The 144179-nt window shown below is 44.2% G+C and overlaps 1 protein-coding gene across 3 annotated transcripts; it reads left to right on the top strand.

The window, feature by feature from the left end:
* The first annotated feature begins 27228 nt into the window (after positions 1-27228).
* LINGO3 (leucine rich repeat and Ig domain containing 3) lies at positions 27229-99962 on the top strand. Of its 3 annotated transcripts, none has more exons than XM_077271951.1 (2): positions 27229-27339; positions 94722-99962. In XM_077271951.1, the coding sequence occupies exon 2, from the start codon at positions 94754-94756 to the stop codon at positions 96569-96571; it is 1818 nt and encodes a 605-aa protein (XP_077128066.1). In that variant the 5' UTR covers positions 27229-27339; positions 94722-94753; the 3' UTR covers positions 96572-99962. The 3 variants fall into 3 exon arrangements, 2 of the variants coding, with proteins under 2 accessions (XP_077128066.1, XP_077128067.1); XR_013217695.1 differs by lacking the exon at positions 94722-99962 and adding an exon at positions 48213-48352 and having other exon boundaries at positions 27263-27339; XM_077271952.1 differs by lacking the exon at positions 27229-27339 and adding an exon at positions 79418-79545.
* The last annotated feature ends 44217 nt before the right edge of the window (positions 99963-144179 follow it).

Raw genomic sequence — 144179 nt, 5'->3', positions numbered from 1 at the left:
CATGTATTCTGTCACCATCTGACGGAACCGTTGCCTCCTGCTGACTGGAGCCCCCTGTGATGGTGTAGACACTTGGGGCGGGCACTCAAAACTGTGCCACAGTTGGGCCATACTGGTCTTGCCTTGGGCAGAGGCACTGGTTCTGCTCCCTCTTTGTGCAGAGCCTCCTCCACTGCCTGGACGCACTGAGCTGCTTTGTAAAGCACTAGCAGCACTTCTCTCAGTTGGACTGGAGAAGATGATGGAATTCACCAGTGTGTCTTGGTACTCCCGCATTTTACACTCCCGGTTCAACGGTGTGATGAGGCTTTGAATGTTGTCCCGGTAGTGAAGGATCGAGGAGGGTGTACACCCAATAATCAGCCATGTTGAGAATGTGGGCGATGCGCCGGTCGTTTCTCAGGCACTGCAGCATGTAATCAACCATGTGCTACAGACTGCCAACTGGCCAAGAAACGCTGTCCCCTGCTTGAGGCGTGAGCTCTGCCCGCTCTTCATCACCCCACCCTCGCTGTACACACTGAGTACTGGACAATTGTGTAACTCCCTCCTCTGGACGGATGTCTTCCTCCTCCATTGACTCCTCCTCATCCTCCTCACAAAGTGTCCCCTGCCTACGCGTTTGTGAGGAACCACGTGGCGCTGACTGTCCAGAAGCTGATGGAAATGGTGAGTCTTCATCCTCCACCTCTTCCACAACATCATCCCTTAGCGCTTGCAGTGTTTGTTGAAGCAAGCTGATAAGGGGGACAGTCATGCTGACTAGTGCATCATCTGCACTCGCCATCCGCGTGGAATAATCGAAGGGACGCAAAACCTGGCAGACGTCCTTCATAGTGGCCCACTCTGTGGTTGTGAAGTCTGAACAGCGTGGAGTGCGACTTCTTTGCGCCTGATGCAGCTGGTACTCCATTACTGCTTGCTGCTGCTCACACAACTGCTCCAACATATGTAACGTGGAATTCCACCTGGTAGGTAGGTCACATATGATGCGATGTTCCGGAAGGCGGAATCGGCGCTGCAGAGCTGCAATGCGCGATCTTGCCGTGCTGGAACGCCGCAAGTGAGCACACTCTAGGCGGACCTTGTGCAGCAGTGCATCAAGATACGGATAGTCCCTCAAAAAACTCTGCATGACCAAGTTGAGCACATGTGCCAGACATGGGATGTGAGTGAGGTTGCCGAGGCCCAGAGCTGCCACCAGATTTCGGCCATTGTCACACACTACCATGCCTGGCTGGAGATTCGCTGCCACAAACCACACATCGCTCTCCTGCTTGATGGCATTCCAGAGCTCCTGCGCTGTGTGGCTTCGATTCCCCAAAGAAATTAATTTCAAGACGACCTGTTGACATTTGGCCACGGCTGTGCTCATGTCTGTCGTAACAGGTAAACGTTCACGGGTCCATGTGGAGGTGGACTGTGACAGCTTCTGCAGGGATGTTTCTGAGGAACTTGTGTATGAGGAGGAGTCAATGCGTACAGACTGGATTCCTGCAATCCTTGGAGTGGGAAGGACATGTCCTGCGCCACTCGCACGATCTGTACCCGGCTCAACAACATTAACCCAATGGGCAGTGAGGGAAAGGTATCACCCCTGTCCATGGTGACTGGTCCACGCATCTGTGGTGAGGTGGACCTTGCTACTGACGGCGTTCAGTATCGCGTGTTTTATGTGTCCCTCCACATGCTTGTGCAGGGCAGGGACGGCTTGCCTGCTGAAATAAAAGCGGCTGGGCACATTGTACTGTGGGACTGCCAATGCCATCAAGTCATGGAAGCTGTCAGTCTCCACCAGCCTGAATGACAGCATTTCCAGTGACAGAAGTTTGGCAATGCCTGCATTCAGAGCCTGTGCTCGTGGGTGGTTTGACGAGAATGGCCGCCTTTTCTCCCATGCCTGTACTACCGATGGCTGTAGACTGGCCTGGGAGTGTGAGGATGACTGGGAATGTGGTGCTGCGGGTGGAATTACAGTGGGTCTCTGGACAACAGTGCCAGAGGTTCTTCCATGGCGATCCTGGGAGGATGCCGAACCAGCTGTGTGTGAGCTGGAGGAAGAGGCAACATGAGCTGAAGAGGTGGTAGCTGCCGCTGTTGGTTGGCCTAGCTCTTCAGTGTGTTTTTGTAACTCCGCCGCGTGCCTGGTCCACACATGTTTCCACATATTTGAGGTATTGAGGCTGCTGACATTTCTCCCTCTTTTGATTTTCTGATGACACACCTTGCATTTGACAAAGCAAATGTCATATGCAACTGTGTCAAAAAAGGCCCAGGCACTGTAAGTCTTGGGAGCGCCCTTTTTGGCTGTTGGAAGAGGCATGCTCCTAACGGGTGCCGAAGTGGAGGCTACAGGCTCCGCAGTCTTCCCCCTCCCTCTCCCTCTTTGGCCCGTTCGGGGAATCTCTTCCTCAGAGCTGCTCCCACCACCTTCCTGTCCCTCACGCCACGATGGGTCAAGGACCTCATCATCTACACTACCCTCTGCCACCAACTGCTCCTCCTGGGTAGTCTCAGCAGCACAGCATGCACCAGAAAGTGGCACCTGAGTGTCATCAGCAGATGCATACTGCGGTGTGGTGACCGGAGGCACTGGCCCACCCGCCTCTTCAGACTCAGAGAGAAAAAGCTGTTGGGCATCACTGCACACTGCCTCTTCTTCCATTTCTCCAATGCTGCTTGGCTGGCCCCCTGTTTCCAAGCCAAGAGATTCAGAGAACAGAAGTAGAGACGGGTCCTGTCCTGGGCTCTCTGACTGCCTGGGCAATTTGGCAGGTGGTGAAGAGACAGATGGGTGCTCTCCAGTGCTCTGTGCCTGAGAGGATGTGGCACTAATTGAAGTTGATGCGTTAGCTGCCATCCATCCGACAATGGCTTCAACTTGGTCTTCACGCAGCAGCGGTGTACGGCAATCTCCGACAAAGCTGCGCATGAAGGACTGTTCCCTGCTGAAACTGGGTGATGATGAATAAACCTCCTCTACGTTATCCTATGTAGTGTTTTTCCACAATTTAGCTGGATACGGGTGGAAAGCCACTAATAGGAATTATTTGAAAAAATGTGCAGCGGGCTGCACTATTTGCAAAAAAGGACAATGTATTTTACGCTGTGAGGCAGTGACGCACCCTGAGCTGGATACAACCGTCTGTGGCTGCACACAGACTACAGGGCGAGCTGCACTCACACGCAGACCGTGCAGACAGCCGTAAACGGTGCTGCAAGGCCCAAAAAACCTCCTCTACGTTATCCTATGTAGTGTTTTTCCACAATTTAGCTGGATACGGGTGGAAAGCCACTAATAGGAATGATTTGAAAAAATGTGCAGCGGGCTGCACTATTTGCAAAAAAGGACAATGGAATGGATAGAACAGTATGAGACAGTGAACCACCCTGAGCTGAAAACAACCGGCTATGGCTGCACACAGACTAGAGAGTGGGCTGCACTCACACACACACACACACACACACACAGAGAGACCTTGCAGATCGCTGTGAAAACAGCACTGCAAGGCAAAAGCAAGGTGAACACACAGCGGTTGCTAAATTAGCCTGGGAAAAGCACAAAGAAGCAAATCGCTATCTCAACTGGCCCTCAGTCAGAACACAGCATCCTATGCCTAACTGAATTCACAGCAGAGTGAGACAGAAAGGGCGGCAGCATTTTTTATAGTGCATCATGACATAATTTCAGCAGCCAATCACAGCCTTGCCAGCAGTTACATGCCCACCCTGCTGAACAGGATGTGCCCACACTTGTAATCATTCCTCATTGGCTGAATTTGTGCTGTTTGAATTATGGGAACTTCCGATTCCGTTATCCAATATGCGGTAAGTATCGGATCTCGGTATCGGAATTCCGATACCGCAAGTATCGGCCGGTACCCGATACTTGCGGTATCGGAATGCTCAACACTAGTGAGAAGACTTGATGAAGAAAGAGAAAATTGGACCATTTTTGTTTCCCTTTCATCTCTATCCCTTGCTCCTGCCCTTTTTAAAAGAAACCATTATGTGTTTATTCATCTATATATTCTTTATTTATCCCTATGGCTATTATTAATAGAGATGAGCGAATATTTCAATGTACGATCGTCGAATTTTCAATATTTGCCGATTAATTTAGCAGATGGATACCCAAGCAGGAGTGTTCACATTTCCAAAAATTACTGGCAGACACCACAAAAGTGGCATCAATTTCACCACAGTAGAAATAGTATAATAGGGACCGATAGGTCTTACGCTACACTCAATCCAGCAGATAGTCACCAAACCAGGAGTGTTCACATTTAAACAAAGGAAGGCCTTACACAACAAAAGCGGCATACATTTCACAAGAGTAGAAATAGTATAAAAGGGACCAACAGGTCTTCCATTACACCCAATCCAGCAGCTGGACACCCATCCAGGAGTGTTGTTCACATTTCCAAAAATTATATGCAGACAATACGAAAGTAGCATCAATTTCACAAAAGTAGAAATAGTATAATAGGGACCAATAGGTCTTCCAATACACCCAATTCAGCAGATGAACACCAAAACAGTAGTGTTCACATTTAAGCAAATGAGTGACTTACATCACAGAAGTGGCATAAATTTCGCAAGAGTAGAAATAGTATAATAGTGATCGACAAGTCTTCCACTACACCCAATCCAGCAGATGGAGACCCATCCAGGAATGTTCACATTTTCAAAACTTATTTGCAGACAATACCAAAGTGGCATCAACTTCACCACAGTAGAAATAGTATAATAGGGACCGAGAAGTCTTACACTATGCCCAATCCATCAAATGACACCCAAATCAGGAGTGTTCACATATACTGTATACAAATGAGGGCCTTACACCACAGAAATGGCATAAATTTCACAAGAGTAGAAATAGTATAATAGGAACTGACAGGTCTTCTACTACACTCAATCCAGCAGTTGGACACCCAACCAGGAGTATTCACATTTTCAAAGAGTAATGGCAGACACCACCAATGTGGCATCCATTTCACTACAATATAGATAGCATAATAGGGACCAAAAGGTCTTCCACTACACCCAATACAGATGATGGAAACCAAACCAGGAGTGTTCATATTTCCAAAAATTATTGGCATACACCATCAAAGTGGCATCATTTTCACCACAGTATAGATAGCATAATAGGGATTGACAAGTCTTCCACTATTCCAAATCCAGCAGATGGACACCCAACCAGGAGTGTTCACATTTAAACAAATGAGGGACTTACACCACAGACAAGGCATACATTTCACGAGAGTAGAAATAGCATAATAGGGATGACAGGTCTTTAAATACACCCAATCCTGCAGATGGACACCCAACCAGGAGTGCTCTCATTTCCAAAAAGTATTGGCAGACACCACCAAAGTGACATCAATTTCACCACAATATAGATATTATAATAGGGACCAACAGGTCTTCCACTACACTCAATCCAGAAGATGGACACACAAACAAGAGTGTTCACATTAAACAAATTAAGGCCTTACACCACAAAAGTGGCATACATTTTACAAGAGTAGAAATAGTATAATAGGGACCTACAGGCCTTCCACTACACCCAATCCAGCAGATGGACACCCAACCAGGAGTGTTCACATTTCCAAAAATTATATGCAGACAATACGAAAGTAGCATCAATTTCACCAAAGTAGAAATAGTACAATAGGGACCAAAAGGTCTTCCACTACGCCCAATCCATCAGATGGATACCCAATCAGGAGTTTTCACATTTCCAAAAATTATTGGCATACACCACCAGAGTGGCATCAATTTCACCTTCACCACAGTAGAAATAGTATAATAGGGACCGACAGTTCTTACACTACACCCAGTCCAGCAGATGGGGACCCAACCAGGAGTTTTCACATTTCCAAAAATTATATGCAGACAATTCCAAAGTAGCATCAATTTCACCACAGTATAAATAGTATAATAGGAACCGACAGGTCTTCCACTACACCCAATCCAGCAGATGGACACCCAACCAGTAGTGTTCACATTTCCAAAAATTATTGGCATACACCACCAGAGTGGCATCAATTTCACCACAGCATAGATAGTATAATAGCGACCAACAGGTTTTCCACTATGCCTAATCCAGCAGATGGGCACCCAACCAGGAGTGTTCACATTTAAATAAATGAGGGCCTTACACCACAGAAGTTGCAAAAATTTTATGAGAGTAGGAATAGTATAATAGGGACCAACAGGTCTTCCACTACACCCAATCCAGAAGATGGTTACCAAACCAGGAGTATTCTCATTTCCAAAAAGTATTGGCAGACACCACCAAAGTGACATCAATTTCATCACAATATAGATATTATAATAGGGACCGACAGGTCTTCCACTACACTCAATCCAGAAGATGGACATCCAACCAGGAGTTTTCACATTTTTAAAGATGATGGCTTTGCACCACAGAAGTGCTTAACTGTCAGGACACAACCAGCAGCGCTGAAGACACCTGAGAGGACGCTGGCTGCTGGGCACGATAAAACCTCCAAGGAGTGTGAGGTGACCTCAGGCCACTCATCCAGTTTGGAAGATGAAAATGTGAAAGGGTCCAAAACCTCCCTGATGGTATTCATATTCAGTTCTAGATACCCCTGCACCATCCTCTCCATTCGTTCACCACGTGTAAGACTTGGACTCTGTTGTGCTGGTGCACGAGCTGGTCAAAAAAAGTGTCAAAGGACTCACAGAAATTGCTTCTTCCTCTTACACCACTGCTGCTGCTGTTAATGTTTTGGCGTTGATTAATTGACCTACCGAAGGTTGGAAGTCTAGAACTGCGATACGAACTGTGTGCTTCACTGCTGTCTTGGGGAAAACTCTCTTATGGTTGTGTAAAAGCGTGTTTCAATACTCAAGCATTTGCGGGTCCCTTTCCAGGGTGGGAAGCATCTGGTAAAATTTGGTTTTATAACATGGATCTAATAGAGTGCCAACCCAGTAGTCAGCAGTATTCCTAATCATAACTATACGGGGATCATGTTGCGAATAGTGCAGCAAGAAGGCACTCATATGAAGGGCTCTACTATGAGGTCCAAGCCCATGCTGTGTTGGTGGCTAGGTAACAATGATGCTTGCTTCCTCCATCCCCTCCTGCCAACCATGAACAACAGGGAGGGGAGGATTATCCTCTTCAAATAACAGTTCTACCTCTTCCTCCTCCGTTACTCGGACCTTGCACCTTCGATAACAGTTTGTCTGTTATTATCAGCCCCCCTCGATCACAGTAATCCACCATCCCTTGGAACCCACCTGTGTGACAACAGTCTTGAACTTCGAGACAATGTTATCCCTTCCGCAACCTCCTCTGCTTCCTCCCCTTCTTCTGGGACCACCATATCCCCCCGCAGGCTATTCAAAGTCTGCTCCTGCATATAAATTACTGGAAGAGTGATGCTGATGGTGTCTTAGTAGCCATTTCGAAACTATGCAGAAGGGTGCAGAGGTCCTTAATCTGTGCCTACTCTGTAAAGGTGATATGCGCCACGTCGGTACTGCATTGGCCCAGGCTATACGACAAAACATACTGTGTCAGGGCTCGTTGCAGCTGCCACAGTTGCTGCAACATGTGCAGAGTGGAATTCCACCATGTCAGCACATCATATATCAACCTCTTAACTGGCATGGACAAAGACCTCTGTATCAATACAAGTCAATGACCAAAGGGGTGCGGAAATGAGCACACAGCTTACGTGCTTTCACTCAGGCCAGGATAGTGGCAGAGAAAACACTCTATCACCAGGTTGAGGACGGGAGCCATGCAAATGATGTTTGTGAGCATGCATCGCCACCAAGTTTGCACCATTATAGTACATGGCCTTCCCTGGATGCAGGTTAAGCGGAGACAGCCATTGGTCAAACTCAGCCTTGAGAACTGTCCACAACTCTTCAGCTGTATGACTGCGATCTTCAATGCATATCAATTTGAACACTGCCTGATTGTGCTGGGCCCTGGCTACTCAATACGCAGGTGGTAGGGATTTTCTCTGCACTGTTGGAATGCGTGTCTCTTTGAGGCAGAGGTTGAGAGTGCAGTGGAAGCCCTAGAGGAGATAGAGGAGGAAGCAGAAGCAGTGGAGGAAGTGTTAAATGTAGAGGTTTGTCCTTTAAGCCTTTGGGATTCCAAGACTTGTGGAACAGCACCTGCCCCCAGAGCCAGGGCCAGTTAAAGAGAAAGTGGGGCCCTGGGCAAATGTTTAAAGTGGGGCCCCAAATGCTCACATAATCCACATTACAAACATTTCAGCTGTATTTACAAGTGCAGAGTTCAGGCTGTTAAACAAGCGTGATTGACGGCATTGAGACGCTTTTTCCCGAGTTTCTATAGACCGGCTAAGAAAAATGATAGGGACAGATAGTCCTCAATACAGTACAATGCAGCTCCCCCTGGCCCCGTCACATGAAAGGACACACTGGGAGACATAGGGCAGGATACAGCAGAGGAGGAGAGAAGGAAAATGACTGCTCCCCTGTCTGACTGAGACTCTGCATGCTGGTAACACAGTGGCCAGTTGTAAAGTCTCTTTCCACTGTACGGTGCAGGCTTACTGACCTGAGGATCTTCTGTCAGGCTGCAGTTTTGTGCACGCTCGGATTGGCTCAGGCACGCTGGGTCCTATTGCCCACTCTGACACTTCCTGGTCCTGCCTCACTGCCTGCAAAGTTCATTGGTAAGTGGGGATGGAATTTATTAGATTTAGTAAATGAAGGCATGTCATGGTCACTGTAGGGTGAAGGTGAGAGGATGGGGGTATTGTGGGAGCTGAAGTGAGAGGATGGGGGTATTGTGGGGGCTGAAGTGAGAGAGGAGCACAGGGCACTGGGCGTGAATGTGAGAGGATGGGGGTATTGTGGAGGCTGAAGTGGGGGAGGGGGACAGGGCACTGGTGGGTGAATGTGAGAGGATGAGGTATTGTGGTGGAGTGGGGACAGGGCACTGAGGGGTGAGTGTGAGAGGATGAGGGCATTGTGAGGGCTGAGGTGTTTGAGGGGTGACAGGGTACTGGGGGCTGATTATTATATTGTTTTGTTAGAAGATTATAAGCACTCCATTACATGCTCATGGAGTATAATCCTAAAATATTAAGTTTTATTGGACATATATTAAAAATACAAATAATATATAAATAAAATAAAGAGACTGTTAAGCTAAATGGGGGGAACAAACAAAGTGCGTAAATATACACTATTATTTTCGGTAGATATTATAATGATTCAATCATACAAAGTGCCTAAAGCAAATACTGTACAAAAGGTACACTCTCCATAGAAAAAGCTGAAATAATGCAGAATAACCCCAAACTTCCAGGCTTTCACAACAGAGAGGCTGAATGTGTAAGGAGGAGAGCCAGCCTCGGCCTACCTTGTCAGGGACAAGTCCTGAACCATCGGTGCTGTCACCCAAGTTGCAGGGGGGAGAGTTTAGTTCCCTGGACAGACCTTTGAACTTGAGATCAGGGGGCATTGTGACAGTGTGTGCAACAGAGCATGAAGGGACACCAGGCTGATGATCAATCCAATGGGATTTATTGAGACAGGGAGCATAGAACATAAAATATCATTGGCGTCTCTTAGAGTCCACAGTGAGTTCACACCAAGAGGGGAAGGGCATTGGGGGCGCCACCCGGTAATCCGACACCAGGGAAAAGGCAGAAATAATCCTGGGATGAGTTCAATAGATCCAACAGATGAGGGACATAACACCATTCCACGTGGCAGCTTTTAACCCTCCACACACGGGCACCAGGATCTCGCCTCAGCATAAGATCCTAGCCCCTGGCCTATCAACACACAACTGCTTGGGCCAAACCATGTGTCTATTGTTCTGGGTCCTGGGATCCACCCTTCCATGGGGGTAGGGCTCCCACTTACTTTTTACTATGTGGCTAACTTAAGAAGTTTCCAAAAGATACACGCTTGTATTGGATAAGTCCTATGCTGCGGAGAACAAAGACAGACTCCCCCACTGGTTGCTGACTCAGGCCTGACTACATTGCAGTCCAGAGACACAGGCCAGGGGAGGGACACACTGTTACAGGCATGAAGGATATAAGAGGGGGACAGTGTGCGGGAACAGCAGCTCAGTTGGCGGGAAGCTGTTGTGTGTGGAGGCAGAGTGAGAGCCCTCCCGCACCCTTCAGTCAGGACAGAGTAGGCTCAAGTCAGTGGGGCCTATGGAGACTTACCAGAGACTGTAAGCAAAGATGTGTCCTGAGATCCCTGACATTCACCTCCCACAGTGTCACGGAGTGTGAGTGAGCCCTCCCCACAACCAGACCACAGGGGACGCAGCTCGAGTCTTGACATCCCGGCCGTGAACCAAGCGTGGCCATTGAACTTTCCTGCTCCCGCCTGTATTTGCATTGCACCGACACTTAAGAGGAAAAGACTGTTCTCTCTCCAGCGAGACTCATCGTGGAACCAGGACCCGCAAAACGACATCCCAGTACCCTTGCCAACATCAGAACCCAGGACCCCTCTCAGACCAGGACGATGCCAGATTCTTCAAGCGTTCAGGCCAGAATGCCACCATCATTTTCACAGAGACTGATCCTCATCACCGCTGGATTGATAAGTTTGATACCTTTGCACCTCCCTCAACCCTTTATTGCCCCTGCTATACCTACGTCCACCAAACTCAGTTCTATTATCCTTATTCCCCTCATTTACCCTCTCCCTGCATGGAGTAACGCGGTTTCATTAAATTCCCCTGTTAACCCTTGCTCTGCCTCTGACCGCTACTGCATCCTGTTACCTGCTCACAAATGAAGCCAAGCAATGGTGTGGCCCGTGGGAAAGAAAAAATACTTGGTCTGCTATGACTTAAAGTGAACTTGTCACCAGGTTTGGCCGATAAGAGATACGGCCATCCCCTTTCAGGCATGATATATACCATTCTATAATGCTGTGTATCTTCCCCCAACCTGACCTGTAAGTGAAGAAAAATAACATTAATTAAACTCACCTGTGGGGCTGTCTGGTCTGATGGGAGTCGCTTGTCTTTTTCCGACGCCTCCCTTCTTCTTGCGATGCCGCCCTCCTGCTTGCTTCGTGTGGATGATGCGTCTCCTCGGCACCACGCTCCTAGGCAGCTGCACTTCTCTGCCCTGACGAGGCCAGAGCAAAGTACTACAGTGAGCAGGTGGAGACTGTGTGGATGACGATGGGACACTTGTGACGTAGCTTCTAACTTTTGGCCTGTCAAAAGCTGCACTCACAAATTTGAGCCGTGGGACTGGAGCGTGCCAGAAAATGGTGAATACGCCGGAGGATGAGTATATGACCAGGGAAGGGGACTTGGGCTTAAAGCACCACTCCAGCAAAACCCTGCTAGACTGGTGCTTTAATAATTTAATAATAAGCAATTTATTATTATAAAATTAATTTCAGCTTGGAATAAATGTCTGCAGTCACTTTATGTGACTGCAGACTGCCAAATTATGACAGGGAGCACCTGCTGCATGAGCCCCCAAATATCACTGGCGGTCGTGCGACCACATGTTTGCTATGTGCATGTGTCCACTAGAAAGTTTTGGTTTCTCTCAATAGAAGAGAATTGAGAGAAGCTGAAAGAGTCATCACTAGTGTTGAGCATTCCGATACCGCAAGTATCGGGTATCGGCCGATACTTGCGGTATCGGAATTCCGATACCTTTGTGGTATCGGGAATCGGAATCGGAAGTTCCCAGTGTATGGCTCCCAGGGTCTGAAGGAGAGGAAACTCTCCTTCAGGCCCTGGGACCCATATCCATGTAAAAAATAAAGAATTAAAATAAAAAATAGGGATATACTCACCCTCTGACGCGCCCTGGTAGTAACCGGCAGCCTGCTTTCCTTAAAATGAGCGCGTTCAGCACCTTCCATGATGTCACGGCTTCTGATTGGTCGCGTGCCGCTCATGTGACCGCCACGCGACCAATCACAAGCCGTGACGTAATTCTCAGGTCCTAAATTCCTAATTCTAGGAATTTAGGACCTGAGAATGACGTCACGGCTTCTGATTGGTCGCGTGGCGGTCACATGAGCGGCACGCAACCAATCAGAAGCCGTGACGTCATGGAAGGCCCTAAACGCGCTCATTTTAAGCAAAGAAGGCTGCCGGTTAACAGTGGTGAGGTGCAGGGGCCTCCGGAGAGGTGAGTATATCAATATTTTTTATTTTAATTCTTTATTTTACACATTAATATGGATCCCAGGGCCTGAAGGAGAGTTTTATTATTTATTTATTATGTGTGGTAATGTGCTGGGGGGGCAGGATTGTGTGTGGTAATGTGGTGGGGGAGCAGGATTGTATGTGGTAATATGGTGGGGGGCGGGATTATGTGTGGTAATGTGCTGGGGGGATTGTGTGTGGTAATGTGGTGGGGGCGGGATTGTGTGTGTGATGTGGTGGGGGGTCGGATTGTGTGTGGTCATGTGGTGGGGGCAGGATTGTATGTGGTAATGTGGTGGGGGGCAGGATTATGTGTGTGATGTGGTGGGGGGTGGGATTGTGTGTGGTGATGTGGGGGGCAGGATTATGTGTGTGATGTGGTGGGGGGCGGGATTGTGTGTGGTAATGTGGTGGGGGGCATGATTGTATGTGGTAATGTGGTGGAGGGGCGGGATTATGTGTGGTGATGTGGTGGGGTGCGGGATTGTGTGTGGCGATGTGGTGGGGGGTGGGATTGTGTGTGGTGATGTGGTGGGGGGTGGGATTGTGTGTGGTGATGTACTGGGGGGCGGGATTGTGTGTGGTGATGTGGTGGGGGGCGGGATTGTGTGTGGTGATGTGGTGGGGGGCGGGATTGTGTGTGCTAATGTGGGGGGTGGCATTGTGTGTGGTGTGGGGGGCTGGATTGTGTGTAGTAATGTGGTGGGCAGGATTGTGTGTGGTGATGTGGTGGGGGGCCGGATTGTGTGTGGTGGGGGGTGGGATTGTGTGTAGTAATGTGGTGGGCAGGATTGTGTGTGGTGATGTGGTGGGGGCGGGATTGTGTGTGGTGATGTGGTGGGGGGCAGGATTATGTGTGTGATGTGGTGGGGGTGGGATTGTGTGTGGTGATGTGGGGGGCAGGATTATGTGTGTGATGTGGTGGGGGGCGGGATTGTGTGTGGTAATGTGGTGGGGGGGCATGATTGTATGTGGTAATGTGGTGGAGGGGCGGGATTATGTGTGGTGATGTGGTGGGGGGCGGAATTGTGTGTGGTCATGTGATGGGGCGGGATTGTGTGTGGTGATGTGGTGGGGGGCGGGATTGTGTGTGGTGATGTGGTGGGGGGCGGCATTGTGTGTGGTGTGGTGGGGGGCGGGATTGTGTGTAGTAATGTGGTGGTGGGCAGGATTGTGTGTGGTGATGTGGTGGGGGCGAGATTGTGTGTGGTGATGTGGTGGGGGGCGGGATTGTGTGTGGTGATGTGGTGGAGAGCGGGATTGTGTGTGGTGATGTGGTGGGGGGCGGGATTGTGTGTGGTGATGTGGTGGGGAGCGGGATTGTGTGTAGTAATGAGGTGGGGGCGGGATTGTGTGTGGTGACGTGGTGGGGCGGGGTTGTGTGTGGTGATGTGGTGGGGGGCGGGATTGTGTGTGGTGATGTGGTGGGGAGCGGAATTGTGTGTAGTAATGAGGTGGGGGCGGGATTGTGTGTGGTAATGTGGTGGGGGCAGGATTATGTGTAGTAATGTGGTGGGGGGCGGGATTGTGTGTGGTGATGTGGTGGGGGGTGGGATTGTGTATGGTGATGTGGTGGGGGCGGGATTGTGTGTGGTGATGTGGTGGGGGCGGAATTGTGTGTGGTAATGTGGTGGGGGCGGGATTGTGTGTGGTGATGTGGTGGGGGCGGGATTGTGTGTGGTAATGTGGTGGGGGCGGGATTATGTGCGGTAATGTGGTGGGGGGGCGGGATTATGTGTGGTGATGTGTGGGAGGCAGAGCTATTGTGCAGGGGGCGGGATTAGCGAGTAATCACGATGCCTCTTATATATATATAGATATATATGTCAGTGAGACACACATACTGTATATACAGTGGGGCAAAAAAGTATTTAGTCAGTCAGCAATAGTGCAAGTTCCACCACTTAAAAAGATGAGAGGCGTCTGTAATTTACATCATAGGTAGACCTCAACTATGGGAGACAAACTGAGAAAAAAAAATCCAGAAAATCACATTGTCTGTTTTTTTATCATTTTATTTGCATATTATGGTGGAAAATAAGTATTTGGTCAGAAACAAACAATCAAGATTTCTGGCTCTCACAGACCTGTAACTTCTTCTTTAAGAGTCTCCTCTTTCCTCCACTCATTACCTATAGTAATGGCACCTGTTTAAACTTGTTATCAGTATAAAAAGACACCTGTGCACACCCTCAAACAGTCTGACTCCAAACTCCACTATGGTGAAGACCAAAGAGCTGTCAAAGGACACCAGAAACAAAATTGTAGCCCTGCACCAGGCTGGGAAGACTGAACCTGCAATAGCCTACCAGCTTGGAGTGAAGAAATCAACAGTGGGAGCAATAATTAGAAAATGGAAGACATTCAAGACCACTGATAATCTCCCTCGATCTGGGGCTCCACGCAAAATCCCACTCCGTGGGGTCAGAATGATCACAAGAACGGTGAGCAAAAATCCCAGAACCACGCGGGGGGACCTAGTGAATGAACTGCAGAGAGCTGGGACCAATGTAACAAGGCCTACCATAAGTAACACACTACGCCACCATGGACTCAGATCCTGCAGTGCCAGACGTGTCCCACTGCTTAAGCCAGTACATGTCCGGGCCCGTCTGAAGTTTGCTAGAGAGCATTTGGATGATCCAGAGGAGTTTTGGGAGAATGTCCTATGGTCTGATGAAATCAAACTGGAACTGTTTGGTAGAAACACAACTTGTCGTGTTTGGAGGAAAAAGAATACTGAGTTGCATCCATCAAACACCATACCTACTGTAAAGCATGGTGGTGGAAACATCATGCTTTGGGGCTGTTTCTCTGCAAAGGGGCCAGGACGACTGATCCGGGTACATGAAAGAATGAATGGGGCCATGTATCGTGAGATTTTGAGTGCAAACCTCCTTCCATCAGCAAGGGCATTGAAGATGAAACGTGGCTGGGTCTTTCAACATGACAATGATCCAAAGCACACCGCCAGGGCAACGAAGGAGTGGCTTCGTAAGAAGCATTTCAAGGTCCTGGAGTGGCCTAGCCAGTCTCCAGATCTCAACCCTATAGAAAACCTTTGGAGGGAGTTGAAAGTCCGTGTTGCCAAGCGAAAAGCCAAAAACATCACTGCTCTAGAGGAGATCTGCATGGAGGAATGGACCAACATACCAACAACAGTGTGTGGCAACCTTGTGAAGACTTACAGAAAACGTTTGACCTCTGTCATTGCCAACAAAGGATATATTACAAAGTATTGAGATGAAATTTTGTTTTTGACCAAATACTTATTTTCCACCATAATATGCAAATAAAATGATAAAAAAACAGACAATGTGATTTTCTGGATTTTTTTTTCTCAGTTTGTCTCCCATAGTTGAGGTCTACCTATGATGTAAATTACAGACGCCTCTCATCTTTTTAAGTGGTGGAACTTGCACTATTGCTGACTGACTAAATACTTTTTTGCCCCACTGTATATATATATATATATATATATATATTTATTTATATTTAATTCAGCGCTAGATAGCAGAAAAGCCGGTAATTCAATTGCCAGCTTTTCCTATCTCCTTCACAAACCCTACAGGATATGAGACATGGTTTACATACAGTACAGTAAACTATCTCATATCCCTTCTTTTATTACATATTCCTCTTTACTAATGTAAATGTGGGGGCTCTAGCTATTAAATTAAAGGGTTAAATCCCGGAAAAAATTGGCGTGGGCTCCCGCACAATTTTCTCCGCCAGAGTGGGAAAGCCAGTGACTGAGGGCAGATATTAATAGCCTAGAGAGGGACCATGGTTATAGAACCCCCCCCTGGCTAAAAACATCTGCCCCCGGCCACCCCAGAAAAGGCACATCTGGAAGATGTGCCTATTCTGGCACTTAGCCTCTCTCTTCCCACTCCCGTGTAGCGGTGGGATATGGGGTAATGAAGGGATAATGTTACCTTGCTATTGTAAGGTGACATTAAGACAGGTTAATAATGGAGAGGCATCAATTATGACACCTATCCATTATTAATCCATAGTACGAAATGGTTAATAAAACACACACACATTATTAAAAAGTACCGTATTTTCCGGCGTATAAGACGACTTTTTAACCCCCGAAAATCTTCTTAAAAGTCGGGGGTCGTCTTATACGCCGGGAATCGACTTGTACGCCGGTGTATATGGTGGGTGGGGAGGGGGAGTGATCCTGATGACGAGGGGGCGTCTCACAGGAAAGTGAGTAATCCCCATTACCTTATCCTAGCGGTGCAGCGTGGGGGTGTCAGTGCTGGGAGCGGCGGCGGCTGCTGTGTTCTGGTGCGGCGGCTCCTCTTCTGTGTGGGGCCTCTGTGCTGTGAGGTGGCGGCGGCAGCGGCGTATCTTTATCCAGTTGGGGCTCCTCCGGCATCTCCTTAGCCCTGGAGGCCCCGCCGCAACTCCATCGGTGCAATGTGGTGGCCTCCGGGAAAATGGCCGCTGCTCAGATTCAGATCTCGTGTCCCGAGATTTCGGGACGAGATCTGAATCTGAGCAGCGGCCATTTTCCCGGAGGCCACCGCATCGCACCTATTGAGCTGCCTCCGGGAAAATGGCCGCTGCATTGCACTCATGGAGTTGCGGCGGGGCCTCCAGGGCTAAGGAGATGCCGGAGGAGCCCCAACTGGATAAAGATATGCCGCCGCCACCTCCACCGCACAGCACAGAGGCCCCACACAGAAGAGGAGCCGCCGCACCAGAGCACAGCAGCCGCCGCACCAGAGCACAGCAGCCGCCGCCGCCACTCCCAGCACTGAGACCCCCACGCTGCACCGCTACGATAAGGTAATGGGGGATACTCACTTTCCTGTGAGACGCCCCCTCGTCATCAGGATCACTCCCCCCCCCCAAAAGGCACATATTCACCGGCCCTATAAGACGACATAGGGTGTATAAGAAGACCCCCGACTTTTAAGAAGATTTTATATTTTAACTGGTAAAGTTGGGGGGTCGTCTTATACGCCCAGTCGTCTTATACGCCGGAAAATACGGTATTTTAATGAAATAAAGACACATGGTGTTTTAATATTTTATTATACTCTTAATCCACCTGAAGACCCTTGTCACCTGAAATAAAGTTAAAAAAACAAACAACAATATTCCATACATTCCGTTGTTCAGTCTTGTCCCACGCTGTAATCCATCTGAAGGGGTTAAATCATTTTACACCCAGGAGATTGGTTAATGCAGCTGTGCTCCTTACTGTAAAACTTGGTGAATGAATGGAATGCAAGGGAATGTACTGTAGTTACCTCGAGTTGCGGTGATGCACCCACTGCTGGATGAACTCATATGAACTCGAGCCTGGGAAAATGTTCTGAAAATGTTCCAGGCTTGAGTTCATATGAGTTCATCCAGCAGGGGGCGTATCACCGCGCATCTACAAAGAGTTTGTATGTTCTACCTGTGTTTGCGAGGTTTTACTCCCAGTAATTATTTTTCTACCCACACTACAAAGACATACAAAAAGTCAAGGAGACCCGACACACAGTCTACACATTGACAAAAATGTATTTGTACTCATGAACAAAGTGACATCAATTCCACCAGAGTAGAAATAGTCTAATAGAGACTGACAGGTCTTCCACTACTCCCAATCCAGCAGATGGACACCCAACTAGGAATGTTCACATTTAAACAAATAAGGGCCTTACACTACAGAAGTGACATCAATTTCACCACAGTAGAAATAGTATAATAGGGACTGACAGGTCTTCCACTACACCCAATCCAGCTGATGGACACCCAACCAGGAGTGTTCACATTTCCAAACATCAGTGGCAGACACTAACAAAGTGGCAACAATTTGATCACAGTAGAAATAGTTTAATAGGGACTGACAGGTCTTCCACTACACCCAACCCAGCAGATGGACACCCAAGAAGGACTGTTCACATTTCCACAAATTAGTGTTAACATCTCCAGCAGTAGCAGCAACAGCAGGCACATAAGCCCCCATTGCAGAGACTGCAATTATGCAAGAACAATGCAGCACACTAAAAACTACAACATCAAGTAACAGAAGTTGTCAGTTGTCTTTGGATAGGATGTCACGTTAGTGGTTCACTAGTACTTTCAGAAACATTAACACCTACCCCACATACACCTCGAACACCAAGCCTAATTACCCCTCCTCCACGATCTTGCCTTTTTCCCAGTCATGTTGCTCAGATAGTGTGCTAGGAGCACACTTTTAGTAACTAAAAATTAGAGTTATACTGTGCACAGCCTCTGCACAAAGCTGAATTTAAGAGGCACAAAATTAGAAGGTGAAATATGGCATGATGATTCACATTACTCACAGCAGAAAGAATTGTTTCACTGTTGATGAGGCCTTTATGACAATGAAGATCTGCTCAAAAAAAATTCAAAGTGAGATGTCCCCTACTGTACTACGTTAGTAATAGAATAATTTTTTGGGGGGCCTGTCGATGAGGCCTGTATAACAATAACTAAATGCTTAAAACAATTTCAAACTGAGATATCCCCTACTGTATTACATTAGTAACAGAATAATTTTTGGGGAGCCTGATGATGAGGCCTGTATCACATTGACTAGATGCTTAAAACAATTTTAAACTGAGATGTCCCCTAATGTATTACGTTAGAAACAGAAGAATTTTTTGGGGGGCTGTCGATGAGGCCTGTATAACATAGACTAGACGCTTAAAACAATTTCAAACTGAGATGTCCCCTACTGTATTACGTTAGTAACTGAAGAATTTTTTGGAGGCCTGTCGATGAGGCCTGTATAACATTGACTAGATGCTTAAAACAATTTCAAAGTGAGATGTCCCTTAATGTAATACGTTAGTAACAGAAGAATTTTGGGGGGGCCTGTCAATGAGGCCTGTATAACATTGACTACATGCTCCAAACAATTTCAAAGTGAGCTGTCCCCTACTTTATTACGTTAGTAACAGAAGAATTTTGGGGGGCCTGTCAATGAGGCCTGTATAACATTGACTAGATGTTAGGGCTAGCGGAACGCACCTAATGAAAGTATACACTCACCGGCCACTTTATTAGATACACCATGCTAGTAACGGGTTGGACCCCCTTTTGCCTTCAGAACTGCCTCAATTCTTCGTGGCATAGATTCAACAAGGTGCTGGAAGCATTCCTCAGAGATTTTGGTTCATATTGACATGATGGCATCACACAGTTGCCGCAGATTTGTCGGCTGCACATCCCAAAGATGCTCCATACAAGGCAGGATGGATCCATGCTTTCATGTTGTTTACGCCAAATTCTGACCCTACCATCCGAATGTCGCAGCAGAAATCGAGACTCATCAGACCAAGCAACGTTTTTCCAATCTTCTACTGTCCAATTTCGATGAGCTTGTACAAATTGTAGCCTCAGTTTCCTGTTCTTAGCTGAAAGGAGTGGTACCCGGTGTGGTCTTCTGCTGCTGTAGCCCATCTGCCTCAAAGTTCGACGCACTGTGCGTTCAGAGATGCTCTTAGGCCTACCTTGGTTGTAACGGGTGGCGATTTGAGTCACTGTTGCCTTTCTATCAGCTCGAACCAGTCTGCCCATTCTCCTCTGACCTCTGGCATCAACAAGGCATTTCCGCCCACAGAACTGCCGCTCACTGGATTTTTTTTCTTTTTCGGACCATTCTCTGTAAACCCTAGAGATGGTTGTGCGTGAAAATCCCAGTAGATCAGCAGTTTCTGAAATACTCAGACCAGCCCTTCTGGCACCAACAACCATGCCACGTTCAAAGGCACTCAAATCACCTTTCTTCCCCATACTGATGCTCGGTTTGAACTGCAGGAGATTGTCTTGACCATGTCTACATGCCTAAATGCACTGAGTTGCCGCCATGTGATTGGCTGATTAGAAATTAAGTGTTAACAAGAAGTTGGACAGGTGTACCTAATAAAGTGGCCGGTGAGTGTATATTTTATTAGGATAGATGCGTTCGCAGCCCGGGGTCCACCGTGCAGGAGAACCTGCTGCTAGCAAATAGCGGAACTAAATGGCAGTATTAGCTAACTCTGTTACTTCACAGAGCAGCCGTGAACTCAAAGCACTGCGCCCTGTTAGACTCCACAGAGACACAGGCTAACTCTCTAAACAAGAACAGTCAGTGGTCTTGCATGCACACGAAACTCCTCGCCGGAGGTGCCAGCATTCTAGGGGCTTATTTCAGCCGGGTCCCTGAACACACTCATACAAGACCACACTGGCGCAAAGTACATAAATAAAAGCAATACTAGCGCATGGCCGTGCGGCCATGCGAACCTTATATAGTTGCAGCACGTACAGGACCTTCCAAGAAGGACCAATGAGAGACTTCCACAGAGCGTGACCACCTACAGGACCTTAGCTGCAGTGTCTGATCATGTGACCCTCGATCTCCACTGAGAGATCTTACTCTTTGCATGCTCAGAACGAGAAAAGCAGGACTTAGTCCCAGAAGCGTCTGCTCGCTGCTGCCCAGCACTGACTACAATGGCAGAGGCAGGAAAAGCAGCAGCAACTCTCTGTACAGAGTCAGACTGAGCGAGACGCTGGGACCGACGTCTCCGCTGAGCAGACTCCACTGCTGCAGGAGAAGAATGGGAGGCCGCAGCGGAGATGGCCCGAGATTCCCCCTGTGCAGAGACGGGAACTCGACCCCTAACACTAGATGCTTAAAACAATTTCAAACTGAGATGTCCCTTACTGTATTAGGGTAGTAACAGATGAATTTTTGGGGGGCCTGTCGATGAGGCCTGTATAATCTAGAAGATTGTCCGTGGATATGGAATGCCCTCTTTCCAACAGTTGCTGTTAGTAAGGTGCAGGTTTGCCACAGAAATATGGCTGACATTTCGTTAGATGAACTGATCGGGAAAGGGGCATGATAATGGCGGGAATGGGAATGTACAACTAGATCAATAAGAGGGAGGCAATGGGAAGTATAAGATCAGAATCCAGCCTTCAATGATTACTCATTTACCCAAAGCCAATTACCAGAGAGCATTTGATGCACGTCAGAGGATAGGTGTAACAGATGCACTTCTCAAGCTAGGCATTAAAGATGGCAATGAGAAATTAGATTACAAAGATGTACATAACCTATAAAATAGGCTCAATACAATTTCAAACTCAAATCTCGGCTGCTGTATCACGCTTGTAAACAAAATAAAATACATTTATTTTAATGTGCAACAGCTCTGCACACAGAACAATTTCAACGCTACTAAATGAAAAGGTTGGATATAGCGGGCTTTATCATGTTGATCAACAGAAAAAAATAAATATTTTAATGTGTCTGAGGTCTGCAGACAGCTTCATATCACCGTCACAAAATGACAACATGGGATACGGAGGGCTGTATCACATTCAGCAACAGAAAAATGTATAATTTTTTTTAATGCGCGTTAGGTCTGCGGACAGGTTCATATCACTGCCACAACATGACAATGTGGGATACGGCGGGCTGTATCACATTCAGTATCAGAAAAAATGTTAAAAAAAATTAATGCACGTTGGGGCTGCAGACAGGTCCATATCACCGCCACATAATGAAAAGGTGTGAGACAGTAGGCTGTTTCACATTTAGAAACAGAAAAATTTATATATTTTTTAATGCACCTTAGATCTGCAAACAGTTTCATATTACCACTAGTGTTGAGCGATACCGTCAGATACTTGAAAGTATCGGTATCGGAAAGTATCGGCCGATACCGGCAAAGTATCGGATCTCGCCGATACCGATACCCGATACCAATACAAGTCAATGGGACTCAAGTATCGGAAGGTATCCCTGATGGTTCCCAGGGTCTGAAGGAGAGGAAACTCTCCTTCAGGCCCTGGGATCCATATGAATGTGTAAAATAAAGTATTAAAATAAAAAATATTGATATACTCAATATGAGTCAACAGGTCTCTTTTATGAGCTGCCAGTAATAACCGTATCATGAGCAGAACATATACTATAAGCACCGGGAATCTCTTTTTCTATAGAAGGGAATTTAGGACCTGAGGGATGACGTCGCGGCTTGTGATTGGTCGCGTGGCGGTCACATGAGCGGCACGCGACCAATCAGAAGCCGCAACGTCATGGAAGGCCCTAAACGCGCTCATTTTAAGCAAAGAAGGCTGCCGGTTCACAGCGGTAAGGTCCAGGCTGCGTCGGAGAGGTGAGTATATCAATATTTTTTATTTTAATTCTTTATTTTACACATTAATATGGTTCCGATACCGATTCCCGATACCACAAAAGTATCGGATCTCGGTATCGTAATTCCGATACCGCAAGTTTCGGCCGATACCCGATACTTGCGGTATCGGAATGCTCAACACTAATTACCACAGCACAAAATGACAAGGTGAGATACAGCAGGCTGTTTCACATTTAGCTAGTGAAAAAATATTATTTAGAATGCTATACACATGCATGGAGCACAATAGAAGCAGTGCACAACACACTTGTAGGACATGTGCCCTGCTGGCTTTGTCTGTGGCCAAAAAACAGTGCCAGCATCAGGAGCAGCCTCTCTGCACTGTGCAGTGTCAAAATGGTGCTAAAACAAGATGTCCACTCTTTATATGGAGAGGGACATGTGATTTCAGCAGCCAATGACACAAGCAGTTGTGTCGGGACAATGCGCGAATTTCCTGCGCCCTGATTAGCTAGCCGCAATGTGCACACATAAAGTTAGGGGGAAAAAATGACTGTTTCCAAGAACGCCGCACCTTTGAGCTCTGAAAACCTCATCCCCTCATCAAACACGTGCCAAAAGCTCATGATGCATCACCATTATCATTGCTAAAGTGCTGAAAATTCTTTTGCTGGTGTTTCCAATCACGAATTTTAATGTGCCACATTCGTTAAAAATGTATGCTTGGCGATCATTTTCTGAAAAAATTTGCACATCACTAGTCAGGTCCCCTACTGGATGACATTAGGCACAGAAGATTTTTTTTGTGGCCTCTGGATAAGGCCTCTATAACACACTAGAGGCTACAAACTAATTAAATGAATGTGATATGTCCCCTACTGTATGACACTAGGAACAGAACAATTTTTTGGTGGCCGCTGGATAATACCTTTATAACACACTAGATGCTACTAACTATTTGAATGTGAGATGTCCAAAACTGTATGACACTAGGAAAAGAATCATTTTTTGGTGGTCTCTGGGTCAGGCCTCTATAACACACCAGATGCTACAAACTATTTGAAAATCAGGTCCCCTATTGTATGACACTAGGAACAGAAGAATATTTTGGTGGCCTCTGGATCATGCATCTATAACACACTAGATGCTACAAACTATTTGAATGTGAGATGTCCCCTAATGTAGGAAACTAGGAACAGAATCATTTTTTGGTGGTCTCTGGATCAGACCTCTATAACACACCAGATGCTACAAACTATTTGAAAATCAGCTCCCTTATTGTATGACACTAGGAACAGAACATTTTTGGTGGCCTCTAGATCAGGCCCCTAAAACACACTAGATCTTACAAACTATTTGAAAGTCAGGTCTGCTACTGTTTGACATTAGAAACAAAATAATTTTTTGTTGGCCTCTGGATCAGGCCTCTATAACACACTAGATGCTACAAACTATTTGAATGTGAGATGTTCCTTACTGTATGACACTATGAACAAGAATTTTTGGTGTCCTCTGGAGCAGGCCTCTATAACACACTAGGTGCTACAAACTATTTGATAGTCAGGTCCCCTTCTGTATGACACTAGGAACAGAATAATTTTTTGGTGACCTCTGGATTAGGCCTCTATAACACACTAGATGCTGCAACCTATTTGAAGGTCAAGTCCCCTACTGTATGACACTGGGGATATAACAATTTTTGGTTGCCACTGGATCAGGCCACTATAGCACATTAGATGCTGCAAGCTATTTTAAAGACAGGTACCCTACTGTATGACGTCTAGAAACAGAAAAAAAATTTTGGTTATGTGCGTGAGAGCTGCAGACAACTTAATTTCAACCCAAAAAAATTAGAAGTGTGATACGACGGGCTGTCTAACCTTTTGCAACTGAAAAATTATAATTTTTTCAATGTGCCTTAAGTCTGCAGACAGTTTCATATCACCACAGCACAAAATGACAAGGTGGGATACAGCAGGCTGTTTCACATTTGGCTAGTGAAAAAATATTCTTTAAAAGGCTATACTCATGCATGGAGCACAATAGAAGCAGTGCACAACACACTTGTAAGACTGCTGGCTTTGTCTGTGGCCTAAACAAAAATGCTCGAAGGTAAATGTAACAGCCACACTGGGCACTAGTTAGCTACACTATCTGACTGATATACAACCACCTAGCTAACTAGCTAAAATCTTGCTGCTAGCAGTGCCAGTGTCAGGAGCAGCCTCTTTGTTCTGTTACAGTGTTAAAATGGCACTAAAACAAGAGGTCCGCTCTTTATATGGAGAGGCACATGTGATTTTAGCAGCCAGTGCCACAAGCTGTGCTGTCAGGACATTGTGGATGTTTCCTACGCCCTGATTGGCTAGCCGCACTGTGCACAAATAAAGTTAGGAAAAAAATGACTGTTTATAAGAATGCCGCGCCTCTGAGCTCTGCAAACCCCCTTCCCCTCATCAAACACGTGCCAAACGCTCATGATACACCACCATTAACGTTGTTAAAGTGCTGAAAATACTTTTGTGGCAACACAAATATTTTCCCTTACTTTTTGCCGAATGTTCTCGATTTTTCCCGATTCTATAAAATTTTGCTCATGTTTCCGATCATGAATCCGAATGTGCCATATTCGTGCCGAATTTATGTTTGGCGATCACTTTCCGAACAAATTCGCTTATCACTACTGTTCACATGTCCAGTAATCATTAGTTAGACTGGATACAAGAGTAATCTGTTAAATAGCCATCAGTTATTCTTTCATTTGAAAAGGATCAATTTTTTGCTTAATGGATCAGTTTCAAACGGAACAAAATGAATGGCTGTTTAACAGATACGTCTTCCCTAGACTTACATGTTAAAAAATGGATGCAATTGAAATCAGATTTCTGTAGCCGGGCAAAAAAGTTGTATCTGCACAATTTTTTTGTTAACTGATTACTGCTGGATCAGTTCTAACTGATGACTACAAGACATGTGAACATAGCCTTAGGCTGGGAGGACCCCAGTATTAGAGAGGGGCATATTTAATGAAATATCTGATGCCGCTTAAGTTGCTCTGCTCAGGGGAGCTCATATTTCTTGATAAATTGTTTGAGTGATGTGAAACGTTCTAAGAAAACTAGACATTTACCTATCCATCAACTTGAATCAAATTTGTCTCATGTATTTATGATCCCCTTTATGGCAAACCTTTCACATTTTTCTGTTTCACCCTTTCACTTTAATACAACTAATTGAACATTTTTGTCACAAAAAAAATATTATGTGGCATACAATATGACCAGAATAGCCTGGACTGCTTTCTGTCAGCACTTTAACAGCCTCTTACATTTCGCTACATGGGTAGATTCTAGAAATGAGTGAATGTTCCAAAATTCAATTTGGGAAGATTCCCTCCATTAATGTGGGAAATTCGATTCATATCATATAAATTTATGTGAAATGAGTTGGATAGTAAGAGGTTAAAAGAAATCCTTCCATCAAGGTCTCCTACTCACTTAGCCCTATGTCATCATGTTGCACAACACACACCATTAATGTGGGGCGTGACCTACCAGAGAGCATACTGCCTAGTGAATGGAAGACCTGGCAGGAAGGAAAATAGAAGGACCGGTAGCGGCAAGACACGAACAGGAAGACCTTGGAGAGATATGAGAGATTTTTTAGTCTCTTCCTAGTGTTTTATTATCCAGTAACATAGATTGACTCATTTGATTCCTTCCATTGAAACTTCTTATATTCTTATCCTACCATTGGGACTACGCTCAAACTTTATCAAGGCTATGCCTCTAAGGGAAAATGCTCTTAGGAACCTTCTCCATTATACATCAACTCTGGTAATCCTGCAATTTTTTTTCCTGGGGCTGAAACTTGGTATCATAGTGCCTAAAGTTCAGAGTGTTGACTTTCCTTAAGCAGCATCAAGGCTTATGGCTGTTTTTCTTTCTTAGATACCTAATCTAGTCATATCTTCTGCTCTTTATTCAAATATTTCATTTTAAGCCACATCATCTGGTCAGCATGAGGCCCATTTCGGATGCTTCGCAAACACTTTTTTGTGAAGGAACGCTTCTGCACGTCTCTTGGAGCTGCAGTCGCTTGCAATCTGTTTTTCTACAGAAGTTTTCCCTTTACTTCCATATCCAATCCAGTGCTGGATTTGTTCTAATGCAGCAAAATTTGTGTTAAGAGATAAGAAACTTGCCTGTCATATGACTTACTGTGGATGCAACCAAGGCTCAAATTCTTATTAACTAAAGTCCACTAAGCCACATTTAATAGTTTACGAAATTACTACTAATAGAGAAAATTACCGTAACGAGTTTTCTCATCATCCTCAATGCTTTGTTTTGTGGGTTTTTTTTCATTATTTTATAATACTCCTTAGTTTGTATTTAAATTTTTATTATTGACTTGATTTGACATTGATTTATTTATTTCTCCTTCTTGTTCTTATATTTTTCTTATTCACTTTAGTGCCTGTCACTTTGATCTTGCATTTAATGTTCTTCTTGTCTTTCCATAAGAAGTGTACATTTGGAGGCTCTTTTCTGATATTTTGCAATTTATTATTATCTTCTTGCTGAATTTTTTCATATGTAATTTTTATTTTTAAATTACATTAAACTCGACCACCAGATTTGTCGAAATACAGATGAAGCGAATATCAAAGTTTTTCTAACCTCTATTTAGAAAGTGCACTTTAAAGAATGACACAAAAAAAGAGGGGGAAAAAGGTATACCTAGAGGAGATGAGGCAATGGGTAAGACAATAGGTAAAAGGGAATGCAGAGAAGGGGTGATGAGAATAGACAGGGGGGGAATGAGAATGAGGAAAGGGATGGCAGGAGGGGGAGTCACTGACTGAGGCATGCTGCAGCCCAATGATATGTTTGAGCAGCAAGGGAACAGCACTGAGTGACTGGGAGGAGGGACACACGGAGGAGACACTGGGACACACACTGAGTGTAGCTGTACGAGGATGAGGAGGGAGAGAGACACAAGAAGGACACAAGCACAGTGAGTGTTGGATGTATTGCGGACCCACTAAATCAGATGCATGCCTATGGGGTCAGGACATGATGAGCACCGGGAGCTGCAGTGCAGGCTGGGGTGCTGTAAGGGAAACATATTGGGCATTAATACTTGAATGATAACAGTGGTTTGCAGCATAATATAGTGTAGCATCCACCCACAGAAAAGATTCATCAATGGTACACTGCACACATTTTCCCATAGAGAAAAAATAAGGCTACTGTGTTATGGTCTTCAGCACAACCTCATGATCAGTAGATATTGTCGCCTATACACAACCTATAATTGGGGTCGCGCGGTGTAGAGGAATGTGTGCATGCTTCGCTGTAGATTTATTCCCATCTTACTAGCTTTGTTTTTTAAGAATGACTGCAATTGCTTTGCGTGTTCGGTGTAGACAGAAAAGACTTCAGGGCAAGTGTTTGTGTTCCTGCTACTATGCACCAAAAAGGCGAATATCACATCCTCTGGTGCAACAAACAAGCACATTCACCACACCACTAGAACAAAACACATGTAGCCAAGCATAGACTATCAATCATGTAGACGTTTCATGATTTAAAAGCTATGAAAAGTATTGCACTGCGACCAGAACATCATACGCACACTGCTAATAACAATGTATCATGCTCATAGGCAGTCAATACATTCCACCACGCAGCCTCCTAATAACAGTATTTCATGCTTCGTTTGATAATAAGGGCATATTATATGTCAAAGATAATGACATGAGTAAATCACCCTCAATGGATTGTATGGAGGAATGGAACTAATGCTGGGTTTACACAAACAATTTTGACCCCAATCAGACTATTGTCCAGAAAATTCATTATCAAAACGGTTGCCTGAGCTGCCATTAACACACAGAAATATTTACAATGAGAAAAGTCATTACCGTTACAGCAGAATAAAATGCTTCTATTCCCCCTAATGAGATTTTCGTTTTCACTCACAGTCATGAAATAGGTCACTTATATTCCAAATGTTTATTACCTTTGGTCATTTGAAGTGAAAATCTAGCAGAAATCTGCTTTGTGACAAGCTTTTGACTTTATATGTCATTCAAGTGACAAGCTTTTCGCTAGGTGTAAAGTCACATTATACACAATTCATGCAAATTATTCTCTTCAATTATTTATAGGAAACAAGTGTGAACTATTCGATATTATACATGAGCTGGAGACGCCATTGTAATTCTCCGCACAGTGCATACACAATTAGGCATAGCCAGGTCTTTGAAATAGAAAAATGTGGTCTCTGTATAGTTTGAAAAAGTAATTACACAAAAAAATGACTTGGGAACAAATGCGAGGGCTGCTAATAATACAGTACATGGAGCTCTAGTATAGCTTTCCTTGATCATTTATGACACACAGCATTTGGTAACCCACTGGCAAAACATTGTGCACAGCCAGGTTGTGTCAGCCGCATTGAAAATGCCAGCACAAGAGACTGACAGGTCTTACTTTTCTATACTGCTGAGAATCAATTTGTGCCTCATTGATGCTGTTAGGAAAATGTCTGCCACTTTTACGCTTGTTTTAATTATACCAGGAAACAGTTCTAGGTCTCATCTGATCTGTTGGATGTCCGTGGATGCTGCAAAATCTTCCATATGTACCATAGACGGCTAGGTTCACATCTGCAGTTCCTTTTTTTATCACAGTATCAGGAAACAAAAAATGATGGTGCTCCCGGTCCGTCATATGATGGACACCAATGTTGCTGTCAGAACCATTGTCTATAGTGGGGTTTGTCAGAGCTCTTTTAGGGTGTCTGCCATTTACCTTCCAAAAAATAGTGAATGCTGTGATAATTTCTTCATGCAGAAGTAAAAGAATCAGTTCAGAGCCTCCACTTCAGATACGAACCTAACCATACGTAGGTGATTAATGATGAGCGAACGTGCTCGGAAAAGGTGTTATCCGAGCATTTTCCTGTGCTAACCCAGTGTCTTCGGCGTGCTCGAAACATATGTTTGAGTTCCCGCACCTGCATGTCTCACTGCTGTTCAACATCCGCAACACGTGCAGTGATTGCCTAATATGTTCAAATCCCCACGCCTGCATCTCTTTTGACTGTTCAACAGCCATAACACATGCAGGGATTGCCTAACAAACAGGCAATACCCGGCTGCATGTGTTGCAACTGTCGAACAGCCGTGAGGGACTCAAACATTCGGTTAGCACACTAGCATGCTCGGATAACACCTTATCCGAGCACGTTTGTTCATCACTATAGGTAATATATATACTATACATACAGTATATATACCGTATTTTTCGCTTTGTAAGACGCTCCACATTGTAAGACGCACCCCAAATTTTGAGGAGACAAATAGGAAAAAAAATGTTTTAATAAATTGGTAGTGCTTCTTATAATCCATGCGTCTTATTGTTTACCGGGGGTGGTGGCTGCAGTGAAGCAGGGTCCCAGGATTGCTGCTGGAGGAGGCATAAGTGGAGCGTTGCTGCAGGCTGGGATGAGGGGGTGTGCAGGTGTCCTGTGCTGCGGGGGGCTCCTGTGCTGGAGGGGGGCTCCTGTGCTGCAAGGGTGTCTCCGGTGCTGCAGGGGTGTCTCCGATTCTGCAGAGTGCTCTGGCGACATTTTGTGAAAGGCCAGAGCCCCCCAGCAGTTCGTCCATGCTTTCCTGTGTGGCGGATTTTGGGAAAATGGGAGGCGGCACATGCGCAGATGGAGATCTTGGGACCAAGATCTCAAGAGATGAGATCTCAGCTCTGAAATCTCATCTCCCGAGATCTTGGTGCCGAGATCTCTATCTGCGCATGCGCCGCCTCCCAGCGCCCATTTTCCCGGAGTCCGTCGCACAGGAAAACATGGACGAACTGCCAGGGGCTCTGGTCTTTCACAAAATGTTGGTAGAGCCCCCCAACACCGGAGACTCCAACATCAGCCTGGGCAGCAGCGGACACCCTGGGCAGCAGCAGCGGTGGCGGACACCCCCTCATCCCAGCCTGCAACGGTAAGCGGTATATCCGCTTTGTAAGATGCACCCCCTTTTCCCTCCAAATTTGGGGGAAATAAAGTGAGTCTTACAAAGCTAAAAATACGGTATATATACAGGGTGAGTCATTTATATGGATACACCTAAATAAAATGGGAATGGTTGTGATATCAATTTCCTGTTTGTGGCACGTTAGAATATGGGAGGGGGAAAACGTTTCAAGATGGGTGGTGACCATGGAGGCCATTTTGAAGTCGGCCATTTTGGATCCAACTTTATTTTTTCCAATGGGAAGAGGGTCATGTGACACATCAAACTTATTGAGAATTTCACAAGAAAAACAATGGTGTGCTTGGTTTTATTGTAACTTTATTCTTTCATGAGTTATTTACAAGTTTATGACCACTTATAAAATGTGTTAAAAGTGCTGCCCATTGTGTTGTGCTGCCCGTTGTTTCAGATGCTGGGGTAGTCTGAAGGCAATTGTCTATGCTGTGAAGATACGGGATATGCATCTGAAACAATGGATACTGGAAGCCTGTGCTAGCATTTCTTCTGCAGTGTTGCTATCAGTGTGTCAAGAGTGGGAGAAGAGGGTTGCATTGACAATTCAACACAATGGGCAGCACTTTGAACACATTATAAGTGGTCATAAACTTGTAAATAACTAATGAAAGAATAAATTTACATTAAAACCAAGCACGCCATTGTTTTTCTTGTGAAATTCTCAATAAGTGTGATGTGTCACATGACCCTCTTCCCATTGGAAAAAATAAAGTTGGATACAAAATGCCCGACTTCAAAATGGCCGCCATGGTCACCACCCATCTTGAAAAGTTCCCCCCATGTACTAATGTGCAACAAGCAGGAAGTTGATATCACCAACTATTCCCATTTTATTTAGGTGTATCCATATAAATAGCGCACCCTGTATATATATATACAGTATATATATATATATATATATATATACAGTGCCTACAAGTAGTATTCAACCCCCTGCAGATTTAGCAGGTTTAATAAGATGCAAATAAGTTAGAGCCTTCAAACTTCAAACAAGAGCAGGATTTATTAACAGATGCATAAATCTTACAAACCAAAAAGTTTTGTTGCTCAGTTAAATTTTTATAAATTTTAAACATAAAAGTGTGGGTCAATTATTATTCAACCCCTAGGTTTAATATTTTGTGGAATAACCTTTGTTTGCAATTACAGCTAATAATCGTCTTTTATAAGACCTGATCAGGCCGGCACAGGTCTCTGGAGTTATCTTGGCCCACTCCTCCATGCAGATCTTCTCCAAGTTATCTAGGTTCTTTGGGTGTCTCATGTGGACTTTAATCTTGAGCTCCTTCCACAAGTTTTCAATTGGGTTAAGGTCAGGAGACTGACTAGGCCACTGCAACACCTTGATTTTTTGCCTCTTGAACCAGGCCTTGGTTTTCTTGGCTGTGTGCTTTGGGTCGTTGTCTTGTTGGAAGATGAAATGACGACCCATCTTAAGATCCTTGATGGAGGAGCGGAGGTTCTTGGCCAAAATCTCCAGGTAGGCCGTGCTATCCATCTTCCCATGGATGCGGACCAGATGGCCAGGCCCCTTGGCTGAGAAACAGCCCCACAGCATGATGCTGCCACCACCATGCTTGACTGTAGGGATGGTATTCTTGGGGTCGTATGCAGTGCCATCCAGTCTCCAAACGTCACGTGTGTGGTTGGCACCAAAGATCTCGATCTTGGTCTCATCAGACCAGAGAACCTTGAACCAGTCAGTCTGAGTCCTCCAAGTGATCATGAGCAAACTGTAGACGAGCCTTGACATGACGCTTTGAAAGTAAAGGTACCTTACGGGCTCGTCTGGAACGGAGACCATTGCGGTGGAGTACGTTACTTATGGTATTGACTGAAACCAATGTCCCCACTGCCATGAGATCTTCCCGGAGCTCCTTCCTTGTTGTCCTTGGGTTAGCCTTGACTCTTCGGACAAGCCTGGCCTCGGCATGGGAGGAAACTTTCAAAGGCTGTCCAGGCCGTGGAAGGCTAACAGTAGTTCCATAAGCCTTCCACTTCCGGATGATGCTCCCAACAGTGGAGACAGGTAGGCCCAACTCCTTGGAAAGGGTTTTGTACCCCTTGCCAGCCTTGTGACCCTCCACGATCTTGTCTCTGATGGCCTTGGAATGCTCCTTTGTCTTTCCCATGTTGACCATGTTTGAGTGCTGTTCACAAGTTTGGGGAGGGTCTTAAATAGTCAGAAAAGGCTGGAAAAAGAGATAATTAATCCAAACATGTGAAGCTCATTGTTCTTTGTGCCTGAACTACTTCTTAATACTTTAGGGGAACCAAACAGAATTCTGGTGGGTTGAGGGGTTGAATAATAAATGACCCTCTGAAAAAACTTTTCCCAATTTAAAAAAAAAAATAAACAAAGAAATAACATTCTTTTTTGCTGCAGTGCATTTCACACTTCCAGGCTGATCTACAGTCCAAATGTCACAATGCCAAGTTAATTCCAAATGTGTAAACCTGCTAAATCTGCAGGGGGTTGAATACTACTTGTAGGCACTGTATATATACATATAATAGTCCTCCATTCTATGCTAGGATTTGAGGAAGTGCCAATGTTGCTGATACTTTTACTTTGTGTACAACAGTGCAATGATAAGCAGCGTTTTGCAAAATTAAATGCCTTAGTGCCAAAACAGTGCTGGCTCTAAGTGTCAGAAAGGGAATAATCCCTTGTTAGAAACCCTAGGCTAATGCATTATCAGAAATTAACTCCACAGAGATAAGACATGACTGTCCGGGCAATTTGAACAAATACCACTTTAGATAATCATGGACATATAAAAGGAATATCAAAAACAGTATTTTGAGCAATTTGAGACTGGCATAAGTAAGGGTACTGTCACACTCTGCAACTTTCCAACGATCACGACCAGCGATACGACCTGGCCGTGATCGTTGGAAAGTCGTTGTGTGGTCGCTGGAGAGCTGTCACACAGACAGCTCTCCAGCGACCAACGATGCCGAAGGCCCCGGGTAACCAGGGTAAACATCGGGTTACTAAGCGCAGGGCCGCGCTTAGTAACCCGATGTTTACCCTGGTTACCAGCGTAAAAGTAAAAAAAAAAAAAACAGTACATACTCACATTCCGGTGTCCGTCAGGTCCCTTGCAGTCTGCTTCCCGCTCTGACTGACTCCCGGACGTAAGGCAGTACAGAGCACAGCGGTGACGTCACCGCTGTGATCTGCTTTCACCTTCCGGCCGGCAGTCAGTCAGAGCGGGAAGCAGATTGCAAGGGACCTGACGGACACCGGAATGTGAGTATGTACTGTTTGGTTTTTTTTACTTTTACGATGGTAACCAGGGTAAACATCGGGTTACTAAGCGCGGCCCTGCGCTTAGTAACCCGATGTTTACCCTGGTTACAAGCGAACGCATCGTTGGATCGGTGTCACACACACCGATCCAACGATGACAGCGGGAGATCCAGCGATGAAAGAAAGTTCCAAACGATCTGCTACAACGTACGATTCTCAGCAGGGTCCCTGATCGCTGCTGCGTGTCAGACACAGTGGTATCGTATGGATATCGCTGGAACGTCACGGATCGTGCCGTCGTAGCGACAAAAGTGCCACTGTGAGACAGTACCCTAAGATCAGACTATATATTACAAAAAAAGGAGCTATTGCCTTCTGCCACCTTGGGGTCTCTACCCTTTCTGAAGTGATTCCAACTAGTGAATGTGCATGTTGAAGTCCAACATGCCAAACCATACTTTTAGTAGCAGCACAAAGGAAGGTAGATTGTCGTTGGAATCTGTGAACATTATTGAGCTTTGATAAAATTACTTGTTTGTATGCAATTCAAAGTAATTCTTCAACTTAATGATACCATTTTCTGACCGAAATCACAACTAATGTTACTGGACACAACACTATTCAAATAGGAAAGTTTGGGATTGATTTTTATTTGATTTACCATTGGTTTCGAAATACACTAAAATGTATCATGCCAGGAGAGAGCAGTTTTGGGTTTTTTAAATTATACCTAATTTACAAAACAAGTTTATTAAACATACAGTATATCATCCATATGCTGCTCCATCTCCTTCTGCTCTACCATTCCTATCCGCAGCCTTGCGGTTCTCTTCCTGTGTGAACAGGTCTCAACCTTTTCCTTCACACTCCATTCCTTCCTGCTTGTATCCGTACCTGCACCTCCTGTGTGAACAGGTCCCAACCTGTTCCTTCATACACCACACCAACCAGCGCTGTGTCTCTGCCGTTCCTGCCAGCCTTGTGTCTCTGCCATACCTGCCAGCCCTGTGTCTCTGCCATACCTGCCAGCCCTGTGTCTCTGCCGTACCTGCCAGCCCTGTGTCTCTGCCATACCTGCCAGCCCACTAAATTCAAGAAATGGTTGAATCACCAGCAATATTTGCCACTAAAATGATCTCTCTTTGACACTGCTATTAACCCCAGATCTCAGTATATGATGAACCTTCTGAAAGTGAGATACATGCTTCTCAAATTTTTTCAACAGTTTTTCACAATATCCTTCTAGATAATTTAGCACAATTTTCATTATAGATTTTCATATATGAACTGCTAGTTTTCAGTTTGAGCCCCTTGGTCAGGTTTGGGATCGGGTCAAGACTTTAGGCCAGTCCCAAACAAACCATTTTGCTTTGAAGGCCATTCAGCTGGAAAGTTCTATCTTTAATTTTGCATTATTCACTTGCTCATAACCTAATTAAGTTCCATCTCATGAACAGATGGCCAGATACAGAATTCATGGTTCATCACCAATGGCAAGTTAATAGGGGGCAAATACAAGGCAGCAATATGGTTGTAAACAGCAGCCTTAGTGTTGCACTTTTATTTTTTATTTTGGTGAGTTTATGTTTGCTTCTTTAATTGCATGAAAATATTTCACTCTTCTCTTTTTTGTGGGCAGATTTACCTAAATGGTAGATATCTATTTTTACCTATATTATCTATTTTCTTTGCATTGTACAGACTGGCTGGTGCAGAAAGCTTAGAGGAGATAGCACAGAGTTATGAATCAGGAGTGGGGTCACAACAATTAAATGAAATTAAAAAAAAGCCACAGTAGGGCAATTATTATTTTATTAATTGGGCTTATTGTAAGAAATAAACATTCTCATTTATTTGTAGTGGTTGAAAAATCTGGCTAAAGAAAAACTGGAATAGATGCTCATTTAACCGGTTACATTACTTTATTTTACTGTCTGATCATCTGCATTAGCCATTATATTTGGCTAAGAACTTACTACTTGTTTCTTGAGAAGAGCAGCCAAATCCCCTTTGACTGTAAATCATGCAACTAACTACTTATTTGACTGCTAAATGTGATATTGCAATACTCCACTAACCTCCTTAATTGAACACCAGCTGGAACCATAAGAAGTGGAGAAATTATTTAATCTTCAATCACTGTTCTGTAAAAATAGTGAGTAGAAAGCAGTACATAATATACCCAAGGATAATGCACTACAAATAATAATAAAATATATATATGTCTATTACCAGATATTGTATACTACATAGATATGGGATAGATAGATAGATAGATAGATAGATAGATAGATAGATAGATAGATAGATAGATAGATAGATAGATAGATAGATAACAGTTAGATGGATAGATAGATAGATAGATAGATAGATAGATAGATATGGGATAGATAGATAGATAGATAGATAGATAGATAGATAGATAGATAGATAGATAGATAGATAGATAAATACATAGATAGATATGGGACAGAAAGATAGATAATAGATAGATACTGTAGATAGATACATAGGAGATAAATGATAGATATATAGATAGATAAATAGATAACAGATAGATGGATAATAGATAGGTAGATAGATAGATGATCGATAGATGATAGATAGATAGATAGATAGATAGATAGATAGATAGATAGATAGATAGATAGAAAGACGTAATATAGAAAATTGGAACAGCACACTATTAACACATACAGTGGGGAAAATAAGTATTTGATACACTGCCAATTTTGCAAGTTTTCTTATCTACACAGAATGGAGAGGTCTGTAATTTTGACACTGTGAGCTGAATAAATAGTGTTCTATGGGGGGTACTTAGTGGGCTGTAAGAGAGTTGATTGCTCTTATGAGAAATTGACTATCGATTATGATCCACTAGGAAAATAGAACATTTCCCTTTGGCACATTGTATATACCGTAACCATATGATCGATAGAGCAGCAGGATATAAGTTTTGAGGAACCCCCCAGGAAGAAGCTGCACGTGAAACGTGCGTCGGGGATCTACGCTGCCCGACTAGGTCGTATACCCTTCATTTATTTATGTCATCTTTTTGATCTCCTGTTTGCACCCATGGTTATTAAGTTTATTGTTGTATTAGAGGCGTTAGCCCTATTTTGTGGAATATGCCTGAAATATCCTTACCATTGTGGCAGTCCCTAGACTAGCACCATGCATCTTAATTGACTGACACATTTTTTTACAGCGTTTATCTGCATATTTGACAAACAGATACCACACATAGCCATAACCTATGGTATATAGAAATTCTCTGCATTAAGAAAATACATATAGCCATTAGCCACGCACGTGCATTATGATGACTTCATATTGTTGTAGTCCTTACTGATATTTGAGATATTAGTACAGCATATTTCAGCAAACTTATGGATGTATGTAAGTTCTCCCACCTACAAAGAATGGAGAAGTCTATAATTATTATCGTAGGTACACTTCAACTGTGAGAAACGGAATCTAGAAATAAAACCCAGAAAATCACCTTGCATGATTTTAAAATACCGTATACACTCATGTATAAGCCTGCCCGTTGATAAGCCGAGGCACCTAATTTGGCCACAAAAAACTGTGAAAGCGTATTGACTCAAGTATAAGCCGGGTATGCATTGTCCCCTCTTCCCTATCCTGGTATTCATGGTTCCTCATCCCTATCCTTGTATGCATGGCCCCTTCATCCCTATCCTTGTATGCATGGCCCCTTCATCCCTATCCTGGTATGCTTGGTTCCTCATCCCTATCCTGGTATACATGGCCTCCTCATCCCCATCCTTGAATGCATGGCCCCTTCATCCCCATCCTTGTATACATGGCCATCTCATCCCTATCCTGTTATGTATGGCCTCCTCATCCCTATTCTTGTATGCATGGTTCATCATCCCTATCAGTGCAGGAAGCGGACGGCGGGGGACGCGAAGGTGAGTATGTAGTGTTTGTTTTTTTTACATTTTACACTGGTAACCAGGGTAAACATCGGGTTACTAAGCGCGGCCCTGCGCTTAGTAACCCGATATTTACCCTGGTTACCATTGTAAAACATCGCTGGCATCGTTGCTTTTGCTGTCAAACACAACGATACACGGCGATCTGACGACCAAATAAAGTTCTGAACTTTAACCAACGACCAGCGATATCACAGCAGGATCCTGATCGCTGCTGCGTGTCAAACACAACGATATCGCTATCCAGGATGCTGCAACGTCACGGATCGCTAGCGATATCGTTTAGTGTGAAGGTACCTTTAGTGAGTTCAGGAGACAGTTGTCTGACACAGATGTATGTATGCCTATTTCTACCATTGCTGTACCATGAAACTAGTACAGCATTTGGAAGTAAAATGGCCCCACAGTATGCAAATCTTTTCATGGCCCAGCTTGAAAGTGACTTTTTGTCCTCATGTCCCATCAGGCTTCTGGCCTACTACCATTACCTTGATGATATTTTAATCATCTGGACGGAGTCTGAGCAACAGCTAAAGACATTCGATGAACAGTTTAATCAATTTCATCCCACCATCAACTTAACACTTAACGACTCCTGTACTGAAATAAACTTTTTTGGACACCATCATTAAGCTACATAACAATGAAATTGAGATATCCTTGTATCAGAAGCCGACTGTCCAACATACCTTATATGAGACAGTTTCCATCCAAAACACATAAAAAACTCTATTGTCTACAGCCAAGCCATCAGATACAATTGCATATGTTCCAACCCCATAGATAGAGACAAACACCTTGTTCTTAGAAAGACCTTTTTGAATCAGGGCTACCATCCAAGAACAATTGAAAACTAAATTACAAGAGCCACAGGAATATCAAGGAACCATCTCCTACATTACAAAGCTAAAGAAGAAAATAACCGGGTGCCTCTATTAGTCACCTACAATCCAAATCTGGAAGTGCTAAGGAGAGCTGCATGGAAATTACAACCTTTACTACAAAAAGATGCCCGATTACAATCCCTATTGCCAGACCCACCACTACTGTGTTTCAGGCAGCCCCCAAATCTAAGAAGCATCATTGTCAAGAGCTCCCTGTCCTCTCCAACAGCTACAGGAACCTTTTCCTGCAACCAGAAAAAATGTAAAACCTGTCCATTTATAATGACCATGGACAAGATAAAGATCCCCAATTCACATCAGGACTACAAGATACCAGGTACTTTCAGCTGCATCACATCTAACAAGGTGTACTGAATTATATGTACTAAATGTCCATCTGAGGGTCTGTGTGTAGGGGAGACAGGGCAAAAATTTAGAACAAGGATGAATTCTCATCGCCACACAGAATAAGAGAAAAAAGAATAGATCTACATGTGGCCAAACATTTTTGCATCCCCCGATCACAGTACATTGGACATGATATTACTTGTATTAAATGGTAACTTTAAATCTCAGAGAGATATAGTGCCTTGCGAAAGTATTCGGCTCCCTTGAACTTTTCAACCTTTTCCCACATATCATGCTTCAAACATAAAGATACCAAATGTAAATTTTTGGTGAAGAATCAACAATAAGTGGAACACAATAGTGAAGTTGAACAAAATTTATTGGTTATTTTACATTTTTGTGGAAATTAAAAAACTGAAAAGTGGGGCGTGCAATATTATTCGGCCCCTTTACTTTCAGTGCAGCAAACTCAGTCCAGAAGTTCATTGTGGATCTCTGAATGATCCAATGTTGTACTAAATGCCTAATGTTGATAAATATAATCCACCTGTGTGTAATTAAGTCTCCGTATAAATGCACCTGCTCTCTGATAGTCTCAGGGTTCTGTTTGAAGCACAGAAAGCATCATGAACACCAAGGAACACAACAGGCAGGTCCGTGATACTGTTATGGAGAAGTTTAAAGCTGAATTTGGATACAAAATGATTTCCAAAACTTTAAACATCCCAAGGAGCACTGTGCAAGCGATCATATTGAAATGGAAGGAGTATCATACCACTGCAAATCTACCAAGACCCGGCCGTCCCTCTAAACTTTCATCTCAAACAAGGAGAAGACTTATCAGAGTTGCAGCCAAGAGGCCCACGATCACTCTGGATGAACTGCAGAGATCTACAGCTGAGGTGGGACAGTCTGTCCATAGGACAACAATCAGTCGTACACTGCACAAATCTGGCCTTTATGGAAGAGTGACAAGAAGAAAGCCATTTCTCAAAGATATCCATAAAAAGTGTTTAAAGTTTGCAACAAGCCACCTGGGAGACACACCAAATATGTGGAAGAAGGTGCTCTGGTCAGATGAAACCAAAATTGAACTTTTTGGCAACAATGCAAAGTGATATGTTTGGCGTAAAGGCAACACAGCTCATCACCCTGAACACACCATCCCCACTGTCAAACATGGTGGTGGCAACATCGTGGTTTGGGCCTGCTTTTCTTCAGCAGGGACAGGGAAGATGGTTAAAATTGATGGGAAGTTGGATGGAGCCAAATACAGGACCATTCTTTAATAAAACCTGTTGGAGTCTGCAAAAGACCTGAGAATGGGACGGAGATTTGTCTTCCAAAAAGAAAATGATGCCAAACATAAAGCAAAATCTACAATGGATAAATAAATGTATCCAGGTGTTAGAATGGCCAAGTCAAAGTCCAGACCTCAATCCAATCAAGAATCTGTGGAAAGAGCTGAAAACTTCTGTTCACAAACGATCTCCATCAAACCTCACTGAGCTCGAGCTGTTTGCCAAGGAAGAATGGGCAAGAATTTCAGTCTCTCGATGTACAAAACTAATACAGACATACCCCAAGCAACTGGCAGCTGTAATCGCAGCAAAAGGTGGCCAGCAAAGTATTAAGTTAAAGGGGCCGAAAGCCCCATTTTCAGTTTTTGAATTTCCACAAACATTTAAAATAACCAATAAATTTTGTTCAACTTCACAATTGTGTTCCACTTGTTGTTGATTCTTTACATTTGGTATCTTTATGTTTGAAGCATGATTTGTGGGAAAAGGTAGAAAAGTTCCAGGGAGCTGAATACTTTCGCAAGGCACTGTAGAAGGATTAGGGAGTATAAATTAATGACAACCTTTGGCATTCTCAGCAGGAATGAATGTGTCGCATGGATTTATGTCTTTCTGCATCAATATTTTTACATCAATTAACCCCTTAAGCCCCAAGGGTGGTTTGCACGTTAATGACCAGGCCAATTTTTACAATTCTGACCACTGTCCCTTTATGAGGTTATAACTCTGGAATGCTTCAACAGGTCTTGGCGATTCTGACAATGTTTTCTCATGATATATTGTACTTCATGATAGTGGTAAAATTTCTTCGATATAACTTGCGTTTATTTGTGAAAAAAAATGGAAATTTGGCAAAAATTTTGAAAATGTTGCAATTTTCCAACTTTGAATTTTTATTTCCTTAAATCACAGAGATATGTCACACAAAATAATTAATAATTAACATTTCCCACATGTCTACTTTACATCAGCACAATTTTGGAACCAACATTTTTTGTTAGGGAGTTATAAGGGATAAAAGTTGACCAGCAATTTCTCATTTTTACAACACCAATATTTTTTAGGGACCACATCACATTTGAAGTCATTTTCAGGGGTCTATATGATAGAAAATGACCAAGTGTGACACCATTCTAAAAACTGCACCCCTCAAGGTGCTCAAAACCATATTCAAGAAGTTTATTAACCCTTCAGGTGTTTTACAGGAATTTTTGGAATGTTTAAAAACAATGAACATTTAACTTTTTTTCATAAAAAATGTACTTCAGCTCCAATTTGTTTTATTTTACCAAGGGTAACAGGAGACAATGGAGCCCAAAAGTTGTTGTACAATTTGTTCTGAGTATGCTGATATGTGGGGGTAAACCACTGTTTGGGTGCATGGCAGAGCTCGGAAGGGAAGGAGCGCCGTTTGACTTTTCAATGCAAAATTGACTGGAATTGAGATAGGATGCCATGTTGCGTTTGGAGAGCCCCTGATGTGCCTAAACATTGAAAACCCCCCCACAAGTGACACCATTTTGGAAAGTCACCCCCAAAGGAACTTATCTAGATGTGTTTTGACAGCTTTGAACCCCCAAATGTTTCACTACAGTTTATAACGCAGAGCCATGAAAATAAAAATTATTTTTTTTTCACAAAAATTATTTTTTAGCCCCCAGTCTTGTATTTTCCCAAGGGTAAAAGGAGAAATTCAACCCCAAAAGTTATCCAATTTGTCCTGAGTACGCTGATACCCCATATGTGGGGTGGAACCACCGTTTTGGTGCATGGCAGAGCTTGGAAGGGAAGGAGCGCCATTTGGAATGCAGACTTAGCTGGATTGGTCTGCAGGCGTCACGTTGCATTTGCAGAGCCCCTGATGCACCTAAACAGTAGAAACCCCCCACAAGTGACACCATTTTGGAAACTAGACCCCCCAAGGAACTTATCTAGATGTGTTGTGAGAACTTTGAACCCCCAAGTGTTTCACTACAGTTTATAACGCAGAGCCGTGAAAATAAAAAATAATTTTTTTCCACAAAAATTATTTTTTAGCTCCCTGTTTTGTATTTTTCCAAGGGTAACAGGAGAAATTGGACCACAAAAGTTGTTGTCCAATTTATCCTGAGTACGTGGATACCCCATATGTGGGGAGGATCCACCATTTGGGCGCATGGCAGAGCTCGGAAGGGAAGGAGCACCATTTGGAATGCAGACTTAGATGGATTGGTCTGCAGGCGTCACGTTGCATTTGCAGAGCCCCTGATGCACCTAAACAGAAGAAAACCCCACAAGTGACACCATATTGGAAACTAGACCCCCCAAGGAACTTATCTAAATGTGTTGTGAGAACATTGAACCCCCAAGTGTTTCACTACAGTTTATAACGTAGAGTCGTGAAAATAAAAATTCATTTTTTTCCCACAAAAATGTTTTTTTAGCCCCCCAAATTTTTATTTTCCCAAGGGTAACAAGAGAAATTGGACTCCAATTTTTGTTGTCCAATTTGCCCTGAGTATGCTGATACCCCATATGTTGGGGTAAACCCCTGTGTTGGCGCATGGGAGACCTCGGAAGGGAAGGAGCACTGTTTTACTTTTTCAATGCAGAATTGGCTGGAATTGAGATCGGACGCCATGTCGCGTTTGGAGAGCCCTGATGTGCCTAAACAGTGGAAACCCCCAATTCTAATTGAAACCCTATCCCAAACACACCCCTAACCCTAATCCCAACCATAACCCTAGCCACACCCCTAACCCTGACACACCCCTAACCCTAATCCCAACCATAAATGTAATCCAAACCCTAACCCTAACTTTAGCCCCTACCCTAACTTTAGCCCTGACCCTCACCCTAACTTTAGCCCCAACCCTAACTCTAACTTTAGCCCCAACCCTAACCCTAACTTTAGCCCCAACCCTAACTGTAGCCCTAACCTTAACTTTAGCCCCAGCCCTAACCCTAACTTTACCCCAGCTCTAACCATAGCTTTAGCCCCAACCCTAACTGTAGCCCTAACCTTAACTGTAGCCCTAACCCTAGCCCCAACCCTAACCCTAAGCCTAGCCCCAACCCTAACCCTAGCCCTTGACTGGAATTGAGATGGGATGCCATGTTGCGTTTGGAGAGCCCCTGATGTGCCTAATCATTGAAACCCCCCACAAGTGACACCATTTTGGAAAGTAGCCCCCAAAGGAACTTATCTAGATGTGTTTTCACAGCTTTGAACCCCCAAGTGTTTCACTACAGTTTATAACGCAGAGCCGTGAAAATAAAAATTCTTTTTTTTTCCACAAAAATTATTTTTTAGCCCCCAGTTTTGTATTTTCCCAAGGGTAAAAGGAGAAATTCAACCCCAAAAGTTATCCAATTTGTCCTGTGTACGCTGATACCCCATATGTGGGGGGAACCACCGTTTGTGCGCATGGCAGAGCTCGGAAGGGAAGGAGCGCCATTTGGAATGCAGACTTAGATGGATTGGTCTGCAGTCGTCACGTTGCATTTGCAGAGCCCTTGATGCACCTAAACAGTAGAAACCACCCACAAGTGACACCATTTTGGAAACTAGACCCCCCAAGGAACTTATCTAGATGTGTTGTGAGAACTTTGAACCCTCAAGTGTTTCACTACAGTGCATAACGTAGAGTCGTGAAAATAAAAATTCATTTTTTCCCACAAAAATGTTTTTTTTAGCCCCCCAAATTTTTATTTTCCCAGGGGTACCAAGAGAAATTGGACCCCAATTGTCGTTGTCCAATTAGTCCTGAGTATGCTGATACCCCATATGTTGGGGTAAACCCCTGTGTTGGTGCACGGGAGAGCTCGGAAGGGAAGGAGCACTGTTTTACTTTTTCAACGCAGAATTGGCTGGAATTGAGATCGGACGCAATGTTGCGTTTGGAGAGCCCTGATGTGCCTAAACAGTGGACACCCCCAATTCTAATTGAAACCCTATCCCAAACACACCCCTAACCCTAATCCCAACCATAACCTTAGCCACACCCCTAACCCTGACACACGCCTAACCCTAATCCCAACCATAAATGTAATCCAAACCTTAACCCTAACTTTAGCTCTTACCCTAACTTTGGCCCCAACCCTAACCCTAACTTTAGTCCCAACCCTAACTCTAACTTTAGCCCCAACCCTAACCCTAACTTTAGCCCCAACCCTAACTGTAGCCCTAACCTCAACTTTAGCCCCAGCCCTAACCCTAACTTTACCCCATCCCTAACCCTAACTTTAGCCCCAACCCTAACAGTAGCCCTAACCCTAACTGTAGCCCTAACTCTAGCCCCAACCCTAACCCCAACCCTAGCCCTAACCCTAGCCCTAAACCTAGCCTTAACCCTAACCCTAGCCCTAACCCTAGCCCCAACCCTAACCCTAACCCCAACCCTAATGCTAGCCCTAACCCTAGCCCTAACCCTAACCCTAACCCTATCCCTAACCCTAGCCCTAACCCTAGCCCCAACCCTAACCCTAGCCCCAACCCTAACTCTAACCCTAGCCCTAACCCTAACCCCAACCCTAGCCCTAACCCTAGCCCTAACCCTAGCCTTAATGGGAAAATGGAAATAAATACATTTTTCTAATTTTTTAATGTTTCCCTAACTAAGGGGGTGATGAAGGGGGTTTGATTTCCTCTTTTATAGCGGGTTTTTTAGCGGATTTTTATGATTGGCAGCTGTCACACACTAAAAGACGCTTTTTATTGCAAAAAATATTTTTTGTGTTACCACATTTTGAGACCTATAATTTTTCCATATTTTGGTCCACAGAGTCATGTGAGGTTTTTTTTTTTTTGCGGGACGAGTTGACGTTTTTATTGGCAACATTTTCAGGCACGTGACATTTTTTTTCGATTTTTATTCCGATTTTTGTGATGCAGAATGACCAAAAACCAGCTATTCATGAATTTCTTTTGGGGGGGCATTTATACCGTTCCGCATTTGGTAAAATGGATAAAGCAGTTTTATTCTTTGGGTCAGTATGATTACAGCGATACCTCATTTACATAATTTTTTTATGCTTTGGCGCTTTTATACGATAAAAACTATTTTATAGAAAAAATAATTATTTTGCATCGCTTTATTCTGAGGACTATAACTTTTTTATTTTTTTGCTGATGATGCTGTGTGGCAGCTCGTTTTTTGTGGGACAAGATGACGTTTTCAGCGGTACCATGGTTATTTATATCTGTCTTTTTGTTTGCGTGTTATTCCACTTTTTGTTTGGCGGTATGATAATAAAGCGTTTTTTGCCTCGCTTTTTTTTTTTTTACAGTGTTCACTGAAGGGGTTAACTAGTGGGACAGTTTTATAGGTCGGGTCGTTATGGACGCGGCAATACTAAATATGTGCACTTTTATTGTTTTTTTTAATTTAGATAAAGAAATGTATTTATGGGAACAATATTTTTTTTTTATTTATTTAGGAATTTTTTTTTTTTTTTACACATTTTAAATTTTTTTTTTTACCTTTTTACTTTGTCCCAGGGGGGACATCACTGTATAGTGACAGATCGCTGATCTGACACTTTGCAGAACACTGTGTCAGTTCAGCGATCTGATGTGCCCTGCTCCTGGCTTACCAGTGCCTGCTCTGAGCAGGCACTTGGTAAGCACCTCCCTGCTGGACCCGGAAGTAGCCCCGCGGCCATTTTGGATCCAGGGCCTGCAGGGAGGAGACGCTCGGTACAAGGTGAGCACATCGCCTTGTACCGATCGTCTCAGGGAAGCAGGCAGGGAGCCCCCTCCCTGCGCGATGCTTTCCTGTACCGCCGGAACACTGTGATCATGTTTGATTGCAGTGTGCCGGTGGTTAATGTGCCGGGGGCGGTCCGTGACCGCTCCTGGCACATAGTGCCGGATGTCAGCTGCGATAGTCAGCTGCGATATTTTCAAAGGTAAAGTGGACTTTAATTAGCCCATGTGCCCATGTTTACTTTATCTTTGGTAAAATTGGAGTGTTGCCTGCCTTTTTCAATTCATAGATAGATATGTGATAGATAGATAGATAGATAGATAGATAGATAGATAGATAGATAGATAGATAGATAGATAATTGATATCAAAACAAAAAGGAAAACTAGGAAGACAATAAAGATATTTGGTGTATATTCATTATCACCAATAGTGTATAATATTTGTTTCAACGAATTAGGAAAAACTTTACTTGGTTGGTACCCTGCCATAGTTACATTATGGTTCTTCACTGATGCACAGAGCTACGTATATTATATTATGGATCCATATAGTGGACATCTGAAATTTCTACTGTACACTCATACAAAAGCTGAGTTATTTCTCAAGGATGAATCTGTGATAATAAAATTATGCCATGGACCATTGCATGCTGTATTGCAAAGGTAACATATACCATAAACAGTCACCATATGCAACGAAACCTATTGCCTATGACTCCATATTGCAAAACTTTGGGAACCCATGTGCCACAAAGCAAACTTGATGCACATGGCCAACTTAACTAAGATATAGATATAGATCATATTTAAAGAGGACCTTTCAGTGGATTTTTTCAGCTACATATCTCCTACAATTTGCGCTGCTCCACTGATTCTGGAACAGTTTATCTTTTTCTTCTGCATCTTTTGATTCCATAATTATACCCCGTGGAAATAAGGAAGCAAATTTAATGTTTAACCAACTGGGTGTATACCCCAGAACTTTTCTCTGGTTGTTTGCTATTTCTCCTCTGCATTGACCAATCAAAACATGACTGCGCCCACAGAGAAGTTCTGTGGTATACACCCATTTAGTTGAAGGGAAAAATTAGCATCTTTATTAGCGTGGAATAGCTTTGGAACAGAGGAGTATACAAAAAGAAGAAAAAATGTTCTAGAATCAGAGGAACAGAATCAAATCGAGGAGGTACACAGTTTAACTTAAAAAAAACAGTGTAAGCTCCTCTTTATGAATACTTGTGGCGAGTTCGTGGGAAATTAGATCAGAAATGTACAAGTTCAGCCTACGAAAGTATTGGCAGGAAGGATAGAGTTGAGAGTGGATAGGGAGGGCACGAAAGAGTTGAAAGAGTAGCCACCGAGAAGGTCATCGCAGCAATGTCTGTGAGAGGAATTTACAATTATATTCATTGACTGGGGAAGTTGGGGAAAGACTAGACATAAGAAATATTACATTTGAAAGTAGCATGTAGGTAAGATTTACGGGTTTAAGTGTGCAGTTTGAAAGACAGGGCAGAGACAATGGTTATCCTAAAGCAATGGGCTTGTGAGAAGTGGAACCCATCCAGAGGATAAGTCTGGTGGAGGAAGGAGGTGAGTGACATGGTGGAAAAATAATGAATCCACTTTTTTTTAGAAATTGAGAACAGTAGAAGCTGACACTCTTGAATTTTCAATAGCAAACAGGTAATACGTTATATGAACCAGAGGTAAATCTGAGTGTGTCATCAGCATAAAAGTGGTAGTAAAAGCCGTGAGAGTCTATCAGCTGTCCTAGGCTAAAGTCTTAGATGAACAAGAGTAGGCTTCCCAGGACAAAGTCTTAAAGGACATCAACAGGGAAAGGATGAGACAAAGTGGTCTTGTGTGAATTGGAGGCAATAAATATTCAGTTTCTAAATTAGGAACAGATCCAGGAGAGAGATAAGGTTATGATTCCAAGGGATAAGAGTGTTTGTCAGAGGAGGGAGTGGTCAATTGTTTCAGGCAGAGGATTGGCAGGTAGCAGATTAGTAACTTTGGCTAAAGAAGTTGTCCACTTTCAGGAAAGTGGGCTCCAAACTTGTATGAAATACATAAAATAAACTCAGCAGGTAATCTCCCTCCCATGATCAAGTGCCAGCTCCCAGAAGCTTCTACAGTCCTGATGTTTTGAGTATAGTAGTAACATCACATCACAATACCTGTAACCAATCTAGCCAGTCACTTTGTTCAACGGTTCGTGCACTGAGCTCAACGTCATGTGCCATCAACCACAGTGCACAAGCACTGCTGTTAATGCCACATACCCTATAGTCAAAACACTGGGACCAGAGCTGAGGCAGAGAGTTGATAATGGACCCAGAAAGGGTGAATACCAGCTGAACCTGTTATTTTATGTATTTTACACAGGTTAAGACAAACACTTTCCTGAAAATGGACAACCCCTGTAAGGCCATTTCAGTTGGCCGGTGATGTCAGAAGCCAGATTATAGCTGATGAAAATGCAAGATGGATGGGACGTGGGAAGATAGTTCAAGGTAGACAAGTTGTTCAAGGAGTTTAGATATATAAATGTAAGTTTTCAATAGCTAACCCCTTTTCAGTACAGCCAAAACAATATTAGTTTACTTCAAATATATGGCATACCCTACCATTACCATAGTGTACTCTATTCATTTAACTTTATCAGAAGAGAAAGAAAGAGGTAAATAACGGCAGGAATTTCTTTGTTTGGTGTATGGTTCAGGGGTATTTATTACTCAGCCTGGTACAGAAAACTGCTGAAACCACAATTCTTTTTAATTATAAGCTGTGAACATCACAGGAGATAACTGCTTAAACTTAAAATGCAGATCCTTTGTTTTTAAGGTAGGTAAGCCAAAGCCATAGGTGTCAGGTAGTGGTCTATAGTCATCTTTCCATTGAGATCACTTGCGCGTTTGGTTGAGCCAAAGGTGCATTTGTATAGGGATCGAGAAGAACAGTTGTTGGCCCATTTAGTCAACAGCTATTGTATGGTATGGCCAATTTAAGACATAATTTATGGATTTACATTCAAATTGTTACAGAAAGGCAAATCTCCAGATTTAGTTGTTCCCAAAAGAACTGCTACATTTATAGCCACATATGTCTGGCAAGCAAAATCAGTAGATTTGTCAGAAACATCATTATCCTTCTGTTCCCTTGTTGTGTTTGTAAATCAAGCAGAACCACCTCATGATCTCCTGCATGCTATATCTTTACAGGACATCTGATCTGAGTATGATAAGCATCCATTCCAGACGGCACTCAAAATCCGTGGTTCTCGTGTCTAGGGCTGGCATCCCATTGCAAATAACATAAGAAGACCGGCACTCACTTGTAAATTTGCAGAATTTGTAGAATTTTATTCCATGCTCTTCAAAAACAAATGTCTGTTTTTTGAAGAGCATAGAATAGAAATCTGCAAATTCTTCAAATTTACAAGTGAGTGCCATTGATCTGAGTATGAGTTATCCATTCAATATACAGAAATAAATGATCACCTGCAGTGAATATGGAAACAAATGCATCCTTATTTACAGAAAGAGGTTAAGGTGTAGTCTATCAAATAATATTTAGACATGTACATATGCCAAATGCTTAATTATCCTTCTGCACCCTATTCTTTAGGTTTACTTGAGCCAGCAGATCCTTAAGCATTGTAACAGCAGTCATTTATAGACTTTATAGGTACTTCCATCGTTTAGACTTTACCTTAATACCATGTGCAAAAAACTAATGAGAGATACCCCAACCAAATTTATTGAAAGAAAATTAATGTGGCAGGTCGGCTCACTAAGCTGCTCCTCAAGGTAGACACAGGCACACATGGGTTAAAATCTCTGGGTGGTTTATTGTATCATAAACCCCAAAATGGTAACAGAAAACAGCCTTTCTGGCTCAAAAGGAAAAAAAAAGTTTATAAGCAGTCCTGCCCAACACTTCTGGGCCAATACATTTGGCAGCTCCCACAGAAGTATCAGCCTAGGCCTTGCTTGCCTCTACACAACACCCCGACCGAAAAAAAAAAAAACTGGCTGGACATTTATCTCCCCAGTCACACCCATGAGGTTGAGATATGGTGAGTAGGCATCCCGCCCATCTCTTACCTACTCACCTAAAACCCCACCCATAACATCATGCTGAAAAGACACTTATGGGTTTTTAGATCACGGAGGAAAGCAGATTCTGTGACACATATCTCCCATCATATAGTGCCATTGACCCTGTCACATTAATGACAAGAGTGTAAGACCTCAAGCTTTTCCTACTGAAAGAACTTAATACAGCTTATCAGAAAAAATCGAGCTATAATATAACATTTATTTGACTCAAATATTAAAATAGTCAAAAAAACACCAGGAAAGGTAATCAAATATAACGATACCAATAATACTACTAGATACCAGGGCATTTAACATCCAAAATTTAAATGTGGAGTACTCTGTCTCACCCTATTGATGCCCTGAGAAGTGTCAATTCCTGGCTGTGGAGGTTGGCATCCTGACTTGTACGCAATCTGGCGCCCCGTTCATCAACGGCTAGCCCTAATGTTCCCTATTGTCATCTGATCTAGGGTTACTTATCACCATCAAAACAGCCAAAATCTTTTTAGTACTTTGTGGTTTTTTGGACTACCTGTGGTAAATCGCTTTCTAATATTGAGTCTCTTGTTTTTGACCACCCTAGTAGTATCTCATTTTGATGGATAATGGCTATTGAGGTTTTTTGGCTGTTTTGTTGGTGATAAGTAACCCTAGATCAGAGTACAACAGGGAACATTAGGGCTAGCTGTCAGTGAGCGGGGGCGCCAGATTGCGTCCGAGCTAGGGTGCCAACCTCCACTGCCAGGAAGGGACGCTTCTCCGGGCAACAATAGGGTGAGAGAGAGTACTCCACATTTAAATTTTGGGTACTAAGTGCCCTAGTATCTTATAGCGTTATTGTTATGTTTGATTATCTTTCCTGGTCTCTTTTTAGACTATTTTAATATTTGTTTCAAATAAATGTTACATTATTATTATTTTTAATAAGCCGTATTTTGTTAAACTCGTCACTTGGCATGCTTTGAAAAAATAACTTAGTGGCTAAAACCTAGAAAATTTGATTTGTCAGTTTTTAGTGTCCTATAAAAAAATAAATGTACGAAATATTGATTCAAATACTAAAAAGGATAAGACTGCACTGTTACCTTCTACATATCCTGGCTCTCCTGCACCACTGGTTCTTTACTGCTTTTGCTTATGCTACATAATGGTAAATGTGTACTTCCGACAGGTTACTACTACAGCCGATCCCTTGCTGGATAAAACGTAGACACCATGAACTTAATTCAAACAGCCTGATTATGCGCAAAATTTAGCACAGTGGTGCACGTTATGATAAATTTGGCACATCTTGCTAGGAGTTAGGCACTTTTACGGATTGACATTTTTATATGTCTTACTTTAGACCGTTCATTTTTGCCTAAAATTTGGCACATGCCAATAATAAATACTGTATTTTTTGGACTACAAGACGCACTTTTCCCCCCCAAAAAAGGGGGGAAAATGGGGGGTGCGTCTAATAGTCGCAATGCAGGCTTACCGTGGTGGCAGAGGTACGGTGGCAGAGGTGTGGTGGCAGAGGTGCGGCGGCAGACGTGCGGGGATGAGGAGGCGCAGTGAGCGGGGTCCCTTTCCCCGGTGAGGTGATGCAGCAGCCCGGTAAGCAGCAGAGCCGGGTGAATCCTGTTGTTAGCGGTGGTGGCGGCCATCTTACGGAGGCCCCGCGTGCGCAGATGGAGCGCTCTGCTTCCCGGGGCTTCAGGAAAATGGCCGCGGGATGCCGCGCGTGCGCAGATGGGGATTGCAGCGGCCATTTTCCTGAAGTTCGTGGCTTCAGGAAAATGGCCGTCGCGATCTCCATCTGCGCACGCGTGGCATCCCGCGGCCATTTTCCTGAAGCCCCGGGAAGCAGAGCGCTTCATCTGCGGACCCGCGGCCTCGGGAAGATGGCCGCCACCACCGCTAACAACAGTATTCACCCGGCTCTGCTGCATCACCTCACCGGGGAAAGGGACCCCTCTGACGCCATACCTCTCACTGCGCCTCCTCATCCCAGGACCTCCTCATCCCAGGACCTCCTCATCCCAGCACCTCCTCATCCCAGCACCTCCTCATCCCAGGACCTCCTCATCCCAGGACCTCCACATCCCAGCACCTCCTCATCCCAGGACCTCCTCATCCCAGGACCTCCTCATCCCAGGACCTCCTCATCCCAGCACCTCCTCATCCCAGCACCTCTGCCGGTAACCACTGCTGCAACCCTCCCATGGACACCAGACCGTGGCATTGCCCACCTAAGCAGGAAGGGACCCTGCTCAGGTGCACGCCGTTCCGCATCACCCCACCTCTGCCGACACCATGCCTCCTGTGACCCTGCTCTGCCACCGCCAGCCCTCAGGTAAGATACTGTAAATTCGGACAATAAGACGGACCCCCATCTTATAAAAAAAAAATTTTTCTGCAATTTTCACCCCAAATTTGGGGTGCGCCTTATGGTCCGGTGCGTCTTATATTCCGAAAAATACGGTACTATATACACTGCTCCAAAAAATAAAGGGAACACCAAAATCCCACGTCCTAGATATCACTGAATGAAATATTCCAGTAAATCTTTATTCATTACATAGTGTAATGTGTTAAGAACAATAAAACCTAAAAATTATCAACGTAAATCACAACTAATATCCTGATGAGGACTGGAGTTGGAATGATGCTCAAAATCAAAGTGGAAAATGAAGTTACAGGCTGATCCAACTTCAGTGGAAATGCCTGAAGACAAGGAAATGATGCTCAGTAGTGTGTGTGGCTTCTACATGCCAATATGACCTCCCTACAATGCCTGGCCATGCTCCTCATGAGGCGACGGATGGTCTCCTGAGGTATATCCTCCCAGACCTGGACTAAAGCATCCGCCAACTCCTGGACAGTCTGTGGTGCAACGTGACGCTGGTGGATGGAGTGAGACATGATGTCCCAGATGTGTTCAATCGGATTCAGGTCTGAAGAACGGGCAGGCCAGTTCATAGCTTCAATGCCTTCATCTTGCAGGAACTGCTGACACACTCCAGCCACATGAGGTCTGGCATTGTCCTGCATTAGGAGGAACCCAGGGCCAACCGCACCAACATATGGTCTCACAAGGGGTCTGAGGATCTCATCTTGGTACCTAATGGCAGTCAGGCTACCTCTGGATAGCACATGGAGGCCTGTGGGGCCCAACAAAGAAATGCCAACCCACACCATTACTGACCCACTGCCAAACTGGTCATGCTGAAGGATGTTGCAGGCAGCAGATCACTTTCCACAATGTCTCCAGACTCTGACACATGTGCTCAGTGTGAACCTGCTTTCACAGAGCACAGGGCACCAGTGGTGAATTTGCCAATCCTGGTGTTCTGTGGCAAATGCCTAGCATCCTGCATGGTGTTGGGCTGTGAGCACAACCCCCATCTGTGGACGCCGGGCACTCAGACCATCCTCATGGAGTTGGTTTGTAACCGTTTATGCAAACATATGCACATTTGTGGCCTGCTGGATGTCTTTTTGCAGGGCTCTGGCAGTGCTCCTCCTGTTCCTCCTTACACAAAGGCTGATGTAGTGGTCCTGCTGCTGAGTTGAAGCCCTCCTACTCCCCCCTCCACATCTCCTGGTGTACTGGCCTGTCACCTGGTAGCACCTCCAGCCTCTGGACACTATGCTGACAGACACAGCAAACATTCTTGTCACAGCTTGCATTGATGTGACATCCTGGATGAGATGCACTACCTGAGCCACTTGTGTGGGTTGTAGAGTCCGTCTCATGCTACCCCAAATGTGAAAGCACAAACAACATTCAAAAGTGACCAAAACATCAGACAGAAAGCATCGGTACTGAGATGTGGTCTGTGGTCCCCACCTGCAGAACCGCTCCTTTATTGAGTGTCTTGATAATTGCCAATAATTTCCATCTGTTGTCTATTCCATTTGCACAACAGCATGTGAAATTGATTGTCAAACAGTGTTGCTTCCTAAGTGGACAGTTTGATTTCACAGAAGTTTGATTTACTTGGAGTTACAGGTCCTTCTCAAAAAATTAGCATATAGTGTTAAATTTCATTATTTACCATAATGTAATGATTACAATTAAACTTTCATATATTATAGATTCATTATCCACCAACTGAAATTTGTCAGGTCTTTTATTGTTTTAATACTGATGATTTTGGCATACAACTCCTGATAACCCAAAAAACCTGTCTCAATAAATTAGCATATTTCACCCGTCCAATCAAATAAAAGTGTTTTTTAATAACAAACAAAAAACCATCAAATAATAATGTTCAATTATGCACTCAATACTTGGTCGGGAATCCTTTGGCAGAAATGACTGCTTCAATGCGGCGTGGCATGGAGGCAATCAGCCTGTGACACTGCTGAGATGTTATGGAGGCCCAGGATGCTTCAATAGCGGCCTTAAGCTCATCCAGAGTGTTGGGTCTTGCGTCTCTCAACTTTCTCTTCACAATATCCCACAGATTCTCTATGGGGTTCAGGTCAGGAGAGTTGGCAGGCCAATTGAGCACAGTAATACCATGGTCAGTAAACCATTTACCAGTGGTTTTGGCACTGTGAGCAGGTGCCAGGTCGTGCTGAAAAATGAAATCTTCATCTCCATAAAGCATTTCAGCCGATGGAAGCATGAAGTGCTCCAAAATCTCCTGATAGCTAGCTGCATTGACCCTGCCCTTGATGAAACACAGTGGACCAACACCAGCAGCTGACATGGCACCCCACACCATCACTGACTGTGGGTACTTGACACTGGACTTCAGGCATTTTGGCATTTCCTTCTCCCCAGTCTTCCTCCAGACTCTGGCACCTTGATTTCCGAATGACATGCAAAATTTGCTTTCATCAGAAAAAAGTACTTGGGACCACTTAGTAACAGTCCAGTGCTGCTTCTCTGTAGCCCAGGTCAGGCGCTTCTGCCGCTGTTTATGGTTCAAAAGTGGCTTTACCTGGGGAATGCGGCACCTGTAGCCCATTTCCTGCACACCAGACTCAGTCCACTGCTTCCTCAGGTTCCCCAAGGTCTGGAATCGGTCCTTCTCCACAATCTTCCTCAGGGTCCGGTCACCTCTTCTCGTTGTACAGCGTTTTCTGCCACATTGTTTCCTTCCAACAGACTTACCATTGAGGTGCCTTGATACAGCACTCTGGGAACAGCCTATTTGTTGAGAAATTTCTTTCTGGGTCTTACCCTCTTGCTTGAGGGTGTCAATGATGGCCTTCTTGACATCTGTCAGGTCGCTAGTCTTACCCATGATGGGGGTTTTGAGTAATGAACCAGGCAGGGAGTTTTTAAAAGCCTCAGGTATCTTTTGCATGTGTTTAGAGTTAATTAGTTGATTCAGAAGATTAGGGTAATAGGTCGTTTAGAGAACCTTTTCTTGATATGCTAATTTATTGAGACAGGTTTTTTGGGTTTTCAGGAGTTGTATGCCAAAATCATCAGTATTAAAACAATAAAAGACCTGACAAATTTCAGTTGGTGGATAATGAATCTATAATATATGAAAGTTTAATTGTAATCATTACATTATGGTAAATAATGACATTTAACACTATATGCTATTTTTTTGAGAAGGACCTGTATATTCTGATGTTTAAGTGTTCCCTTTATTTTTTTGAGCAGTGTATTTTACTCCATTTGCAAAACCTATTTTGAAGCTGAAAAACTAAGGTGTTGAGTGAGCCACATTTGTACTTTCTGGCACAGCACATAAATAGATTTGGTTAAAATGAGGCACAACATTCTTTTTGTATGTGCATTCTGGCAAGCCCTGCACCGTTGACCCACACGGCCAAGTGTCCCTTGAAAAAATGTCGAATGTCGTCAACTGTGATTGAAGTGATTTTGACAATAAAATATTGTGGGGTTAACATCCTCAGTAGCACCAGAAGTAGACCGACCCACGGTGTAACGTATAATTACAGGCTTCTTTGTGCCATCTGCAGCTGTTACCATCAGTCAAGTATACAAAGACTATGAATTGATGCCATTCATGATATAGCTCTACTGTAGTGAATTAGTAGTTATGGCTCTACACCAGCAGTTACATTCATTGTTGCAGTGTGTGCTGGCTAAATGAGCCATTATCTGTGTATTTGAACAGGTTACACAGCAAGGGAACATATAAGGTTTCTGTTCCTTTCATGTATTACAAGTTCTCTAGTTTCTCTTTGGCTGCATGCACAATACAGAAAAAGAACCAGAGTGACCTGTCTGTCTGACATGAATAATTTCATTCACGCTTCCCTCACCATACCCATTGTGAGGTAGGTAGGAGTTAGGTTACCAGCTGGTATACACCAATAGCTGTCACATAGAGTATGTGCACAGCTCAAAACACAACCCCAACAGTGTTCTTTAAAGAGGACCTGTCACCAGGTCAAAGGTGGACCAATCCATGCTCTTATTTTATTCCCACTGCTCTCCTGAGTATTCCGTTTGTTTTTGTTTTTTTCAAATCCACCATACAATTTGGGCCTTTTTATGTAATGCTTCCAAAATGCTCATTTTTATGGTCTTTACCAAGGATTATTTTTATTCTCTTGGGGCATATCTTTATATTACTCTGCACAATTACCTTGTGAACCCCCTTGGCAAACACCATAAAAATTAGCACCAAATAAAAAAGCACAAATCTCTGGAACTGTATGGGTAGTTTTAACCAAAAAACCCAAAAGAAATAAAGTATGAGAAAAATCTGATATGCAAATTGCCTCTTCAGAGAAAAAGAGGACTTGAACTCTATAGCGTTACCGGTTGGAAGTAGTGTCCTACAAGTCACAATCAACCCTTTAACGAGTCGTGCAATATGACTTAGGATAAAAACCAAATCAGTATCTCAATTCGCAGACATGGTGTTTCGGGCTGTTGGCCCTCGTCAGTGCGAAGCATGAGAACTGATTTGGCTAGATGAGAGGCTCTGGACTGGGGTCTAAGGGGCAACGTTTCTTCTTATGGAGAGTGACATACCAGCTCTGGCTTGTCAAGGTAAGGAGGCTTATTCACCTTGCAATGCTCCTCTGGGAAATTTAATATGCAAATTGCGTCTTCAGAGAAAATGAGGACTTGAACTCTATAGCATCACCTGTTGGAAGTAGCAATCCTACAAGTCACAATCAACCCCTTAACGAGTCTTGCAATATGACTTAGGATAAGTCACTCTCCTTCATGACCTGTCTCTGCGGCCCATTTACCTGGCTGAGTTTGAAACCTCAGCCATAGAATAAGAAAATGTACAAAGTCGATCTGAAATGTTTGATGGGGTTCATGAAGAATCTTCGTTATGATATAGTATTAAAAAAATTACATTTATTCTTGAGAAGAGATGTCTAAGGGGGATATGTAACTGGTACAAGTACATAACTGGCCCATACAAGAAGTATGGTCAAAGCTGTTTCAGGCATAATCCCCTGAAAAAGCAAGAGGTACTCCCTCCACATGGAGAAAGGAAGGTTCAATCTCCAGAGGAAATAGACCTTCTTTACCATAAGAACTAATAAGAACTTGGTTCTTTACCTTAAGCAGGAACCATTGATGGTTTAAAAAAAGACTTGGATGCTTTTTTAAAAGAAAATAACATAAATACATATGTAAATGTGTAAAGTTGTTTCCTTAGTGTTTGGTCCAGTGGATTGACAATTGAGATTAGGAGGGAGAGATGAGCTCTTTTTGGGCAGACTGCATCATGCATTGTGGTAGTGCATGTGCACCTTTGTCCTTTCCTATCCCTCAGTTGAACTTAATGGACTTTTGTCTTTCTTCAACTGTATTAACTATGTATCTTACCTATAGTATGATTACTTATTATTATAGTGCCATTTATTCCTTGGCACTTTACATGTGACGGGGGGTATACAAAATAAAAAAGCAAGTGCAATTATCTTAAACAATACAAGTCATGACTGGTATAGAAGGCTCACAATCTACAATCTACTATATATCACTAGCATCTGACCATAATTGCTCAGGTATTTAAAGCCAGAAATAGTTTTTTATACACAGTATATATATAATATGAGGGTAGACGTATTAATTTACTAATTTAAATATTTCAGTATTGATATACTATCTATTTTGTAACATAAGATGCTTTGTTTTTTATTGGGTAAACTTTTCATTTCTTCTTTTGGAGATTATATTACATAGATAGATAGATAGAGATAGATAGATAGATAGATAGATAGATAGATAGATAGATAGATAGATAGATAGATAGATAGATAAGAGATAGATATATATAATAGATATGAGATAGATAGATAGATAGATAGATAGATAGATAGATAGATAGATGGATAGATAGGTAGATAGATAATATATACATAGATAGATATATAGAGAGATAGTAGATAGATACATACATACATACATAGATAATAGCTATGAATAAGATAGATAACAGATAGATAGATAGATAGATAGATAGATAGTAGATAGATAGCTAGATACATACATACATACATACATATGAGATAGCTAGATAGATAGATAGATAGATAGATAGATAGATAGATATGAGATAGATATGAGATAGATAGATATGAGATAGATATGAGATAGATATATATGAGATAGATAGATATGAGATAGATAGATAGAGATTAGATAGATATGAGATAGATAGATAGATAGATAGATAGATAGATAGATAGATAGATAGATAGATATGAGATAGATATGTGTCATGTCGGACGCTGTTCAGACCAGGTCATTCGACAGACAGCGGTAACTCCGCTTTTGACCACTATGTGCTCATTGGCGTCGGCTAGATTTTATCTAGCTGGTCCGGGGTTAATTTACCTGATGCTCGGATTGGAAGCTGGGCCATGCCCATTGCCTTTAAATAGTTCTCCTGAACATTGGGCATCGCCGATTATAGCTTCTGTCTTGTGCGTTGTTATCTCGGTCTGGAGTGGTGAGCTAGTAGTTGGAGTATCGTTGCTGGTGGTGTATTTCCCTTTGTCTTATTTACTCCTTCCTATATTTGTATTTATTTTGCCCTGCGCATTTATAGTGTATTCCTGAGTGACTGCGGCGTGGTGTATATTTTCCGTTATCCTTGTCTGTTCTAACTGTGGGTATTGGTGTATGATCTTTTCACTGGGTGGTGGGCCGTCGTTTCAGCCTAGGGTTGAAACAGGAGACAGGGCGAGGGTCGAGGCCAGAGGCGTAGCTAGGGTTTCAACTTAGGGGGGCGAAACATCTGAGTGGGCCCCTAACCAGCTAACCGTGATTACAGCTACGGTTGCACACTCTAATTGTGAATATAAGGGAACCTCAGAACATGACCCTACTGTTGTTGAAAATAAATCTATATACAAAAACGAACATTGACTTTACCGCCATATTGTGACCATATGCAACTTTGATGGTCACAATACTCTGAGTGCCCCTATAACAATACAGTAATGCTTAAGTGCCCACTTACATTTAATAAAGTCCCCTAAGTTCCCCCATGTACTGCTCTATTATACACAGTATGGTGAGCTCAAAGCTTCCCTATACACAGTATGATGATTCCATAACTCCCCTATATACCGTATGATGTTCCCACTGCTCCCCTTTACACAGTATGATGTTCCCACTGCTCCCCTCTACACAGTATGATCCCACTGCTCCGCTATAGATAGTATGAGCCCAATGCTCCCCTATACACAGTATAATGCTGACAGAACTCCACTATAGAAAGTATAATGCTCCCCTATATACAGTGTAATGGGCCAACAGCTCCCATATGCACAATATGCCTTCACAGTTCCCTATACACAGTATGATTGGCCTGCAGCTGCCTTATTCACAGTATGATGGACCCGCAGCTCCCGTATACACAGTATGATGGGCCCGCAGCTCCCGTATACACAGTATGATGGGCCCGCAGCTCCCTTATACACAGTATGATGGGCCCGCAGCTCCCTTATACATAGTATGATGGGCCCGCAGCTCCCTTATACACAGTATGATGGGCCCACAGCTCCCTTATACACAGTATGATGGGCCCGCAGCTCCCTTATACAGAGTATGATGGGCCCGCAGCTCCCTTATACACAGTATGATGGACCCGCAGCTCCCGTATACACAGTATGATGGGCCCGCAGCTCTTGTTTACACAGTATGATGGGCCCGCAGCTCCGTCATGATTTGGATGCCCCGGTCATTTACTCATCCTCCAGCGTAATCACTATTTTGTGGCACTGCTGCAGTGCCGCTGCTCAAACTTGCGAGCGCAGCTTCTGACAGGCCAGAAGTTAGAAGCTATGTCACAAGCGCTCAATGTAAGACTATGAGGCTATGTGCACTTGTTGCAGATTCGTGTGCGGATTTACTGCGGATTTCCTGTGTTTTGTGCAGATTTCACCTGTGTTTTACCACCTGCGGAATCCTATACAGGAGCAGGTGTTAAACGCTGCAGAATCCGCAGAAACAATTGACATGATGCGGAAAATACAATGCAGCATTTCTGCGTGGTATTTTCCGCACCATGGGCACTGCGGATTTGGTTTTCTATAGGTTTACATGGCACTGTAAGCCAGACGGAAAACTGCTGCGAATACGCACCGTGTGCACATAGCCTGACAGTGAGAAAGAGGCCAGAACGAGGCCCCACAGACTCACATTGATTAGTGACCTCTGCGCTGCTCCATGAAACACTGGAGCCTCGGACAGGTAACAAACTGCAGGAGACGGAGCCGAGCGGAGACTGAAAACGCCAGAAGATGAGTATTAGACAGGGGGCAGGGGACGGGGATTTTCAGCAACGCTCCAGCAATGAAATAAAAAATAATACTGGAGTGGTGCTGTAAATGTGATGCAGCTCTTGGTTACTGTATGGGGGCTTCTTATATTAATACTCATAAAAGACCCAGGTGGTACGTATCAAAAGCCCCCCACCCTCCCCCATCTCCACCCTCTCCCATCTCCAGCCTCCCCAGACAGCAAATATTACATGATGGAGAACATATAATATCAGAACTAAACATTATAATATTCAGCCCCAGTGACCTGTCCCCCCTCCCCCACTTCAGCCCCAATACCCCCATCATCTCACAACCACCCCCTCAGTGCCCTGTCCCACCTCACCCACCTTCTGCCCTCACAACACCCAAATGGTCTCACATTTACCCCCCAGTGCCCTGTCTCCCCTCCCCTACAATACCCCCATGGTCTCACATTCACCCCCCAGTACCCTGTCCCCCCTCACCCACTTTCAGCCCCCACAATACCCCAACGGTCTCAGTGACATACCTGAATTTAATAAACCTAATAAGTTCCATCCCCACTTACTGATAAAGTTTGCACTGCAGGCAGGACCAGGAAGTGTAAGTGAAATGCAAGGTGGGCACTAGGACACAGCGTGCCTGAGCCAATCCCAGCGTGCACAGAGTGAAGAAAAACTGCAGCCAGGAAAAGCTTCATCATCAGGTCAGATGGGCGAAACCATTCACTGCAGGAGGGAGACTGCAGCCGGTCACTGTGCTAGCAGCGTGCAGAGTCTCCGTCAGATAGGAGCAGACATTATACTGTTCTGCTCCTACGCGGTGTTCTGCCTCGTCACAGAAGTGGCCCTGGCTCCCAGTGGGCCCCTTCATGTGACAGGGCCCGGGGCGATGGCCCCCTCTGCCCCCCCAGTAGCTACGCTACTGGTCGAGGCCTAGACATGCACACCATCAGTGTAAACTCTAGGTAGAGGGTCAGTCAGGATTTCCCTAGTCTGAGGGAAATTGCAGGGGCCCAGGTTATTAGCTCTTGCCCACCTAGTCTCCCCGTGACAATATGAGATAGATAGATTGATAGATAGATAGATAGATAGATAGATAGATAGATAGATAGATAGATAGATAGATAGATAGATAGATCGATCAAGGAGAGGCCTAGACAGTCTCCAGACCTTAATCCCATAGAAAACTTATGGAGGGAGTTGAAGCTCTGAGTTGCCAAGCGACAGCCTCAAAATCTTAATGAATTAGAGATGATCTGCACAGAGGAGTGGACCAAAATTCTTCCTGACATGTGCGCAAACCTCATCATCAACTATAAAAAACGTCTGACTGCTGTGCTTGCCAACAGGGGTTTTGCTTCCAAATATTAAGTCTTGTTTGCCAGTGGGATCAAATACTTATTTCTCACTGCAAAATGCTAATTAATTTTTTATAATTTATACAATGTGATTTTCTGGATTTTATCTTTGATATTGTATCTCTCAATGTTAAAATTAACCTACCCTTAAAATTATAGACTGTTCATGTCTTTGTCATTAGGCTCTAATTGATAACAATAAAAATGAACTAATAATATTTTGGCCCAATTATATAATGTATGCTTTTAACGTACTTGAGGTTGTGGCCAAACTCTGATGTACATCGCCCAGTGCACAAAGTTAAGCCAGTCTGTGGCTATAGCCCTACCTGACAGAACAAGGAGTATTTTAGTCAATTCATGGCTATTCAACAACTAAGAAATAGTTCTGATTAAGCTTTTAGAAGGGCGGATAGGGGTAGAGCAGTGGTCATTTTAAACAGTTTACTATATTTAAAGGTTATAAAAAGACATGCTAAATAAACCTGAACCCTATCACAATATAACTTATGATCTCACTAATAGCTGCATAATTAGGTTTACAAAATTGATGAAGGAAGCAGTCAGTCTGGGTTTAAATCTAAAAAGGAAGAAGTATTATTAAATTCCAGTAATCCTATTATGTCCATTTTCCATTGACTTTGGAAAATCCACAAATCCCAGGTCCCACCTCCTTTGCAAAAAAATTACCTCTATGGTATAGAGTCTTGTCTCTTTTTAATCAGAAACACCAAATCCAGTCCAAAGTGCCTTAGCTGCTCCATTTCATGTTTCCTAATATCTACTAATTTCAATATCAAGGACCAGCAGCATAAAACTGAGGCACACCTCAAACTTAGGTTTCTGCCATGAATTAGCCAGTGGATCTGCTCCTGTTTAGCTCTGCTATAATTCAATTGAGCAATTGGATGTTATTCAATCTAGAATGGTAATAAAATAACTTAGACCCTACCACAATATTTATTGGCAATCCTTATAGTTATTCACGTTTCAGTCCTGAAATTGGACCTTCATCAGAACTGTACAAAACCGATAACAAAGGGCAAAAATAAGTGATAATAATATGTACATATTTACATATACATAAATTAAGTCTTTCGCCTGGGATTTTATAAATACAGGATACAACCACAATACATTCATTGTTGGATGCTGTTTTTTTATATTTCTTTAAGGAACAGTAATTTTCCATACACTGAAGCATATCATAAGGCCTCTTTCACACGTCTGTCTTTCAGCTCCCGTCACAATCCATCGATTTTTGAGAATGCAGGATCCTGCTAAAAAATTTGCAGGATCCTGCATTTTCTCATAGACTTGTATTAGCGACGGATTGTGATGGATGGCCATCCGTTTCATCCGTTTCATCCATCATGCACTGGATCCTACGCTCAGAGGAACGTTTTTTCTGCACGTCGGAAAATCGGTCACCGACAGATCCTGCGCTGCCTGTCACTGGCTACATAGGAAGCCTATGGGCGCAGGTAGCGTCGCTGCCTGTGAAAAGCAGGAATCCAGTGACGAGTCCCATCCTTTCAAACTGAGCATGCATGGAAGAATTTCCAGTCAGGGAAATTCTCTCTCGCTCGCTCTCTTTCTCTTTTTAATATTGATGCTGCCTATGCAGCACCAATAGTAACAAGATAGAATGTTACAAATAATAAAAAAAAAAAAAATTGCAGTATTCTCACCTACCGGCGTTCCCGCGCAGTGTCACCGATGCTCCTGGCAGCTAGCGTTCCTAGTAATAGATTGCAAAATCTCACAAGAAGTCACGAGACGCCGGTAGGTGAGAATACTGCGATTGTTTATTTTTTTTAACCTGGTTTGTGTTGTATATGCGTTTTTGCAGAGGAAAACTGCTGAGAAGCATACACAACATGTGCACATAGGCTCGACGGGTCCGACAGAAAGACGGGCCCAGTGCACACGTTTTTTACAATCTGCACAGGATCCGTCTTTTCAACATTTTGACGGATCCTGTGCAGATTGTAAAAACGAAAGTGTGAAAGAAGCCTAAGTAAGAATTTCTATAGAAAAAAGTCCAACTCACCTTAGTAGACATCCTTAGGTGTTCAGAGCAGGGAGAACGCTGTGTTGAAGCGTGGGGCAATCAAAACATGAGAAATCCAGCTCAACAAACTTGTGAACAAACTCCTTCTTTATTCACCAAAAGGTGCTCAGCAAAGGATAAAACAACATCAGCGTTGACAGTTACATGATATGCGACATCGACGCATTTCAGGTAGCTACGTACCCTTAATCATGATATCTGAAAAACGATATGGTAGTGATGTAGCTGTGATTTAGAATGAGGCTCCAGAACCTGTCACATGGTAGTAGCCCGTCCAAGGAAAAAAAGAGGCAGTGAAATGCTATGGACCAGTGATGGTGTCGATGGTAAAGATGCCTGTTTTGTTAGCCAGAGGGTGAGTATTCACTATGCATCAAGACAATTGAATGGTTCTGTTATTTAGGTGGGTATGATAGTAAGAATATCACAATAATACATTTGGAAAATTAATTCACCTGTTTTTCTCTTAAGTTCTTTAAAAGTGATGAACAAACATTGTAAATATGTTTCCCTAATGCACCTCAATGTGCAATGAATAAGTGAAATGCAAATCAGGTAAAAGTTTCTTCCCTTCCACCACCTTGGTATTGGAGGCTGGAACTGGCTGAGAACTGCATCACATTTAACAACCCCATAGCAGAAGAATGTGAAGCCACCAATACTGACTAACCAATCTACCAGACCAGGATGTAGCTGCTTAGAAAGGGTTTGAGTCTCTCACTACATACACAGAGAGCCCACAAAAGACTCACACAGAAGGATTTTCCTCAGTTGTTCCTTCTAGTCTCCTCAACTTGCGACTCCATTATACACTGGAATTGCTTTTCACATTGCTTTTTATATATACACCCAGCATGAAGACAGCAGTACAAACCTCCTTTGTACTTACATCGTGAAGACAGTTTTTTCCCCACATAAAGGCACGTTGCAGCTCAGAGACAGGAAGTCACATAAAGCTGTCAAGATTGTGGAACATTGTTTAGCCCAACCACAACCAACCATCACCTATGTCTAAAGGACCAGAACTTTTATTACTAAATTAGAGAGAAATGCCATGCTCAAACCACTCAACTTTTCAATTTTTCCCTATTTAAAATCTTCTCTATTGTCAAGAACAGAGGGAATTTCAATGCCTTCTGAAGCTCACAGTTTAGACCAGTGGCGCAACCACTGTCAATTTTCAGAAACTCACTACGCCCTAACAATCAAGAAGCTGAAAGGCAGAGCAGCGACGTGCTGCTGAAAATCTGAAGATAGAACTATAGACAACTCCTTTAAGTTGTTTCATATACGTTTTTTCTCCGGTATTCTCACTTTGTATGTCCGTGTTCCTTTATGGATATCTTGGAATGTCATTTTGTCCTAACAGGCAATTTATTCTTCTATGACTGCAGACTGTCATACATTGTGTTGTCAGTTCCTTTTAAAATAGTCAATGAAATCAGATTAAACGTAAATTAGGATTTGTTTTTACTGTTTCTAATTATACACATTTAAGAAAGGGTGGAAATTTGGTTTCAGATCATAACATTATCCAGGAGTTAATGGATCTTCAAGTGGGAGCATTCATGATTTCTTAAATTTAGCAATAAACATTGCTATTATAGTGCTTTGTTCAACACATATATTAAGAGAATAGTTGAAATACAGAGGCCCTCCAAGCATATTAAAAGCATTACTAGCATATTATAAACCTATATACTAGGGAGTGGAATATATGTAGAGCCTTACACACTATGTATCCTTGGCGGAGCATGATTTATTTTGTACAACCAATTGGTCAACATGTCTGAGTTGCCAATAATACCGTAGATGCTCCCCTTTAGTGTATTGATTAGCTAGCTAATATAATAGATTTTCACTATGTGACTTGAACACACTATAAGAAATCAGAGGAAATAGCTGACTGAAGGATGCAAGTATTTCTGCATTGCAGGCTCTGAGAATACATTCTGAAATCACAGCATTTGACACCAAGAGAGCTTGTCCATCTTTTGAAGACAATATTGGACCTGTGCTGCAGTGATCCATCGAAACATTACAACTTTAAAGGGCTTCTCCAGCTAACACAGATGACACTGTTCTACAACCAGATTGGTTCAGAGATGGAAACATTTGAACTTAACTAATTTTGTGGTGCTGAAAATGAATATGATGCTTACATTCGCTGATTGGTTCTCATTTTCAAGATCCAGAGTAATTAATTATTTATGAGAACTTTCATGCAGGCTTATAGAAAAATTGCATCTTTATTGTTTCATCATCATTATTGCATTCTTAGTAGTTAGTATATTACTGTACATCATGTTTAGTCTATTGAGCCTTCAGTATTTTATCATCTTAATGTGACCAATCAAAAAAAGCCAACTCAGCTCAGATGACGTTATCCTAATTACAATTCTGTCACCTACTTCTATAAATGCTCTATGTGTAAGGTATACAATTTTAGGATTTCTAGGATTAGCTTAGTTTTGTATTGACATGTTTCTATATGTTTTCTATACAGTATGTTTTTTCAGTTATGCCTCATTCTTGCAGTAACCAAGTGGATATTTTTTGCTACATATGCGGTGAAGTCACGTTTGCGTCACAAGGGCAAAAGGTGATTACCCTGATAAGTAAAGCTTATGACCTGTAGTTGGACTGTAGAATAGGAGATCAGAACAAAAGTTTGGCCCCTCACATGGGAAGAGGCAATCTAGGCCCTTTGCAGTCCCAAGGATCTGGAGAGAGCAATCCAATGTCACTAACAATTTCTATTTCTGCATGGTGCCCCCCATGAGAAAAGGAGTTTCAAGGAAGAAGAAGTGGACTTTACAGTATCCAAACATTCCATCTGCAATATGCTCAGCACCACATACAGAAGATCTGCTGGTTCCAAAAGCACAAGAAACATTTTCAGGTGAGTCAACTGATGAAGAAGAGGGTGCTTACCGTCAAGAAATATCTTCCTCTCACGATCCTGACTTTCTGTCAGCAAAACCTCAACTGAACCATACCTTATAACACAAAGTAAACTAAATGATCTTGTTAGAGAATTCAATCTGCTCAAGAGTCAGGCTAAGTTCTTAGGTTCCAGGCCACAGCAGTGGAATCTCCTAGCGGGCGATGTTCGGATCTCTTTGTCCCGCCACCGTGATAAAGATCTTGTCCAATATTTCTTCATGGATAGCAATCTTGTGACATGTAACAACATCAACAGTTCAATGAGAGCTCTGAAGATAAGTCATAATCCATAATAGAGGCTCTTCATTGATTCTTGCAAAACAAGCCTAAAAGCCATCTTGCTGCATAATGGCAATGCGCGACCTTCAATTCCAGTTGGTTATGCAGTCCACATGAAAGAAACCTATAATAACATGTTGAGATGTCTGAACTATGACCAACATTTGTGGTTCCTCTGGTGACTTAAAGGTGGATGCCCTCTATCTTGGTCTCCAAGGTACATATATAAAGTAGTGTTGCTTTCTGTGTCAATGACAATGTCTTGCAAGAGAATATTGCTGCAATAAAAGAGACTGGCACCTCCAACATTCACTACAGTCAGGGAGTAAAAATGTCCTGCATCCAGCACTTATTGACCCATATAAGATTTTTTTACTGTGATTGAGCCTAATGAAGAACTTTGTAAAGGCAATGGATAAAAATGCAAAAGCATTCAAGTATTTCATTGATACAATTCAAAGACTGGGTGAAGCAAAGATAAAGGAAGGATTCTTTATTGGACCTCAGATTTGTAAGCTTCTTCAAGATTAGGAGTTTCTCCGTTTGTTGCAGGGCAAGGAAAAGACTGCATGGGCAGCATTCGCATTAGAGTTGGCAAATTTTTGGGGAAACTCAAGAGCAGATGAAGGGTTGGTGGAAAATCTCCTCAAAACATATAAGGATCTTGGTTTTACCATGTCCTTAAAGATTTATTTCTTACATTCACATCTAGACTTTTTTCCACAAATGACAAGCACAGTGAATGTTTTCACCAAGATATTGCGGCTAAGAAGAAAAGAGAACAAGGTAAATGGAATCCATCAATGCTTGCAGATTACTGTTGGACAATTGTAAGAGATGATCCTATGCAGGAGTTCAAGAGACAAGCAAAAAAAGTTGTCACTCTACATATTTTGTAGTGTAATTTCTGTAACCCTTTATAATTTGAACTAGTGCTTAGACAAGTTTTAGCTATTTGAATTGTTGTTAAGTTTCCTCTAAATAAATCAGAAAGTTGGCATAATAAAATATTGTGCTTCTTTAAATTTGCAAAAATCAAAATGTTTCAAGGTAATGAAACTTGTATACATTAATTATTTTTAATTCCACATATATTTTATATAAATATTTTAGGTTTTGAACTAGCATTTATTATTACCTTTGCTAAATTTAGGTAGGTTGAAACTGCTATACTAGCAGTCCCCACTAAGGGAGTTACCACCATTAATACTGTTTGTGGTTTTTTGGGGGTTTTTTTCTGCTAGTTTGGGACTTATGTGCCTTTCATGTGAATTCAACTCTTCTGCTGAAGGATTACCCCCTTCAACTATTAGAGACTTATACCCTGTCCTTTTAAATGGTTTTATATGCTAAATGTTATTAATAAAGATAATTTTTATTGTATTCTTTTTTTGAATGGCACTTCTTTTTTTGCATGGTGAATATCATGTGAAGTATGTGGAATCAAAAATTTCTGAAGTGAATAATCGCCTATACAATTAAGGACTATGAAAATAATTAATTATTTGTAGCAGTAAAGCAAAAACTCTGATATCATAAAAACAAAAGCCAACTAAACATTTTCATTGTCAGATTTGAATTCAGGAGGTCATAATCATTTTAGAAATGGCTAATTTCATAAGTGAACCTGACAACTTTTGAAAATATGTAGAACAATGTTATTTATCAGCCATCTTTTGCTGGGAGTCACACTGATCGGTAGACCGGGGAACTTTTATTTCCCATTTGAATTTTTATCCTCATTACGAAATCCTCAGACGCCTGATCGCTGCTCCATTCATTCTGGCCTACCAGAGAGAGTCGAGCACATCACTCAGCAGCCCTATAGGGAATGAATGAATGTTGCTCTATTCTAACGGGAAAAAAGTGCCCCATCCTCCTGATCAGTGCATGGCCACTATAAATCAACAAATTAACTGCCATGCTGAGGATAAGTGATAACTTGTTTTAACCAGACAACTTCTTTAAATCCTGGCTATTTACAGATAGATACAAATCAATGTGGCAATGTGACAACATTGCATTTTTTCACCTGTCACTCAGATTGCTTTGCCCTGTCCTTGGTATCAACTATTTTAGAAAATCAGTGCGGCTGAGGGTAACTGACAATAGACAAAGTGTAAATGAATACAGTTGGTATATCTGGCCATAACCAACTATCTTAGCTACTTGCACCGTGAGGCTGTATACAGTACGTACAGTATGTGTGAGATTATTATTAGGCTTCATTCATATTTTTGCACTACTGGTGAAAATAACTAAAGTGTACTACATGATATATTCCCTGAGTATGTGTTAGGTGACGGGATTCTCCCGCTGCGCAGGATATATCCCAAGCATTGCCTGATGCTGTGGTCTCATATTCAGGTCCAGCCAAGGCTGGTGCTGCTCAGCACAGACGTCGGTCCCAGTGCCTTGCTCAGGCTCGTGATATTCACTTGGTTACTGCTGGCTCTCCAGCCAAGTCTATGGGAACCAGTGATATTCTGGTGCAGCCCTGTTCTCTGGAGTCTAAATCCAGAGATCACCTTACTGAGAATGCCCGGGATGTGGTGTCATCTCATTTGTGGTCGGACGTTAGCTGCTCTGGTGATGTGGCGGCTCCGGATTAGCCAACGAGCAATGTCATGGCCGTTGGGCATGAGTGTTTGGGATGAAGCATAGGGTTTAAAGGGAACCTGTCACCCCCCAGGCGTTTATAACTAAAAGAGCCATCTTGTGCAGCACAAATGCTGCATTCTGACAAGGTGGCTCTTTTTGTTATTGTTCTTTGCACTGCAGAAATAATCACTTTTGAATTTGGTCCCTCATACCTGTGAAATCGCCGGGGAGGCAGGTCTTTCCCCCTCATCCAAACGCTTCCCAGCCATCACTCTGCGAGAAGGGCGCTGCCTCCTCGGCGTTATTCAGTTGTCCAAGCGCCTGCGTGGTCATATTCTGCCTTGAGCATGCGCAGTTCGCGCTGTCCGACAACTGACATCACTTAATTTCTTGTTTACTGTGCTTGCGTGCACCCGTGGGATCTCGGGCCGCGCGTGCACGCAGGCGCAGTAAACAAGACATCAAGTGATGTCAGTTGTCGGGCATCGCGAACTGCACATGCGCAAGGCAGAATATGACCGGGCAGGTGCCTGGACAACTGAATAACGCCGAGGAGGCAGCGCCCTTCTCGCAGAGTTATGACTGGGAGGCATTTGGATGAGGGGGGAAAGACCTGCCTCCCTGGCGATTTCACAGGTATGAGGGACCAAATTCAAAAGTGATTATTTCTGCAGTGCAACGAACAATAACTAAAAGAGTCACCTTGTCAGAATGCAGCACTAGTGCTGCACACGATGGCTCTTTTAGTTACAAACGCCTAGGGGGGGTGACAGGTTCCCTTTAAAAGGCTCTCAGCGGCACACGTGGGCGCGCTAGTATCACTTATGTGTGGTGTCTGTGAGTGGATACTCTACCACTCTGTTTGCATGTGATGCTCTATACACTGAGAGTTCTTTCCTTAGCAAGGTAGGACTGGGTAGCTACCCCTTGGCTTAGCATCTGTCTCCTACATGTGTGCGGTTAGCACAGCTGAGTTAACGAGCGAGTCCAACCCTCAGGCTACACCTCTCAGGGAAAGCGTCAGGCCTTTGCATTCAGCGTCACATTAGTTCTTTCCTTTGGCTCAGAATCTGCTTCATTCTTGTGTGCGATTGGCACAGTTTATTTGCAGAGTGAGCGCAACCCACGTTTAACATGGCATAGTACTCAGCATATTGCGTGTATTACCTCTCAGTGAAGTAACTGAGTTTGGTACTTTGCGTTATATTCATACTGATTAAGGTTAATGCTCACTGCTTCGTTCCGCCATTGTTCACACTAGCAGCTGTTATACATCTCTGCACGGTGGACCCTAGGTTGCGATTGAACTTTATTATTTATTTTTATTTAGTGCAATCTGCCAACCCTAACAGTATGTATGTGTAGCTTTGTATTTTTGTGTTGCAATGCTGACTTATTTACTGTATGATGACATTAACACTTTCAGTGCCAGTGTTTTGGATACATGAAGTATACTGATTTCTGAAGGGAAAATATCTTCCAAGTAGAACTCGCAGAAGAATGCTTACATAGGTTCAGTGGGTACAGCACTATCACGGAATGTCTTGATCTATTTCTTCAATAAGGGGATTTCGGACTCTTATGTCCAGACACATTATGTATGCAGTCATAAAGCCCAAAGTTGCTCTTCTTTGGTTGCTTGGCAACAGAATTGGAGATGTAGTCCTGGAGGTTATGTCACATAGCTGCATGTTGCCCTCTTCGATGGTCCTTTTATCCACCTTGACATTCATTTCAAAGATTTAGAATATTTGGCACAATTATTCTCATATAATATCCCAATATATTTTGAAGGCTGATACAGTCTAGTGATATGAGAAATTGTTTCTTACAGGAAAAACTTTCAGAAGTGAAAATGAATCCAGCTTGTCTTAAGAGACTGGACGTGATGTAATCACTGGGTTGTGTCAATATTATGATTTTTAGCCTGTGTAAGATGAATTGTATAACATATTGTAAGACTGGAAATCATAATTAACTGACTCTTGGCAATTCATTAATGTTGTATGAAAATGAGAGAATAAATCAAAGCATGTTGCTCACTTGCTAGGACACTCATTAAAAGCACAACAGATGTGCTGTAGCACATTCCCCTTGAGATGTCCCCGAGTATCATAGCTTTTCTAGACCACTCTTTCTTTAATGGTGTTTTCTATAAAATACAGTACAGTATTTCAGTTATTTTAAGTTTTAATGTTAACTATCTCCAGAATGTACAGGATAATGGAGTCAAAATGTGGTTTAATCTCATGTATCACCAATGTGTTACATCCTTAGCTGGAACTACTTCTTCAATGTCTACATTTGTCACCATGCATGTAGAAAAGCCGCGGAGACACCATCACGTGTTTCTCAACGCAAGCAATGAATAGCCAGGTCTTTCACCGGGAAGGAACAACCATGGGAAGGGCAGCATCCAATAAAGGAAAACCACCTATGCCAAAACATGGTATCCATCCACAGACAGCTGTTTCAGGGTATTTGCCCCTCATCATCATCTCCGCCGCTTTTCTACATGCATTTGCATATTTCCCTTTAGGGATGGGGGCAGCGTTCTGGATCACTGCGTTGAGAAACACGTGATGGTGTCTCCGCGGTGTTGAATGTTTTGATCTCCCCAAGGTCATTCATCCTTATGTTTATATATATTTGTCACCAAGCATCAATGCATTTACTCTGGTTTAACTTAGACATTTGTTTGATAATTTCCTTTTCCTAACCCACAATAAATTCTGATATCATAATCTCTGTAATCCCTCCTGACTTTGAATACAGCTTGTATGACTCCACTCTTGATTGACCTTCTGTTATCCTACCCATGGCTATTTCCATCACTATAGTTTTGTCTCCTGATTATGCACCTACTTCTGTCGCTACAGTTATTGACCGGGCTAGTTTGACCACTCTTACCTCAGGCTTTCTCCTTTGGCCAGAAGCTATTCCATAGACTCAACCCAGTGAGCCCTGTTTAAGCCGTAATTAAGCATGATCATTGATGTGTCTTACATTTGCTGCACAAATTTCCTTGGTGGACTACTGTGTCTTTAGTGCTCAACGCTGCCCATTTCTCGCTGCTTTTTCAAAAGAACTTAAACACCACATCTTGAAACCACAGCTTGCTTTAAAATCTTTGCCAGGGAGAGTTCTTGCTGATGATGTACCTTGTGCTGTGTTGCTGTGCTCAGTTGCCATAGTGTATGAACTGTCATCCACAACCTCACCTTTGTATCACAGTTTGACTGTTCCTCACCCAGTTTTAAGCTTCCTACATAGTAGTGATGAGCGAGCAGCAACTGCTTAGGTGAGTGGTCAGAACTTGAATCAAGCACTTTGGAATGCTCGGGTGCTTGATTCAAGTACCAATGTCAGGACTCTGAACATTTTGATTACCTTTTGTGCATTACTGCCCTTTTCCAAGATGGCGTCTTTGGTCTCATGTGCACTGTGTTTTCCTGCTATAAAACTCCACCCTAGCCTTCAGTCTGTGCTAGAGTATTCTGCCTTGCATCCAGCTCCTGATGACTCCCTGGCTTTGCACCTGCACCTGCACCTGCTCCTGTGAACCTGTGTGGAGATCCTGCTACTCAGCTCTGAGTTTCTGCTGCTTACATCGGTTTCCAGTAATCCTCCATCTGGCTGCTTGTGTTTGTTTCCATCTGCATTTGCTGGACATGTAAGCTGTTGCTGCTCTGCTTAAACCTGAGACTATTACCCAGGCCTCCCTGGTTGTGCTAAGATATTATTTGACCTGCCTTATAGGCATATCTATCTGTGTTTGGACTACCAAGGACTTATTCGTGTCAAGTATCCTCAAGAATAATTGTGCTTCATAGACTTTCTGCGTGATTGCATTTTCCTCTGAAGTTTCCTATAGACTGTTAAGCTGCGTTTAATATTTACACCAAGTGTTGTGGACTTGAGTTTCTCTCTGCACCTGTTTGAATCACTGTGTGATAATATAGACTTTACCACTTATAAAACTGTGTCCTGTAGTTGTCTTGTTCCATGCAAAGAGTCTCCTGAGTTATCCCTTATAATCATTACAATCGAGCATAATGCACATCAATGAAGCAGTTAAGTTTTTTTACAGCCGACTTCCACTCGACGGCTATGGGGTCGGACGAGAGAAAGAGAGAGAGAGCGTTCCCGGCTTCAGTGCTGTGCAGCTCAGAGACCCGAGCACTCGAGCACATATGATACTCAGCACTGCTCGGTACTCGATCCAGCACCCAAATGCTCTATCGACTCTCAAACAGTGGCGAGCATGCTCGCCCATCACTACTTCACAGGTATTTCAGTTAATAGCTGTGTTTCAACCCACATATGAAACAACTAGATGGTGGCCCGATTCTAACGCATAGGGTATTCTAGAATATTCTGACTGACAGAACATGTTCAGTGAACGTGACTGAACTATGTCGCACTGTGACTGACAGAACTTGTTCAGTAAACGTGACTGAACTACGAGGCACTGTGACTGACAGAACTTGTTCAGTAAACGTGACTGAACTACGTGGCACTGTGACTGACAGAACTTGTTCAGTAAACGAGACTGAATTATGGCCGGACTGCGCCTGACGCTGATTGGTCGCAGGCGGCTGGCACGACCAACCAGCGACACGGGATTTCCATTACAGACAAACAGACAGAATTAGAAGATTATATAGCAGATGGTATAATTTTATAGTATAGGCTAATACAATTGCAGTGATACACAATTTATATAATTGTTACAATTTGATTAAGAAAATCAATTTTTATTGAAAAAAAAGTGTTTTTTGCATCATTTTCTGAGAGTCATAATCTCTTCATTTTATTGTTTTCAGAGCTCTTTAGCATAACAAGCTGTACATTTATTGGTACCATTTAATATATATCTATTTTTGATATATATATATATATTTTTAATTACATTTTTTATTTATATGGTAAGGCAGGATGAAGAATAACAGCTCTCCTGTCACTGTTTTTTCTAAAAAAAAAAAAAAAAAGTTACGCTTTTTACTGTACGGGGCAAATAATGATATAATCTTGTAGTGCATCTTTTTATAGACACGGAAATACAAAATATGTGTGGTTCTCACAGGGCATTTATTTTCTCTAGATTAAGCAGTTTTTTTACAGGGAAAACTTGAATTTTGGGAAGGCTGTTTTTACTCTTTTTTTTTCTTATACTATATGGTGTGTGAATATTTTTTTTTCTGTTAAACATTAGATAGCATCACTTTTGCTTCATATAACCCATCCCCGTGGGCTGACTTGATATCCAACCTAATACTGTTGTTAGAGATAATATAGTACTACATTCCTTACCAGAAGTGACGGATTGTTGGTTTTAATTTATATTAGTGCGTCACTATCCATAATTTGATGAGACTGTTTTGTATGGCTTGTATTTTTTAGCTAATTAAGAATAAAAACAAAATTGTAATAATTCTTGGGGCTTCACATCTTATTCCTCTCTTCTTTTTACCTTCCTTAAATATTTAATTTCCTCAATTAAAATATATATAATAAAATCTAAAACCATAAAATGTATTACCGACTTAGCAATAAAATCAAGCCTATGTTACATAAAACTGGCCTCCTAAATGTTTGAGTGAATTATACCCTTCAAACTAGCAACATTTACATACTCTGAAAAACATAAATGCAACACTTTTGTTTTTGCTTCCATTTTTCATGAGCTGAACTCAAACATCTAAGATCTTTTCTATGTACACAAAAGGCCTTTTTCTTCTCAAATATTGTTCACAAATTTGTCTAAATCTGTGTTGGTGAGCCCTTCTCCTTTGCCGAGATAATCCATCCACCTCACAGGTGTGGCATATCAGGATGTTGATTAGATAGCATGATTATTGCACAGGTGTGTTTTAGAGTAGCCACAATAAAAGGACACTCTAAAATGTGCAGTTTTATCACACAGCACAGTCCCACAGATGTCGCAAGTTTTGAGGGAGCATGCAATTGACTTGCTGACTGCAGGAATGTCTACCGGAGCTGTTGATCTAGAATTAAATGTTCATTTCTTTACCAAAGGTGTTTCTGAGAAATTGGCAGTACATCCAACCGGGCCTCACAATCGCAGACCACGTGTAGCTGTAAGGTGGCCAGGGCGGTAGTCGTGGCAACACGCTGTAGTGTTCCTGCAGCGCCCCAGAGTCCTGGTCGTTGCAGTACTGTTGCTCCGCCGCTAAGGGGAGTGATGGTACGTCTGATGGCACTTAAGGAGTTCACCTGACCAGGTATCACAGTCACACATTACACTTCACACTCTGGCCTCCAGGGGGAGAAAAGGGTTCTATGTATTAGGCCACTCCTCACAATCTGGTAAAACTGGGGGTTGGATAGGAAGTTAGGGAGAAAGCTGACTGGGTTTTGCCCAGGCAACACCTAGTGAGAGAAGGGGTTGCTTGGGAGGATTCAGGGGGGTCCCTGTCAGGGGTGGGATCTTGACAGAGGCCTAGCGAAAAGGACAGATCGTTACGGAACCGCGCCTGCACCTGATTGTGGCGGTATCTTAAGAAAGGATAAGAAGCAAGGTCTATTGTGGAGAAGTGAGAAACGAGATCACAGCACAAAGGAGAATAGAACCAGTAGGAGTCGTGCCTTAAGATCGTGGCAACATCCTACTGAGGCGCATAGCCGGTGGCCGAAACCCCGAGGAAGTATTGGGCTCCAAGCATTACTTCAAACAGCGGCAGGGCAGTTGACTTTAGGTTGGCTGTCTCACCTAAATCACCTAAGCAGACATAGGAGGCAATTGTGGGAGAGGGGCGACTCTAGGGTCCCGGAAGAACTCCAGGCCTACCCATCATACGGGTGCGTCCTAGCCAAATCATCTGGGGGATGGAGAAGAACATCAGAACAGAAGCGAGAGTTGTGAGAAAGAACATCAGAAAGAGACACAACAGTTGTGAGGACTATCCCGTGGTGCTCAGCAGGGAGGTACTACAACACACAGGCGCTAGAAGGTAGGCACTGATTTCCACCTGCAAAGGAAACTCTGGATGTGCCTTCGGACCGGCCGATCTCAGCCAGCCCTGTTAGCAGTGCTCTGGATTGCGGATCCTGAAGCCTTCAGTAAAGAGGTAAAGAGACTGCAACCCTGTGTCCTTGTTATTCATCGCACCTTGCACCACGCACCATCATCACACCTTTCATTGGACACCCCTTAGCAGGGTCACGGACCGGGTCTAGCCACCGTGACAACCCCAGGACCGAGACAGAGAGGCCCGGTACCGAGTACACCGCGGCCCTGCATCTGGGGGCGCTCCAACTTGGCGTTACGAACAGGATCTACTTAAGCCTGAAGAATCAGGTCATGTGTGCCTTGGAACTGTGTCTGAATTGTGCTTGAACTGTGATTTATTGCAAAGACTGTGTATTGCGGATTCCCGCCAAAACCGCCGCCATTACAGCGCTAAGAGGAGTGCAGGAGAAGAAGGAGGGCGTGAAGTGGGCGTAAACAAGCTGAAGAGCGCGAAAGACGATGGCCGCCCAGTCTAAATATTTCTGTGTCCTGAGGACGTGTCCGTCAGCAGCAGAGACCCGCCTCCTGATCTTCTGTGGCGGGCGGAGACCGAAGAAACGAAACTATGACTCAGATGAGGTGGGACTGGAGACCAGAGAAGGCCAGTGGAAAAGAATGGCCCCGCACCAACCCCCGTCACCGGAGGATTACTCCGACATGCCCTCGTTGGAGGATTTCGACCCATGGGAGCCGCCGATGGGGCATCCCATGCCTGAACGGTCCCCAGTCCGTACGCCTCCCTCAGGAGAGTGGAGTGGCGCCGGAGGAGTTACCTCAAGCGAAGGTACTCAGTGCCACGACTCCCGGGGAGGACGCCTCACCTCCGCACCTGACCCAGTTACCACTGGCGCCCTGGTGGCCCCGCCGCCTGTCCCCAAATTACCGGGGGGGCACGACATCAGGCCCTTCCCTTGGGGAAAATATCGGAACCACCTAATCGCAGAGTTCCAGCGAGAAGTGGAACGGGAAGCGCGAGGTGAGCTGTTGGACGGCTCCTTGCCGAAATGGGGCATTGTGATTGTTTACCAGCCTCAGGAAGGGAAAGGCTTCGTCCAGGAAATCGGAGCGGCCCTGAGAGTCCGCATCACCCGGGACGAGGTGGAACCCTGCCTGTGTGGAGACGGCGCCAAGTCCCTCCTGAGGCCGGGAGATGTGGTGAGGCACCGCCGGCATCTAAAGGGAAGAAGCTGGTGGGCCCGGGATATGCAGCGCTGTACAGCCGTCCTGGCAGTATCCAGAACCGAGGGGGAGGAGCTTGCCACTGAAGCAGCTGCAGCAGCCTCTGCCGCTGCCAGCATTATCCACCGGCCCACGCAGACACTCATCGCGGCGCACAACCTGGTCGTGCAGGAGGCCCAAACTCATGGAGTGTACCTGGCACCGGGAGTAGCCTTGGAGTCAAGCCTGCCTGAGTCACAGAGGGCCACCTGTCAGGCAAAGCCCCAGTGGAGGCCGCCAGAACCAGAGTAAGCTCCGATACTCTGCAACTGTAAATAGTTAACTGTTTGTTTTCCTGATGTTTACCTGCTTTAAACCCGACCAGGGTTGTCCTTAAAGGGATCCCTTTGTTTACCCGGGATCCCTATTGTTTTTGCTTTTTGTTTTTGCTTTTGTTCATCACTGTTTTAAAGACTGCCGAATCATGGATGGTGAATGGTTCACAAACTGTGTTGTAAATAGTTTGCACCTTCTTAAAGGTGCCCCCTACTGGTTTTACAAGAAGGAGAACTTTTTGAAGAGACTGTTCTTGAATACAGCGCAGAAGTTCTTGCCTTCAAATGGACTTGCAGATAGAGAGTCTGCACTACCTCAAAGAGACTTGAGTCCCTCTTAAAGGGAATGTTCATATGTTGCACTTAAGTATAATGTTACTTTGAGAATGTTGAATGATAATAGATAGTGTGTAGTTATTTAAAATAGAAAATGTTTAATGATGTTACTAGAGATTGAGGGCAGGAAAGAGTTGAAAGCCGAATTTCAATGAAAGTGAACCCGTAGGGGTTAGTGAGTCCTCCTGGAAACCATAGAGAGATGGTTGATTGACCTTATACTGTGAATAAAGATTAAGCTTGCAAAAAGAAAAGAGGCAGTAGGCCCGGATGAGTAGCCAGGCGGTCCTGCATGTTCCAAAATCAGAGAGTAAAGAGAAAATATTGCATTTAGAAAAGAAAAATAAAGACAAAGTTAATTTATATTTTCGAGTTTTATAGTAAGCCTTTAGTGGGTTCAGCCTATACGCCCTTAAAGGAAAAGTTACATTATTGTTCCAGAATTTGCACTTAGTAGATAGAATACCCGGCTGGGTAAAGATGGTTATTTATAGTCAGTCATTTAATAAGTGTTATTTAAAAACTTTAAATATGTTTCTGTTTGTAACGTTCAAGTGTCCTCACCTCCCATAAAGGGAAGCACTGTTAAATTTACTTGTTTATTGCATTTCAAAATTTTGTATGTCTTTTACTAACATGTATTGTTGTTCTTCTTCCCAGTCCGGGAGTACTGGATTTAACCGAGGGGGAAGGCAGCGCCCCAGAGTCCTGGTCATTGCAGTACTGTTGCTCCGCCGCTAAGGGGAGTGATGGTACGTCTGATGGCACTTAAGGAGTTCACCTGACCAGGTATCACAGTCACACATTACACTTCACACTCTGGCCTCCAGGGGGAGAAAAGGGTTCTATGTATTAGGCCACTCCTCACAATCTGGTAAAACTGGGGGTTGGATAGGAAGTTAGGGAGAAAGCTGACTGGGTTTTGCCCAGGCAACACCTAGTGAGAGAAGGGGTTGCTTGGGAGGATTCAGGGGGGTCCCTGTCAGGGGTGGGATCCTGACAGAGGCCTAGCGAAAAGGACAGATCGTTACGGAACCGCGCCTGCACCTGATTGCGGCGGTATCTTAAGAAAGGATAAGAAGCGAGGTCTATTGTGGAGAAGTGAGAAACGAGATCACAGCACAAAGGAGAATAGAACCAGTAGGAGTCGTGCCTTAAGATCATGGCAACATCCTACTGAGGCGCGTAGCCGGTGACCGGAACTCCGAGGAAGTATTGGGCTCCAAGCATTACTTCAAACAGCGGCAGGGCAGTTGACTTTAGGTTGGCTGTCTCACCTAAATCACCTAAGCAGACATAGGAGGCAATTGTGGGAGAGGGGCGACTCTAGGGTCTCGGAAGAACTCCAGGCCTACCCGTCATACGGGTGCGTCCTAGCCAAATCATCTGGGGGAAGGAGAAGAACATCAGAACAGAAACGAGAGTTGTGAGAAAGAACATCAGAAAGAGACACAACAGTTGTGAGGACTATCCCGTGGTGCTCAGCAGGGAGGTACTACAACACACAGGCGCTAGAAGGTAGGCACTGATTTCCACCTGCAAAGGAAACTCTGGATGTGCCTTCGGACCGGCCGGTCTCAGCCAGCCCTGTTAGCAGTGCTCTGGATTGCGAATCCTGAAGCCTTCAGTAAAGAGGTAAAGAGACTGCAACACTCTGTCCTCGTTATTCATCGCACCTTGCACCACGCACCATCATCACACCTTTCATTGGACGCCCCTTAGCAGGGTCACGGACCGGGTCTAGCCACCATGACAACCCCAGGACTGAGACAGAGAGGCCCGGTACCGAGTACCCCGCGGCCCTGCATCTGGGGGCGCTCCATTCCCATGCCCTGGCGCCCCACAGATGAAACACAATGTCCCTTCTGTTGCATGTGTAGTGTGCGCAGCAGAACACCCAGCCTCCGTCACTCAGGCTTCGTGTTCCTGAGCTCCACAAACCATTCCAGAGACACAGTTCTTTTCCACTGGATTAACTTTACTAAGCAAAAAGGTATCCATCACATTTGCAGTACAGCTTATACAGAGCAACATGTCCTGCACTTTCCTTGGCTTCCGGTCAGCCTCAGTTCTTCCTGACCACTCTGTTACTCTTGTTTCTGGACAATCTCGGACCCGCTACTGTGCCTTCAATCCCACCAGCAACTAACCATTCCCTTGTCCAGTTTCAGTAGGACAAGGTGCCAGGTTTGCCATCTCAGCTTCACCTGCCCCGGTCATAGACCCCGGATCCCTCTTGGATCGGTCCTTTCTATCTGGTGCCCGCCTGCACGACTCTCAGCCAGGGTCCCCTTCCTGCTGTAGCAGCTTTATCCCCATGGCTGGCAGCCTGTCTCTTTCACTGCTCCTGGCTACACTTTTTGCCTTGGGCAAGGCTGCCCGGGCTCTGCTTCCTAACCAGGAAGTGTCTCTTATCTCCCCTTGCATCTGCACTGCATTGCCCTATAGCTCCTCCCAACTATTACTATTATTATTATTTATTATTATAGCACCATTTATTCCATGGCGCTTTACATGTGAGGAGGGGTATACATAATAAAAACAAGTACAGTAATCTTAAACAATACAAGTCATGACTGGTACAGGAGGAGAGAGGACCCTGCCCGCGAGGGCTCACAATCTACAAGGGATGGGTGAGGACACAATAGGTAAGGGCAGAGCTGGTCGTGCACTGGTTTGGTGGATCAGTGGTCACTGCAGCTTGCAACTACTACACCCCTATGCTTCTGTATCTTACTAACACTCCTATCTATTCTATTCTATTCCCTATCTCTATGATGCCCCCACTATTGTAATCCCTCTGCGGTCGTACACTACCTACAATTCTATCCTTACTCAAGTTCTATACAGAACACATATTAAAGACATCCACATTACAGTACATGGCACATAACAAATACATTTACATTAATGAATCATGAGGTGCCGCACGTCATCATGTGAACAACGTCCAGAGGAGAGGAAACATGTGAGGGTCTCCGCCACCTCCTTACATAATCACACCAGCCCAGGATCTCAATATCCAGCATCTTTACCTCCAAACCAGCCACTGGACAGCTGCTGCAACAATCGGAGAACCAAAGAATTTCTGAACAAACCATCTCAGTGAAGCTTGCCGTCCTCATCGGGGTCTCCCCCTGACTGCAGTTCGTTGTCGTAACTGACTTGAGGGGGCAAATGCTCACATTCGATAATATCTGGCTTGCACATTCGAGAGGTGTTCTCTTTATTGATTAATCCAGGTTTTCCCTATACAGGGCAGATTGGCAGACTGTGTGTATGGCTCAGAAGCTGAGCTCCCTCCACACGCAGCCAACACCAGCTATATTATATACAGTGGGGAAAAAAGTATTTAGTCAGTGACCGAATGTGCAAATTCTCCCATTTAAAAAGATGAGGCCTGTAATTGACATCATAGGTAGACCACAACTATGAGAGTCAAAATGAGGAAACAAATCCAGTAAATCACCTTGTCTGTTTTGGCAAAATTTATTTTGCAAAATATGGTGGAAAATAAGTATTTGGTCATTAACAAAAGTTCATCTCAATATTTTGTTATGTATCCTTTGTTGGCAATGACAGTGGTCAAATGTTTTCTGTAAGTCTTCATAAGGTTGGCACACACTGTTGGTGGTATGTTGGCCCATTCCTCCATGCAGATCTCCTCTAGACCAGTGATGTTTTGGATCTGTCGCTGGGCAACATGGACTTTCAACTCCCTCCAAAGATTTTCTATGGGGTTGAGATCTGGAGACTAGCTAGGCTACTCCAGGACCTTCATATGCTTCTTACAAAGCCACTCATTCATTGCCCTGGCGGTGTGCTTAGGATCATTATCATGCTGAAAGACCCATCCACGTTTCATCTTCAATGCCCTTGCTGATGGAAGGAGGTTTGAACTCAAAATCTCACGATATATGGGCCCATTCATTTTTTCATGTACACGGATCAGTCATCCTGGTCCCTTTGCAGAGAAACAGCCCCAAAGCATGATGTTGCCACCCCCATGCTTCACAGTAGGTATGGTGTTCTTTGGATGCAACTCAGCATTCTGTCTCCTCTAAACACGACGAGTTTTGTTTCTACCAAACAGTTCTACTTTGGTTTCATCAGACCATATGACATTCTCCCAATACTCTTCTGGATAATCCAAATGCTCACTAGCAAACTTCAGACGGGCTTGGGCATATACTGGCTTAAACAGGTGGTACGTCTGACACTGCAGGATCTGAGTCCCTGGTGGTGTAGTGTGTTACTGATGGTAGCACTGCTATAGAAAAATAGAATTGGCACATCCGTCTGTAAAGAGTCCGTGTTTTATAGGGGTTCTATTACTTATGGCAATAAATGTACCTGCTCCAGGATTCCAGGGTACTCATCCATGGAGAGCAACAAAGACCAAGTCTTTGATGAATAGTCAGAAAAGTGGCAGCACTCACCATCCCTTTAAAAGCAATCTTTTATTCTGGTGTCACATAAAATAGCAGTGGCAGGAGGGAACAATGTGGACAGAACATCAGGATGATGGCCGTTTCGCGCTCGTATACGCTTCTACGGGACCCATAGAAGCATATACGAGTGCGAAACGGCTGTCGTTCTGACATTCTGTCCACATCATTCCCACCTGCCTCTGCTCTTTTATGTGACTCCAGAATAAAGGATTGCTTTTAAAGGGTCGGTGAGTGCTGCCACTTTTCTGACTTTGCATCAAAGACTTGTAACTGATGGTAGCCTTTGTTACAGTGGTCCCAGGTCCCCCGTGTGGTCCTGGGATTTTTACTCACTGTTCTTGTTATCATTTTGACCCAACGGAGTGAGATCTTGCATGGAGCATGAGATCGAGGGAGACTATCAGTGGTCTTGTATGTCTTACATTTTCTTATTATTGCTCCCACAGTTGATTTCATCACACCAAGCTGCTTGCCTATTGCAAATTCAGTCTTCTCAGCCTGGTGCAGGGCTACAATTTTGTTTCTGGTGTCCTTCGACAGCTCTTTGGTCTTCCCCATAGTGGAGTTTGAAGTGTGACTGTTTGAGGTTGTGGACAGGTGCCTTTTATACTGATAACAAGTTCAAACAGTGCCATTATTACAGGTAATGAGTGGAGGAAAGAGGAGACTCTTAAAGAAGACGTTATAGGACTGTGAGAGCCAGAAATCTTGCATGTGTTTAGGTGACCAAATATTATTTTCCACCATATTTTGCAAAATAAATTTTGCCAAATCAGACAAGGTGATTTTCTGGATTTGTTTTCTCATTTTCACTTTCATAGTTGTGGTTACTTACAGGCCTCTCTCATCTTTTTAAGTGGGAGAACTTGCACAATTGGTTGCTGACTAAACACTATTTTTCCCCACTGTAGCTGGCATATACAGTATCTCTAATAGCCATGGCTGGCACCCAGTTACTGCCACGGCTGTTAACCAGTTAAATGCCGCTGTCAATCTCCGCAAGTAAAATGTAAATGGAATACGCTCTGTGACCATGCACACCGGCTCCCTTTGTCAATCCTCGGAACACGATTACAGAGGACCAATGGGTTAATATGACAGCCAAGGGTTTGCTAAACACCCATGTTATTGTCATCTCCGTTCGGTGAAGATAAGCCGTAGGCTGAGCTAGATTGGAGAATGAGATTTTCAATATGTCATGCAATACTACGGTACTGCGGTATATAGTATAATCGATCAAACGGTTGCAGTTTGAAGTCTCCTAAGGGAACTCACAAATTATGTAAAGAATAAAGAAAGAAAATATTAAAAAAATAGTAATACAAATATAAAAGCTCAAATCACCCACGCCTTTTTCGAAGTTAAAAATTAACCCCTTCATGACCCAGCCTATTTTGACCTTAATGACCTGGCCGTTTTTTGCAATTCTGACCAGTGTCCCTTTATGAGGTAATAACTCAGGAACGCTTCAACTTATCGTAGCGATTCTGAGATCGTTTTTTCGTGACATATTGGGCTTCATCTTAGTGGTAAATTTAGGTCGATAATTTCTGAGTTTATTTGTGAAAAAAATGGAAATTTGGCGAAAATTTAGAAAATTTCGCAATTTTCACATTTTTAATTTTTATTCTGTTAAACCAGAGAGTTATGTGACACACAATAGTTAATAAATAACATTTCCCACATGTCTACTTTACATCAGCACAATTTTGGAAACAAATTTTTTTTTTGCTAGGAAGTTATAAGGGTTAAAATTTGACCAGTTATTTCTCATTTTTACAACAAAATTTACAAAACCATTTTTTTTAGGGACCACCTCACATTTGAAGTCAGTTTGAGGGTTCTATATGGCTGAAAATACCCAAAAGTGACACCAATCTAAAAACCGCACCCCTCAAGGTGCTCAAAACCACATTCAAGAAGTTTATTAACCCTTCAGGTGTTTCACAGCAGCAGAAGCAACATGGAAGGAAAAAATGAACATTTAACTTTTTAGTCACAAAAATGATCTTTTAGCAACAATTTTTTTACTTTCCCAAGGGTAAAAAGAGAAACTGGACAAAGAACGTTGTTGTCCAATTTGTCCTGAGTATGCTGATACCTCACATGTGGGGGTAAACCACTGTTTGGGTGCACGGCAGGGCTCAGAAGGGAAGGAGCGCCATTTGACTTTTTGAATGAAAAATTGGCTCCAATCTTTAGCGGACACCATGTCGCGTTTGGAGAGCCCCCGTGTGCCTAAACATTGGAGCTCCCCCACAAGTGACCCCATTTTGGAAACTAGACCCCCCACGGAACTTATCTAGAAGCATAGTGAGCACTTTAAACCCCCAGGTGCTTCACAAATTGATCCGTAAAGATGAAAAAGTACTTTTTTTTCACAAAAAAATTATTTTAGCCTCAATTTTTTCATTTTCACATGGGCAACAGGATGAAATGGATCCTAAAATTTGTTGGGCAATTTCTTCTGAGTACACTGATACCTCACATGTGGGGGTAAACCACTGTTTGGGTACATGGTAAGGCTCAGAAGGGAAGGAGCGCCATTTGACTTTTTGAATGAAAAATTATCTCCATCGTTAGCGGACACCATGTCGCATTTGGAAAGCCCCTGTGTGCCTAAACATTGGAGATCCCCCACAAGTGACCACATTTTGGAAACTAGACCCCCCAGGAACTTATCTAGAAGCATAGTGAGCACTTTAAACCCTCAGGTGCTTCACAAATTGATCCGTAAAAATGAAAAAGTACTTTTTTTCCACACAAAATTTCTTTTAGCCTCAATTTTTTCATTTTCACATGGGCAACAGGATAAAATGGATCTTAAAATTTGTTGGGCAATTTCTCCTGAGTACGCCGATACCTCATATGTAGGAGTAAACCACTGTTTGGGTGCACAGCAAGGCTCGGAAGGGAAGGCATGCCATTTGACTTTTTGAATGAAAAATTAGCTCCAATCGTTAGCGGACACCATGTCGCGTTTGGAGAGCCCCTGTGTGCCTAAACATTGGAGCACCCCTACAAGTGACCCCATTTTGGAAACTAGACCCCTCAAGGAACTTATCTAGATGGATAGTGAGCACTTTAAACCCCCAGGTGCTTCACAGAAGTTTATAACGCAGAGCCGTGAAAATAAAAAATAATTTTTCTTTCCTCAAAAATGATTTTTAGCCCGGAATTTTTTATTTTCCCAAGAGAAACAGGAGAAATTGTACCCCAAATGTTGTTGTACAGTTTGTCCTGAGTACGATGATACCCCATATGTGGGGGTAAACCACTGTTTGGGAGCACGGCAGGGCTCAGAAGGGAAGACACGCTTTTTGAATGGAAAATTAGCTCCAATCATTAGCGGACACCATGTCGCGTTTGGAGAGGCCCTGTGTGCCTAAACATTAGAGCTCCCCCACAAGTGACCCCATTTTGGAAACTAGACCTCCCAAGGAACTAATCTAGATGTGTGGTGAGCACTTTAAACCCCCAAGTGCTTCACAGAAGTTTATAACGCAGAGCCATGAAAATAAAAAAAAATTTTTCTTTTCTCAAAAATGATTTTTAGCCCACAATTTTTTATTTTCCCAAGGGTAACTGGAGAAATTGGACCGCAAAAGTTGTTGTCCAGTTTCTCCTGAGTACGCTGATACCCCACATGTGGGGGTAAACCACTGTTTGGGCACATTCTGGGGCTCGGAAGTGAAGTAGTCACGTTTTGGAATGCAGACTTTGATGGAATGGTCTGCGGGCATCATGTTATTTTTGCAGAGCCCCTGATGTGCCTAAACAGTGGAAACCCCCCACAAGTGACCCCATTTTGGAAACTAGACCCCCCCCAAGGAACTTATCTAGATGTGTAGTGAGCACTTAGAACCCCCAAGTGCTTCATAGAAGTTTACAACGCAGAGCCGTGAAAATAAAAAATAATTTTTCGTTCCTCAAAAATTATGTTTAGCAAGCATTTTTTTATTTTCTCAAGAGTTACAGGAGAAATTGGACCCCAATTGTTGTTGTCCAGTTTGTCCTGAGTATGCTGGTACCCCACATGTGGGGGTAAACCACTGTTTGGGCACACATCGGGGCTCGGAAGTGAAGCAGTGACTTTTTGAAATGCAGATTTTGATGGAATGGTCTGCGGGTGTCACGTTGCATTTGCAAAGCCCCTGATGTGCCTAAACAGTAGAAACCCCCCACAAGTGACCCCATTTTGGAAACTAGACCCCCCAAGGAACTTATCTAGATGTGTGGTGAGCACTTTGAACCCCCAAGTGCTTCACAGAAGTTTATAACGCAGAGCTGTGAAAATAAAAAATAATTTTTCATTCCTCTAATATTATGTTTTAGCAAGCAATTTTTTATTTTCGCAACGGTAACAGGAGAAATTGGACCCCAATAATTGTTGCCCAGTTTGTCCTGAGTATGCTGGTACCCCATATGTGGGGTAAACCACTGTTTGGGTGTGCGTCGGGGCTCGGAAGGGAGGGAGCACCATTTGACTTTTTGAATGCAAGATTGGCTGGAATCAATGGTGGCGCCACGTTGCGTTTGGAGACCCCTGATGTGCCTACACAGTGGAAACCCCTCAATTCTAACTCCAACACTAACCCCAACACACCCCTAACCCTAATCCCAACTCTAACCATGACCCTAATCACAACCCTAATCCCAACACACCCCTAACCACAACCCTAACCCTAATCCCAACCCTTACCCTAATCCCAACCCTAATTCTAATCCCAACCCTATCTCTAACCCCAACCCTAACCACAACTTTAACCCCAACACACCCCTAACCATAACCCTAACCACAAACCTATTCTTAACCCTATTTCCAACCCTAGCCCTAATTCCAACCCTAACTCTAATTCCAACCCTAAGGCTATGTGCCCACGTTACGGATTCGTGTGAGATTTTTCCGCCCCATTTTTGAAAAATCCGCAGGTAAAAGGCACTGCGGTTTACCTGCGGATTTACAGCGGATTTCCAGTGTTTTTTGTGTAGATTTCACCTGCGGATTCCTATTATGGAGCAGGTGTAAAACGCTGCGGAATCCGCACAAAGAATTGACATGCTGCGGAAAATACAAAGCAGCGTTTCCGCGCTGTATTTTCCGCACCATGGGCACAGCGGATTTGGTTTTCCATAGGTTTACATGGTACTGTAAACCTGATGGAACACTGCTACGAATCCGCAGCGGCCAATCTGCTGCGGATCCGCAGCCAAATCCGCACTGTGTGCACATATCCTAATTCTAACGCTAACCCTAGTTCTAACCCTACCCCTACCCCTAACCCTAACCCTACCCCTAACCCTACCCCTACCCCTAACCCTAACCCTACCCCTAACCCTAGTTCTAACCCAAGTGGAAAAAAAATATTTTCTTTATTTTATTATTGTCCCTACCTATGGGGGTGATAAAGGGGGGGTTCATTTACTATTTTTTTTATTTTGATCACTGTGATAGGTTTTATCACAGTGATCAAAATGTAGCTGGAATGAATCTGCCCGCCGGCAGATTTGGCGGGCGCACTGCGCATGCGCCCGCCATTTTGGAAGATGGCGGCGCCCGTGGAGAAGACGGACGGACATCGGGAGGCTCGGTAAGTATGAGGGGGGGATCGGAGCACGGGGGGGTGATCGGAGCACGGGGGGGTGGGATCAGAGCACGGGGGGAGCGGGCAGGAGGATGGGGGAGCGGACAGGAGGACGGAGGGGAGCACGGGACAGAACCGAGGACTGGGGAGGCGATCGGTGGGTGTGGGGGGGACAGATTAGGTTTTCCAGTCATGGCCGATGATATTACAGCATCGGCCATGGCTGGATTGTAATATTTCACCAGTTTTCATAGTGAAATATTACAAATCGCTCTGATTGGCTGTTTCACTTTCAACAGCCAATCAGAGCGATCGTAGCCACGGGGGGGTGAAGCCACCCCCCCTGGGCTGAAGTACCACTCCCCCTGTCCCTGCAGATCGGGTGAAATTGGAGTTAACCCTTTCACCCGATCTGCAGGGATGCGATCATTCCATGACGCCACATAGGCGTCATGGGTCGGATTGGCACAGGTTTTCATGACGCCTACGTGGCGTCATGGGTCGGGAAGGGGTTAAAAAAGGAAAATTCAGGGTCATTACAGCTAACAATGAGAAGTCCTTCATGAAGTAAAACACTACCAAAATACACTGTGTTCTAAATTATTATGCAAATTGGATTTAAGTGTCATAAAGATTTAATTGTTTTGTTTTTCAAATAAACTCGTGCATGGTATTATGTCTCAGGGCTCAATGGATCACTGAAATCAATCTTAAACACGTGATAATTGGTTTTCCAGGTGATTCTAATTAAAGGAAAACTACTTAAAAATGATGTTCCATATTATTAAGCAGGTCACAGTTTTCAAGTAACATGGGAAAGAAAAAGGATCTCTCTGCTGCTAAAAAGCATCAAATAGTGCAATGCCATGGTGAAGGGATGAAAACATTAGAAATTTCCCGAAAACTTAAGCGTGATCATCGTACTGTTAAGAGATTTGTGGCTCTATCTGAGCACAAATGTGTTTGTGCTGATAAAGGCATAATGAGGAAGATTTCTGCCAGGCAAGTTCATCGGATTAAGAGAGCAGCTGCTAAAAAGCCATTACAAAGCAGCAAACAGATATTTGAAGCTGCTGGTGCCTCTGGAGTCCCTCGAACCTCAAGGTGTAGGCTCCTTCAAAGGCTTGCTGTGGTGCATAAACCTACTATTCGGCCACCCTTAAAAAGTGTTCACAAGCAGAAATGGTTGTATTGGGCCCACACATACATGAAGACTAATTTCCAAACAGTCTTGTTTACTGATAAGTATTGAGCAACCCTGGATGGTTCAGATGGATGGAGTAGTGGATGATTGGTGGATTGCCACCATGTCCCAACAAGGCTGCAATGTCAGCAAGGAGGTGGAGGAGTCATGTTTTGGGCCGGAATCATGGAGAAACAGCTGGTGGGGCCCTTTAAGGTTCCTGAAGGTGTGAAAATGACCTCTGCAAAGTATATAGAGTTTCTGACTGACAATTTTCCTCCATGGTATAAAAAGCAGAAATGTGCCTTCAAGAGCAAAATCATCTTCATGCATGACAATGCACCATCTCATGCTGCAAAGAATACCTCTGAGTCATTGGCTGCTATGGGCATAAAAGGAGATAAACTCATGGTGTGGCCACCATCTTCCCCTGACGTCAACCCTATAGAGAACCTTTGGAGTATCATAAAGCAAAAGATCTAAGAGGGTGGGAGGCAGTTCACATCAAAACAGCAGCTCTGGGAGGCTATTCCAACTTCATGAAAAGAAATACAAGCAGAAACTCTCCAAAAACTCACAAGTTCAATGGATGCAAGAATTGTGAAGGTGATATCAAAGAAGGGGTCCTATGTTAACATGTAACTTGGCCTGTTAGGATGTTTTGGCGTTAAATAGCTTTTTTGTTCAGTGAATGTGACCTCCTAATGCTGCAAATTCCACAAATGAGCATTTTCAGTTCTTTAAAACATATCAAATGTTTAGAAAGTCTACTGTGCCTAATAATTTGGAACAGTGCATTTTGAGTTTTTATTCATTTTGGAGATTATACTGTTATCATTGTGAGGTTTCTTCAATAAAATTCGATGTATACTCTAACGGGTGATGACTTTTATTAGACTGACTGTCATTTGCACCAACCATTTTACCGATAAAAATGTAATTTGCATAATAATTTGGAACATAGTGTATAGAACCCTTCTCAAATACATATTATTAGGAAATCTAAAAATTTTTTAGTAATGAACTATCTGGCCCTGGAAGAGAAGGATCTCTACTGTCTCACTATTTTGACAACTGTGAAGGCTTCTTGCTTCTAACAAGAGAAAGACAAGGAATAGACTTGATGTGTGCAACATGGAAACCCAGTAGAGATCTGTGCTGCTGTCTTATTCATGCTGGGTTTGCCTATGTTAGAAGAGTTGTAAGATGGATATATGTATTATGGAGGAGGTTAGAAACAGCAACTGATGCTAATTGCGGTTATGATTTACAGTAAGCAGCACTGTCACATTATATAAATATGAATAGAGAGAGTGTAAGAGAGGTGAGAACTGTAACCGTTCACTGGAAATATTATTTTGCTATACAATTACGGTAGTTTACTGTTTTTAATATTCAGAAATGTAAGGTGCAGGAAATAAAAAAACACCTTGCGTCTATGATTTTTAAGATAAGAAAATTTCATATTCACTGCAAACATTATGTTTCAAGGCTATAGGGTCTTTCAAAGATACTGCAGTGCCATCATCGTATCATTCATCTTAAGTGAGTAACCTATCATTTTATCCCATAGTATAAAATCATAAGGGTTATTGTAAATAATCTGCCCAGATTCACCTGCCAACAGCAATGATATCATGCAACATAATAGGAAATAATGGAAAGTGTGCACAACCATATCACTCTAATATCGCAATGACCAAATACACAGTATTCTGGGGAAACCTCACAGTGACTGGCAAAACACTTCCATTCAGGTCAAGTGACTGCCACCCCCCTAAAATCCATTTGTGCATCATGATATTGCACACTAATGCATAATAAATCCCGCTGGGCTCTGTAGGATTTAGCTGCGTGTAATACTGGAAGCCAAAGACTGGAGGCAAATAAGCTGCCATTTTATAATCCTTGACACACAAATTGGAATACATTATCTTTCCAGCAGCAGCAGGGATGCAATCATTTATGGTGACATTATAATTAATATCCAAGATCAAGAAGCGACACGTGTAGTACCCATCATCGTCTCTGATTCTTTGCGCTAATGTGACTAAGTAGAGCAGCTCTTGCATCCTCTGGGCTATACTGGGGTGATTTTGTTTTTCCTTACGATAGATTGAATAGTAGAGGGGTCTTATATGAAGATGCTCTCATTTTCTAAGAGGAGATCTTCATTTTTACTTTTTAAATCACAGATAAATTCCTAATTTTCGGGGTGTGCTGGTGTGACAATAACTCCTGTATAGTTTCCACTTAATCTCTACGTATCATTTTGGGGTTAATATCAATTCCATGACTTTGATTATGTGGGCATTCCTCTTTTTCCCTTTCATCCACTCTATAATATCTAAAATAGGATTTATGTAGCACTTTCTGGGTCTTCAGGAGTCAAAGATTGAGGAGATTAAATGACACAAAGCACAAATCTTGGGGGCTTTAGAGACACTCAGACTGCGGCCTCGGGAAGGTGCTCCTGCAGATTATATCTCTCGGATTTATATGTAACATAATATTGCAGATTTTCAGACATTAGACAGGATTAGAGGAAAGCAACAGATGCCATTTCCTCTAGTTGGAAAATTCCTGATTTTTCTCTCTTGCTAAGAGAATTAACCCTTTTCCTTACTGGCCATGTTGGCATCTAGAAATGAAATTGCGCACGCGCTAATTACATTACGGATGCACTATTCTATCAAAGTGAACACATCTGCGCTGCACAGCAGTGAGCGCATTCAACGCTGCCATCAGAACTGATACATCCTGCATGATTTTATGCTGCGTAAAGCATATTACACAAGCCAAAAATGGCATGCATACAAATTACATGGCTGCATGCTTTAATAACTTGTATAGCCATGTTTAAAGCATCTGTTTGATATTTTGTTTAGTAGGGTAACAGTTGATAATATACTTAAACAATGAAAGTAAGCATTATTTATCTAGTACATCCCCCTCCTCTTCAGCTGTGGTGGTCTGCAGGAATTTGACACATTCATTGCTCACTTGAGCACTGCAGATAATCACTGGCCTCAGTGGCGTTTATGGCATTTAACCCTTGAGGCCAGTAATTGGCAGCAGTGTTCAAGTGAATGATGGACATGAACTCATCAGTGCAGTGACCTTGGGACCATTGGTGCTAGAGCAGAGGGGAATTATTATTATTATTTATTTATATAGCACCATTGATTCCATGGTGCTGTACATGAGAAGGGGTTACATACAAGTTACAGATATCACTTACAGTAAACAAACTTACAATGACAGACTGATACAGAGGGGCGAGAACCCTGCCCTTCCGGGCTTACATTCTACAGGATGGTGGGGAAGGAGACAGTAGGTTGGGAGGTTGCGGCAGCTTTGGTGTTGGTGAGGCGGTAGCTCCGGTAGTGGTGAGGAGGCAGAGGGGTCAGCGCAGGCTGTAGGCTTTCCTGAAGAGGTGGGTTTTCAGGTTCCGTCTGAAGGATCCGAATGTGGTTGATAGTCGGACGTGTTGGGGCAGAGAATTCCAGAGGATGGGGGATATTCGTGAGATGTCTTGGAGGCGATTGGATGAGGAGCGAATAAGTGTGGAGGAGAGAAGGAGGTCTTGGGAGGACCGGAGATTACATGAGGGAAGATATCGGGAGATTAGTTCAGAGATATATGGAGGAGACAGGTTATGGATGGCCTTGTAGGTCAGTATTAGTAATTTGAACTGGATACGCTGAGGGAATGGGAGCCAGTGAAGAGATTTGCAGAGGGGGGAAGCAGAGGAGTAGCACGGAGAGAGATTAATTAGTCGGGCAGCACAGTTAAGGATGTTAAGGATGGACTGGAGAGGTGCAAGGGTGTTAGCAGGGAGGCCGCAGAAAAGGATGTTGCAGTAGTCAAGGCGGGAGATGATGAGGGCATGCACAAGCATTTTAGTAGATTGACGGTTGAGGAAAGGACGGATTCTGGAGATGTTTTTGAACTGGAGGCGACAGGAGGTGGAAAGAGCTTGGATATGCGGTTTGAAGGACAGGGCAGAGTCGAAGGTTATTCCGAGGTAGTGGACTTCCGGTATGGGGGAAAGCATGATGTCATTGATTGCGATAGATAGGTCAGGTAAGGAAGATCTATGGGATGGAGGAAAGATGATGAGTTCAGATTTGTCCACATTGAGTTTGAGGAAGCGAGAGGAGAAGAATTCAACAGGTAATATTAAATCTATTAGATTAAAGGGAATCTGACACTAGGGTTTTGCTACCCAATTTGAGAGAAGCATGATGTAGTGACAGAGACCCTGATTCCAGCAATGCGTCACTTATTCAGCTCCTTGCTGCAGTTTTGATTAAAACCTCTTTTATCTGCTGCAGACCTACCAGATCTCTGAACGCTGAGCTCTGTATGACCCCGCCCACACTGCTGATTGGCAGCTTTCTAACTACACTGTGCATAGGCAAAAAGCTGACAATCAGTGGTGGGGAGTGGATTTATTCAGAACTCATGACTATGGAGGACTATCTGACAGCATGTTTACTAGTCCTCTAGTGATAATCTAAACATTGATTTTATCAAAACTACACCAACCAAATCAGTATGTGATACAGTGCTGTACTTAGGGTCTTGGCGCCTACATTACACTGCTCTCAGGTTAGGTAGCAAAAACCTGGTGAAATATTCTCCTTAATACATTTACAGCTGTGACATTAAAGGGATTTTTAAAAACAATTGTAATCCATTATTTGTTAATTTAGTACTTTAACTTCTGTTTCTAATTTTTAGGTGCCTGACAAAATGGTAGCCCCGCTGATAATATGATGCCTAATAAAATAGCATCATGTTGGCCCTCCATCTTAGTTTTCCACCTTCTGCTGCTATGTTCAGAAAGAAAGGCTTTGGGATGCCCTGCTCGTTGTGATTGTGCACCTCAGATCCGGTCAGTCATTTGCCACCGCAAACGCCTCACTTCTATCCCAGAAGGGATTCCATCTGAAACAAAACTCCTTGACCTCAGCAAGAATCGTATACGCTGCCTGAATCCTGGGGAGCTGTCCTCATACCCACAGCTTGAAGAGGTAGATCTAAGTGAAAATATTATCTCAGTAATAGAGCCAGGAGCTTTTGCCAATCTCATTTATCTTCAAACCCTTAAACTGAAAGGCAATCAACTGAAACTTATTCCAACTGGAGTGTTTAGCAGACTGAGCAATCTAACATTACTGGATATCAGTGAAAATAAAATTGTCATACTCTTAGACTTTATGTTTCAAGACCTTCGTAATTTGAAAATCCTTGAAGTTGGGGACAATGAGCTGTTGTATATTTCACAGAAAGCCTTTTCTGGATTGGTGGGCCTAGAACAACTGACAATTGAGAAATGCAATCTAACCACTATATCACCTGACTCACTTTTCTATTTGCAAGGCCTTGAGATCCTGAAGCTCCGACAGCTGGGCATCAGTTCATTGGAGGAACAGAATTTTCAGAAGCTTTACAACCTCAAAAAACTAGAAATTGATTGCTGGTCTTTTTTAGAAGAAGTCTGCCCAACTGCTTTCCAAGGATTAAATCTTACTTCTCTTTCCATCACCTATACCAATCTCACCTCAGTGCCAGCAGCTGCTCTAAGGAGTCTAACATACCTAGAATATCTAAATCTTTCCTACAATCCCATTCGAGTCATTCAGCGAGGCTCCTTCAGGGACCTTGTTAGGCTAAGGGAGCTCCATGTGGTTGGAGCTTCCTTAACTGTTGTAGAATCACAATCATTTTATGGCTTGAGACAGATTCGTCTGCTGAATGTCTCCAATAATCTGCTTTCAACTCTGGAAGAGAACACTTTTCAGTCGGTCAATACTCTAGAGACATTAAGAGTGGATGCCAACCCTCTAGCCTGTGACTGCCGTTTGCTATGGATTTTACAAAGAAGGAAAACATTAAATTTTGATGGCCACCAGCCCATATGTGCTTCTCCTGCTGAAATCCAAGGTAATGCATTGTGTGACTTCCCAGATTCAATTCTTTTTGAATACTTTACATGCCAAAAACCCAAAATAAGGGACAGGAAGCTTCAACATATCATAGCTCATGAAGGACAGCCTGTATCATTTCACTGCCAGGCAGATGGAGAACCTGTTCCACTCATTGTCTGGGTTTCACCACAGAGAAGGATGATCACTAGCAGGAGTGTAGGAAGATCTACTGTGCTGCCAGAGGGTACGCTTGAAATAAGATATGCTCAGATTCAAGACAGTGGTACATATATATGTATTGCCACAAATGCAGGAGGAAATGACACTTACTTTGCGACACTGACTGTAAAAGGTGATAACTCACCATATGCTAACCGAACACTGTATCTTGCAGAATACAATGATACCTACCACAATGACACACATGTTTTCTTAAAGTTTACTTTGGACCTAAAAACAATCTTAGTATCAACAGCTATGGGCTGCATTACCTTTTTGGGAGTGGTTCTATTCTGCTTTCTTCTACTATTTGTATGGAGCAGAGGAAGAGGACAACACAAAAATAACTTCTCAGTTGAGTACTCCTTCCGTAAAGTTGATGGGCCTGCCTCTGCTGCGGGACAAGGTGGAGCTCGAAAGTTTAATATGAAAATGATATGAAAAGTTACTGTATATTTAATGGATTGGACACTGTGATATTTTGCTCATTACATGTAGTGAGTTCAAAGGCGTGCCTCATTAATGGGCTTAGATAGTGTTTTCACCTATGCCATCATTTTTCTTCCATTAAAATAAACAATAAGGGCTTTTTGTTGGCTTTTGCCAAATAAGTTGCCCTGACCAGCTACACTCAGCTATTTTTGTAAAATATAGCAGGGTTGGTTTGATATCTAAATCTCAGCATTCCAGAAGCCAGGTGCCTCTCCCATAAGGTGCGATTAAGTAATGAGCACTGATTTACAATCAATTTAAAAAACAATATGATGCCAAGTTCCAAAAAATTACAGTGCGTTTGAACAGGAAGTCTAATTTTGTTTGAGAAATTATACAACAATCATGCAGGGTTAACATAACTAGCCTTAAAAAATGGAAACTGGTTTATAAATTATAACTTCATCCCAGCGCATAAAAAATATTATTAAGGTCTATGTAAGAATAAAAAATGTACAATATACATAAAACATATAGAAAAATGATGAACACATTAGGGAGATTTCTCAGGAATTATCAGACATATAGAGCCATCTGAGAAGAAATAACATCATTAAAGTATTATAATGTTGAACTTTTATGATTTTAACCCCTCAGCTTTCTCAGACTTCTGGTAATATCCAGTCTGTTAATCCCTCCCGATCACTCCAATGTATGGACATCATTGGTGACATGAGATACATGGGCAGTCAAACTGCTTAAGCTCACAATGAGCATGCTTGGTTCCAACCACCATGGTTTGCTTCACGCATGTTTTTGTAAAAAGGATCTAGCACGTTTGTGTGAGTAGACTGTCAATGTAAACTCGGATTCTCAAGATATAGTGCCAGAAGGTGGAGACGACCAGCTGAACACTAGAGGTGTATTGAGAAAAGGAGTATTGGCCTGCTTACCATCACTATGCAAGCTGGGACTTGGCGCAGACCTAGCGCACTAGGTGCAGAGAGCCAAGCAACAATAGCCTCTAAAAACTCACACAGGATTTTTAAGTGTATATAGTGTCAGAAAACCATGTACTGTGGACAAACTAGGTAAATGGGCAATTTGAGACTTGAGGGTCACATTAATACCCTTTGTCACATGACAAATTGAGATGAATTATGTAAAACTATTTAAGCACTAACAAATGTTATAATCCGAAATCCTATTGTGAACTCACATCTTAATCAAATAATGTACACATTTTGTATACTTCGATAATTAAGAGAGGATGTTAGTATTAAAATCTATAAGAGATTAGTTACTAGGTAGTAAACAAAAACATAGAAATATTCAGAATTGGGTGTAAAAGATTGACATTCTGTTAAAACAGAGATCTGATGACATTCTCAAAGTCAAAAACTCATAGTTTACAAATGGTGGTGATTATATTAACTTATGGCTATATTGGCTGAAAAGTTCATTTTGTAGTAAATAAACAGAATAAGAAGGATGTACAAAAAATATACACAGAACTCTTTTTGTCACATCCCGTGTGGGCATCAGTATTCCCTATGACAGAAGGGAATAAATGCAGCAATGTGTTCAGAATGCAGAAGATACTTACATATCTGCAGAAAAATAATTACACTTCTCAACATTGAGATTACAACAACAAGAAGAAAAAGTTGTGGATTTATGGAAATCACAGGATGTATAGACATGTTAATGATATGCAAATTATGAAACAATTTTCTAAATAAATCGATTGATTCAGTATTTTGTATGTGAGCCACATGCAGAAATGCACACACATGCTTGGCTGCTATCATTGAGGTTACTAATGGTTGTCTGAAGAATGTTCTGCCACTCTGAATGCCCTTGGACACACAAATTGTCAAGATCCACTGCTGACAGCTACTTTTGAATCAGCCTTTGCTTTATGGTCATGTTCTGATGTACCCATTGTAGATGTTTTGGGTGGGATACATTAGTTAATACGTCTTTGAAATGAATTGTTTGAATTTAGAAACCTTTCGGTCATAGCCAATAAAAAAATTATTTGGTGGGATATGAACGGCCAGGTTAATCTTTGGTCTTTTTCCCTAAATGCCTCAAAGAGCCTTGAGCACATATTTAATACAGTGTAACCAGAATGAGTGAATCAAATTGGATTTGATTCATTTGAGGGCTAGGAAGAGTTTTTTCTTTTTTTAAAAAAGGGATCATCTGTACTATAGGCTCACTCCTAACCTGTCCGGCAGGCGCAGCTCCCCTCACTGGTTCTCCACTTCCTTCAGATTTCTCTATGATCTGGATTCTCCATGGCTGCCTAGTTCTCATGCAGTCACATGGTGTGGGATCAGTGACATCAAAGATGTGCATTACGCTCTATGTTACCACATGAGCACTGTGACCACGAAGCTATCTGAAGACCAATCCAAAGCAAGCGGATGTGGCAGCACAAATGAATTGTAGGTCCAAGACAGGTGAGTATAATCTTTTATTATTTTTATCCCATGCATTGTCCTCCATTTATTATACTTTGGGGCATACATTTTGGGAGATTTGCTCATCTCTAGTCCTAACCACTAAATGTCCAACAAGACCGTCTGTTTGGTCATCTTTTAATTATCCAGCTTTCACAATTTGGTCTTTAGTAAAGATGTTCATTTTTTTACTTGTCCATTCACAGTGGTATTAATATGTTGTCAGATTCTTCCAAAACCTTATGGACCTTTGAAATGGCTTATAGTGTATATCCAAGTAAATTTTTCTATTCAAGCAGACTGAAGACTCAGTTTACATGGATACTCTAACTGTTCAGCAGCCGTGCAGCTCCCTATACAAAAAGTAGCGATGCACCTTTCTATCATAGCCAGCACTACCTTCTTAACAATTGGTTAGATGTTCTTCTCTCCAAACAGATGAGGTAGCCTTCGCTCCTTGTGCCCATTGTGTTGTGGGTGTATATGACCATGGCTCACTGGTTGTCCTTCCTTGTAATACTTTTAGGAGGTACTTTCCACTCCCAGGAACAGCCTACAAGACTATGTATAGAATGGTCCATTGTAGAACATTATTTTATGCCCCATTTAGTCCAGCAGTGGACAACTACATAAAGTGCTGTCATAGAGCTGGATGAGAGTTTAACCATTTATTAATTGCTTCAGAAAGAATGTGTTAATAATGTTTACTGAAAATATGAGCTGCATTCAATACTGTGATGGGTTTACTTTATAATTAGTCACTTGTACTGGATCATTAAAATGTGGTCTCTCAATTATTTCTCCTCGTAGAATAATGGCACCATTCCTGCCTACATTCATGATAATATAAAATGTTGCCCTAGACAAGCAACTTAAGGCATAGTTTAGTAAAATTAGATGTAAAAAATTATTTTATTATGTGCAATTTACTTACAACTAGTGTTGAGCGATACCATCCGATACTTGAAAGTATCGGTATCGGAAAGTATCGGCCGATACCGGCAAAGTATCGGATCTAATCCGATACCGATATCCGATACCAATACAAGTCAATGGGACTCATGTATCGGACGGTATTCCTGATGGTTCCCAGGGTCTGAAGGAGAGGAAACTCTCCTTCAGGCCCTGGGAACCATATTAATGTGTAAAATAAAGAATTAAAATAAAAAATATTGCTATACTCACCTCTCCGACGCAGCCTGCACCTTACCGAGGGAACCGGCAGCGTTGTTTGCTTAAAATTCGGGCTTTAACTTCCTTACGCGAAGTCCCGGCTTGTGATTGGTCGCGCGCCGCCCATGTGTTCGGGACGCAACCAATCACAGCAAGCCGTGACGTAATTTCAGGTCCTTCAGGATTTTAAAATTACGTTCCGGCGTTGTGATTGGTTGCGTCGCGGTCACATGGTCGACGCGACCAATCACAAGCCGTGACGTCACGGGAGGCTGGACACGCGCGCATTTTAAAATGCACGCGTCTCCTGCCTCCCGTGACGTCACGGCTTGTGATTGGTCGCGTCGACCATGTGACCGCGACGCAACCAATCACAACGCCGGAACGTAATTTTAAAATCCTGAAGGACCTGAAATTACGTCACGGCTTGCTGTGATTGGTTGCGTCGCGGTCACATGGGCGACGCGACCAATCACAAGCCGTGACGTCACGCGAGGCAGGAGACGCGCGCATTTTAAAATGCGCGCGTGTCCAGCCTCCCGTGACGTCACGGCTTGTGATTGGTCGCGTCGACCATGTGACCGCGACGCAACCAATCACAACGCCGGAACGTAATTTTAAAATCCTGAAGGACCTGAAATTACGTCACGGCTTGCTGTGATTGGTTGCGTCCCGGCCACATGGGCGGCGCGCGACCAATCACAAGCCGGGACTTCGCGTAAGGAAGTTAAAGCGCGAATTTTAAGCAAACAACGCTGCCGGTTCCCTCGGTAAGGTGCAGGCTGCGTCGGAGAGGTGAGTATAGCAATATTTTTTATTTTAATTCTTTATTTTACACATTAATGTTGTTTCGATACCGATACCCGATACCACAAAAGTATCGGATCTCGGTATCGGAATTCCGATACAGCAAATATCGGCCGATACCCGATACTTGCGGTATCGGAATGCTCAACACTACTTACAACTTAATTTTAGGGGATTATCTGAGCTACTCATTCGTTTGCAGTGTTATCTCTTTGTTTTAACGAGGATTCAACTCATGGTTTTATTACTTTTACTGTATAAACCTCATTATTGGTTGAAAGAGTAAAAGACACCTTTATAAAGTTAATTTACATCAATAAGACCCTGTAATGAGGAAACAACCTTCCAGTGCGACATTTGTGAATGGCAAAAACTAATCTGCAGTGAAGAAATGTTTTCAGGAATGAATGGAGTTTATCTGTTTTGTTTTTTTCAAAGAACAAAATTTTAAAAGACAACATGAAATTTTAGAGTATTTATGAAAAAAACGTATTTCTCTTTACCCAATAAAAACTACATCAAGTTCTCAGCATTGTAACAAATACAACCTGAACCACCTGCATCCATGTTCCTTTTTTGTCTTCCGAAAATGTCCATTGACTTTCCTGCTTATTCTCTATGCCTATTATTTCTTCTCCAAAAGTGTATACCCTTAATGCTAGGACTGCATGAATACTTATATTATTCTCATGTAAATTCTGTTATTCTCCTTGGGAAATAAAGTGCATGTGGTTAGCAAGGCTACATTGACATTTTCATAACATGGATTTTCTACAATTTTGCTGTAATTAGACCAGTTGCACACAGCAATCTGGTTTAGACTTTTATTATTTGGAGGCAAATTTTAAAAAATGAAAATAGCAACATGATTGTTTTTATAGTCAACTGCTCTAATTTTTATTTACACTCATTTTTATACATTTCTCCTTTGTGGTTTCCAGCTTTATACTTTGGCCCCAATTCACCATTTGCGTGGTTTTTTAGTCACTTTTCTTTATTGTATTGCATTGTTGTATTTGTTACCATTTTTTGCTCCAAATACTTCAAAATGGCTCACGTAGTTTATGAATTTTGCACAAATTTTTTTTTGTCTTTGACCTGCTTCACGACTAATTACTTACAAAAGCCACACATTTCTAACATAATGGAAAAATTGCTGGCATACATAAAATCACTCTAGAGGTGGACTAGAGTTCATTTGAAACAATTTTTGTGACATGTTAAAAAAGTCAGATTTGAAGAATCAGTCTAAAACATATGGAAAAGCCACGTTGATGTAAAAATCATAAAACTAAAACAACAAACGAAAAGTTTCAAATGGGCGACAATTGTTTGATGAATTTGTAACAGCTCACAAAGTCACTAATTGAGAGTATTTATGCAACAAAAATGGCAAAGATGCAATGGGCCCTATGAGTGGGCCTTTTTGCTCTATTTAAAATGTACCTTCCATTTTGTCTAGATGTTTTCCCAACAAAATCATCAACAGTTCTGAGACTGTTTTCAGTTACAGTAATGAAAGGATACCTCTAAGTTAAATTCCAAGTGAGGATTAAGAAAACATCATGTTCTAAATATATGCCTGGATTTACAGTGCTTTGAAAAAATATTCTCACGGCATGACCTTTTCCACATTTTTCATGCTGCACCGACAAACTTAAATCCATTTTAGTGGGCTTTTATGTGATATGCTAACACAAACTAGCCAAATCTTGTGAAGTGTAAAGGAAATGATACATGATTTTCTAATTATTTTAAAAATATCAATCTGAAAATTGCATTTATATTCAGGCCCCCCTATCCCCAACCCCCAAGTCAATTCTTTGTAGGACCACATATCACTGCAATTGCTCTGTCTTTTGCAGTATGTCTCTACCAGCTTTGCACATCTAAAAGCAGAAATTTTTGCCCATTCTTCTTTGAAAACTAGCTCTAGCTCAGTGAGATTGGATGGAGAGCATCTGTGAACAGCAATTTTCAAGTCTTGCTCCAGATTCTCAGTGAAATTTAGATCTGGACTGTTACTGTGCTATTCACACACATGAATATGTTATGATCCAAACCGTTCCATTGGAGCTCTGGTAGCAAGTTTAGGGTCATTGTCCTGCTTGAACGTGAACCTACATTGCAGTCTCAAGTCTTTAGAAGTTTCTAAGGTTTTCTTCCAGAATTGCCCTGTATTTAGCACCATCCATCTTCCCATCAACTGTAACTAGCTTCCCTGCCCTGGTGTTTTCAGGATGATGTGCAGGGTTAGTTCTCTGACAACCAGCAAACTGCAAACAGAACTTCTTGTGGCTTGCTTTCAAAAATTTATTTTTTCTTGCCACTTTTCCATAAAGGCCAGATTTGTAGAATATAGGACTCATCGTTGTCCTGTGTACAGATTCTCCCACTGAGCTGTGGAACTTTGCAGCTCCTACAGAGTGACCATAGACCTCTTGGATGCTTCTCTAATTCGTGGTCTTCTTGCTTGGGATGCCAGTTTGGGTAAAGAGCCATGTCTTGGCACATTTGCAGTGGTGCCATACTCCTTCTATATTTGGATAGACTGAACAGTGCTCCGTGAGATGTTCAGAGCTTGGGCTATTTTATAACAACCTAACTCTGCTTTGATCTTTTCCACATCATTATCCCTGCAGTGTCTGGTGTGTTCCTTGGTTTTCATGATTCTGTTTGATCCCTAATGTTCTCTAATGTTCTCAAACAAACCTCTGAGGCCTTCACAGAACAGCTGTAGTTATGCTGAGAATAAATTACACACAGGTAGACTCAATTTACTAATTATTTGACTTGGAGGCAATTGGTTAAACTCAGAATTTTATTTAGGAGTATCAGACTACACATTGTTGTATACAAATGCACGTCACAATTTTCAGATTTATATTTTTAAAATAATTATAAAACTATATATCATTGCCTTTACACTTCACAAATACTTGCCAGTTTTTATTTTGTTTTCAAGGCACTGTAGCTACTGCTTTACAAGGTTACACAGTCAGCCACCTTGTTATATATACAACTATATTATCTCCAGTTGAGAATATTAAAGCAAGCATAGATACTGGCACCACACTTATAAAATAACAAAACCTCTTCTTTATTGTCAAGGTTTAAAAACAAATGTGATCTTCAAAATGACTTTTAGCAATATAACACCATATACCAACTAACCAACAAATATATTGTAAATAAGTAATTGTAGGAGAACTTAAATGTGAACATAAAACATGGCAATGCAACTGATTGGGAACTGTGAATTCTTAAATTATCACTGCCAATTCCCAGAGATTAATACAAATGAAGACATTTTCATAACTATGCATTAGGAAATAAATATTTGTAGTTGAATGCATGTAATAATGTTACACAAATTGCAGTGTTGCTAGTAGGACTGCCATAGATTAGAATCTTTGGTAAGATGTATTGTATCAATGCATGGCAGAGGAAAAAAAATGTAGACATTTGACTGACAGGAATGTTTGAAAACCCTGCAGAATGGGAAAAATTGTATAAGGCGTTAACACTTCCAACATTTTATTACAAACAGCAGCTCAACGTACCGGTACTTCACAAAGTAGGAGCCAAAGATAAAGCTCAGTCCGTGGTCGATGTGTCATGAATAATGTATTCTCAGATTACCTCCAGCAGGTACATAAGTCCTAATTAGAGCTAATGAAATCATTAGCTCTGCGGCATAGGCTGAGAGATAACCAAGCAATTTGTGTGTTTACTTTCTTAAAAAAAAATTCTTGTTGTGAAGAACAATCGTTTTTTCTTGATGGTTTTTTTTCTATGTGACTTCCTGAAATAAAGATGTGGTTAACAGAGCATTGCCCATTTTATTCTGTGTGTGTAATTACTAATGAACAATTCACACTAAACTTAATTATATGCATATGTAAATCAGAAAAATCAATGACCTGTTTTTTGTCTATAGCCTATTACTCTCGAGAGCTTGGAGGGTGAAAACAGCAATAGTGTTCTAGGACAGGATTCAGCTTCAGGGATAAAAAATCTTCATCTTTATTAGTAAAGTTCTAAAAACAGTTTTAAAACCAGAACATTGTCCATTCTCGAAAACATAAACGCGTTTCTTTTGCACACAGCACCTTTACTCATGCTGTAAAGCAAGTACTGATGCTGCGTGAACCAGAAACGCGGTGGTATTTTCACTGATGAACAATGTTCAGGATGTAAAGATGTTTAATAATTTTACCAATAAAGATCAAGATTTTATATCCGTGAAGCTGGATCCTTTCCTAGAGTTCCAGTATGTTATAGATGTCTATGGACCCTGTATTACAGATAACATGGTTGTGGAGAAACGGGGTCAGTGGGTGCTCTCGTCCGCTGGCCCGGCTGTCTTTAGCAAGACTGCATTGACCATGGCTCATACGACTGAACGCCCGCTCTATCTCCCCGTGTGCAATACACTACACAGACAACACAGGGTTAAGGTAAAACAATGAGGCAATACTTTATTGAACCACAACACACAATAGCAAACAGAACAATCCCACCATGGCTGGAATTGTTTGGTTACATGGGCGCATATAAAAGATCACTGCGTCTCCACGTTCTGTAATTCTGTAATTCTGTAATGCTGTAGATAAGCCCCCGATGTATCCTGAAAGATGAGAAAAATAAGTTAGATTATACTCACCCAGGGGCGGTCCTGCAGCGGTCCGGTCCGATGGGCATCGCGTTCCGGTCCAGCGCCTCCCATCTTCTTCTTCTGATGTCCTTATACTACTAGATGGTGGCCCGATTCTAATGCATCGGGTATTCTAGAATATGTATGTATGTATGTACGTAGTGCTTAGCACAGCCACGTAGTATATAACACAACCACGTAGTATATAACACAGACAGCCACATAGTATATAGCACAGCCACGCAGTATATAGCACAGCCACATAGGATATAGGACAGCCACGTAGTATATAGCAGCCATGTAGTATATAACACAGCCCACGTAATATATAGCACAGCCCACGTAATATATAGCAGTATATAACACAGGCCACGTAGTATATATCTAAGCCCATGCAGTATAAAACACTGCCCACGTAGTATATAGCAGCCAGGCAGTATATAACACAGCCCACGTAATATATAGCACAGCCCACATAGTAAATAACAGCCCACGTAGTATATAACACAGGCCACGCAGTATATAACACGGGCCACGCAGTATATAACATAGCCCACGCAGTATATAGCAGTGTTGGCACCATATCCCTGTTAAAAAAAAAATAAAAATAGTTATATACTCACCCTCTAGCGTCCACCAAAGTGAGACCGCTAAGTCATCTGGGTAATTTTGCAATGCATCACTGGGAACGGAAGCTGGCGGCAGCATCGTGCGCATCGGTGGACGTCGGAAGGTGAGAATAGCACAATTTTTTTTTTTTTTAACATTATATCTTTTTACTATTGATGCTGCATAGGCAGCATCAATAGTAAAAAGTTGGTCCGGGATGGGGCGACACACTGGCACTGACTGGAGCGGAGTAGGGAGGGGGCACTGACTTGAGGAGAGTAGGGAGGGGCCAATTCACGGCCAGACTAAGCCTGTCGCTGATTGGTCATGCCTGGCCAGCCACGACCAATCAGCGATGCGGGATTTCCGTTACGGAAGTTAGTTACAGACAAACAGACAGAAGTACCCCTTAGACAATTATATATATAGATGTATATCTATGTGATATTAATCCATCATCTACTTATAAATCATACACGGAATCTATTATTCATATTACAAATTAATTAGATTAATTTAAAACATTTTTATAAACAACATTCCTTGTAAAAATGTTATCACTATTACCTAACTTTCCTTGAAGTGGTGTATTAATAACTTTCACTTTGACATGGGAGCGTCACTTCACTCTGGAGAAAGCAACGTATAACTGTCCATGTCCAAAGGCTGGTTCAGGTAAAGAAATACCCACTCGACTGAGGGTCTGTCCTTGAGATTTAATAGTCATTGCGAATGCAGGTTTTACTGGAAACTGTCGTCTTCCTAATTTAAAGGGTAACCCAGTGTCAGAGGGACACAAATCTATGCATGGAATAAATACAATGTCCACTTCGGCCGATCCAGTAATCACTTTAGCCTGTATGATGTTGGGGTATAAGGCAGTGACAATCAGCCGAGTTCCATTGCAGAGACCTTTGTTGGTATTGAGGTTTCGCAGTAGCATGACAATGGTACCAATTTTAAGTTGGAGCCGATGTGATGGCATTGCTGATGGCGTCAGAGAATTTAAAAATTCCCCTGGGTACTGTTCACATTCATCATCGTCATCAGCAATGGGTCATCTTGTGAGCATGGTATAGCTGTTAAGACTGCTGATTTCTGATGGTGGCGCTGTTGTTGCCTAATGGCATCCTGTGATAATCTAATGACTTTTACATCAGAGGACTCGTGCTTGATGCCTACGCTTATATGCATTGTTTTTGTCCCAGCGATGCTGTTGCTCTTCAAGAGTCTCATTTGCCCATTGTTTTCGACGTTGTGCCTTTGCTGCTTTCCTTTCATTGTCATTGGCGTACTTTTTAGGAGGAGCCATGTTGGCATTGATATTTACTTTTTAAAGGGGTTTTCCAGCGAACGAAAGTTCATTTTAAAAATTGTCTGTGTCTGACCGTGTACAGAACATACCACAGCTCCTGGACAGGGGAGGAAGCAAAAGACAATACTGACATTACAGCAGGAGATCGCAGAGGATACATTTTGGGAGGTAAAATATTGTTTAAAAACAGTCAGTGAAATATTTTACCTGGCAAAATGAATCCTCTGTGATCCCCTGCTGTAATGTCAGTATTGTATTTTGCTTCTTTCCCTGCCCAGGAGATGTGGTATGCTCCGTACACGGTCAGACACAGACAATTTTTAAAATGAACTTCCGTTCGTGGGAAAACCCCTTTAATGTGACCGGCTTCCTCTGCCTGTAGACAAGTCGCACATTTGCCATCGGGATTAGCCAAATGATTCACTGCGCTTGTGCGGAATTCACGCAGGCGCAGTAAATCAGACCGCCGCCATCTTTGTGCGGACAGATAGCGGCGGTCACATTAAAACTGTGCATGCGCTCCTCCTGTACAAAGATGGCAGCGGTCAGTGAATCATTTGGCTGATCCTGGCGGCGGTGTGTTCTCGATGGTGTTCCGCTGGTGGTACCGCGCAAGAGGTTGCATGTGGTGTATATAGTGTGTGTGGTGCGTACAGCATATACAGTGTATGTGTGTGTGTGGTGCGATGATGTTCCGCTGGTAACATGACACTGTATGGGGACATTGTTGATCTACTAGTGATCGTTCTGTGCCCATCATTCTTCCTCAGCCACTGTAAAGAGGATGGGAAACAAGTGTCAAACGACTTAAATTGTTGATCATTCTTGTTTACTGGCTTGAACTCAGTGCATATAAACACAATGTTTCTGTGTGATGGTGCAATATGTTAGCATTTGGGTCCACACTATAAACTTTTGCCCAGGACCCCACTTTGTGTAAAACTGGCCCTGCCTCTAGATTGCCTATACTGTAGCTATACTGCCTAATTTGTATAAGTATTGTTATTTATTTGTCAGCTCGTTACCAGATGTTCATGTGAATGTAAAATTGGCATTGTTCTCAGTGATAACAAAGTGACCAATTTTCTGCTCCATTCACAGAGTGAGAAATCGGCATTGCAGAATCAGGTGTATGGACAGCAACCATCAGCCATCATAAAAAAAAAATACATTTTTGTGGGTTTACCTTTAAATTTCTCTCTTGCTGCAAATTATAATTGTATCATAAAAACTTTAATGGCTTATCTGACCTTCAGTATTTCAGCTGTCCAGATCAATTCAGTCCTAATAGCAGTTTGCCAGTAAGTGTAAACTATGCCAACAGTGCCTCCTTTTGTACACATGTAGAACAGCAGACATCTATACAGAGATACTTGAGAACTATTCAGCTTCTGCTAGTAGCAAGAATAGCTATGCAAAACCATAGCTTGAATTAAATCACTATCAGATACTCTACTACTGTGGTTTTCTAACAAATTATAAATGTTACTAGATGGCAGCCCGATTCTAAAGAATCGGGAGTCTAGAATCCATATATACTTTATTTATTCAAATGTAAGAATAATACAATTAATAAATAATAGTAAGAAAGAACAAAAAATGGCTGCACTCACCAGCTCTTGACAATTCTTGTTATTTAAGGTACAGTTACACAGGATCCATGAACATGCTTATGAGGGGAGTGATGAAAGACATCAGACAACAACTTTGCGTGTTGTGGCAAATGCCACAACAACGGTTCTTTGCTTAAGAACAATAATGTAAATAATAAATAATATGTATCAATAACTATGTATATTGGTATGTTCTATGACATTTTAAAATATTTCATTATTATGTGGAAAAGCTCTTAGTACCCATACTGGCGCATACTTGTGTGCCCATCAGGTATTTTCACAGTAAAATTTTCACAGGTGGGGCCCCTCGTCCTCCGATTTGGTGGGCGGGGACCCTCGGCCTCCGATTTGGTGGGCGGGGACCCTCGGCCTCCAATTTGGTGGGCGGGGACCCTCGGCCTCCGATTTGGTGGGCGGGGACGCTCGGCCTCCGATTTGGTGGGCGGGGACCCTCGGCCTCCGATTTGGTGGGTGGGGACCCTCGGCCTCCGATGTGGTGGGCTGGGTCCCTCTGCCTCAGATTTGGTGTGCGGGGACCCTCGGCCTCCGCTTTGGTGGGCGGGGCCCCTCGGCCTTCGATTTGGTGGGCGGGGCCCCTCGGCCTCTGATTTGGTTGATGTGGACCCTCGGCCTCCGATTTGGTGGGCGGGGACCCTCGGCCTCCGATTTGGTGGGCGGGGACCCTCGGCCTCCAATTTGGTGGGCGGGGACCCTCGGCCTCCGATTTGGTGGGCGGGGACCCTCGGCCTCCGATTTGGTGGGCAGGGACCTTCGGCCTCCGATGTGGTGGGCGGGGACCCTCGGCCTCTGATGTGGTGGGCGGGGCCAGGCCCCTCGGCCTCCGCTTTGGTGGGCGGGGCCGCTCGGCCTTCGATTTGGTGGGCGGGGCTCCTCGGCCTCCGATTTGGTTGGCGAAGCCCCTCGGCCTCCGATTTGGTTGGCGGGGCCCCTCGGCCTCCGATTTGGTGGGCGGGGACCCTCGGCCTCCGATTTGGTGGGCGGGGACCCTCGGCCTCCGATTTGGTGGGCGGGGCCCCTCGGCCTCCGATTTGGTGGGCGGGGACCCTCGGCCTCCGATTTGGTGGGCGGGGCCCCTCGGCCTCCGATTTGGTTGGTGGGGCCCCTCGGCCTCCGATTTGGTGGGCGGGGACCCTCGGCCTCCAATTTGGTGGGCGGGGACCCTCGGCCTCCAATTTGGTGGGCGGGGACCCTCGGCCTCCGATTTGGTGGGCGGGGACCCTCGGCCTCCGATTTGGTGGGCGGGGACCCTCGGCCTCCGATTTGGTGGGCGGGGACCCTCGGCCTCCGATTTGGTGGGCGGGGACCCTCGGCCTCCGATTTGGTGGGCGGGGATCCTCGGCCTCCGATTTGGTGGGCGGGGACCCTCGGCCTCCGATGTGGTGGGCGGGGCCCCTCGACCTCCGCTTTGGTGGGCGGGGCCAGGCCCCTCGGCCTCCGCTTTGGTGGGCGGGGTTGCTCGGCCTTCGATTTGGTGGGCGGGGCTCCTCGGCCTCCGATTTGGTTGGCGGGGCCCCTCGGCCTCCGATTTGGTTGGCGGGGCCCCTCGGCCTCCGATTTGGTGTGTGCTCTGCCTGGGGCCACTGTGCTCTGCCTGGGGCCCCATATGCTGCCTGGGGCCCCTGTGCTCTGCCTGGGGCCCCATATGCTGCCTGGGGCCCCTGTGCTCTGCCTGGGGCCCCTGTGCTCTGCCTGGGGCCCCATGTTCTGCCTGGGGCCCCTGTGCTCTGCCTGGGGCCACTGTGCTCTGCCTGGGGCCCCATGTTCTGCCTGGGGCCACTGTGCTCTGCCTGGGGCCCCATAAGCTGCCTGGGGCCCCTGTGCTCTGCCTGGGACCACTGTGCTCTGCCTGGGGCCCCATATGCTGCCTGGGGCCCCTGTGCTCTGCCTGGGGCCACTGTGCTCTGCCTGGGGCCCCATATGCTGCCTGGGGCCACTGTGCTCTGCCTGGGGCCCCATATGCTGCCTGGGGCCCCTGTGCTCTGCCTGGGGCCCCATATGCTGCCTGGGGCCCCTGTGCTCGGCCTGGGGCCCCTGTGCTCTGCCTGGGGCCCCATGTTCTGCCTGGGGCCCCTGTGCTCTGCCTGGGGCCACTGTGCTCTGCCTGGGTGTAGGACACTGGTGACGTCACTTATCTCCGGACATTAGCTCCGGACAATAGCTCCGGACAATAGCTCCGGACAAAGCCACGGAAGTTGGCACAAATTGCAGGAAGTAGTATTCTAGGCAATTATATATTAGATTGTTACCTCCAAGATCCAAGGGGTAAAGTTTCTCCTTGCGGAGAGTGACATGTTAAGCCTGCCGAGATGAGGAGACTTTTAAGCCGCAATGCTCCTGTGGGAAATATGCAGATTGTCTCTTCAGAGAGTAAGAGGCCCGAACTCTAGTGCCACCTATTGGAAGTAGCAATTCTAAAAGTCAATATCGACCCTTTAACCGCTTCCCGACCTGTGACGCCACGTGTCATGAAAGTCGGTGCCAATCTGACTTGTGACGCCTATGTGGCATCATGGCAGGATCGCGTTCCTGCAGATCGGGTGAAAGGGTTAACTGTAATTTCACCCAACCTGCAGGGACAGGGGGAGTGGTACTTCAGCCCAGGGGCTACGATTGCTCTGATTGGCTGTTGAAAGTGACGTTTCACTTTCACTTTCAATCAGAGCAATCATAATATTTCACCAATGAAAATTGGTGAAATATTATAATCCAGCCATGGCCGATGCTGCAATATCATCGGCCATGGCTGGAGACCACGATCTGCCCCCGCCACTGCCACCGATCTCCTCCCCTCTGTCCTCCGTCCTGTCCTCTGCTCCCCTTTGTCCTCCTGTCCGCTCCCCCATGCTCCGATCCCACCCCCCCGTGCTTCGATCCCACCACCCCATACTTACCGACCTCCGGTGTCCCTCCCGGTGTCCGTCCGTCTTCTGCATGAGCGCCGCCATCTTCCAAAATGGCGGGCGCATGCGTAGTGCGCCCGCGGAATCTGCTGGCCGGCAGATTCGTTCATTCATTTTGAACACTGTGATAGATCATAGCACAGTGATCAACATAAAAAAAATAGTAAATAAACCCCCCCCTTTATCACCCCCATAGGTAGGGAACATAATAAAATAAAGAAAATATATTTATTTATTTTTTTCCACTAGGGTTAGGGTTAGAACTAGGGTTAGGGTTAGAACTAGGGTTAGGGATAGGGTTAGAACTAGGGTTAGGGTTAGAACTGTGATAGAAATATATATATATCATGTAGATCTCACTTGCATGTATACTCCTCTATAATCATATATATACTCATATGCTCACAGCTAATATATACATTATAATCAATGGTTTAAAATGGCTGACATGAACTGATATAGGCCAGACAGATTGTATGGGGTTTTCCATCCCAAAAGCGGAACAACACCAGATGTATTAAGTGCTGATCAAATGTCTCAACTTTGTCCTAGATACAGAGCTACATTTTAGTTGCTTAATCAGCAGTCATATGAGCATTAATCACAATATTCCATATATGTTTAGATAACCAATGACAGAGGAGCTAGACAATATGGTAATTAACTAACCACCCCTAACAACCCCTAACCACTCCTTTCTATTTGCTATCATAAAAACTATATGTACAATAAAGTATCAGTATTGATGGAATGTTATTGACACAACATGGTGTGCAGTCTCATTCTTCCTTGAGCGCTCAAAATACTCAGTCTTATTGGGAGCGGCCACAGCACACACAGGGATAAATTTATCCAACCCAAAATTTCCATATCAAATGGCCCCAAACAGCGAGGCAAAGAGACGAAACTGCACCCTACTGACCGGAGAGATGGAGGTGTTGCCACAGCCTTGGTTCACGGGACGGAAACTGCGCAGCTCCATAAGTAAGGTAAGAAAATGTTATCATCTTACCTGAAAGTCCCCTGTGCCGGGTCTATGCCTCTTGCCGGTCAGGTGTGGTCACCAATTCCCAGGTAGGGTAGTGTAAAAAGTCCGAAGCCTGAATCCAAACCCTGGGAGGTGTCTGCTGTGTGCCGTGTATGTGTTCTGTGTTTGTGTAAGAGTCGGGAGAAGGAAAGAAGAGTGACTTTTGTTTGTGGTGGCTGGGTAACAGACAGCAGGTCAAATCGCTGAATAAGCTATCACAGATTCCCGTGCAATAGGAGAGACAGAAGGTCTCGGGACAGGCAGTTCCATGATCCAGGCTCGGATGGTGATAGCTTTGAGGGCTGCCACAGATTCCCGTAGCCGGCGGCCAGTCAGGACGACCGGAGCGGAGGGTGGTAGAACCCGGCATATGCGTGCCAGTGCGATTGATAGTTGTCTGTTCCCAGAACGGTCTGCACGTGTCACAGAATTAAAAAGGGCATCTCCCGGATTGTCTATCTGTTTCTGTTTGTCAAGTATTGCTGCTTTAAAAGCATGAAATTATAAAAGAAAGTTTTGTTTTTTTTCTTCTCTCTTGAACTTCCTCTTTTCCAGCTGCTGTAGCAGATATATGCATTGTAAATCACACTGTCACATCTGTTTGTTTTTTTTGTTTTTTTCTGGCTGTTTCTACAATACTAGCTATGTGTAGCTATATGTGAAGAAGTGAAATTAAATTGTATCTATCATTTTTGGTGCGACATACGTGTTTCCAGATACGTGACTTTAGTGACATTGGATACAATAGCATACGAAAAGGGGAGGTGTGTTGTGAATTTGGATTCTGGGCTCCCCCGGTGGCTACTGGTGGAATTGAACTGGTGTCTTCATCTTCTCTGTTCACCTGTTCCCATCAAGATGTGGGAGTCGCTATATAACCTTGCTGCTTTGTTAGTTGCTTGCCGGTCAACAATGTTATCAGAAGCCTCTCTGTGCTTGTTCCTGCTCCTAGACAACTACTAGATAAGTTGGACTCTTGTCCATGTTTGTTTTTGCATTTTTGTTCCAGTTCACAGCTGTAGTTTCGTTACTGTGTCTGGAAAGCTCTTGTGAACAGGAATTGCCACTCTGGTGTTATGAGTTAATGCCAGAGTTTTAAAGTAATTTCTGGATGGTGTTTTGATAGGGTTTTTAGCTGACCATGAAAGTGTTCTTTCTGTCTTCTGCTATGTAGTAAGTGGACCTCAAATTTGCTAAACCTATTTTCATACTACGTTTTGTTATTTCATCTTAATTCACCGCCAATACATGTGGGGGGCCTCTGTCTCCTTTCGGGGTATTTCTCTAGAGGTGAGCTAGGACTTATTTTCCTCTGCTAGCATTATTTAGTCCTCCGGCTGGTGCTGGGCATCTAGAATCAACGTAGGCATGCTACCCGGCCACTGCTAGTTGTGTGTTAGGTTTAGTTCATGGTCAGCTCAGTTCCCATCTTCCAAGAGCTAGTTCCTATATATGCTGATGCTATGTTCTCTTGCCATTGAGATCATGACAGTTTGACCGGCCAACAAAGTGTTAATTGTTTGGGCTGAAGCAGGAGATAGAGAAGTGTTTAAGGGAAATTTTTTTTTTTTTTTTTTTTTCCCTTCAGAGTTTTGCTGTCTAGCCCTTAATTGCTGTCTAGCTGCTTCTTACCTCCTCTTAACCCTTGAATGGCTCTGTGTCCACCTGTTTGTAATGGATCTTCAGAGTGTAACTGCAGGTTTGAATAATCTCGCCACGAAGGTACAAAATTTGCAAGATTTTGTTTGTCATGCACCTGTATCTGAGCCGAGAATTCCTTTGCCGGAATTTTTCTCGGGGAATAGATCTGGGTTTCAGAATTTTCGAAATAATTGCAAATTATTTTTGTCCCTGAAATCTCGCTCTGCCGGAGACCCTGCACAGCAGGTCAGGATTGTGATTTCCTTGCTCCGGGGCGACCCTCAAGACTGGGCTTTTTCATTGACACCAGGGGATCCTGCGTTGCTCAATGTGGATGCGTTTTTTCTGGCCTTGGGGTTGCTTTATGACGAACCTCATTTGGAGCTTCAGGCAGAAAAAACTTTGATGTCCCTATCTCAGGGGCAAGATGAAGCGGAAATTTACTGCCAAAGATTCCGTAAATGGTCTGTGCTTACTCAGTGGAATGAGTGCGCCCTGGCGGCGACTTTCAGAGAGGGTCTCTCTGATGCCATTAAGGATGTTATGGTGGGGTTCCCTGTGCCTGCGGGTCTGAATGAGTCCATGACAATGGCTATTCAGATCGATAGGCGTTTGCGGGAGCGCAAACCAGTGCACCATCTGGCGGTGTCCACTGAGAAGTCGCCAGAGAGTATGCAGTGTGATAGAATTCTGTCCCGAAGCGAGCGGCAGAATTTTAGACGGAAAAATGGGTTGTGTTTCTATTGTGGTGATTCTACTCATGTTATACCAGCATGCTCTAAACGCACTAAAAAGCTTGGTAAATCTGTTTCCATTTGCACCTCACCGTCTAAGTTTATTCTATCTATGACCCTGATTTGCTCTTTGTCATCTATTACCACGGACGCCTATGTCGACTCTGGCGCCGCTTTGAGTCTTATGGATTGGTCCTTTGCCAAACGCTGTGGGTATGATTTAGAGCCTTTGGAGACTCCTATTCCTCTGAAGGGGATTGACTCCACCCCATTGGCTAATAATAAACCACAATACTGGACACAAGTAACTATGCGTATTAATCCGGATCACCAGGAGATTATTCGCTTTCTGGTGCTGTATAATCTACATGATGATTTGGTGCTTGGATTGCCTTGGCTGCAATCTCACAACCCAGTCCTCGACTGGAGAGCTATGTCTGTGTTGAGCTGGGGATGTAAGGGGGCTCATGGGGATGTACCTGTGGTTTCCATTTCATCATCTATTCCCTCTGAAATTCCTGAGTTCCTGTCTGACTATCGTGACGTCTTTGAAGAATCCAAGCTTGGTTCGTTACCTCCGCACCGAGAGTGCGATTGTGCCATAGATTTAATCCCGGGTAGTAAATACCCAAAGGGTCGTTTATTTAATCTGTCTGTGCCTGAACATGCTGCTATGCGAGAATATATAAAGGAGTCCTTGGAAAAGGGACATATTCGTCCATCGTCATCTCCCTTAGGAGCCGGTTTTTTCTTTGTGTCAAAAAAAGACGGCTCTTTGAGACCATGTATTGATTATCGGCTTTTGAATAAAATCACTGTTAAATTTCAATACCCATTGCCGTTGCTGACTGATTTGTTTGCTCGCATAAAGGGGGCCAAGTGGTTCTCTAAGATTGACCTTCGTGGGGCGTATAATTTGGTGCGAATCAGGCAGGGGGATGAGTGGAAAACCGCATTTAATACGCCCGAGGGCCACTTTGAGTATTTAGTGATGCCTTTTGGTCTTTCAAATGCTCCGTCAGTTTTCCAGTCTTTTATGCATGATATTTTTCGCGATTATTTGGATAAATTTATGATTGTGTATCTGGATGATATTCTGATTTTTTCGGATGACTGGGACTCTCATGTCCAGCAAGTCAGGAGGGTTTTTCAGGTTTTGCGGTCTAATTCTTTGTGTGTGAAGGGTTCTAAGTGTGTTTTTGGGGTACAGAGGATTTCCTTTTTGGGATATATTTTTTCCCCCTCTTCCATTGAAATGGATCCTGTCAAGGTTCAAGCTATTTGTGATTGGACGCAGCCCTCTTCTCTTAAGAGTCTTCAGAAATTTTTGGGCTTTGCTAACTTTTATCGTCGATTTATTGCTGGTTTTTCGGATATTGCTAAGCCATTGACCGATTTGACTAAGAGGGGTGCTGATGTTGCTGATTGGTCCCCTGATGCTGTGGAGGCCTTTCGGGAGCTTAAGCGCCGTTTTTCCTCTGCCCCTGTGTTGCGTCAGCCTGATGTTGCTCTACCTTTTCAGGTTGAGGTCGACGCTTCTGAGATCGGAGCTGGGGCAGTGTTGTCGCAGAAAAGTTCTGACTGCTCCGTGATGAGGCCTTGTGCCTTCTTTTCCCGTAAATTTTCGCCCGCTGAGCGGAATTATGATGTTGGGAATCGGGAGCTTTTGGCCATGAAGTGGGCTTTTGAGGAGTGGCGCCATTGGCTTGAGGGGGCCAGACATCAGGTGGTGGTATTGACGGACCACAAAAATTTGATTTATCTTGAGACCGCCAGGCGCCTGAATCCTAGACAGGCGCGCTGGTCATTATTTTTCTCTCGGTTTAATTTTGTGGTGTCATACCTACCGGGTTCTAAGAATGTTAAGGCGGATGCCCTTTCTAGGAGTTTTGAGCCTGACTCGCCTGGTAACTCTGAGCCCACAGGTATCCTTAAGGATGGAGTGGTATTGTCAGCCGTTTCTCCAGACCTGCGGCGGGCCTTGCAGGAGTTTCAGGCGGATAGACCTGATCGTTGCCCACCTGATAAACTGTTTGTTCCTGATGATTGGACCAGTAGAGTAATCTCTGAGGTTCATTCTTCTGCGTTGGCAGGTCATCCTGGCATTTTTGGTACCAGGGATTTGGTGGCAAGGTCCTTCTGGTGGCCTTCCCTGTCACGAGATGTGCGAGGCTTTGTGCAGTCTTGTGACGTTTGTGCTCGGGCCAAGCCTTGTTGTTCTCGGGCTAGTGGATTATTGTTGCCCTTGCCTATTCCTAAGAGGCCTTGGACGCACATCTCGATGGATTTTATTTCAGATCTGCCTGTTTCTCAGAAGATGTCTGTCATCTGGGTGGTGTGTGACCGTTTCTCTAAGATGGTCCATTTGGTTCCTCTGCCCAAGTTGCCTTCTTCTTCCGAGTTGGTTCCTCTGTTTTTTCAAAATGTTGTTCGTTTGCATGGTATTCCTGAGAATATCGTTTCTGACAGAGGGACTCAATTCGTGTCTAGATTTTGGCGGGCATTCTGTGCTAGGATGGGCATAGATTTATCTTTTTCGTCCGCTTTCCATCCTCAGACGAATGGCCAGACCGAGCGGATTAATCAGACCCTGGAGACATATCTGAGGTGTTTTGTGTCTGCTGACCAGGATGATTGGGTTGCTTTTTTGCCATTGGCGGAGTTCGCTCTCAATAATCGGGCCAGCTCTGCCACTTTGGTGTCCCCGTTTTTCTGTAATTCGGGGTTTCATCCTCGATTTTCCTCTGGTCAGGTGGAATCTTCGGATTGTCCTGGAGTGGATGCTGTGGTGGAGAGATTGCATCAGATCTGGGGGCAGGTGGTGGACAATTTGAGGTTGTCCCAGGAGAAGACTCAGCTTTTTGCCAACCGCCACCGTCGTGTTGGTCCTCGGCTTTGTGTTGGGGATTTGGTGTGGTTGTCTTCTCGTTTTGTCCCTATGAGGGTCTCTTCTCCTAAGTTTAAGCCTCGGTTCATCGGCCCGTATAAGATATTGGAGATTCTTAACCCTGTTTCCTTCCGTTTGGACCTCCCTGCATCCTTTTCTATTCATAACGTTTTTCATCGGTCATTATTGCGCAGGTATGAGGTACCGGTTGTGCCTTCCGTTGAGCCTCCTGCTCCGGTGTTGGTTGAGGGTGAGTTGGAGTACGTTGTGGAGAAAATCTTAGACTCTCGTGTTTCCAGACGGAGACTCCAGTATCTGGTCAAGTGGAAGGGATACGGCCAGGAGGATAATTCTTGGGTGAATGCATCTGATGTTCATGCCTCTGATCTGGTTCGTGCCTTTCATAGGGCCCATCCTGATCGCCCTGGTGGTTCTGGTGAGGGTTCGGTGCCCCCTCCTTGAGGGGGGGGTACTGTTGTGAATTTGGATTCTGGGCTCCCCCGGTGGCTACTGGTGGAATTGAACTGGTGTCTTCATCTTCTCTGTTCACCTGTTCCCATCAAGATGTGGGAGTCGCTATATAACCTTGCTGCTTTGTTAGTTGCTTGCCGGTCAACAATGTTATCAGAAGCCTCTCTGTGCTTGTTCCTGCTCCTAGACAACTACTAGATAAGTTGGACTCTTGTCCATGTTTGTTTTTGCATTTTTGTTCCAGTTCACAGCTGTAGTTTCGTTACTGTGTCTGGAAAGCTCTTGTGAACAGGAATTGCCACTCTGGTGTTATGAGTTAATGCCAGAGTTTTAAAGTAATTTCTGGATGGTGTTTTGATAGGGTTTTTAGCTGACCATGAAAGTGTTCTTTCTGTCTTCTGCTATGTAGTAAGTGGACCTCAAATTTGCTAAACCTATTTTCATACTACGTTTTGTTATTTCATCTTAATTCACCGCCAATACATGTGGGGGGCCTCTGTCTCCTTTCGGGGTATTTCTCTAGAGGTGAGCTAGGACTTATTTTCCTCTGCTAGCATTATTTAGTCCTCCGGCTGGTGCTGGGCATCTAGAATCAACGTAGGCATGCTACCCGGCCACTGCTAGTTGTGTGTTAGGTTTAGTTCATGGTCAGCTCAGTTCCCATCTTCCAAGAGCTAGTTCCTATATATGCTGATGCTATGTTCTCTTGCCATTGAGATCATGACAGAGGTGTGTGTCTCTAACTGCGTTGAGTGCAGAGAGAGGGGAGAAGAAAAATATATATATAGGTTTTTTTTATTGTTTTTTTTTCATATTGTTTTTTTTATTAAAGTTTTCTAAAGTTTTTTCTTTTGTATCAAAATTTTGAGTTTTTGATCATTTTGTTTCTTTTTTTTTTTGGAGTTTTATATACTCATTTTTAGAAGTTTTTTTAGTACTGTTTTTGTTTTTTTTGTTTTCATTTTTGTGTGTTTTTCATTTTTTGCTTTTGCCATGGGGATTAAAGTAGCCGAGCAACAGGAAAGTCTTTTTATTTCCTGATGAGAAAACAGCCCCCCAGATAGTGGCAGAACACGAAGGTGTTAAGTATGTGAAGAATTTTGGAAGGTACAAAGTACGTGAAATTCATTAGAATGGCAGACTTCAAGCTGCGGAGTGGCATGACGTAGAAAGGAAAATAAGGGAAGTTAGCTGATGTTAAATTGCTGAATGCTAATACATGGTATGAAGTAGCAGCAGAGCTTACATCGTTTAGGTGGTACAGAAAGTTATGTGAGCAAACCAGGAAGTGATTTTTGTGTGTATAAGACGGAGATATTGGATCTGCGCAGTCTGCTTTTAGCAGAATCCATGGTATAGGTAGTTATTTTTGCACAGTATGTGGCGCGCCCCGTCTCTCCCTACAGGGAGAAGGCATCATTGCTTCTCTCTATTATTCTTGTTGTTCTTCTCTATCCTCCTTTTTCTCTGTAACTCTTTCTCTCCTCATTTTTCTCTCCCGCTCTCCTCTTTCTCCACTTTTCTCTCTCTCCACTCCTCTATTCTCCTCCTTATCTCTCTCCCCCACACCTTCCATCTTCTCCTCCCTCTTCTCCTCACTCTCTCTCCTCCTTCTCCACTCCCCCACCACACCTATCTCCTCCTTCTTTTCCTTCTCCACACCCATCCCTCCTCCTCTCTCCACCTCCTTCTGCACACCCTGATTCTCCCCATTTCTCTTTACCACACCTTTCTATCTCTCTCTCTATCTCCTCATTCTTTTTCTCCACACCTCTTTCCTCCTTCTTCAATCAACCCCTCCTTCTTCTTCTTCCTCTTTCTTCCTCTTCGTTGCCGGAAGGGCCAACGCCCAATTCAAACAATATGGTGCTTATAGCACAAGGTTTCCCTTTCTATGTCCCTGGCACAATCCAGCCATTGCCATTTGTGATATCGGGGAAAGAAGGTGAAAATCCCACTACACGCAATGCAGTAGGCAACCCCCAGACATATCAGGCAGCAGACAGCTCAGCCCTGGGTGCAGAGGGGGGAGGAATGATATCACCATGTATTGATAATGTCCAACTTCAGCACCGGTCAGAGCTGCCTACATTCACACCAACATAGAACTATAAGCCTAGTCCATCATAGCTTCAGCAAGGGGGAGACATCCTCACATGAAAAAAAAAGCAACTTCTAAGTCCAAAATCAGCCAGTGTATGACCCCAGTACAAGCTATCACAACTATTCCTCTGATGAAGATGAAGAGGGAACATCATACATGCTGTCCAGTACTAGAAAAAGAAACCCACAGGCACCACCATGACACTATGTGCACTGCACTTTAAGTCAAATGACAATCTTCCAGACCCAGGGATGCATCCCATGCCATTTTACCGAAGAATGTAGCAGAACCAGCGAACATATGCAGCCACCTGGAATGATCTCTGGGCCATACATGGAAATAGAAGCAGGCGATGCACTCTGGCCAATCATGAAGGAACAATTCAAACTTCCAGCAGAATTAGATGTACACGCTTGGAAGTCAGTGCCACAGCTAATTGAACAGCTCAGAGAGTGGGCCGAGGACAGATTGGCAGGATAAGCCCTCGGCTTACGGGACATGAGCCAAGAAAAGACAGCGTCTGTAAAGAAGTTTCATGGCAGAGTAATGCAAGTATTCCAAGACTTGAGCTTCACTATTCAAGACCAGATACACAGGCAAATGTTGGCACAGGCCTTTGTGCATGGACTGAGACAGCCAATCAGGAAACCACTGATAGTGGCTAGGCCTGAGAACAGGTCAATAGCAGTGGACTGACCCAGCAAAATATTTTATGTGCGCCTAGGAGACTGTTTATTGACGATTGTCACCGAAACTGCCGCCATTATTGCACCCCAAAGAGCGCGAAGAAGGAAACGGGTGCCGTGCTGCTGAGAACGCCGGAATGGGAGCCAGAGGTGAAGATGCTGCAAAGTGCTGAGCGACACACCGGAAGAACCGCTGCAGACTCCAGAGAGGAGACACTGACCTCAATAAGGTTAGCAAAGGGGAGAAGCTATGACGGAGCAGGGGGAAGAAGTGATGGCAGATGCAGCCGCAGCCCCTGTAATGCCCCAAGACCTTGGGTTGGATGCAGCCACCGGTCTCATGGCACCCTCGGGCCTCGCCACGAATGCACCTGCAGGCCCCATCTTACCACCGCAGCTTCAATCAGCAGGCCGGACCCCGCTGCCGCTACAGTACCCATCATGCCTTTGTCCACAGTAGCCAAAGGGATTGAGTCCCAACCAGGGGTGCAGAAGACGGTCCCTCTCATGGTGACCACTGACCTGGAAGCGCAACCACCCTACGAAGACAGAAGTGTCAAGTGTTACATCTGTGGCAAGTTTGGCCATTACCAGAACCAGTGCAAAGCACCCACGCCACTGAAGAGACTGGAGCCATGCAATCCAAGAGTTGGTACAGAGAAACAGGTCAAGGAAGAAGTGCAGAAAGCAGTGAAGTACCCCGTACCCTCGTAAGGCCCAGGCCAGGCCTCTTACCAACTGAAGGTCTACCTGGAAATAGGAATCATTGTTCCTTGCACATCGCCTTGCAATACCCCGCTTTTCCCGGTCAAGAAAAAGACTGTAAAATGAGAGCCAGCCAAGTTCAGAATGGTACATGACCTGAGAGCTGTGAATGACGTCACGGTGTTTGAAACTCCAATTGTGCCGAATCCGCACACTCTGCTCTCAAATGTGCCTGCCGCAGAAAAAGTGTTCACAGTGACCGACCTGGCTAATGCTTTCTTCAGTGTTCCCCTTCATCCGGAAGACCAGTTCCTGTTTGCCTTAATGCACCAGGGGGGACACCACACATGGACAGTGATGCCACAGTGGGCCCAGAACAGCCCTTCACAGTTCACCAAAGCAATGTCCACAGTCCTCACCAACTGGGTCGCAGAACATGCATAAGTAACCCTGCTACAATACGTGGAAAGTCTACTCCTTCGTGCAATTGACTTTGACACGTGTAAAGCCCATTCCTTGTATCTCCTACTCTACCTGGCGGAGCAGCACTGCAAGATCTCAAAGAACAAAGTCCAGTGGTGTCTGAAGCGAGTTACGTTCCAGAGACACTGTATTGCTCACCAGGCGAAACACCTGACAGATGACCGGAAGACCACAGTGGAGAAGATGGTTCCTCCAACAACTCAAAAGGTGCTACAGGCCTTCCTTGGTCTAGTTTCGTATTGCAGAGCCTGGGTCCCTGATACCTCAGTCCTAATGCAGCCTCTGTGTGAATACGTCAGCGTGACCCCGTTCCTCCTGACTCATGCAGCCTTCAGCTCGTTCAAGAAGTTAAAAGGCGCAGTAGTCTCAGCGCCAGCACTAGGCCCATCTGACTACGAGAAGCCATTCCGTCTCTACTTGATGAGAAAAGAAGGCCTTGCTACTGGAGTCCTGATGCAGCTTCAGGGGGGAAAGCAGAGACTTTCGGACTACTTTTCAGCTTGCCTGGATCCAGTTGCAAGGGGAGCCTCTTCCTCCCGCATGAGAGCAGCAGTTGCAGCACACGCCCTCCTGGACAGGACTACTGACATCAGTGGAAAAACCATTGGAAATCCTGGCTCTGCATGACATCTCAGCAATCCTCAACCAAACCCAGCCAAAACATCTCTCCACCGCCAGGCATCTTCGCCTCCAGTGCTCTCTACTCCTGCCTGACAATGTCACCAACTGCAGATGCACAGTCCTCAACCCATCCACTCTACTCCCACTCCCAAGGGGGGATACAGATATGGACCCTCAGATAAAAAGTCTGATCAAAATCTGCATGATACCTTCTGCAGGGATCTGAATTTGCTCCAGACGGATGACCATGATTGCTTCAGCATCATGCAACAGGAAACAGCAGGACTACCCAAGGTGGCAGAAGAGCCACTGACCAACCCAGAGTTGATCCTCTATGTGGATGGCTCCAGATTTGCAGATGATGAAGGAAGATTTCACACGGGATGTGCAGTGACCAGCAATCAAGAGATCCTGTGGTCCAGAACAACCGGAAGCATCATGGAGCCATTAAGGACCTGCTGAACGCACTTCAACCTCCAAAAGTGGTGGCAGTACTAAAAGTCAAAGCGCATGGAAAACTGAACACAGTAGGGGCACGAGGCAACAACATGGCGGATATGGCAACCAAAGAAGCAGTCAAGGGAAGACAATATGGACAAGTGGAAGAGGTCGTAGAGCCGGACGGCTACTACAGGACGGCTGAAGACAAGAAACCTGACCAAATGGCATCCTGTGATCTGCTCAAAAAAGCTGCAAGAGCAAGCCCCAAAGGACAAGAAGGAATGCTGGATGCAGAAGAGAGCAACACATGAAGAAGGAAGGGTATACTCAATGGACTACAAACCCTGTTTGCCCCGAAGCATGTACCCTATGGTGGTCCAGTGGGCACATGGGCACACACACAGATTAAAGACACAGATGAATGATCCGATTGGTGCTTACTGGTTCGCTCCAGGGATCCCCACCCTAACAGCCAAGTTCACTAGCAGCTGTCTGACCTGTGGCAAATGCAACCCTGGAAGAATGAAGAAAGTTCCCACACATCGTCTTGCCAGACCACTGTACCTATTCCAGAGGATCCAGATAGACCACATCCAAATCCCGCCAAGTGGAGGATTCGAATATGCCCTTGTGGTCGCGGACGTGTTATCAGGATGGCCAGAAGTTTTCCCAGTGAGGAACCAGTCAGCAAAGACTACTGCAAAGAAGCTACTCTCAGAGACGAGATGTGCAGATATGGGGTCCCAGAAGTGATAGTGAGTGACCAGGGACCCACATTCACAGCAAACCTCACACGAGAGATCTAGTCAGCAGTAGGGTCAGACTTAGGCCTACACACTCCCAATCACACTACTCAGTGTTAGGCACACTCCCAGAGGCCCAGAAAAGCTGTTACCATATGAAATTTTGTTTGGGTCTAGTCCCAGGTTAGGGGTATCCTTTCCCTCAGCAGCTGATTATGCAATATGATACTTTGTCTGCTTATGTAAATTGAACTCACCAAGAAACTTGCTAACATCCATTCTCGAGTTTTTTTCTTCATTGCCAGATCCAGATTCAGTGTCCGGTACGCACTCCTAGAAGCCAGGAGACTGGGAGTTGGTGAAAAAAGTTTGTAAGGAGAACACCACTCGATCCCAGATTTGATGGTCCTGTTCAAGTGCTGCTGATGACAACAAACTCTGTGAAACTGGAGGGAAGACCCACTTGGATCCACTCATCGCATTGCAAGAAAGCTCCCCTACCAGGAGATGACACCCAAGCCAGAATGATGTTGTGGATGCCCTGCCTGACCGAATAGATGACCTACCTGATAAAGACTACACATCGCTCACTACACATGCTATTGACTAAGAGACTGATTGCAACGAACCCCCATTAGGGACAGATCTCCTGACCGCCCATTTGCGAAAAGTCTGTACGGAGTGGGGCACAGGCGTTAGGCTTGTGTCAGTTCACCGACAGCACAAAAGAGTTGCAGCGCTTTGGGACAGGAGGCTAGGAATAGGGCAAGTGATATCTAAGGGGGGCTTGTGATAGAAATATATATATCATGTAGATCTCACTTGCATGTATACTACTCTATAATCATATATATACTCATATGCTCACCGCTAATATATACATTATAATCAATGGTTTAAAATGGCTGACATGAACTGATATAGGCCAGACAGATTGTATGGGGTTTTCCATCCCAAAAGCGGAACAACACCAGATGTATTAAGTGCTGATCAAATGTCTCAACTTTGTCCTAGACACAGAGCTACATTTTAGTTGCTTAATCAGCAGTCATATGAGCATTAATCACAATATTCCATATATGTTTAGATAACCAATGACAGAGGAGCTAGACAATATGGTAATTAACTAACCACCCCTAACAACCCCTAACCACTCCTTTCTATTTGCTATCATAAAAACTATATGTACAATAAAGTATCAGTATTGATGGAATGTTATTGACACAATAATGTTGTGCAGTCTCATTCTTCCTTGAGCGCTCAAAATACTCAGTCTTATTGGGAGCGGCCTGTTATGATCCCTAGTGGCTGAGGATCAAAAATAGATCAGCAAGTGATTAAACTAAGGACGAGCTCTAGGGAGATGGTAACTGGACTGATCGCAAATCTGAACCTATCCAAAACAACTAGAGGTAGCCGGTGAACGTGCCTAAAAAATTCCTAGACGTCTCGAGCCAGCCTGAGGAACTAGCTACCCCTAAAGAGAAAGAAAGACCTCGCTTGCCTCCAGAGAAATAATCCCCAAAGATATAGAAGCCCCCAACAAATATTAACGGTGAAGTAAGAAGAAGGCACATACATAGGGATGAAATCAGATTCAGCAAAAGAGGCCCACTAGTACTAGAAAGCAGAAAATAGAGCAGGGGTCTATGCGATCAATAAAAAACCCTTACAAAATATCCATCCTGAGATTTCAAGAACCCACACACCAACTAACGGTGTGTGGGGAGAAACTCAGTCCACTAGAGCAACCAGCAAGCGAGGGAATTACATTTTAGCAAGCTGGAACAGAAAACATGATAAACACTGCTGATCAAAAAATGAGCAAACAAAACTTAGCTTATCCTGGATGGACTGGGAGCAAGGTAGTCAGAAGGAATCTGAGTAGCACTGATTACATCGACAGCCGGCAACAAGTGGAAGTAAAACAGAGCTATATAGGAACCTCCCAGAGGATAACGAACCAGCTGATAGCCAGAGACCAGCAGGATAACAGGCAAAGCCACCAGGGGGAGCCCAAAGCAAAAGTCACACCATACCACCAGTGACCACAAGAGGGAGCCTGAACACAGAGTTCACAACAGCGGCCACAGCACACACAGGGATAAATTTATCCAACCCAAAATTTCCATATCAGAACTAGGGTTAGGGTTAGGGTTGCAATTAGGGTTAGGGTTGCAATTAGGGTTAGGGTTACGGTTAGAATTAGGGTTAGAATTAGGCTATGTGCACATGGTGCGGATTTTGCTGCAGATGCACAGCGGATTGGCTGCTGCGGATTCGTAGCAATTTTCCATCATGTTTACAGTACCTTGTAAACCTATGGAAAACCAAATCCGCTGTGCCCATGGTGCGGAAAATAACGCCCGGTATTTTCTGCAGCATGACAATTCTTTGTGCGGATTCCGCAGCGTTTTACACCTGTTCCTGTATAGGAATCCGCTGGTGAAATCTGCACAAAAAACACTGGAAATAGGCTGTAAATCCGCAGGTAAAACGTAGTGCATTTTACCTGCAAATTTTTCAAAAATGGTGCGGCAAAATCTGCACACAAATCTGCAATGTGTGCACATAGCCTTAGGGTTGGAATTAGAGTTAGGGTTGGAATTAGGGTTAGGGTTGGAATTAGGGTTAAGATTAGGGTTAGGGGTGTGTTGGGGTTAGGGTTAGGCTTGTGGTTAGGGTTATGGTTGGGATTAGGGTTAGGGGTGTGTTTGAGTTAGGGTTGCGGTTAGGGTTGGGATTAGGGTTAGGGGTGTGTTGGGGTTAGGGTTGTGGTTAGGGGTGTGTTGGGGCTAGGGTTGTGATTAGGGTCATGGTTAGAGTTGGGAAAAGGGTTAGGGATGTGCTGGGGTTAGTGTTGGAGTTAGATTTGAGGGGTTACCACTGTTTAGGCACATCAGGGGGTCTCCAAACGCGACATGGCGCCACAATTGATTCCAGCCAATCTTGCGTTCAAAAAGTCAAATGGTGCTCCCTCCCTTCCGAACCCCGACGTGTGCCCAAACAGTGGTTTACCCCCACATATGGGGTACCAGCATACTCAGGACAAACTGAAGAACAACTTTTGGGGTCCAATTTCTCCTGTCACCCTTGTGAAAATAAAAAATTGCGGGCTAAAAAATAATGTTTAAGGAAAGAAAAATTATATTTTATTTTCACGGCTCTGCGTTATAAACTTCTGTGAAGCACTTGGGGGTTCAAAGTGCTCACCACACATCTAGATAAGTTCCTTGGGTGGTCTAGTTTCCAAAATGGGGTCACTTGTGGGAGGTTTCTACTGTTTAGGCACATCAGGGGCTCTGCAAACGCAACGTGACGCCCGCAGACCATTCCATCAAAGTCTGCATTTCAAAACTTCACTACTTCCCTTCCGAACCCCGACGTGGGCCAAATAGTGGTTTACCCCCACATATAGGGTATCAGCGTACTCAGGTCAAACTGGACAACAACTTTTGGGGTCCAATTTCTCCTGTTACCCTTGTAAAACAAAAAATTGCGGTCTAAAACACACATCTAGATAAGTTCCTTGGGGTGTCTAGTTTCCAAAATGGGGTCACTTGCGGGGGACATGGTGTCTGTTAACGATTGGAGCTCATTTTCCATTCAAAAAGTCAAATGGCGCTCCTTCCCTTCCGAGCCCTGCCGTGCGCCCAAACAGTAGCTTACCCTCACATATGAGGTATCCGTGTACTCAGGAGACATTTCCCAACACATTTTAAGATCCATTTTATCCTGTTGCCCATGTGAAAATAAAAAATTGAGGCTAAAAGAACATTTTTGTGAAAAAAAAGTACTTTTTCATTTTTATGGATCAACATGGAAAAAGTATCTACCAATTACATGTAAGGTATTGGTGCACAAATGAGACATTTTTATGACAATCTGAGGTTCATTTTTTCCTATTAGCCCCTACAAAAAGTAAAAACTTAGGGCTAAAACAACACTTTAGTGGTAAAAATATAATTTATTATTTCTTCACCGCTCAATGGTATAAAATTCTGTCAGACACATGTGGTGTCAATATGATCACTGCACCCCTAGATGAATTCATTGGGGAGTGTTGTTTGTAAAATGAGGTCACATATAAGGGGGTTTCAGCTGTTCTAGAACCTTATGGTCTCTGCCAATGTGACATGGCACCCTCAAACCATTCCAGCTAAATCTGAACTCCAATATGGTGCCTCTTCCCTTCTGAGCTTTGCAATATGCCCCAAAGAAGTTTTTGGCCACATATGGAGTAGCAGTGTCTCAGGAGAGATTGCACAATAGTTTTGGGTCCTTTTCCTCCTGCTATTCTTGTGAAAATGAAAAAAATTCTAGGCTAAAACATTTTTGTAGGAAAAAATATTTTTTTTTTCATTTTTAAAGATAAACGTATAATTATGTGAAGCTACTGTGGGTCCAGGTTCCCACCTCTGCACGGGGGGAATCTCAAACCATCTCCGCTGGGGTCTCCCATTCTTCTCCAGCCACAGTGGAGCCTGCTCAGCAGAGATGTCGGTCCCAGCATCGGGCTCAGCCTGATACGGTGCGGATGATTACTACTGCCTTTCCAGGCTCAGCCATTGTAGCCAGTACTGGTCAGCGGCGAGCAGACATCTCTGGGACTAAGTCCTGCTTTTCCCCTTCTGAGCATGCCCAGGGTAAGACCTCTCATTGGAGGTCGGGGGTCACATGCTCAGGTACTGCAGCAGCTCCCATTGATCCTCTAGGAAGGTCCGGAAGTTGCTCAGGTACTGTAGAAGCTCCCATTGGTCCTCTAGGAAGGTCCTGAAGTTGCTGCAGCTATAAAAGGCTAGGATCAACTAACTTATGTTTTCTGCGCCAGTGTGGTCATTTGTATGTGGTTTCAGGGTTCAGCTGAAATAAACCCCTAGAATACCGGCCCCTCCGGTGAGGAGTTTTGTGTGTGTGGATTCAGGGCCCGGCTCAAATAAGCCCCTAGAATACCGGCACCTCCGGTGAGGAGGTTTGCGTGTGCTGTTCTGACTGCATGACCACTGTTCGCTTTTTTTAGTAGCTGTGTTCCTCTGTGAGGTTAACAGGGCACAGAGTTCTCTTGTCTTAAGTGACTTTGTGAAGTAACAGAGTTCACTTATACTGCCATATAGTACCGTCAGTTACTAGCAGCAGGTTTTACCACTGCGCAGTGGACCCCGGGTTGTGAACGCACCTAACACTCTATAAATATATATATTTGGTGCGTTCCGCAAAACCCTAACATAATACTAGTGCCAGGGTCTGGCTAGTAAATGGCGGATAAACAGCAATCTTTGCAGTGCATCCAGCTGCTGGAGGGTAGGTTGACGGCTCTCGAGCGCTCAACCTCATCAGTGGATGTTACTGCAGTTGCTGTTCAGGCTGCTAGCGTGGCTGCAGCAACCTTGTCCACTGCCACCCCTGTTCCGACTCTTTCTCGCCTCCTGCTGCCAGAGAAATTTTCTGGAGATAGTAAATCTTGTAGGGGTTTCGTGAGCCAGTGCGCTATACATCTCGAGCTTCTGGCCACACGTTTCCCCCCACAGACCGGGCAAAGGTGGGATTTATAGTGTCTCCCTGTCGGACAGGGCATTGGAGTGGGCTACGCCGCTGTGGGAGTGTGGTGATCATGTGGTGCAGAGTGCTCTGCTGTTCCTGAGCACTCTGAAACAGGTCTTTTTAGGACCTCAAGTCACCCATGATACGGCGCTCCAACTGTTGGCATTGACTCAGGGCTCGTCCTTGGTCAGCCATTTTGCTGTCCACTTCCGTACCCTAGCATCTGAGTTGGAGTGGTCGGATAAAGCCCTTATTCCAATATTTTGGAGGGGGCTGGCTGATCACGTGAAGGACATTCTGGCCACTAGGGAGATTCCCGCCACACTGGAGGAGTTAATAGCTGGGTCCACTCATATTGACCTCCGTTTTCTTGAGCGGAGGTCAGAGCGAGCCCAGTGTAGGCAGAGGTTTCGGCTGGCTCCCACCTTCACCAAACCTTTGGATTCTCCGGTCCTGGTCCCTGAGTCACATGAGGCCATGGAGGTGTCACAAGTGAGATCTAAGTCTCGGACCACTCGTACAATCAAGGTCTGTCATGTTTGCAAGCAGTCAAGACATCTTGGCACCAGATGTCCCCAGCGGTCGAGGAAAGGTCAGCGTCTAATGGTAGTAGGTGGAGGTACAGTAGACTCGGGGACGTTTTCCTCCAAATTGTCCTTTAAGGGGACAATTACTATAGGTTCATTCTCCCACTCGGTAGAGCTCTGCGTGGATTCTGGGCGGAGGGCAATTTTATGTCTTCAGCCTTCGCCCAGCGTCATGCAATTCCCCTGGTAATGCTAGCTCAACCAGTTACCATGGTGAGTGGTGAATGGGTCAACTCTGCCCTCTCAGATAACACACCAGACCATCACTTTCACTCTGTCCATGTCACCATCTCATCAGGAAAGTATATCTCTGCTCGTTATTCCTGAGGGAATTGATGAGGTCCTATTAGGGATACCTTGGCTACAGTATCACTCTCCTCATATTGAGTGATCAATAGGCAGAATTTTGAGATGGGGTGAATCTTGTGGGGGTAGATGTCAGAGGGAATGCGTTCAGGTTGCTACTACCGAGGTACCCGCAGATCTATCCTCTCTTCTAAAGCAATATTGGCCCTATGCGGACGTGTTCTCCAAAAGGGCTGCGGAGACCCTTCCGCCTCACTGCCCCTATGACTGTCCTATAGATCTCTTGCCTGGTGCTGAGCCTCCCTGGGGTCGAGTTTATCCGTTATCTCTCCCAGAGATGGAGGCAATGTCACAGTACATCCAGGAAAATCTGGCAAGGGGATTCATTAGGAAGTCAGTGTCACCTGCAGGGACTGGGTTCTTCGTGCAGAAGAAGAATGGGGAACTACATCCATGTATAGACTACAGGGGTCTTAACACCATCACCGTTAAGAATAAATATCCCCTGCCCCTGATATCTGAGCTCTTTGATAGGCTTCGGGGAGCAAGGGTATTTACTAAACTAGATCTGCGGGGTGCTTACAACCTGATTCGTATCCGTGAGGGGGACGAATGGAAGACGGCTTTTAACACCAGGGATGGGCACTATGAATATCTAGTGATGCCCTTTGGGCTCTGTAATGCCCCAGCTGTTTTCCAAGACTTTGTAAACGATATCTTCCGGGATATGCTCTCCACCTCGGTCGTTGTCTATCTACTCTCCAGATATTGACTCCCACCGGAGAGATGTTTGCAAAGTCTTCGACCTCTTATGAGCTAATTACCTCTATGCCAAGTTGGAGAAATGTGTTTGAGCAATAGTCCTTTCCTGGGCTATATCATCTCCGCCCAGGGATTGGCTATGGATCCTGCCAAACTACAGGCTGTGATGGACTGGCAAGAACCCCATTTTCTTAAAGCGGCGCAGCGCTTTATGGGGTTCATTAACTATTATCGCCAGTTCATTCCTCATTTCTCAACTTTGGTAGCTCCCTTGGTAGCCCTCACCAAGAAGGGAGCAAATCCCAAATTGTGGTCTGAGGGGGTCTCCAAGGCCTTCACTTCTATTAAGTCCCATTTTGCTAGCGCTCCCATCCTACATCGCCCCGATGTAGATAAGCCGTTTATAATGGAGGTGGATGCCTCTTCCGTTGGTGCTGGAGCAGTCCTCTTCCAGAAGGATGCTCAAGGTCGGAAGCATCCTTGCTTCTTCTTTTCCAAGATCTTCACACCAGCAGAGAGGAATTATTCCATCGGGGACGGGGAGTTGCTAGCAATGAAGTTGGTCTTCTCTGAGTGGAGACATCTTTTGGAGGGGGCTCACTTTCCTTTCCAAGTACTCACAGACCACAAGAATTTGGTTTACCTACAGACAGCCCAGTGGTTAAATTCTCGCCAGGCCAGATGGTCCTTGTTCTTCTCCCGGTTCCATTTCACCCTCCATTTCCTTTCCGGGGAGAAGAACATTCGTGCCGACGCTCTCTCTCGCTCTGTCGTGTCATCTGAGGAGGAAGAGGAACCTCGGCTTATTGTCCCTACCGAGAGTCTGAGAACTGTGGCCCCGGTTTCGCTAGAGTCTGTGCCTCCAGGCAAGACTTTTGTACCATCCAGTCTGCATCTGGAGGTTCTCTCTTGAGCTCACTCGTCAAGGGTGGGTGGACATTTTGGGTCCAAAAGGACATCTGAGCTACTGGCGAGGACATACTGGTGGCCGCATATGGCCCGAGACTTCACAGACTATGTTCGGGAGTGTGTCTCCTGCACCAAGAACAAGTCTCCTCGTCAATGGCCAGCTGGGCTGCTTTACCCCCAGCCGGTGGCAGACAGGCCCTGGGAGATGATCGGGATGGATTTTGTGGTGGGCTTACCCAAGTCTCGTAGCTGCACCATTATTTGAGTGATCACCGACCATTTTTCCAAAATGGTGCACTTGGTGCTTCTTCCACGGCTACCTTCTGCACGGGCGCTGGCAGCATTATCAAACATATCTTTCGTCTACAAGGTATGCCGGACAAAATTGTCAGTGACCGGGGTCCCCAGTTTGCATCTCCATTCTGCCTTGTGAGTCCACTTTTGAGTCCAGATTTGGATAGAAGTCCCAACATCTTCCTTAACAGAGCAAAGTGTTCTTGTTTTCTGAGTGCAGGAGCATCGTTTCTGAGTGTAGGATCAAGTCATCTACGTATCACAGGAGACATTCTGGCTTAGAAAACACAGTACGGCCAACAAATACATATGACTGCTGTGGAACCCTTGGGGAAGAACACCAAACATATACTGTTTGTTCCTAATTGTAAAGGCTAATTTGTACCTACAGTCCTCAGGTATTTCAATTGAAAAGAACCCATTTGTGACATCGGTGGTCGAGAATACACAGCTTGTGTCACCTATCCTCACCATTATACCTAGAGTCTGTACAACGACAGAGGCCAACATCGGGGTGTATTTGTAATGGACACATAGGTCTATAGTGAGATGCCACTCATTGGTATCATTCTTCTTCACTTGCCATAGAGGGCTGTTGCACTTTGAATTTTCCTCTATGACCATGTAATAGAGTGCAGGGTAGAGTATGTCCCCAACGAACAGACAGACCAACTGTTGAGGGGGGTTTATTAACAGGGGCAATATTCTCCTCACAGGGAGATAACAGTAGAATATAAACTGATAAAATATCGGTGCAAAATATATGGGAAGCAGTATAAATTCCCAGACAGTCAAACCGTATAACAGCAGTAAACGGAATCTCTTGGGAAAACACTTATCAGTCTGATGAGGACTTGCTTGTAGGGTTGTCTTCTCCAATGTAGGTGCCGAGAAACAGCAGCATTTGTCGTCCCTCTGTTATCCGTGGGCTGTGTAGTCTCTAGGAACCCGCAACCTGGGGTTTAAAGGGTTACTGTGGCGAGCAGAGGGGATGCTAAGCAAACGGGGTCCCCTGTGCTTTGAGTCTTTTGCTTCAACAGTGCAGCCTATCCTGGGAGAACGATGCTCAGTCTATTATTGGGTCTCCCAACAGGAATCAGGGGCTCTGCACTAGTACCATGGGTACTAGGGGCCACTGTCTCTGCACGGGTCACTGTCTCTGCACAAGTCACTGTCTCTGCACGGGCATCAGGGTGCACCTCTCCAGTCACAGCAGAGTCTGCTTTCAGGTACTTAAAAGATGCAGTCTTTCTGGACAATCTCCCTGTCTCAGTCCTCTGACCGGGAGCTCTCTCTCTTCCCCGGAGCGCAGCTGCATGCTGTTCTGGCCGCTGTATCCGCTGCTCTCCCTCTAGTACACTCTGCTCTAGCCCTGGAACGCAAACCTTTTTCCTCACTCAGCCCGGCTTCCTTCCTGTCCCGGTCTCTAAGTCTGCCCCCAGGGAAACCTGCTGTACAGCTAAGTGGTTCCAGGCACGGAGCAGAGAAGGTAACCTCCTTACATCCCCCCTCTTTTTCCTCGCCATTCCACGAGGGAGAGTTCCCGAAGTTCCTGTTGGCAATCTTCCAGTCCTTGCACAATCTGCTGCCAGATGAACTCGTCCTGATTGTAGCGAATGGGGGGTACACCAGCCGTTGAACGTTCAGAGTGTCTCAAATCAGCAAGGGTGGTGATGTCAACTGCTGTAGGAGGAGTGGGGGTCGAGGTCTCCTCTGATACGTTGGTAATTCCAGGATCCAGCTCTGTTTCCGGGTTCCCTGGGAGAAATTGGGAGTCTTCCTCGTCTTCCACATCAACATTGATCACTGGTGCAGCCGGTGAGGGCGCTGGGTCCAATTGAACCGATTCAGGATCTCGAGACAAACATGGACCCAACATATTCCTGTGCAGTGTGCAAGTGGGGGTCCCCTCTTCCATTTCGGGCTGAACCCCATAAACAGGACACCCGTTGCCGAGCCGCCGCTTCACTCGGTATGGCCTCTTCTCCCACCGGTACCCCAATTTGTTGTGTGAACGCTTTTCCCTCACTAAGACTCGGTCTCCAGGCCGCAGGGCTGTCCCCCTTTGAGGAGCTACCTGGGAGTATTCCAATTATTGTAGACAGTTCTGCACTAGCCGTTGAATGGTCTGCAGCCGACGACGTTGTTCTTGAACCCAGGAGTACACCCCCATCCATGGGTAGTCCTCCTCAGGCTCCAGCTCTGGGTCTGCCAGCCCCTTCCCGGGTAGGCCGAAGAACAAAGAGTAGGAAATGAATCCGGTGGTGCTGTGTTTCTGATTGTTATACGCCCACACCAATTCCGGGACGGACTCAGTCCACCTAGCCTTCTGGTCCTCTCCCAGTGTCCTCAGCATTTAAATCGGAGTGCGGTTAAATCTTTCACAAGCCCCATTCCCCTGTGGATGGTAAGGGGTGGTCCGTGACTTATTGATCATGTACAGCTGATGCAACTCCTCCATCACTCTTCCGAGGAAGCAGGCCCCCTGATCAGAATGGATGCGCTTAAAACACACGTACACCTGTATGAAGTGCTTGCAGATTTCGTGAGCAGCAGACTCGGCATTCTGGTCCCGTGTGGGCGTCACTACGGCAAATTTAGTATAGTGGTCTATCATCACTAAACAATGCTCATAGCCTTGGTGCGCTGGTCCAATTGTCAAGTAATCTATGGCTAGGAGGTCCATGGGGCCAGAAGACCTCACCTGTTATGATCCTTAGTGGCTGAGGATCACAGAACTGACTAGCTAAGTTACTGAACATAGAACGAGCTCTAGGGAGGTGGTAACTGGACTGACCGCAATCCTGAACCCAACCGAACACACTAAAGGTAGCCGGTGAACGTGCCTGAATTCCTAGACGTCTCGACGCAGCCTGAGAAACTAGCTACCCCTAGAGAGAAAGAAAGTAAGACCTCACTTGCATCAGAGAAATACCCCAAAGATATAGGAAGCCCCCAACAAATAATAACGGTGAGGTAAGGGGAAAACACAAACGTAGAAATGAAACAGATTCAGCAAATGAGGCCCGCTAATACTAGATAGCAGAAGACAGGAAACTGTGCGGTCAGTAGAAAACCCTATACAAAATATCCACGCTGAGAATTCAAGAACCCCCACACCAACTAACGGTGTGAGGGGAGAAACTCAGCCCCCTAGAGCTACCAGCAAGCGAGGAAATCACATATTAGCAAGCTGAACAAGGACAGATAATAAACCAAGAAACATATTGAACACTGATGATCAAAAAATGAAGAAACAGAAACTTAGCTTCTCTTGGAGAGACTGATAACGAAGGTAGTCAGGAGAGATCAAAATAGCACTGAATACATTGACAGCAGGCAACAACTGAAAGTCCAGGTGAGCTAAATAGGAAACCAACCAGCAGATAACGAGACAGCTGATCCCAGCCACAGACCCGCAGAATGACAAAAAGAGCCGCCAGAGGGAGCCCAAAGATAGCACTCACACAGTACCACTTGTGACCAGTGTGTGGCTTAGCCCGAGCACAAATCCCACAGGACTGCACAAAGGAACGCACATCCCGCGACAAGGAAGGCCACCAGAAGGATCTAGCCACCAAATCTCTGGTACCAAAAATCCCAGGATGACCTGCCAACACCGAAGAATGAACCTCGGAAATAACTCTGCTGGTCCATCTATCTGGGACAAACAGTCGCTCTGGTGGGCAACGGTCAGGTCTATCCACCTGAAATTCCTGCAGCACTCATCGCAAATCTGGGGAAATGGCAGACAAAATCACTCCCTCTCTGAGGATACCAGCCGGCTCTGAAACTCCCGGAGAGTCAGGCACAAAACTCCTAGAAAGAGCATCAGCCTCGACCTGAAAAGGAAGAGAGATATCAGGCTGACATAAAACTGGAGCCGAAGAAAACCGGTGCTTCAGCTCCTGAAAGGCTTCCACGGCCGCAGGAGACCAATTAGTCACATCAGAACCCTTCTTGGTCAAATCCGTCAAGGGTTTAACCACGCCAGAAAAATTAGCAATGAAGCGACGGTAAAAATTAACAAAACCCAAGAACTTCTGAAGACTCTTAACAGATGTAGGCCGAGTCCAGTCATGAATAGCCTGGACCTTGACTGGGTCCATCTCAATAGTAGAAGGAGAAAAGATAAAACCCAAAAATGAAACCATCTGTACTCCGAAGAGACATTTTGAGCCCTTCACAAATAAGGCATTAGCACGCAGGACCTGAAATACCATCCTGACCTGCTTCACATGGGACTCCCAATCCTCAGAAAAGACCAAAATGTCATCCAGATACACAGTCATAAATTTATCCAGATATTCTCGGAAGATGTCATGCATGAAGGACTGAAACACAGAAGGAGCATTAGAGAGTCCAAAAGGCATCACCAAGTACTCAAAATGGCCTTTGGGCGTATTAAATGCTGTTTTCCATTCATCCTTCTGCTTAATACGCACAAGGTTATACGCACCACGAAGATCTATCTTGGTGAACCAACTGGACCCCTTAATCCGAGCAAACAGATCAGACAATAATGGCAAAGGATACTGAAATTTGACCGTGATTTTATTTAGAAGACGATAATCTATACAAGGTCTCAGAGAACCATCCTTCTTGGCCACAAAAAAGAATCCTGCAACAAGAGGGGATGAGGACGGCTGAATATGGCCCTTCTCCAAAGACTCCTTTATATAACTCCGCATAGCGGCATGTTCTGGTACAGACAAATTAAAAAGTCGTCCTTTAGGGAACTTACTACCAGGAATCAAATTTATAGCACAATCACAATCCCTATGAGGAGGTAGGGCACCGTATCTGGGCTCATCAAATACATCCTGGTAGTCCGACAAAAACTCAGGGACCTCAGAAGGAGTGGAAGAAGCAATTGACACCAAAGGAGCATCGCCATGAATCTCCTGGCAACCCCAACTTGACACAGACATAGCTTTCCAATCCAGAACTGGATTATGGGCCTGCAGCCATGGCAGACCCAAAACGACAACATCATGCAAATTATGCAGCACAAGAAAGCGAATCACCTCCTGATGTACAGGAGTCATGCACATGGTCACTTGAGTCCAATACTGAGGCTTATTCTCAGCCAAAGGTGTAGCATCAATTCCCCTCAGTGGAATAGGGAATTTTAAAGGCTCCAGGACCAAACCACAGCGCCTGGTAAACGACAAGTCCATCAGATTCAGGGCAGCACCTGAATCCACAAAAGCCATAACCGAGTAGGATGACAAAGAACAAATTAAAGTAACAGACAAAATGAATTTAGGCTGTATAGTACCAACGGTGACAGGTTTAGCGATTTTTTTTAAGCGCTTAGAGCATGCTGAGATAACACGAGTAGAATCACCACAGTAAAAGCACAACCCATTTTGACGTCTATGACTTTGCCGCTCAATTCTGGTCAGAATTCTGTCACATTGCATAGACTCAGGTCTCTGTTCAGAAAACACTGCCAGATGGTGCGCAGATTTGCACTCCCGCAAACGCCGATCAATCTGAATGGCCAAAGCCATTGAGCCATTCAGACTAACAGGCGTGGGGAACCCCACCATAACATTCTTAATGGCTTCAGAAAGACCTTCTCTGAAATTTTCAGCCAGGGCACACTCATTCCATTGAGTAAGCACCGACCATTTCCTAAATTTTTGACAATACACCTCTGCTTCATCCTGTCCCTGACAGAGGGCCAGCAAAGCCTTTTCTGCCTGGTTCTCAAGATTAGGTTCCTCATAAAGCAGTCCAAGCGCCAGAAAAAACGCATCCACATTCAGCAATGCAGGATCTCCTGGCGCCAGGGAGAAAGCCCAATCTTCAGGGTCGCCACGTAACAAGGAGATAACAATTTTAACTTGCTGAGCGGAATCACCAGAGGAACGAGGTCTCAAGGAAAGAAATAATTTACAATTATTCTTAAAATTCAGAAACCTAGATCTATCTCCAGAAAACAACTCAGGAATAGGTATTTTTGGCTCTGACATAGGACTGTGAACAACAAAATCCTAAATGCTTTGCACCCTTGTAGCAAGATGATCCACACTAGAAGTCAGACTCTGAATATCCATGTCTGCAGCTGAACTCAAAGCCACCCAGAGATTAAGGGGATGAGAGAAGCTGGACAGACTGCAGCAAAGGGAGAGAAAAAAAAAATTGCACTCAGGACTTCTCTTATCCCACTTCTGCGATGCATTAAACACTCATTGGCCTGCTGTACTGTTATGATCCTTAGTGGCTGGGGATCACAGAACTGACTAGCTAAGTTACTGAACATAGAACGAGCTCTAGGGAGGTGGTAACTGGACTGACCGCAATCCTGAACCCAACCGAACACACTAAAGGTAGCCGGTGAACGTGCCTGAATTCCTAGACGTCTCGACGCAGCCTGAGAAACTAGCTACCCCTAGAGAGAAAGAAAGTAAGACCTCACTTGCATCAGAGAAATACCCCAAAGATATAGGAAGCCCCCAACAAATAATAACGGTGAGGTAAGGGGAAAACACAAACGTAGAAATGAAACAGATTCAGCAAATGAGGCCCGCTAATACTAGATAGCAGAAGACAGATAGGAAACTGTGCGGTCAGTAGAAAACCCTATACAAAATATCCACGCTGAGAATTCAAGAACCCCCACACCAACTAACGGTGTGAGGGGAGAAACTCAGCCCCCTAGAGCTACCAGCAAGCGAGGAAATCACATATTAGCAAGCTGAACAAGGACAGATAATAAACCAAGAAACATATTGAACACTGATGATCAAAAAATGAAGAAACAGAAACTTAGCTTCTCTTGGAGAGACTGATAACGAAGGTAGTCAGGAGAGATCAAAATAGCACTGAATACGTTGACAGCAGGCAACAACTGAAAGTCCAGGTGAGCTAAATAGGAAACCAACCAGCAGATAACGAGACAGCTGATCCCAGCCACAGACCCGCAGAATGACAAAAAGAGCCGCCAGAGGGAGCCCAAAGATAGCACTCACACAGTACCACTTGTGACCACAAGAGGGAGCCCAAAAACAGAGTTCACAACAGTACCCCCCCCCCTTGAGGAGGGGTCACCGAACCCTCATCAAAACCCCCAGGGCGATCAGGATGAGCAACATGGAAGGCATGAACCAAATCGGCCGCATGAACATCAGAGGCGACAACCCAGGAATTATCCTCCTGACCATAGCCCTTCCACTTAACCAAATACTGAAGCCTCCGTCTAGAAATACGAGAATCCAAGATCTTCTCCACCACGTACTCCAATTCGCCCTCAACCAGCACCGGAGCAGGGGGCTCAACAGAAGGAACCACAGGCACCACATACCTCTGCAACAAAGACCTATGGAACACATTATGAATGGCAAACGACGCTGGGAGGTCCAAACGAAATGACACAGGGTTAAGGATTTCCAAAATCTTATAAGGACCGATGAAGCGAGGCTTGAACTTAGGAGAGGAGACCTTCATAGGAACATACCGAGAAGACAGCCATACCAAATCCCCAACACGAAGTCGGGGACCCACACCGCGACGGCGGTTGACAAAGCGCTGAGCCTTCTCTTGTGACAACTTCAAATTGTCCACCACATGGTTCCAAATCTGCTGCAACCTATCCACCACAGAATCCACCCCAGGACAGTCAGACGGCTCCACCTGACCCGAGGAAAAACGAGGATGAAAGCCAGAATTACAAAAAAAAGGCGAAACCAAAGTAGCAGAACTAGCCCGATTATTAAGGGCAAACTCGGCCAATGGCAAAAAAGTCACCCAATCATCCTGATCAGCAGAAACAAAACATCTTAAATAAGTTTCCAACGTCTGATTAGTTCACTCGGTTTGGCCATTCGTCTGAGGATGGAAGGCCGACGAAAAAGACAAATCAATGCCCATCTTAGCACAAAAGATCCGCCAAAATCTGGACACAAACTGGGATCCTCTGTCAGACACAATATTTTCAGGGATGCCGTGCAAGCGAACCACATTCTGAAAAAATAGAGGAACCAAATCGGAGGAGGAAGGCAACTTAGGCAAGGGCACCAAATGGACCATTTTAGAAAAACGATCACACACCACCCAGATGACAGACATTCTCTGAGAGACTGGAAGATCCGAAATAAAATCCATGGAAATGTGCGTCCAAGGCCTCTTCGGGACAGGCAAAGGCAAAAGCAAACCGCTGGCACGAGAACAGCAAGGCTTAGCCCGAGCACAAATCCCACAGGACTGCACAAAGGAACGCACATCCCGCGACAAGGAAGGCCACCAGAAGGATCTAGCCACCAAATCTCTGGTACCAAAAATCCCAGGATGACCTGCCAACACCGAAGAATGAACCTCGGAAATAACTCTGCTGGTCCATCTATCTGGGACAAACAGTCGCTCTGGTGGGCAACGGTCAGGTCTATCCACCTGAAATTCCTGCAGCACTCGTCGCAAATCTGGGGAAATGGCAGACAAAATCACTCCCTCTCTGAGGATACCAGCCGGCTCTGAAACTCCCGGAGAGTCAGGCACAAAACTCCTAGAAAGAGCATCAGCCTCGACCTGAAAAGGAAGAGAGATATCAGGCTGACATAAAACTGGAGCCGAAGAAAACTGGTGCTTCAGCTCCTGAAAGGCTTCCACGGCCGCAGGAGACCAATTAGTCACATCAGAACCCTTCTTGGTCAAATCCGTCAAGGGTTTAACCACGCCAGAAAAATTAGCAATGAAGCGACGGTAAAAATTAACAAAACCCAAGAACTTCTGAAGACTCTTAACAGATGTAGGCCGAGTCCAGTCATGAATAGCCTGGACCTTGACTGGGTCCATCTCAATAGTAGAAGGAGAAAAGATAAAACCCAAAAATGAAACCATCTGTACTCCGAAGAGACATTTTGAGCCCTTCACAAATAAGGCATTAGCACGCAGGACCTGAAATACCATCCTGACCTGCTTCACATGGGACTCCCAATCCTCAGAAAAGACCAAAATGTCATCCAGATACACAATCATAAATTTATCCAGATATTCTCGGAAGATGTCATACATGAAGGACTGAAACACAGAAGGAGCATTAGAGAGTCCAAAAGGCATCACCAAGTACTCAAAATGGCCTTTGGGCGTATTAAATGCTGTTTTCCATTCATCCCTCTGCTTAATACGCACAAGGTTATACGCACCACGAAGATCTATCTTGGTGAACCAACTGGACCCCTTAATCCGAGCAAACAGATCAGACAATAATGGCAAAGGATACTGAAATTTGACCATGATTTTATTTAGAAGACGATAATCTATACAAGGTCTCAGAGAACCATCCTTCTTGGCCACAAAAAAGAATCCTGCAACAAGAGGGGATGAGGACGGCTGAATATGGCCCTTCTCCAAAGACTCCTTTATATAACTCCGCATAGCGGCATGTTCTGGTACAGACAAATTAAAAAGTCGTCCTTTAGGGAACTTACTACCAGGAATCAAATTTATAGCACAATCACAATCCCTATGAGGAGGTAGGGCACCGTATCTGGGCTCATCAAATACATCCTGGTAGTCCGACAAAAACTCAGGGACCTCAGAAGGAGTGGAAGAAGCAATTGACACCAAAGGAGCATCGCCATGAATCTCCTGGCAACCCCAACTTGACACAGACATAGCTTTCCAATCCAGAACTGGATTATGGGCCTGCAGCCATGGCAGACCCAAAACGACAACATCATGCAAATTATGCAGCACAAGAAAGCGAATCACCTCCTGATGTACAGGAGTCATGCACATGGTCACTTGAGTCCAATACTGAGGCTTATTCTCAGCCAAAGGTGTAGCATCAATTCCCCTCAGTGGAATAGGGAATTTTAAAGGCTCCAGGACCAAACCACAGCACCTGGTAAACGACAAGTCCATCAGATTCAGGGCAGCACCTGAATCCACAAAAGCCATAACCGAGTAGGATGACAAAGAACAAATTAAAGTAACAGACAAAATGAATTTAGGCTGTATAGTACCAACGGTGACAGGTTTAGCGATTTTTTTTAAGCGCTTAGAGCATGCTGAGATAACACGAGTAGAATCACCACAGTAAAAGCACAACCCATTTTGACGTCTATGACTTTGCCGCTCAATTCTGGTCAGAATTCTGTCACATTGCATAGACTCAGGTCTCTGTTCAGAAAACACTGCCAGATGGTGCGCAGATTTGCACTCCCGCAAACGCCGATCAATCTGAATGGCCAAAGCCATTGAGCCATTCAGACTAACAGGCGTGGGGAACCCCACCATAACATTCTTAATGGCTTCAGAAAGACCTTCTCTGAAATTTTCAGCCAGGGCACACTCATTCCATTGAGTAAGCACCGACCATTTCCTAAATTTTTGACAATACACCTCTGCTTCATCCTGTCCCTGACAGAGGGCCAGCAAAGCCTTTTCTGCCTGGTTCTCAAGATTAGGTTCCTCATAAAGCAGTCCAAGCGCCAGAAAAAACGCATCCACATTCAGCAATGCAGGATCTCCTGGCGCCAGGGAGAAAGCCCAATCTTCAGGGTCGCCACGTAACAAGGAGATAACAATTTTAACTTGCTGAGCGGAATCACCAGAGGAACGAGGTCTCAAGGAAAGAAATAATTTACAATTATTCTTAAAATTCAGAAACCTAGATCTATCTCCAGAAAACAACTCAGGAATAGGTATTTTTGGCTCTGACATAGGACTGTGAACAACAAAATCCTAAATGCTTTGCACCCTTGTAGCAAGATGATCCACACTAGAAGTCAGACTCTGAATATCCATGTCTGCAGCTGAACTCAAAGCCACCCAGAGATTAAGGGGATGAGAGAAGCTGGACAGACTGCAGCAAAGGGAGAGAAAAAAAAAATTGCACTCAGGACTTCTCTTATCCCACTTCTGCGATGCATTAAACACTCATTGGCCTGCTGTACTGTTATGATCCTTAGTGGCTGGGGATCACAGAACTGACTAGCTAAGTTACTGAACATAGAACGAGCTCTAGGGAGGTGGTAACTGGACTGACCGCAATCCTGAACCCAACCGAACACACTAAAGGTAGCCGGTGAACGTGCCTGAATTCCTAGACGTCTCGACGCAGCCTGAGAAACTAGCTACCCCTAGAGAGAAAGAAAGTAA

The sequence above is a fragment of the Ranitomeya variabilis genome, chromosome 1, assembly GCF_051348905.1.
Source record: "Ranitomeya variabilis isolate aRanVar5 chromosome 1, aRanVar5.hap1, whole genome shotgun sequence".
Classification (NCBI taxonomy): domain Eukaryota; kingdom Metazoa; phylum Chordata; class Amphibia; order Anura; family Dendrobatidae; genus Ranitomeya; species Ranitomeya variabilis.
The sequence above is the reverse complement of the archived record's forward strand: the minus strand, read 5'-3'. Positions and strand labels throughout refer to the sequence as shown.

Bases quoted from the DNA above. Each gene is read 5' to 3' on its own strand.
- LINGO3 (XM_077271951.1), top strand. From the start codon at position 94,754: ATGATGCCTAATAAAATAGCATCATGTTGGCCCTCCATCTTAGTTTTC.